Source organism: Meles meles, chromosome 13 (genome assembly GCF_922984935.1).
Source record: "Meles meles chromosome 13, mMelMel3.1 paternal haplotype, whole genome shotgun sequence".
NCBI lineage: Eukaryota > Metazoa > Chordata > Mammalia > Carnivora > Mustelidae > Meles > Meles meles.
Window position 1 is genome coordinate 5,094,838 of NC_060078.1, and position 143,832 is coordinate 5,238,669.

Here is a 143,832-nt window from a genome sequence, read left to right on the forward strand (position 1 = left end):
ATCTTTTGGCACCCCTTTTACTTGCCCACAGCCTTTAGATTTTGTAAGGGGAATCTGGCCCTTGCAGTTCTTATCCTGCATTGGTTTTGGTTTGTTTGCCTTATCGACATCTCAAAATTTCCCTTTCCTTAGTTACTTTTGTGCTTTGCCTACATCTGTGTTTCTCAGTTGGTGAACCCCGGACCTCCTTGGAGGTGAGGATGGGGGCCGTTATTGCACTGTATTGGCCCTCTTTGGTAATTCTGCACTGTCTACACCTTAGGTGTACGGCTGACCTGCAGGAAGAGCTTGATGGCACAGGGGAGGCCATGAAGGACTACTGACTTTTGACCTAGAAGAGCACATAAGATGCTGAATCTGTTAAAAATTTAGTAATTGCCTTATAAATGGTCTGTGTGATCATTATTTTTACCTTCCTGTGTACTAAAGACTAAGTAATTTCCAGATTAAACAACTACCCTATTTAACAATTGTGACATATAGGGGTGCCTGGGGGTTCAGATGGTTGAGCATCAGACTCTTGGTTTCCACTCAGGTCATGATCTCAGTGTTGTGGGATTGAGCCCCATGTTGGGGCAGGGGGTCCGCGCTCAGCAGGTGTCTGCTTAAGATTTTCTGTTCCTCTGCCCCTCCCCCAAGATCACTCTCTCTCTCTCTCAAATAAATCTTTAAAGAAACTGTGACATATATCACTCATGCAAAGAGTAAACAAAACCTTCTTGCCCAGCTTATAGAATTGTTTAACACCAAAGTCCAGAAATAAAATTTTATCGACAACTCAGAAGGTCCCTATTCACCTCTCCCTGATCACATCCCATTTTTCTTTTGTTAATACTGTGGAGGAATGTATCCTAAACAGGACAGCTGAGTTTTGCCATGTATCTATTCTTTGGCTGATTTACTTCTTTTATTCAATACAGGATACATGATGTTATCCTAGATAGCTATAAATACTCCTTTCATTGCTGCATCGTATTTCCTAATGTGACCGTGCCATAGTTTATTCATTCTGCTGTTGGTGTAAGTTTAGGTGGTATGTTGTTTTCAGCTCTAACAAAGACGCACATGCATAAGTGATTCTGTAGAGAATTGCTGAGTCATCCTGAATGTGTTGTATGGTTAACTTTACTAGATAATGCCACAAAGTGATAATCCAAAGTGATTGTATCAATTTATACTACCCTCTGTGTGTGAGGAACCTTCTTGCTTTATCCTTCTCAAACTTGTTACTGTCAGATTTTTTATAATTATTCTTGGGTCTGGTTGGTGTCTGATGGTGTTGCATTGTGATCTGAAGGCTCTTGTCTGTGGTTCCTAACAAGGATGTAGGTACTTTCTTACACTGCTCATTTGTATCTCCTCTTTGGTGCTGTGCCTATTTAAGCCTTTTGCTTATTTTAAAAACTACATTGTCCTAAGTGTTCTTTATATACTCTGGGTACCAATTCTTTGTTTCACAAACTTCTCCCACATTGTGATTTTGTCTTTTCTCTTCACCTTATGGTATTGTTTGGTAAACAAAAGTATTTTGTTTTGGTAAACAAAAATTTTATTTGGTAAAAAAAAAAAAAAAATTGTTCTTGACCCCAAAGTCATAAAACATTCTTCTGTAGGTCCACGCATTTTATCTGAAATTCTTGCAGCCAGATGTGTTTTGGAATACAGACTTTTTCAGACATTGGGAAGGCACAATGGAACACATAGAGCATATTTTTGGTTAACACTCTCAACAAGAACTGGAAGAGCACCTCTACTCAAAAATCAATATTCATGCATTACTATTTCTGCAACAAAACATACGTAGCCACCTAAGTAATATATAATGACTATAAAGAGGTTCATGACACTAAATCATTTTTCCACCTAATGAGTTCCAAAGAGTTTGGTGTTTTGTAAGTGTGGGGTTTTTGTAATTAGTACAGAAGTTATGGAGGCCTCATACATAAGGACAGAATTATTTCAAAGGTTAGAGGAACTTACCGGTGGAGCTGTGGACCTGGAATTTGTGTGGGAAGATTCTTTGCCACTGATTTAAAATATTGTTTGGAAGATTCATATTTTCTATTCTTGAGTCAGCCAGTTGCATTTTCCTTGAAATTTGTGCATTTACCTAAATTTTATTTGCATTGAATTGTTTGTAAGATGTCCTAACTTTTTTGATGTCTATAGTTTTGATTACTGATATAGGTTAACATCTCTCCTTGTATTGTTCAATACTAAGAGATATTTGTCAATTGCATTCATCTTTTCTAAAAAAAAAAAAAAATCAACTTTTGGATTTTTAATCCATTGTATGCAGTGGTCCTTTAGTAGATTGGCTCCGGAGATAACAAAACAAAACACCAGCCCTTTTTTATTTTTTTATTTCCATGGAGTGAATACTATCAACATGGACAATTTCAAGCCACTAATTTGGGGTTAGTGGCCAAGGAGTAGGGGAGAGGTATGCACAACTGGCTCTCCTGTATCAGTACAGACGGTCTCTAGTACATTACTTTTGTTTCCCATTTCATTCACTCCTGCTCTCAATATTATTTCTGTCACTTTACTTTCTTTAATCTTGTTCTCCTTTTTCTGACTTCTTGAAAATAGATGTTTAAGCTAAAGACTCTTTAGCCTCTTTCTTATATACTTTGGGCTATAAATTTTCCTCTAAGCCCTGTTTTAGCTGCATCACACAGGCATTGCTATTGTATTTTATTGTTCAACTCAACATATATTCTATCATTATGACTCCTTCTCTGACAAGGGTTTATATGGATTTGTTATAATTCTTTATTGATTTCTAGCTTAATTGCATAATGGTCAAAAAACATGTGCTGAATAATTTCAATCTTTAAAATTTGTTGTGGGCTGCTTTACAGCTAAGTCTGGTTGATTTGGGGATGGTGCCATCTTTGCATTCCAAAAAAATGTACATTCTAATTCTGGTAATGTTCTGTGTATTAGGTCAAGTTTATTAATCATGTTATTCACATTTTCTTTATCCTTACTGATTTGTCTTTTGTCTTAAAAATCACTGAGAAAGGCTTATTAAAGTAACCTAATAGGACTATCATTTTTTCTTTGTCATTTGGTCAAGTTTCACTTTATATATTTATCATTAGGTATGCATAAACTTAAAATTTTAAATGTATTTATTTTTCAACTCTGAAGTCACCCAAGACTCTTTCCATCCTTTTTATATCTCATAGTCATACTCAGTAGATATTATCTTTATATAAACTGCCCTTGGTAGACACAGTGTAAAAGAAATGAGCAGCTCTGGTAAGGATGAAGCATTCTACTGCCTTACAGAGTCCGCTGACCTGCAGAAGGACTGTCCATACTGTAGAACATATGTTTGGGGGCCTTGGCTTCACACAGCTACTCTGGAAACCTGCATGTACTTAATTTAATTTGGACAGGGTCAAACACCGGCACTGACTGCAGAGCTGTAGGTCGCTACGGGTGTTAGAAGCACTTGAGCACTTCAGCGGGACCAGACGACGCATGTGGACTCCGTTAAGAGAACCAGATCCCGGATGACTGATCTTTACCCATAAACGCGCTTTTACAGATTCCGCTCAGACACACGAACTTGTTTGTATATTAGAAATATCGTCCTTTCAAACCTACCCGAAGCAGCTCTTCTCATTCCTTTATCAAAATACCTTGGTGTTTGGGAAGTAAAGAAAGCCACGAGTAAGATTAAACATAAATGCAAATATTTTCCTCCGTTCTCCTCATTTGAATTACCCTCCACAGATCTCAGATCCAAGTGCACAAACTCTAATCAGGCTCGCATTTCTCACTACGTCTCTGAGCACCGACCCAGGGACGTCCAGGGAAGCAGCCAGGGCTACGGGTCCTGACGCTGAGCGACGTGCCAGGACGAACCCTCAGCCGGGGACCGGGAGCTCAAGGCCTCGGGCTCACAGCTCGGTTTGCTTATTTTCCAAACCTCCAGGGTACTCCACCCTTTGCCCACTCGGCCCTCCCCCAGCCCCGCCCGCATTCCCCTCCCCTCTCCCACCCCATCTTCTTGCCTCTCCCGCACCTTCTGACTATCTCCCTCAGGAAGCTGTCACCTCTTGAGCCTTGTCTAGCGCTCACCCCTTGGCTGCAAATTTCCACCCCAAACCGCCTGGTCCGGCCGGGCTCGAAACTCAAGCCCTCCAGGCGGCGCGGATGAGATGTACACGGAAACAGTCACGGGAGGAGCAGGTCCCTTGCCATTGCTGAAAGCCTCAGGAAAAAAGGCGTGAAGCTACCCGTTGAGGCCGCTCGAGCTCCGAGCTCCGACGCCCCGCCCACTTCCCCACCGCCGCACCCCCCCCCAGGCACCGCCTCCTCTTCCCTCCCCCGCAGGTCCGGAAGGAAGTCGCTGCAACAGGTGAGAGAGCAGAGCCGGAAGTCCCGCCCTCCTAGAACGGTGGACGGGATCCCGTAACGGTCATTCCAAGGAGGTGGGCGGATTCGCTGCGAGACGTGGTTTTTTGGGGTGGTGAGTTCTCTGCTGCTCGAGCTCCCTAGGGCGAGGCCAGCCTGCGGGCGCCAGGACTCGGCACCAGACCCCCTTCCCCCAGTTTGTTGAGTTTCATGACCCTTTCCTCCCGTCAGCGCCGAAGGGAACCCGGTCGCAGGCGGGCGAGAGGCCAGCTTGCGGGTGGGTCCCGGCGGGCGAGCGTGTTGGAGGCTGGAGCCGGCGGTTCTGACTCTGCGCGTCTCGGGCTCCCCTACGGCGTGTCTAGTAGCTCTGCGGGCGCCGCCGGGTCCCGTCGCCGCGTGCGCTTCCTTGTGGAGCGTCTGGTGTGCAGGCCGCCTTCTGCATGGGCGCGGCCGCCCGCTTACAGGTGGGGAGCCGGGCTCGAGAGGCCGGAGCGGGTACTCCCGGGACGGGACTGAGAGCCGTCCCCGGCGGGTCCAGTGTCATCGCGTGGGGGATGAGCTCTGCCGGCGTCTGTTTGGAACTGGGTGATTTCGGTGGCGCCGTCAAATCCCAAGGCGGAATTGTAGAAAGGGGGGTGGGCAGGGAGGACGGACGGTGTCAGTGCCCCGCCGTCTCCGAGACGAGGTCCTGGTTCACACCTGGTGTTACTTTGGTCAACAGCCTGGGCCCACGAGGGATGGCAGCCCCGTCCATGAAAGAAAGACAGGCGTGCTGGGGAGCCCGGGACGAGTACTGGAAGTGTTTGGACGAAAAGGCAGAGGACGCGTCCAAGTGCGAGCAGTTGAGAAGCGCCTTCGAGTCCAGGTGTCCCCAGCAGTGGGTAAGGCACACTCGACGGGTGCCGGTCACGGGGAGACGGCGCCGAGCTGAGAGGGTGTGCGGTGGGCTGAGGGAGGAAGCAGGCGGAGGCACGGGGGATCCAGTTTGTAGGGCAGCAGAGAAGGCCCTGCCCGGTAATCCAGACTTGGTTAATGTTCCTAGGTCAGGCCGGCGTTTGGGAAAGGTCACTGGACACTTTAAAGATCACTGAAAACAAACCTATAAATGAGAACCAGAAATTCCAACCCACTGAATTGGTAGATTCCTCCAGGATCCTAAGAACACTGTTCAGTGTGGGGCAGGGGTTGGCAAATTCGCAGGCCTGGAGCCTCTCTCAGAAATGAAGCACTCTCTGTTGTGCCCCCCAAATCATGGGCTCATGTACCCAAACTGTTACGACACCGGATAGAAGTAGGAGGATGTTCCCATGATAGCTGCTGCCCCAGATGCCTCCCTGACTGCTGTCCTGCTGTGTGCTGCCTGTCCCTGATCTGGGAGTGGGCTGGAAAAGGGAGCTAACCATGAGGTCAGTAAATTGTCCAGGCTCGAGTGCTCGACACTCCTGCATCTGTAACCTTTCAGAGGGTGGTTTGCTCGCATTTTCTGGAAGAGTCAGGGCATTGAAGTAACTTGCTCAGTATTGGTCAGCATGTGGCAGGACGGTAATTCTAAGTCAGGCCTCGCTGGTTGGTGGAAGATTGTCATTGCTGCTGCCATGCTGCTGGGCAATGTACACCAAATAGCTGTGAGAACGGCTCATCTTAGGTGGCTTAGGGTCTCCCTGTCACACCTCACATTTTTGGATGAGGTGCCGGAGACCAGCAGGAGAGGGGCGGTCCTGCTGGAGGGCTGGGCTGGGCGCGACTGCAGTCAGGAGAACGTGCTTTAGATGAACTTTTCATCTGTAAAACCAGCATAATGCGGCCTTCCTTGTGGGATTCCTATGAAGACTCCGTGTCTAACTTGACATATAAATAGAAACATGATCAATGTGGGGTTTTGTGATCGGACTGTTTAATGATTTAGGCAAAAACCTGTAGACATCCTGGTTTTCCCAGCGCTAAGAACAACTCCTGGTTAAGAGAAATATAGAGCTTGGTCTGTCTCACACCTGCGTTCTTGAGGATTCTGGTTCCTTTGCTGCCTGTGCTGTCCCCTTCTTACTGGGCTCTCTGGCCCTGCAGTCATAGAGAGCAGGGTGCAGCAGAGAACAGGGCCGGAGCTCTGGTGGCCAGGGTGTTGGTGGGTTCTGTTCTCATCCACCCCCCCCCCCGCCCCTGGATTTTCTCAGGAGAATTTTGTCCCTTTGAGACCTTTTGACAGCCTTGTCATGATTTTCCACTCAGGTGACACGTCATAATCACGTGGAGAGGTTTTTGAAGAGTTCTGTCCCAGACCTCCCCTCAGATTCACTGAAGGAGAGTCTAGAAATAGAACCCGAGCCTTTGACACAGCTCTGGCTCTACAGGTGATTCCGATAACCATGGTGGGGAATCCGTCTTAGCCCCTTTGGAAAGTCACGCTTCTGTACTGCTTTATCCTCTCTCTTTCCCTCTCCTCACAGACCCACTACTTTCTCTCCAGTCCGGTGATTAGCAGACTCTCCCACTCCCCTTCTTTCCCGCAGCTTCTGCTCTCTGCATCATAAAGGGTTTTTTTCTGCCCCTTCAGCTCCCACCGGGACCCTGGCTGAATGCCACACTCTCCAGGTTACTGTGTCCTGCTCACAGCTCACATACTGAGTATATGCTCAGAGCTCTTCAGACATGCCCTCCACCTCCACTGTTATCACAAGAGCTGTCCCCTAGTTTTGCAGACAAAGACACGGGTGCATTGAAATGAAGTCACCTGTAAGGACAGAGCCAGGATTTGACCTCGGGAGTGTGAGTCTGGACACCATGCTTTTCCCTTCTCCACATCCTCCTTCCTCCTTCCATGAAAATAGCCTGCACAAGTCTCATGGTGTTCTAGAAACTTGGTCATAACTGTAGTCTATTTCAATACAAAAGCCCTATCTCCTTGGGTGCCCTATGACCCCCCCTCCCACCCCCAGCTGTGCTCCTGCTTGTCTAGCAGCCGTGCCTGTTGGAGAGGTTTCCTGTGCTGCCATGGATGCCAGTGCGCTTCTAGGCTGTTCGCTCTCCCAAGGCAATCTGTTCTCAGGTGTTGAAGCCTCGTCCACAGCTCCAGCTTGGCCATTTCTCCAGCTCCAGAGGCACCCGTTGAGCTGTCGCAATAGGTTTAGACGGTCAAAGGACCAACCTTGACCTCTGCATGGACAAGACTGAACTCTTCCCCGTCTCATACCCAGCAGGCCTCTCCTCCCATGCTCCTAACCCCAGTGAAAGGCACCAGCATGAACACAGCCCCAGAGCTTCAGCCTTCACTGTGGGACCTACCGGAGGAGCATCCTCAGGAGGGAAGTGGGGACAGCACAACAGCCCTGCGGCGGGGGCAGGTCCCGTGTGTTTAAGGAATAGCGAGGAGAGAGTAGCAGACATTCGGGTCAGAGAGGTGATGGGAGGCTGGGGCGGTGGGGTTTACTGAGGGCTACGGGAAGCCACTGGAGAGCTTGGAGTTCGGCAGGAAGGAGAGTTGTGAAGGTACGAGAGGGAGTCTGAAAGGGTGGTGGGCTCAGTGGGTTGTCAGCGTCAGGGTCTTATAAAGAGAAAGGGAAGAGGTGGTTGGTGGGGGGTTGGAGAATGGGCTGCTCAGAATTGGGATTATGGAAAAGGCGTACCGCTTTGATCCTGGGGGTAAGACCAGTTGGAGGACAAGCTCACTGAAGAGGTCAGGGAGCCACCCAAGCATCAGGACAGGAGTCCTGGTGGAGAAGGGCACAGGCTGCAGAGCTCCAGGCGACACCAGCAAAGGAGGGGTGGGGGTGCCGTGGCAGAATACTCCAGTTGGCTTCTGCAGCATTTGACAGCGTTAAGTGTTAACACTGTGTCCTGCAGTGCCGTCCTCCTTCAGCCTGCCCCCTCCTCACCTGTGTGCTCGGCTCGGGGATTGCCTTTGAAGTGTTACCGTAGCCATCAACTAGGAACGGAAAGATTTTTCCAAATCCATGTGAGAAGGTGGGGAGCTACATGGGGGAAGGGGGTCAGAAGAGGAGGTATCGTCTGGGTCCATTCTGTATGAGGCATCTTTCATTAGCTTTAATTTTCAGTCTTGGGAATACTTGTGTGTCTGTTTTACACAGTAGGACCTAAGGCTTGGGTGAGATAATTTAAGATCAGCTGAGCAGTAAAGCAATAAATTCAGATTTGTTATGTAATAAGTAACGCCACACAACTAAAATGCCAGGTGTCACCGGAATGAATTACTCTTCTTGGCACTTTGCTGCTTTTATGGTGCTCAGCGGCCTAACCTGTGTGACGGGCCGACTATGTAAGTCTGACGGCGCATGGCTGAGGAGGGAGCAGGGCTGAGAGCCATCCTTCATCCCAGCATCATCCAAGAGACTGATCCCAGTATCGATTTCAGAAGCTGTGTTTTGTATTAACTGTGGCCGTGTTTTCAGATCCCAGCATTGTGGCGTTCGCATTCCTGTCCTGCGTCTCCTGTACGGGCATGGAAGATGTTAGCACCCCAGTGCAGCCCCCTCAGTGAGTGCTCGTGGGCTCCTGAGCCTGGACAGGGAGAGCGTGTGCCTCGTGCTGAGGATCCCCGACTGCTCCCCTGGGGGGAAGGCTGGGCTGGAGTGCGGTTCAGGCAGAGAGGCTGGGAAGCACAGCGTTCCGGAACTAAGCACTCCTGGGACCCGGAGCAGCTCTTGACGGCTGGCTTTTCTGGGGCCAGTGGCAGATTGAGAGAGGACAAATGGGCAGAGATTAAGCCAAGAATGGCCTTGTTTGTCTCGCTGAGGAGTTTGGAGGTTGACCTTACAGTCTGTAGGGATGCCTGGAAAGATCTTCCAGCCAGGGACATGACTGGATTTGGGTTTTGAAAAGATAGTACTTGGCCACAGCATGACTGATAGATTAAGGAGGGGAGAGAAGCCAGTTCCAGTCCTGGTACAGTAATCCAGGTGAGAACGGAGGGCTGTGGTGTAGTGAGGAAGAGGGAGTGGGACTGAAATGTTTAGGTGGACATGGTGCGGTCACTGAAGGAAGTATTAGACGAGAAAACGGTCGCAGGGGAGCTTGGTTTGGGTTTGCTAGTAGGACATCTACACCGAATTGTCAGGCAGGCAGGTGGACATGTGACAGGATCGTCACAAAGATCTGGTAACACTGGGTATCTTTTATGCAGAGCACCCCCCCCCTGGGGGGGGTAAATCTGTAATCTCGTAACCATGGAGACTGCGCCTCAGAGGAGCTGTGGGTGTCCACCAGGTATAGGAAGGGAGTCATCCGAGGATTCAGGTGCAGGGGGCACGGTGGAAGTTAGGTAAAATGAAATATCTTTGTGCTTTGATGAGCTCAGAGCAGGGCTGCATATAAACAGGTCATCGTTGGCTCTGGACTCAGAGGGGACCCAGGGTCCGATTTTCTTAAAGATGAATGTCACATTCAGAAATCTGTTATTTGAGCTGCTGCTCCTGGGATGGAAATCAAGGCTGCTGCTCTGTGTTAGATGCCTGAGAGCCTCCAGGCAAAGGCAGGATGTTTCATTTTTATAGCTATAACCTCCGAAATCAAATTTCTGATAGTCTGTGGTTTTAGAGGACAAGGCTTTCTGGTCAGTAAGACAGCTGCAGTCACTCGGGGGGACTGTGAGGACATTCCGTGGCTGTTGTATCCCTGGGAGAAGTGTTAACTCTGTCCTCTCACGCCAGCTAGACTCAGACATGTACATGGATCCTGGTCTACTTTTCACTTAGGATTTAATTCTTAAGTTATGCAGGGGAGCCTAAGAAAAGCTTTTAACAAAACAACTAGTGTTTTTTTTTTTTTTTTTATCCTGACAGTGAAAATGTGTGGTGTTCTGCCTTCACCTTGTCTGCAAAGCAGCTCAGATACAGACACTGTGACAGTTTTGTTTGTGACCTTGATTTTCTACTCTAATTTTACTGTTTCAGGATATGGGGCTTTATGATACTTAAATTCCTTATGGGAAGAGAAGGATATAAATAAGATGAAGTCTTTAATTGAAGTTTTATCATCCACTCATTTATAGTTTTTTAAACGTAACTTTTAAACATTTGTCACAAATACGTGTTTCTGGATCAGATGAACTTGATCATGGCTGATGAACTACAAAACTTATTGAATGTACAGTTGATAAAAAAACTTGTACAATGTCTTTAAATCATGAAGTTTTATGGCCTGCGTACTCTGAGCCCACACGGCAAGATTCACATGTCCGAGTCCAGGGACATTTCTCAAGGAGAAGGTTCATAGGTTTCTTGAGTTCTCAACAGGATCTGTAACCCAGAAGGGCTGGGGCTCACTGGTCTGCTCCGTCTCTGGAGACTCTTACATGTCGTACACCTTGACCCTGTGATTCTAGAATACAGTCACTTACTCAACTTATGTTGAATAATTTGTTACATTTAAATCTGTGGTTTTAAGCTGCAAAACTTGCCCTTATTTCAAACACTTTTTTCTCAACAGATAAAATATTTTGATAAAAGAAGAGACTACTTAAAGTTCAAAGAAAAATTTGAAGCAGGACAGTTCCAGCCTTCAAAAACGACGGCACAGTCCTAGGCTGCTCCTGAACTTTTCAGAAGGTTTGAAGTTATTCTGTCTGAACTTGCAAAAATGCTCCCCTGACTATGGGACAGTAGTGGTTTGAATCATGTAAATGGCACGACTCATTCCCATAAACCACTCTTTAAAATGATCAAATAACAGAGATTCCATCATTCAGACTATAAAGAATTGAAATGCTTAGTTTTAATTTCATAAGAAAGCTATATTTTAAGAAAAATTAAAGCCTATTATAAAAACCTATGGTTTTTTTTGTTCTGTCTTGTTTTGGTCGGAGCAGCAGGCGACAGTCTGAACACAGGCGGACCTTGGAGGCATTGTAGGTTCGGCTCCAGACCGCTGCAACACAGCAAACAGCACAATTAAGCGAGTCTGATTTCTCCTTGTACATAAAAGTTACGTGTGCTGTACTGAAGTCTTAAGTGTGCAGTAGCATTATGTCTAAAAGTGACATACATACCTTAAAACAAATGCTACCCCTCATCTGCACGTTCGGCGAGCTGGACTTGTGTTGGTGGAGGGTCTTGTCGGGGGCTGCTCAGGCTGGGTGCCTGTGGCCTTTCCTTAAAGTAACGACGTTTGCCACGGGTTGACTCTTCCTTTCCCAAGCGATTTCTCCGAATACCTTACGCTCTTCGACAGCATTTTGTCCACAGAACTTGTTTCAGAACTGGAGTCCATCTTCTCAAACCTGCTGCTGCTTTACCAGCTAAGCTTATGTCGTATTCTAAATCCTTTGCTGACATTTCGGCAGTCTTCGCGAGGTCCTCACCGGGAGCAGATTCCATCTCAAGAAACCGCTTTCTTTGCTCTTCCTTGAGGAACAACTCCTCGTCCCTTCAGCTTCATCACAAGATCATAGCAACCCAGTCCCATCTTTAGGCTCCACTTCTGGTTCCGGTTCACTTGCTGTTTCTGCCACATCCACAGGGACCGCCTCTGCTGAAGTCCTGAACTCCTCAAAGTCATGCGTGGGGGCTGAATCCACTGCTTGCAAAGTCCTGTTCGTGTTGGTTATTTCCACTTCCCGTAAGTCAGGCATGTTCTTGATGGTACCTACAGTGGCGAATCCTTTCCGGGCTTGCTTTGCCCAGACGCATCAGAGGCGTCACTTTCTCTGACAACTCTGGTTTTACAAGATGTATTTCTTAAGGTCGACATGTGTCCCTGATCCATGGGCTGCAGACGGATGTTGTGGCGGCAGGAATGAAAACAACAATCTGGCTGTCCATCTTCAGGGCTTGTGGCTAAGCAGGTACATCGCCAACAAACAGTAGTATTTTGAAAGGAAAAAAATTTTTTTTTTTTTGAGGAGGAGGTCTCAATAGTGGGCTTAAAATATTCTGTACACCGTGGTAAGATGTGCCGTCTCCCAGGCTTCGCTGTTCCATTTCTACAGCAGAGGCTCTGATTTAAAGTCACCAGCTGTGTTGGCTCCTCAACAGACAGGCAGCCTGTCCTTTGAGGCCGCACAGTGACTTCTCTCTCTGGCTGTCAGAGTCTCGGATGGCGTCTTCTTCCAAGACAAGGCTGTTTCCTTCCTTTGCTACATTGAAAGTCTGTTCAGTGTAGCCACCCTCATTGATTAGCTTAGTAGATCTGGATAATTAGCTGCTTCACCTTCCACTTTGATGTTAAGGAGACGGCTTCTTTCCTTACGCCTCATGAACCAACCCTCTGCTAGCTTCCGCCTTCTCCTCTGTAGCTTCCTTACCTCTTTCAGCCTTCTTGAAATTGAAGAATTAGGGCCTTGCTCTGGATTAGGCTTTGGCTTCAGGGAATGTTGTAGCTGGTTTGATTTATCCAGACCACTAAAATGTTCTCCCTATCGGTAATAACTGTTTTACTTTCTTATCATGCATGTGTTCAGAGGACTCGCACTTTTTTTTTTTTAAAGTTTTTATTAGAAAAAGAGCACAAGTGGAGGGAGGGAGAGGGCAAAACATCTCCCCGCTGAGCAAGGAGCCCAGCATGGGGCCGATCCCACTGGGATCATGACCTGAGCCGCAGGCAGACGCCTGACTGATTGAGCCACCCAGGTGCCCCATGGGAATAGCATTTTAAATTTCCTTCCAGAATTTTTCTTTGCATTCAGAATTTGGCTGTGTGGCAAAAAAGACCTGGCTTTTGGCCTGTCTTGGTTTTTGATGTGTCTGCCTGACTAAACCCAATCATTTCTCATTTAAAGTGAGATGTAGGGCTCTTCCTTTCACTTGGAAGCCACTGTAGGGTTATTAGTTGGCCTAATGTCATTGTTTTGTCTCGGGGAATAGGGAGGTTGGAGGACAGGAAGAGAGAGAAGGAACGGTACTGGTTAGTGGAACAGTCTAGGACACACAGCATTTATCAGGTGGGTTTGCCATCTATGTGGGCACAGTTCAAGGTGCCCCAAAACAATGACAGTCGTAACATCAAAGATCACAGATCACCATGAACTTACATAGTAATGTAGATAGACGTTTGAAATATCACTGAGAACTACTAAACTGTGAGACACACACACGGTGAGCCAGTGGTCCCAAAAAACTGACAAGCTCCTAGAACTAACTGAATCTTAGATGGCAAGAAACAAGGTCAGTATACAAAAGAAAAGCCTATTCCTGTATTCTAGCAAGGAATAATTAGAACTTAAAATAAGAAATGAACTAAATTTATAGTAGCACTAAAAAAATAAAATGAATATTTGGTGTAAGTCCATGTATAGGACCTATATCTGACAACTACAAAGCCATAAAATACTTAAAAGTCAGAGAGGATCTAATTAGATATACTGTAGTCAAGGATTCGAGAAATCACTTTTTTGAAAAGATTTTATTTATTTATATGGGGGAGAGGCAGAAGGAGAAGCAGGCTCCTCGGTGGAGCCTGATGCAGGCTGTGATCCCTGGACCCCAAGATTATCACCTGAGCCACACAGATACCCTTTAATATTCTTAATAAACCGTTAAGTTCTCCCAGTTTGTTAAACACAACCCCCAAATCCCAACAAGCTTTTTTTGTGTAGACACTATTGTCAGGCTGATTCTAAAATTTACATGGAGGGGCGCCTGGGTGGCTCAGTGGGTTAAAGCCTCTGCCTTCGGCTCAGGTCATGATCCCAGAGTCCTGGGATCGAGTCCCACATCCCACTCTCTGCTCAGTGGGGAGCCTGCTTCTACCTCTCTCTCTCTGCCTGCCTCTCTGCCTACTTGTGATTTCTGTCTGTCAAATAGTAAAATTTAAAAAAAAATTTGCATGGAAAGGCAAAGGCCCTATAATTGCCAAAACAATCTTTTTTTAAAAAAGAATAGACTTACAGGATTCGTAGTATATGATTTCAAGGCTTATTCTAAAGGAACAGTAATCAAAACTATAGTATTGGCAAAAGGACTGATACCTAGTTCAGGGGAACAGAAAACAGAGTCCAGAAATACACCCACATGAATAGTTCGCTGAGTTTGAACAGAGTTGCAAAGGCAACTTAGTGGAGAAAGAATCCTCTTTTCAACAGTGGTGCTGGGTGCTGGGAAGTGCACGTGCATGCGTGACAAAATGAAGCCTAACACACCACACACCTTATTAAAGACAAACTCAAAATGGATCATAGAACTAAATAAAATATAAAACTAAAACTTCTGGAAAAAAATACAGAGGAGTTCTGCATTTTAGGTTGGAAAACATTAACTTTTAGATCATGACATCAAAAGTGTAATCCATAAAGGAAAAGTTTTGTAAAAGCTGAACTTTATAGAAACTAAAAATATTTTCTCTGTGAAAGATATTAAGAAAATGAAAAGATAAATTACACACTGGGAGAAAATATTCACAAATTACTTATCATAAAGAACTTGTATCCGGAATAAAGAATTCTTACAACTCTAAAAAAGTAAATCACCTCAGCTTTAAGAAAATGGATAAATTGGAGCACCTGGGTGGCTCAGTGGGTTAAGCCTCTGCCTTCAGCTCAGGTCATGATCCCAGGGTCCTAGGATCGAGCCCCACATCAGGCTCCCTGCTCAGTGGAGAATCTGCTTCTCCCCCTCCCTCCACCCCCTTGCCTGCTTCTCATGCTCACGCGTGTGCTCTCTCAAATAAAATCTTTAAAACCAAAATAGGCCAGCTTAATTTAAAAAGCTGGCAGTACCAAGTGCTGATGGGGCTGCAGAGCAGCAGAAGCACATACTCACTGCTGGTGAGAATGCAAAACAAGAGGACTTGTTTTGGGACACGAGCCAACCATCCACACTGACTTCTTACAAAGTTAAGCTTATGCTTCCCTTATGACCCAGCAGTCGCACTCCCGGGCATTCCAGCAAACGAGCGGCAGACAAAACCCATGTTGATGGCAGCTTCACTTACAATTGCCAAAGGCTGGAAACAACCCAGATTCCTACAACAGAGGGAAAAGCAGGTCCATCTCTGCAATGGCATACTACTGAGCACTGAGAAGGGAATAACCTCATGAGTCCTGTGGCAGCACGGAGGGACCTTCTGTGCGCTTTTCTGCGTGTAAGAAGCCAGACCCAAAAGGTGATGTATCCTGTGCTTCCATTTACAGGATCCTGGGAAAGGCAAAATTAGTACAGAAAACAGGTCAGTGGTTGGGAATGGGGAGAGGCGTCAACCACGAAGGGGTCACACCAAGGGCTTTTAGGCATTGAGATGGTCTGCTGTGGCACTGTGGTGGTGGATTCATGAGTAAGCACTCCCCAGAACCCCAAGAACTGGACACGTAGGTGACGGGCTGTACGCATGGTAAAGTCAGGTCAATGAGGATTTCGGAGGGGTTTCTTGTTTAGAATGTATTCTGTGGTAAGTGAATCTAACTGTATTATAAATATAGGACATTCCTCACTAGAAGGGGTGGATAAGAAAGGAGCTGACCTAAATAACTTTGAAAAATGGTGTTCTGACAGGATCCTGTCAGGCTGAAGACAAAAAGAACTTACAAAAATGCTAAACTTCACATAGTTCTGGTTTAGCAGCTCTCAAAGTACACTAATGAGAAGCATGTTTAAGTCAGAAAAAGCAGTTAGAAATAAGTGAGTGTCAGGATTAACTTTGTGGAGCCAACTGGTGCCCGAGGCCTCTAAGAATTCACATTCACCTTCACGTCTAGACACTGTGTGTGTCCACACATGTGGTGTAGACACTGAATTCCCTAGCTCCAGCCACCGAAAGGGCCACCCGTGCTCCTTGCAGAACTGTTGGATTCTAGAACAACTGGAGTGGAGAAAATGAAAGCGCCTGGAGCACCACGAGCTGCCAGAGAAAAAGGACGTTCTAAAAGAGAAATGGAAGAATGGAGCAGGTCAGAAGGACATAAGCCAACCATGCACACCGATCTGAACAAATGAGTCAATCTGGGACTGGTGTTCCACACAAATGGAGAAGTGAGGGAAACAGACCGTCACCGTGAGGACACCGCAGGCAACACACTGCAGAGGACTAGACTGAGTGGGCAACTCGCTCAACAGAAAGTTCCCCGCAGAGCCTCCAAGTTGCTCTCCCACAATACTTACTAATTACCGTCGCAGTTTCAACAGCTGCTCCCGTGTCTGGTCATCCTCCGTCCAAGAGGTGAAGCTTATATTCTACCTGGAGTGTGGGCAAGGCGTAGTGACCCAGCTTCTCACAGAGCACGGAGAGCGAGAAGCAGAACTTCACTGAGAAAACGAGGTGAATGGTGCCTTCGACAATCAGGGGAGTAGCTCATGCTGAGATGTGATGACAAGGGCACGTCAGCACTGCGGGGTCCTTCCAAAAACCCAGCGCTCGTTCTGACCACGAGAAAACACCAGACAAACCCAGATCACAAGATGTTCACAAAATACCCAGTACTTCCCGAAAGTCATCAAAGACAAGGAAAGACGAAGACTCTGTCAGAGATCGCAAGAGACTGAGGAGACCTGACTGCCTAACGCAATGCAGCGTCCTGGAACAGAACGAGAAATCCCAGTGGAGGTCGGAGTGGTGGTCTGCAGCTTAGCGAACAGCACCATTACCAGTGTTCATTTCCCAGTTCTGCTACGGGTCCACGGTTCTGTAAGATCCTAGTGGAGGGGCCTGGGGGAAGGGCATAGGCAGACTATACGCTATCTTTGCAACTCTTCTGCAAAACAAAAATGATTAAAGCTACAGAAGAAAAAACATACTGGCAACAGATTCTGAAATTCAAATATTAAAAAGGACCCACACATGATTGAAGTTCATTGCTAGATGGGGATAAATGGTCCCCATTCAATACTGAAGTCAAAGCAATATCAAACAAAAACACCCGCAGGACAATAGAAATAGTAAACGAGCCTGACCGGGCTCCATTCTCCCTCTTGGTGATGACCCGTAACAATAATTCACTGCCTTTGGGTTGATGTTGACGTCTGTCGGAATACAGACCATTACTAACCGTTATCTGAACTCTGAGCAAAGGGAGTGTAGGGAAGTTTTCCAAAAACTTCCTATGAATGATAATGGCCTATTCTGTGGCTTTAAAAGGAAATTCAAACCTATTGTCTGAGCATCATGGAAAGGGAAGCTCCCTCAACAGCTGGCCAGGCCGGTCTCCTCTCTGGGAATAAGTCGGTAAGAAACAGCAAAGAGGCTGAGGACTCCTCTCCCCGCGGGCAGGACCTCTGCTTCCACCCACCACGGCTCCTGGAGAGGGAAGCGTGTGGTGTTCACAGGTGACAGCTGCTGAAATTCTGCCTTACTTCCATCACGGTCCACATTTCTGAAAGAAATTCTCTTCTTAAAATACACTGTTTTATTTCCACAAGTGCTTAAAATATTTTATTAAAGAAGCAATGCAGTTTAGCTAAAAATATTTATTTAAGGGTAAACATATATTCAAGGCACATGAAAAGTTTTGGCATTAATTTGGCAAGAAAAAGAAATACAAATTATCCTGGTAAATTTTTGAGTTGATTTCATTAGTACAGTCTTTAAAACAAGGTTTCAAGAGCACCGATAACTCATCTCAGATAAGGCACGAAGTTCACGACTCGGCATCCCCATGCCTGAGCAGCTGCTGTCTGGTGTACTCCCAGATGAGCAGAGCCCCACTCACATGGACGTTCAGCGAGCGGATAATGCCCTGCTGAGGAATTTCCACACAAACATCCAATTGTTGGATCAGATTTGCTGGAATTCCCTCACGTTCATTTCTGGTGAGGAAAAATGGAAGAAGAAAGGTTAGTTTTCTTGTAATAAACACATTTTTCTCTCTCTGATACCCTGAATGTCACTCAGTCAGATTAACAAAATAAAAAGTGAAGTCTGTGGCACCCGGGAAATAAGTAACACAGATTTATGGGTCGATCTGGGTTCACCCGATCATCCCAGAGAAGTGAAATAAAACAAAAACTAGGAGTCTTTCCATATACGTTACAAGTCAAAACCCCTGATGTGGGTGTAACGTCAGGAGTGTCGTGAACTGTCACATTTCCAAAAGCATTTTCTAGGCTGAGATGAATCTTCTCACCCCAACAAGAGCAGCGATCTCTCCGGAAAGCTGTACTGGGTCAGGTCTACACTCTTGGCAGTTTGTTCCACACCAATGACGGTGTAACCTTCCGTTTTTTTCTGTTGCAGAAAATCGATGAGCTGAGGTGGTTTTACCTTAAAGTGAGTTTAACAAGAGCAGAATAATAAATTATTCATTTATAGCCTTACTTGGAGTAAAATCAGTTTCAAAAAAACTTCTATGAGACTAAGTCTTTTTACAAGGAAAAGGAATTATACTCCATTAAAAAAGACTCCAGGTCGCCTGGGTGGCTTAGTCATTAAGTGTCTGCCTTCAGCTCAGGTCATGATCCCAGGGTCCTGGGATCAAGCCTGACATCAGGCTCCCAGCTCAGTGGGGAGCCTGCTTCTCCTTCTGCCACTCCCCCTGCTTGTGTTCCCTCCCTTGCTCTCTGTCAAGTAAATAAGTAAAATCTTTAAATAAAAAATTAAAAAAAAAAAAAACAACCTTCCCAATATCAAATATATTTATAAAAAGTATTCCTGAGTTGCAACAGGACATATTTTACAGAAAAGAATTCTGGGGGCGCCTGGGTGGCTCAGTCGGTTAAGCGTCTGCCTTCAGTTCAGGTCATGATCCCAGGGTCCTGGGATGGAGCCCCATTCTGGGCTTCCTGCTCAGTGGGGAGTCTGCTTCTCCCTCTCCTGCTCCCATTGGTTCTCTCAATCTCTCTCAAAAAATAAATAAAATCTTAAAAAAAAAAAAAAAAGAATTCCAAAAATACAACAAAGTGAGAGATAATAAAAGGAATGGGGGAACAGAGAGGGTGTATTTTACTTTGAGTATTATTTTAAGCTATAATATAAAGTAGTACAAAAGGACTAATACTTGAAGACAGAGAACCCAGAAGATTTTGGCAAATCAGTGTTTTACTAACAAATCACTTTCTACCCACCTCCACTAGAGGCAGCCACTGCTCTGCGGAGACGCTGAGGCCTTGGAACTGCTTGTCTCCGACACACTGCAGGCTGCCCAGTACGAGGGCCGAGGCCCCGAACACCTCACAGGTCCGGCACAGTCCTGCATGCAAAGGGCAATGGTTACTGGTGACAGGCCTCCCCGGGCTCGCTTTGGCTACGGATCCCCCCGACGCTCCCCAGCAGGGTTAAATAAGCAAAATGGGCAAAATGGCAATGGTCTCAATACAAGTTTTTAGGATCGAGAGATTTTAAGGAAGTCCCCTGGAAAACTGTAATTTTACCTCCTAAATTAGTTGGTTTATCAATGAGCGAGGCCACTACAATCAGTCTGCTAATCGACTTTCCAAGCTTGGCAACTCGATCCTGAAATACTAGCTCCAGATCTAAATCTGGAGCATTAATTTTCCAGGGGATAATCTTCTTCTGAACATCTGTCCACTCAGACTGACTATCTGCTTCGCCTGAGTGAGAACCTGAGAAGGAAAAGGAAATAATCCCATATATGAAAATCTATTTATTTATACACATACACACACATTGAAAAGTTAAAAATGATAGTTCAGAATGAGATTCATTAACAAAAGAACTTTAATTCAGACACGACTGCTATTTTCAAAAGTAATTAAATTTTTTTTTTTAAGATTTTATTTATTCACTTGACAGCGAGAGCACGAGCAGGGGGGAGCAGCAGGCAGAGGGAGAGGGAGAAGCAGACTCCCCACTGAGCAAGGAGCCTGATGCAGGGTTTGATCGGAAGGCCCTGAAATCATGACCCGAGCTGAAGGCACTCAACCGACTGAGCCATCATGCAGGTGCCCCTTCAATAGTAATTTTAAATTTTCAAATTCAACTCTAACAACTAATATACTACAACATTTCATGAAAATAGAATATGTGCTTGTTGTCTACATTTTAGCATATCCAAAACGGGAAGCATCTCAGACCTAGTTTGGTATGATTTTAGCCTTTTTTTCTTAAAGGTCCATAAAGTAATGGTGTATCTTATACACAACAGTGTATTCCTGAAAACAAACATATACAGTCTTTATCCTAAATTGTTTTACAAGTACTTGGGGGAATTTTCCTAAAATGAGTAATATGTGTAAGAGTGATGAATCACAGACTTGTACCCCTGAAACAATACATTATATGTTAAAAATAAAATACAACGATCAACTGATAGTCAGAAAAATGATGATGCTCTCTGAGGCAATTATCCCTTAACCAATGCCCAGCCAAGGGATAATGAGGCAATTATCCCTTAACCTGTCTGATGCAGCGTTCTGAGCTGCAGCACAGGACCAAGACTACCCTTCCAGGCACTTCCTCAACGGCTCTACTCCAGATTGCTGACTAAGCCATCAGGGAGCACAGAGCTTACCAGGACGGATGAGATATGCAAATACCAGAACACGGGGCTGTAGTGAGGGATGTCATGTCTGCGGGAGGAAGGGACGGGCAGAGAGAGAGACCCAGGAAGGCTCAGGGAGGAGTGTGCAAACAGTGAGTGTGGGAGGGCAGTGCGGACCGTAGGGACAGGTGTGCACGTGCACAGGGCATGGGAGGACCATGACCCGGGCAGTGGCAGAACTCTGCTATAGCTCACAAGTGTGCCGTGGATGGAACGTGATGGCCCAGAACATAAAAAGATCATAGAAGACTTGTATAGGATGATAAAGAACTTACTCTCCAGAGAGGAGCCATTAAAGGGTTTTAAGAAGGGGGATAACAGCACTGGTTTTGTGTTTTAGGAAAAAGCCCTCTTCAAAGTGAGGTGAGGATACGTTGGGGCCTTTGCGCCAGTCCCAGCAAAGACAAAGACGGTCTAAATTAAGTCCAGGCAAGAGCAGAAGCAGCCAGATCTGGGAGGCAGAAGCACCCCGATGAGGTAATATGAACACGGCACAGGAGAAGGGAATGACTTCTGCGGTGACCGAGTGGCGCCACTGACGGAAGGGGTTATAGAGGAGCAAGTGTGGCAGCAAGGGAAATCCAGTTCAAATACGCTGAGTTTCAAGAGTTTCTGGGTATCGGTACAATGTCCAGTAGGCTCAGGAAAGAGGCGAGACAGAGACAAAGACGAGAAGTCACATCATATAGGTGGTGGTTTCAAGTTGGGGAAATGAACACAAATGCTCAGGGACACCACAGAGAATGAGGAAACCAGGCCAGTGAAGACATCCAGGGGATTCTAACACTGACGTCTCCGCCTAAAGACGGCACTGCAACACCCTTCTCATTCCCACACACCACACAAAACAGAGACCCCGTCAGCCTTTTCCTCACCCAGGAGACACCTGGTTTCTCAGCTCCGCTCTGCGACCCAACGCAAACCAGCTGCCCATGTGTGCTGTCCTCCTCTCTCCTGTCTCTGCTCAGCCCGCCCCACTGGGGCCGTCCCCACCACACTGATGAAGTAGCTTTGTCACCATCGTCTGTCCCCGGATCTCCCCGTTTGAGGTCCTCTGTTTTGGGAAAGCTCTCCCTCCCGATATCTGCTCAATTGCTCCCGCTTCACCGAAGTCCTACTCAGGGTCGGCTCCTGGGAAAGGGCTCTTTGATCCTGTCACTATCTCCACCCTGCGTTGTGTTTATGGTGCCTCCTGTGCAGGAATGAGTGTGAGCTGCCTGAGGGCAGGGACTTGGCCTTGTGTCCAGCACACAGGAGGCAATCAGTAAGTCTTGACTGAAGGAATAAACAAATTTAAGGTGATTATGTCTTAAAATGTATTAGTAAACCATCCAGAGTGTTTGATGAAAAATGCACTTCCCAGAACTTTCTTCCACACACACTAAATTAAAATCTAAGTGTGTGTGTGTGGGGGGGGACCCAAGTATTCGTACTTTACACAAGTTGTCCAAAGAATTCTTGAAAATATTAAAATTTTAGAGCACTACAAGTATACAGGCCAAAGAGGAACTCCTAATGAGGAGAAGGGTCAGATGGAAGGGGAAAATCAGGACAGCAAGAAGCTAGCAGATCGATGTGCCATACGCGGCAGGTGTGGTAAGAGAAGAGCACCCACGCTCTGTGAAGGAGACAAAGACCGTTTCTGATTTTCTGGAAGATTCTTTGTTGGTTCTGCGTCAGAGAGAGCCAGAACGAGGGCCAAAGGAGCAGCCGCAGCGAGGAGAATGGGAGCCCGCTGCTCCACAACCATTAACACTCGCTGCAGTTTCGAGTGGGCTGGGAGACCCGGTCCTTGGTTTTTCCAGGGGTCACTGGATTGTGCGGGGGATGGGAGGAGGTGAGCAGCTGACAGAAATGTGGGTCCTTCAGAAAGGCGAAGGGAAGCAGTGACGCAGAAGGTGAAGAAACAGGAAAGAAGGCCGAACAGACAAGTGAGGTCCAGCCAGACCCGCGGGGGATGAGAATCAGAAGCTCTGCTTTACTCCTAAATGGGCCAAGACATGAGATTTCATAATCGGACCCTTTTTAATTAACAGTAATATTTCAAAGAAAAGCGAAGTTACTAGCTTCATATAAAAAAGCAGATTAGCGGGCACCTGGGTGGCTCAGTGGGTTAAAGCCTCTGCTTTCGGCTCAGGTCATGATCCCAGGGTTCTGGGATCGAGCCCCGCATCTGGCTCTCTGCTCAGCGGGGAGCCTGCTTCCCTTCCTCTCTCTCTGGCTGCCTCTCTGCCTACTTGTGATCTTTGTCTGTCAAATAAATAAATAAAATCTTAAAAAAAAAAAAAGCAGATTAGGCTCTCTCCTTGGCTTTTTATAGTGAAGCCAAGCAATCAAAAATACCGAAGTTATAGCACCTGTTTTCACAGTCTTTCCTCTAAGTGGAGGAGGGACAGACTTCAGCACAGCAATGAGAAGTGGTGCGATCACCTCTGTTTTCGAGAACCGAAACGAGTAAGGCTAACCAAGGTAACAAGGGGAGAAAAAGAAAACACTTCTTCACCTACGTCCTGCTGAGCCCAGTCACCAGGTTTCAGTTCACAGAGGTGAGTCGGCGAAAGATACCACTGAAATCCTGCATCTGAGGGGATGTCCGTGAATGTGGTAAATTTGCCAATGGCAATCCATTCGTCTTCAACCAGGCCTGAAAGGCGAGGAAGGATGTAAAATATGGTCTGAAAAGAGAATTGTAAAATCTAAATTTTTTCGCCTTAAAAATAACAAAGAAATACATGGTAACATGTTTGAAGTACAGCTTATTTACTCTTACTGATCTATTCTTCCAAACTATCACAGTGGCCATCTTATATCTGGGAGGAACTGTCTGTCCCCATGTCTCATCTTTTCTAAGCCATCGGGGGTTAACTTAGGAAATGCTCCAGGGCAGGCAGATTTACTCGGGTGTTTCTCACCATGGATAATAAACCACTGTGCTCTTGCCAAAAACAAGAAGTGTTTGAGGATTGATCAATGTTAGTGTCGGGTAACACTTAGCAGTGCCCTTTGCTGAAAACTGAACTCCTCGGCAGACGATCAGGTGCCAGCTCTTCTGATGCCGAATCTCTCCTCTGGCCCATTAGATAAATCTGAATCTGAACTTTGTCTCAACCGTATATTAGCGGTGACGTCAGCCAGCTTAGCATCCCTCGGCTGCAACCTCCTCATTTGTCAGACGAGGATGCGATCAGGTTAAAGAGCCCCTCGAGGCTGCGTAAACCAGAGTGTGACACCGCTGGGCACGGCAACTGCCCGTCACTACGTAGGCAGTCCTGGCCTTTTCTTACCTATGAACCGAAACGGAACCAGAGGGTGAGTCAGCACAGGTGAAAAGGCGCACACAGAACAGAAGCACAAGTAACAGGCGATTTAAAAACGACACAGAAAACGTGTGACGAGGCACATGTCCTCCCGATGGCCTCTGCAGTAAAGAACGGCTTTCCGCACTGGCTCCACGTGACGACCGGCACGCGATGCAGACGGGGCGGGAACGGGCCGGAGCAAACGCGGAGCAAGGCAGAGTTCTCCGGGCCATCACGTTACCACCACGTGCAGCCACAGCTCCTGTCGCTGACGGAGGAGAAAACACCCAGAAGGGTGACGTGCGGCGTCGGGGACAGAGATGAAGCCAAAAGGGAAGAAGGGACTTAGTCCTGCTGGAGGACGGAACAGTAGGGGCTGACCTGAGCCTAGAGACCTATTCTGAGTCCTTCAGAAAGGCGCCCAACAACGCATTCCGGGCGCAGAAGAACACGGAATAGAGCGTGTTAAAATACCTAAAAATAAAATCCTGCATTTTTGCAGTGAAGCAACACGAGTGCACAGAAGCCCCACAGAGTGCAGGACCTTCTGGAGCAGATACCTCACAATATACAGACTGATACTCTTTTAAAAGGCCAGTTTCTGAGTAACTGACCCTCCGGATCATGCCTGCACGGCAGCTAAAGTTCTTGTGCAAAAGTCCCGGGTCACGTGTTTTAAATGCAAAGGCAGAACATTACATTTAGAGTCGAAAAAGGGAGAAAGTGATACGATTCACACAATCCTAATAATCTGTTTATTAATTCGCATGCTAATTGTAATAAACATGTTTATGGTTCTTAAAATTACACGAACACCCTGGGCTACGAGGAGGTGGTGTACCATGACCTACACGATTCTCGGGTTGCCCAGAACCGAAACACTGCAAGTAACAAAAGAACAGATTGTTTCGCTTTCATTAGCAATGGGCTTCATTATGACAAAATCTCCCCTGCACAAATGTTCTCACTCATTTCCTTTTAATGTCAGAACAGATTTCTATTTAGAGTTAAATACTCCCCCTTCCAGGGTTTACAAGCCAGACGGCCTGAGAAACAGAAAGTGACAATGACTCGCCCATTTCCACTCCTTATGAGGGAAACGCAAGTCATCGGCATGAAGGAACAAAATTAAACTTAGAACTTTACAACGTGAAGGTGATGTTGTAAGAGGAAAAAAATCGCCTAATTATAACTTTCCAAGAACTGTGGCAGAAAGGAGGCACCGGGATTAAAGGCAGAGTCAAGAATTTACGAAGGACACTCTCCACTCACCTCCAGACAGTAATCCTGAACTGGGTGGAAACTGGCAAAAAAGAAATGCTCCTGGATGCGCTGCCAATTCTTCTTGGCGTTCCTGAGGGTGAAACGTATGGTATGAGGTATGGACCGTGAGACAACACGGACTCAATTAGATAATCACATAAAGGTACTGCAGACTTTAGAATGAATGGAAAATTTTGTGAATTTCATCTGAAGATAAGATCTTCCCTCCAAGATCAACATACTTTAAAAATGGACACTGAATTTGACATTTTGAATGCAAGTCCGAGACAAAGAAAGAACTGTTTCACAGCGAGGAGTGAAACACAACTGTTTCACAACCAGGAGCAAACCCTCCAGCAGAGGGTGCAGAGGCCCCTGCGCTGTCAGAGGCGACGGGAAGCAGACAGGTCATCTGTTGACACAGATGCGGAAACCACAGGCACAGCCTGCGGGACGGACGGCTTCCAGGCTCTGGGAAAATGAATTCTGAAAGGGCACATATAAGAAATCTGGCATGGAGTCTTCAGGTCTCCGTCCAGCAGCAAACACTTATTCTACTCTCAAGATCCACGACACACGGCCCAACTGAACCAGTATTCCCAAACCAGAGGAGGCTGTGAAGTCCCACACACCTGCCACGTTCTAAAAGGCAAAGGCCGTAGGGATGAAAACTATAAAACACACCGGCAGGTGTCAGTTTAAATTCACAATTAACAGCCCAAGGCAAAGTAGCAGTTTTGGGGCATTTTTCTGCAAGACGGTACTCCGTGTTGGCCGCCGAGCCTCCGCAGCACTGGGTGAGGGAGAAAACCCCTCAGGAGAGAAACCCCTCTGGGGGCAAGAGGGGCAGGGACGGGGGCAGGAGACGGTCTGGCCTGGGTCTGACACCCTTCCTGCCGGGAACCCTTAGGGAAAACAGCAGATGTGACCGAAATGAGAACAAAGCCTCCCTGGACAACACATCCACAACCTTCTTGCAGGTCATCTCAGAGGAGGTTTGGAGAGAATTATCTACGACTCGCCTGTGTTTTACCTTCATCAGCCATTTTTTTAAACTACAGACATGAAGTATTTCATAGATTCAAGTACAGAAAAGACATGCGCAGACAGCAATGAGCCTATCCCCGGACGGAACAGTAGTGTATCGTCCCAGCCACTCCTAAGCCACGTTCATTTGTGTGGGCCCCACCAGCGAGGCTGCTGACGGGGCTCTTGCTAAATCCAGTGGCTCTTTTAGGCTCTCATTTCGCTTACTCAGACTCGTCCGTTTCTCTGCACTCCACTCATCTAACACGATTTCCTCCCATTTTCTACGGCCTGCCTCTGATCTGCTCCTCCTACTTTAAAAAAATGGCAAAAGCAAATCAGGTGAGGTCATTCCTGAGTTTAAACTGTTCACTCCCCAGGAGGCCAAGCCCCCTGGCGTCCCGCTGCCTGCACTCACGGCTCTCGGGCTAGACCAGCCCCATTCAGTCGCACATGCCTGCCTCAGCGCTACCCAGAGATCACCGTCCCCAAGCCTCGTCTGCCTCCTTCCCACCCGTCCTTTACAGGGTACTCACAGGTTCTGTTATTTAGGAAAGAGTGTGCACCTCCTCCTCACAATCTTTACTTTCCCACTGGAGTACCTGCCACGATCTAAGTCACTTTACCGTGTGACTCTTTATGTGCTCTCCTGTTCAAGTGACCGGGAGCCACGCGAGGCCAGGGCATTCATGGGGCCTGCTGCCGAGGCCCCAGGACTCGGCCTGCACAGAACAATTCTGCTGTGTGTTTGAAGAGCAGGGATGGTCTAATGTCCGGGGTCCTTTTTTTTTTTTACTGTGTATGTCTCCTACCTGGTACTAGGATTTTAAAAGTAATGGTATTGCGTAAAAGGGTGTTTTACTGCTTAATAAAAAAGGAGCCGAACCAACTGTTTTCAGAAATCAAAACACAGCTACCAAGGAAGTTTGAATAGGATCAACCACCAACCAAAACACTGCAACACCAAACAAATCATGGTTTCTGCACAGAGCAAACCATAAACCGACAATGCCTATGCGTGTGTCAAATTGATTCAAACCCCCACACGTCCTTCCACTGAGAGGCTGCAGTGGGTACACACCCGCCCACTGAGGAGCAACCGGTCGTTCAGGGTCGCCCACCAAGATCAGGAACTCCAGCAGCCGGAACATACCTGGAAGGGTGGGGATTCTAGGCACTGCTATGGTGAGTGACTAATTTTAATGATTATTAGCTGGGACCGGAACTTGCGTTGGCTTTCTAAACACCCAACCGTGTACAACATATCAGAGGCCTCCAGCCCCTTCCTTTGCACTTGTGCCCCTCCCCTGTAATCTGTCCTACGTCCCCACCTAACTCTCCTCTCTGATTTTTCTCTGTTGTAGCCCATGTAGTTATATTGTAGTATCTGTATTTGCTGAATTGAGGCTCTTCATCCTGAACCACCAAAACCTCTTTTACCCAGTCACCTAAAGGCCTCTTTTCAACTGATGTGTTCAAAGTAGAAGCAGGCAGAAGGGCTAGAAGGTAGTAGTTGTGGCCGCGGAATCCTCCGTCCCAGCCCCACACAAAGGTTTGTAAGGATTCACACAGTCTCATTTACGCCACCTGCTACCTTGATGGTCAAGCAAAGATCCTGTAGGTTACTGATTTCCCAAACACTATTTCGTACGCTTCACACGCTGCTTCTCACCTTTATCTGTCTGTTTATAAAAATTAGTGAGTGCTTTGAGGACCTGAAAGAAACCTCTTATATTGATGGGTAGTGCCTGGGTCTCTGAAAATTATAAAAATCTGGGGATTCCTGGATAGTGGTCATCAATGATAATAATACAAAAGTAAAACAACAACAATTCCCTGAGGGCCGGGGAAATCAGCTCAGATACTGGCAGAGACTAGGAGACGCCGCCTGCCCTAGGGTGGCAGGAGCAGGGCCCGGAGAGAGCACGGACCCCTGCTCCGTCCACAGCACAGCAGTGTACCTACTCGACGGTGAGCAGCTGTGCAGGACTCGCTCTGGGAAATAAAGACAATCTCTAAGAATAGGAAAAGAAAAAAGCTTCCGTCCTTAATTAGCACAGCCGTGGGGTTGAGAGCATGTCTTCATAGCCAGACCCTTCTGCTTCTCAGCACCTCTTTGTCAAGAGAGGACGGTAACAGTCAGCCATATGGAAGACAGCTATCTGAAGGTGTGTACAGGATTATTTACAAAACGAAGGACCAAGGATAAGAAAGCAAAGAAGGTCATGAGGGAGCTGACTGCAATTAGAGCCCGCGGGAAACCACACAGTGAAGAGTTCCCTGCTCCCACGGGGCCTTGTCCGAGCACGACGGAATAATGAGAAGCTAACGAGGCCGAGGCCCCTGTCCGTCCCTTCTCTGTGCTGCTGGAGGAAGGGAAAGCGTGCGAGCTTTGCTTACCCTGTTCCGGGCATGTTTTCCACTTGGTTGAGACTGGATTCAATAACAGACGTCAACGCGTCAAATTCCTCCGTGTGCAGTGCCTTACACATGCTCCAGACCTTCTTCAGGGCGGCCAAGGCATACAGTCGGATGCTGAAGTTTTGACTGAAACACCACTGCAGCACAGTGACAAGGGCTTGCTTCAGGACGGGTTTCTGGAAGGAAAGGGGGGAAAGTCTTCACATGGGCGCGTGGACTGTCCCACCGAGTGGACAGGAGCCCAGCTGCTCTCACGGGCTCTCATGCAGGAGCAGGGCTGCTCCTTCCTTCTCAGACCCAGGTGCGCTGGCATGAGCGATTTCCTCGAGGAAGATGCTCCCAGCTCCTTAACTTCCATTTACGAGGCGGCTGTGGTCCACGCTCCCCTCACGGCAGCGCCTGGGCTAGCGGATGGAGCCCCTTCACGCTAGCCGCCATGCAACCATAATGTGCGAACAGCCCCCCGGGCAGCAGACGTCACGAGTGTTCTCCGAGCCCCTGCTGCTGGTGCACGTCCAACTGCTTCTAAAGCAGGGCCCTCTGACAGGGCTGCTTTCCTCCAGGCCTTTGTGAACAACTGTTTCCCTCATGATGCTCTTGGCCCCGCCGAGCGCTGAGGGGTGGCAGGAAAATTTAAAAATGGGGAGGAAAATGATAAAGTTTAAACTTCCCTGTAGTCCTTCCCTGTGAATTCACACACTGTCCCATCTTCACAGCCTGCAGATTTCCAGCAGCCACGGTCCCTGACTTCCAGAACCACACAGGTCCACGGAGAGTGAAAGGCAAAGGAAGCGACACAGATCAACGTGCAAACCAGACGGACGGAAACGTTTAATAAAACGTCAGGAGCTTCCCTGATGCTCATGCCAAACGGCTGGTCTGCAAACGTCTGTGGGGCTGTACCTCGCGGACAGTGCTACGGTTTCCGCTGACTGAAAACCGAGCTCACGGAAGACTTGACCAACACCCTGCACGGTTAACGGCACATTTCAATTTCCCCAAGCCTCTTTGGGGACAAAATACAGACGTGCAGGATCCTATTTTAGTCCTTTATTCAAAAGGCGGTCAACATTCATCCAAGGTCGCTGCACTCTCAGCATCCCAAGGACACCGGGGGGAGACACACACGTAACTGTCACAAACGCACGACCGTGCCCGGGTAAGGAGAACCTTGAGCCAATACCAGAGCATGCGGAGCTCGGCCAGAGGCAGGAACTAGGCAGATGGAGCCCAGCAAAAAGGCCACGGAGGAAGAACAATTTTCAAGAAGGGGGCAAGGAAGGCTGAGGAGCTTATCAGATGCGGATCTGAGAAAATGAGGAAACAGATTCACTTGGCCAGGAGAAGACAGAGAGAAATGCCAGGGTGGCGAAGGAAAGTGGCAACTTCTGAGTGATATGAGTAAGTATTTACTTGTAATTTTAAAAGCTGAAAACCAAGACAGGTTATCCAAGACACCTGGAACACCATAAGAAGAGAATTTAAAGAGGAGGCAAAGATAATATTAATTATTACTAATATTTTATATTCCTTTACAATTTTACAAGGCACATGTGAGAGCAGCTAAACATACATCCTACCGACAGTATCAGACACGGACCACAAGCGCCGTGTAGGTTGTCTGTAATACGCACAGCTTCACAAGGACCGGGTGAAGATGAGGCAAACCAGTGTCAGTAAAAGGACGGCCATCCCAAACATGACCCATTCAAAACTGAACTCCCGACTTTTTCTCTAACCCCCAGGAGGGAGGAGAGAGTACTCGCTCCCCTGGCCCTCTCCCTGCCCTTACTCCATGCCAGTCGCTGACTTCCAGGCAGGACGAGACCACTCACTTGCAGCCCACACCTGCTGTCCCTTGTCCTGGAAAGTGCCCTGGACCCACGTGTGGTCACTCACTCACTGCTTTCAGGTACGTGTTCAGGGTCACCTCCTGAGGAAGGTCTGCCCTGAACCTACCTCCTGAAATAGCCATCCTGCCCCAAATACCCCATCTCTAACCCCTTGTTCTGCGTTTTCTACAAACCCTGTGTCACCACCTCGGATGCCTGGGTGGCTTAGTCGGCGAAGTATCTGCCTTCGGCTCAGGTCATGATCCTGGGGTCCTGGGATCGAGTCACGCTGGGCTCCCTGCTCAGCGGGGAACCTGCTTCTCCCTCTGCCCGCTTCTCCCACTGCTTGTGCTAATAAATAAAAATCTTAAAAGAAAAACCACTTAACAGTGTAATGTCTACTTGTCATCTCTCCCCACGCCAGAATGATGGTGGTGATGGTTTTGCTCACTGCAGAATTCCTAGGACCGGAACCATCCACCCGGACACACGGAAGGTGCAGGACTATACTGGAGGGAGGAGGAGGGACGACTGCCCAGACAGCCCTCCAGCGGGGCCTGTGGTCAACCACCTGCACCCCACACCCCATCTCCAAGTCAGTCTTCTCCCCAAGGACAAGTGTTTCCCTCTCTTCTGAGCGGCTCACACGGCTCTCCCCGCCCTTCTAAACCTTTCCATGGAGGCTTCGGAGCCCTCCTCCCAGGATGGTCTCCAACCCCTAACCGTTCTCTCCCACCTCCAAAGCCACGAGAGGGTCTGCGCCCGTTCCGATCTCCAACGTGATTCCGGTCATTGTCTCGCTGCCATCAGAGACACAGCCGAGTAGGTCTGCCAGAGCTCAGCCCTTGTCACTGAACCTGGAACTGTTCTTCCTAAAACCTTGAAGCCTGTATTCTAACTTTTTTAAAGAGTTATTTATTTGTTTTAGGGATGCCTCAGTGGCTCGGTCACCTGCCTTCAGCTAAGGGCATGATCTCAGGGTCCTGGGATCGAGCTCTGCACTGGGTTCCCTGCACAGCGGGAAGCCTGCTTCCGCCTCACCCACTCCCCCTGCTTGTGTTCCCTCTCTGTCAAATAAATAAATAAAATCTTAAAAAAAATAAAGTTATCATTCGTGTTGGAGAGGGACAGCAAGGGGCAGAGGAAGAATCCCAAGCAGGCTCCCTGCTATGTGAGGAGCCTGACACACAGCTTGATCTCACCACCCCGAGATCGTGACCTGAGCGGAAGTCAAACGACTGAGTCACCGAGGCGCCCCCAGGTATTCCAACTTCTGACCCCAAACCCCTAACCTCAGTCCATCTCCTCCCCCACCTGTTTCCCTCCTGTGCTCCCCATGGAGCTTGTCCCAGTCGCAGGCTCCCCGCTGCTGGAAACTAGGGGATAAAACCCATCTTTCCTGACTTCTGCAGTCTCCTGGCCTTTCTCTCCTTGAAAACAGTCTTTCCTGTGACCTTCAGGACTCCCCGTTCTTCAGGTGGTCCCCCTCGCCCTCCTGCTTTCCGTCTCAATCCCCCCAGCTCCTGGGCCTTCGATGCCGGCGCTGCTCTGGGCTCTGTCCCCGGCTCCCTCTTCTGACCGGCTGCGCTCCCTGCACTGGCTTCCACGGCTTCCGTCCAGTCAGGGCCCCCGGGCTGGCGAGCCACAGCGTAGCTACTTCTCTTCTCTCAACCGAGGTGCGGCCGTGTTCGCTGCAGACGTGCGCAGATGTAGGAGGTCACATCGAGGTCCCCTCCTGCTAGCAGGGGGCAAATCACAGGGCATCCCAACCGGGGCACGGTCGCGGACACAACCTACGGGTGCAACTGGGGTTTCCCCAGCATTCCTTGACCTCAGTTGAGCACGAGGTTGTCTGTATTCAGTTCTAGACCATTCTATCACATGTGGGTTCACAGAGCCAGCATCGCCGTCACGAAACCGGACAGTTCCCACACCTGAGGACCCTCCTGTTGTCCTTTCATAACCAGCCCCCCACCACCTCCTTCCCACACTCCTCTCCCCGCAGCCACTTTCACACAACCGGCAGTGCTGTGAAGGCATCAGAGGTGAGCTGTGGGCACGGAATCCGGTGGGAGCGCCACAGAATCGGATCTTTATCACAGAGTCACTGGAAGCACGAAGAGACAGGCTCTCCGCTCATGGCTGAGAGCTACGCTGCGGAGCCCGCACCCACCGCTCTCCTTCCCAACGGTGTATGGAGCCTCCTCCATGCAGGCCTGTAGCTCCCACAAGCAGAGCGATGAGCTGTGCTCCCCGAGCCAGGACCCTGGGCCCCCGCCCACCCTGTCCCAGAGGAAACAAACGACCCGGCTTGTCAGCAGAGGCCCGCTTCTGCTTCCAGGTCCGGGCTTCTGCTTCCAGGTCCGGAGCGGGTGCAGACACCCTGAGCCCCTCCCTGGCGATACGCTGTTTCCAAAACAGGCTTCTGTGCTCCAGGCTCAGCAGCAAGAAGGTGTGCTGAGCCCTGCACCTTCAGGAGCCGACCAGAGCACCGCAGTCCATCCGCAGTCTCCCCACACCCCCCAGCTACGCTAACAGCAGCAGCACTGACCCTCCAACCTGCGCCTTGAGGCTTCGGAGTCGTGGTCCCCAAACCAATGCCCACATTCAAGTTGTGTCTCCTGTCTGGCCCTCTTCCTGAGCCCCAGAGCCCTACCTGCACCTGCTGTCTCCCAGAGCCCTGGGGTTCCCCACGAGTGACAAACCCATGACCCATCCACTCGTCACCACCCCTGGGTCTGTTCCTCCTGCTGCCTCCTGCCTAGTGGGAGGCGCCACTGACCCTGGCGGCCCAGGTCACTTCCCTGCTTCCCGCCTTCTCGCCACCACTGCCATCCACCGAGCCCTGGCGTTACTTGCTAGCGCACAGCTGTCACGTCTGTCCCTCCGCCGCCTTCATTCCATGGCTCATGGGACAGCACGGAGATTGCCGCAGCGGCTCCCTGGCGGCTCACGGGACAGCGCAGAGATCGCCGCAGCGGCTCCCCGGCGGCTTCCAGTGTCACCCCCATGACTGATCCCACACAGCACACTCATCGGACCACGTCACCCTCGGCAGCACCTCCCCCGTGCCCACTGGATAAAGTCCAAATTCCTCACACGGAGCATTTGCTGTGTGTCCGCCCCGTTGTGGAGCTACTTGCCCAAGCTCACATAGCAAGCAGGAGGGGGCGCTTAGATGGGATTCCAGGTCCCCTAGAGCTAGGACCCCCCGACTCACAGACTGTGCTGAACCTGCTTTATAAAGGCCCTTCTGTGCTGGGCCCTGCCCGCCCTGCAGCTCCCGCCTGTCTCCAGCATCTCCCCGCTCCCGCCGTGCCCCGCTCCCCTGCCCCGAAGGCCTCTCTACTGAACCCGAATTCCTCCCTGTGGGCCAAGGTTTGAGATCTCGCTGGTGCCCCACAGCCCGCTGCACTTCCCCCAGCGCACGCCCCCAGACTGAGCTGCGTCCTGCTTCCCTGATCTCCGCAGTCCTGGGCAGTGCTCGGTGGAGAAAGCACCAACACCAGCTCGAGTGAGGGACACAGAGGGCTTGGTCCCTGAATCCGACAGACACAGAGAAGGACGAAGGACGCTTCTGAGCGGTGAGAGCGTGACCTCTGTGATATTCAGTCCTTACAACGATCCCGTGAGGTAAGGAGTACCACGACCGGTTGACAGCAGAGGAAAACCGGAGGGATCAAATCCAAACAAACTACCTCCCCTTTCCAATTTCTCGCCGCTCTCGGATAACCTTAATCCTCACTCCACGCTTTACTCGGACTTCCTTAGTCTTTACAAATGTCCGTGTCCTGCTCCTAATCCATCCAGGACACGTTACCTCTAGTTCTCGTGTCCCCTCGCCCTCCTCTTGGCTGTGACAGTTTCTCAGACTCAGCTTGTTTTCGACGACCTTGTCAGTTCTGAGCAGTGGTCAGGTCGGCTGGGATCTGGGTGATGTTTTTCTCATGCCTAGACTGGGGTTACGGTGTCGCGAAGGGAAACCACGAGGCTATTTCCATCATGTCCTACCAAGGCCCCGGAGGACTATGGCATGACTAAGCGCTCCACGGGCTCCCCTTCCTCTCTGCTCTGAGGAAGAACATCGCTAGGGCAGCCCACACTTTAGGACTGGGTGGCTATGTGCCCCCTCCTTGAGGCCAGAGTGACCACATAAATTATTTGGAATTCTGCACAGGTTTGTTGTTTTTCCCACTGGTTTATTTAATTATTCACTTAGATCAGTCTAAACTCATGAATATTTATTTCATTGGGTTGTAACCCAGTGTTACTGTATTGTGTTGCTTGTCTCAGCTTTAGCCACTAGGGGGACTCTCGGGGGCTCCTGTGCCCCTTAGCAGATCTGCCCCACGTGTCCCTCCACCCCGCCTGCCCAGGCACTTTTCTATTTACCTTGCGTAGTTTCTGCCCTATTTCTAGGATCAGCTGTTTTTCCAAGAAGCCCCGGTTCCTTTTATGAGAGAACGGTATTAGAAAGCAGTAACTGGGAGCTCGGTACAGATTACTTGTAAGTACAAAAAATAAAAGTAAAAAAATCCAGTATAATTCTCCACAGGGAATATAATCATTTTCTGAATCCTATAGTCAGATAGGCTGGTGCTGCCTGCGCTCATCAGCCATGGCCAAGACTGAGAGACACACCATTCGGGACTGAAGCCCAGTGATGCCATCTCCTAACAAGGTCTGGACACGTAGGACAAGGTGACAGGACAATACACAACCATGAGCACACTAGAGAAGGGTGTTTTCCCCTCTGCTTTCAATCTCCATAGACATTTAGCATTCTGCCCTTGGTCCTGTTTGGCGGTAGTTCTGAATCTTCTCTGACCACTTAGCACGAACCTGTACAAGCGCAATATTTCCATACTTTGAGGAAAACGGAAAGTCTTGACTGAGTGTTTCCAAGAAGTCTTTAAACAAAAACATATTTGTCAGGTAACAACAGACTTCGCAGCAGACACTGTGAAGGACTTGGACAGACTAACGAAGTATACTAGTCTGGTCTGGTCTTAGATCTCTCCATTTAGATTTCTTTTTTTCAGAACATAGTGAAATTGAGATTATTCTATTCCACTAATCAGCATTCCTTCTTTTGGATGCTTTGAAAATAAATAAATCTAAAATATATAATATACAGTGAGTATAAACAGGGCTGAATGGGAAAATAACCTGTTATTGGGGCACCGGGGTGGCTCAGTCAGTTAAGCATCCAACTCTTGATTTTTGGCTAAGGTCATGATCTCAGGGTCGTGGGATCAGCCCCATGTCAGGCTCTGCACTGAGTGTGGAGCCTGCTTGGGATTCTCTCCCTCTGTCCCTCCCCTACACCCCCAGAACACCTGTGCTCCCCATCTGATAAATAAATGATAACCTTTTACTTATTCCGGATCTAGTAGAAGTACTTCTAAGGTAAGTTCATTTTCAGAACTTGTCTGAATGGTTGTGAGCTATTTCAGCCACCCTGATAGAGGACAGTTCCTTATCTTCTTGCCTCTCTCGGCGGATGGCAAGCAGATCTCTTTTCTGCACATATTTAAGACAGGAAGGTAGCATGTGACGTTACCTGAGGCTAGAGTTTGCCCGATTTTGGCAGAAGCAGTGAACTAAGGACCTCAGGGAACCGTAACTCTCACACTGCCATCTGGCGGACAGACGCTGTAAGGCGCCCTGTGACTTCAAGATCTCAGGATTTTAGGAGCTAAATTATGGTGGCGGAAAAGATCTTGGTTTCAGAATTCATGAAATAGTTAACAACTAAATTTGCCTATTACCACCGTTTAAAGACAAGAACACTTGGCAAACTCTAGGAAACCTCTCTTACCCATATTTTTCTTTTACTTTCAACACCAAACAGCACTTCTTATCCCGTATATCCGGGTCTCTCCCAGAGTTCACAGCTCAGCACTCTCCCCTGTACACTCAGTAAAGAAGAAGCTTGCTCTAAACCTCACGGGCAGGTTTTCCTGAATTCTTAACAACTTTGCCAAAGCGATTAACCAGAATTAGCTATGCTTTCTACTTGTCTGTGGGGTAAACCACTAGGGAGACTGCTCGAAGCCCAAAAAAGAGGGCAGAACTATGGCCCACAGCACATCAGCCTCCAATTACCCCGCAGCTCTTAATACTCAGACCGTCAGCATCTTTGCACGAGCCCGTGTTCAATGTCAGTCAAGGAGCAGTTAAACGCGACACAGGAGGTCTCACTTAGATCATCTTATGTAACTACTTGTCTAGAGTTAAGAATCTACCACTAGAAATTGCCCACCAGTCTGTCCACAGACGTAGGATATGCCGAGGCACATGTACCTCGCGGGGTGGGTGGGGGGTGGCGGTGTTGACGTGGGTTAATGCCGGCCTGTGGATTTGTGTCTAAGTGTGTGTGCACAGCGAGTGAGTAGTGGGAGGGAAGAGGAGAAGTGGCCAAAATCACAAGAAATATTCAACATTTAAAAAAATTGTACAAACATATACAATTCTGTTTTGTGGGTTTAAACTCTTCTCGTTTAAACTCACCTTTTCTGGAATGTTTTGAGTGATGATGTCCAAATGTGACAAAACGGATAAAAATGTACAAATGCTTGTTTTAAGGTTTTCTTCACCCTGAAAAAAAAATCAGATAAATCAAGCGGTCACTCAAGGCTTCCTGTGCCGCTGTGAGGCCCAGGACAGAGGCCCACGAGGGGCAGGCTGTGATGCAGCCTGGCCTGGGTGGGGACCGGGGATCACAGACACAGGAGGGAAGTAACTTCCAGTGGCCAAGCACCGACACCCCCGTCAGCAGACACCACGCGCCGGATCAATTTAACTGTGGAGTAAGTGGTACAGCCACGGGTGTGCTCACCTCCGAGGAGACACGGGTGGCCCAGGGGAGCAGGAAAGAAAGAGAACAGGCGAAAAGGGAGTAAGACGCACAAAGAAGGGGACGGGAAGGCAGAGACAGGCTCCGAAGTTAGACGGGACCTTGCAGACAACTTTAGAGCCAAGGACATAAAGCTATGTAGGTGTTCAGCGGGGATTGAGAGACCTTCCCAATCACAGGGATTTGGAAGAACACATCATTCTAGTGACAATAAACTGAGGAGCCCCAGACAGACCAGAAAGGAAAGAGATTACAGACACTATCACCCAGAACCAGTCCAAAGGCCGATCAGACGATTTATTCAGCTACTGAATGTCTTCGACGTGCCAAGTACTGTTTCAGAAATCGTGGAAAACAAAATCAGATAAGGTTCCTGCCTCCAAGGAGCTTCCTCTAGTGGGCTGCAAGGACCAGATCCACAGTAAGTTAAATTTCCGATTATACCAAGCACTATTCATATGCTACAAAAACCTCTAAACAGGGGATCCAAGCCACCCTTCCTTTAAGAATTGACACAAAGGATGTGTGGACTGAGATCTAAAGGGAGGGAAACAGTTCTGTAGATGAAGAAGATAAAGGCCATTTCAGGTACAGGGCACAGCATGTGCAAATGGCCTGGGCCAGAGGACATGTGAGGAACGTGAAGGCTCAGGAAAGGTCAGACTGCCGCTGTGGCCTCTGTGCCTCCAGGGACCCTGGCGTCCCCGTTTTTGTGACCTAATGCAGACCCCTCCCACTTTTGGGACCCATCTGCTTTGGCCCATGAGACATGAGCTCGCAGGACACAGCCAGAGGCTGGGGAAGCACACGCACACCATGACGTGTCATCCTGAGATGCTCACGCTGGGGATCCTGAGGCACCGCAGACAGAGGTCAGCCGCCCTGCCGCGCACGCGCAGAGAGAGCCCGGCCACCACAGCTCCTCCCCTCACTGCCGCCGGGGTGACCAACGCGGAAACCGTAGCCCTAGCAGGCTCCACGCGGAGCGGAACTGCCCAGCGGGGCCCACACAACCCAGAGTCGTGAAAAACATTAAACACCCCTTTCCACTCGCTGGTTCTGGACTGTCTGAGCAACAGAAAGCGGAGCCTGGCACAAGACGGGCGTGCAGACAGGGAAGGTGGCACACAGAGGGGCCGGCGGGGGAGGATGGTGTACCATCAGCCGAGACCGGCCGGCCGTTCTGAAGACCCTGGGTCTTTATTCCAGAACAGTGTCTGAAGCAAGCGGATAACCTGACCAGACGTTCACTCTGAAAACCCTGCTCTGGCTTCTGTGCGAACGGACTGAGACGGAAGCAGAAGTGGACGCAGGGGCCGAGGGAGAAGGCTGCAGGGGGAGGCGGAGGCCGGAGAGAGCACAGGAGAAACCCTCGATGCGGGGGGAGAGCGCTCTTTGACACAAGGCCCGGATCCTCCACGGTACAAGGAGGGAAGAAATCTCGGACGGATACAGACGCAGGCAGACACGTGTGACCACTACGGAGAACGTAGAGGTGTTACTACGTGAGGACTTTTGTTTTCTTAAAAAAGTAGAAGTTGAAGTCATCTACTTCTGATAAAGGAAGAAGAGGGTGTAGTGAGTGTTTGCCATTTTTGGGGTCTCCTGAACCCCCTTCCAAGTTCAAAGAATTCTCCCCCCTTAGAGGTCTGTGGGAAGCTGCAGATGGTACATTCCTGTTCCCAGCCTCTGTGCAGCTGAAGAGAAGGCACCGACGCTTGGATCCAGAGGCATCTACCCTGAACCAGAAACTCGGAGGGGCAAAACAGGCGGCAGGTGGCCGCGGATGGTGATGGCACCCCCCCCCCCCCACCCCCCGGCGGGGTAAAGCAGTATCCCCACTGGGCCAGCTCCACGGCGCGGCTGTAGCTGCAGCTCTGGGAGCCGCTGAACCTCCTTTATCTTCCAAGCCTGATTCTGCCCGAATCTGGGCATTCTGTAGCCTCCCAATTCCCTGCTCCTGCACTGCTTCTTTTAAGGATCCCTTTTTGATTCAGCCAGAAGCTGTTTTATTTGTTTACAAGGAATAGCCTTGAGAGGTGACCACAGAAAGGATCTGAAGACAACACACAAGGTCTGAAAGCTCTTTAGGAGAGAGAGAGACTGAGCTAAGTAGAAAAGCTTCACAGAAATATGGGCATTACTGGGGATACGGGAGAGTCAGGACGTCTCAGAAGGACTCCAGAGTCAACCTGCTGTTCCTGAGACGTTCTGAGGCGGTACCCCCCACTGGAGAGCGGACAAAACAGATGACATTAGTGAAGGAACAGACAGGAGCAATTCAAGGAAAAACGACAGGAGTACTTTTCTTAATTCCATGGACATGAGAAGGGGAAGGGGGAACACGAGGAGGAATCTCGGAATACTGAAAAAGAACACAGCTGTGGGAATGACACAAATGTCTGAATTAAAGTGTTGTCATTTCTTACCGCTGTGACGAATCACTTCCTCTCTCTGAACCTCAGTGTCTTCATGATTAAATTATAAAACAAAACAAAACAAAAAACAGGCTGATCCAATGTTCAGGATTACCATGAGACTGCTGGAGCCATGGCTTTATGGGACAGCCAGGTTTCAAGCGTGGAGACTGGGAGAAAGGACGACGGAAAGGAGACCAGCGTCAGGGGAAGCTGTCCTCATCAGTTCACCTGCATGTGGGGCTGGTGGCCAGGGGCGCAGGCAGCCCCGACAGGGGTCCCCAAAGCAGGGGGACTGCAGAAAGAGAAGCACTGGGACTTCTTGTTTTCATACCGATAGAGATATAAGTCTACTACAATACAGACAGAGGCATTCTTGGATAGATCTCTTTTTTATTAGAATTTTTCTTACTTGAGTACAGCCGACACACAATGTTGCACTAGGTTTAGGGATGCTCGTTTGTGTTACCACAACAAGTTTATATACTATCCTGTGCTCACCACGAGAGTAGAATGAGTCTCAGGATCAAACCCAGCATGAGGGTTGGGAAAAGGAAAGGGAACCGGTGAGAGGGACAGGGACATCATCGACCTGATGGGGAGGGGGCCATGAAGGGCAGGGCAGTGTGCACCATATCAGCTACCAGCGTGAAGCGTCAGAAAGGGGAAGACCAAGAAAAAGGCCGTGTGTCACTGCGATGACATCCTCACCAGCGACCACGGTGGGTTAAGTAAAGCAAGAGAGGAAGGCAGAGATCACTCCTCGCAAAGTTCAGTATCGACACACCTCAGAAATACGGTGGGCTTGGTTCTGGACCATCCCAACAGCGAGTATCAAAAGTGAATCAAAGGACTCTTGATTTTCTGATGGACATGAAAGTGACATTTACTAGACTGGAGGAGAACAGTAGGTGGTCGACAGAATTATGCCTCAAATGCAATGAGAAAAGCTCACCATCATCTGAACTTTTGACAAATCGTAATCACTGATCACAGATCATAACAAATAATGAAAGTGTTTGAAAAAATGTAAGAACTACCAAAATGTGACAGAGAGCCACGTGTGGAGCACATGCTGTTGGAAAACCGGCACCAACAGACTTGCCTGACGCAGGGCTGCCCCGAACTTCCCACTGGTCAAGGGCACAGGGTCTCCGGAACGCAGTCAGCAAACCACCACAAACGCTGTGGCGGCGCTGAGACATGGCTGGACAGAGGAAAAGTCAACAGAAAAGTAAAGAACGGAGAGTAAAGTCCCCCAAAGAAAATACAAGTAAGGACACAAGGACAGATGAGACAAAGATATCAATTTCTTCTGATGAAACAGGAAGGAAGACATTCAAGAGGAGATACTTGGAGGAAGGAAGGGTCTCCATTCTCACACTGAGCAGAAGGCAAGGTCGTTGATGTGAAGAAAGGAACAGGTATGTTTGGGAACCAACAGAAGACATTCAAGGCAAGTACGCAGAACCTATGTTTATAAACACTTCACCATTTGCCAGGAAGCTGCAACTGCAAACCCTACTGCTCATCTGTTTCTTAAAAATGATTTTTAGGACAATAAGAAAAGTTGAGGAGGGCAATTAGGGGTGCGGATGAGGGTTCGGACGATGTAAGATGGGTTCTTAGCTGGTGATCCGAGCTCCCTTCGAGTCTCTCTCCTGTGCTTGTCTGAAACTTTCTGACTAAAAAGCTCTCTGAAATGTAAAGATTGTATTTAGTTTGCCATCATTCTTATTTCTAAAATCAAAGATATTGCTTGGTAAATAAGGATAGGGAAGGCACTCGTTTCTTCTTTTTATTTTATTTGAGAGGGAGAGGAAGCGAGCACGCACACATGCGCGCGTGCGCGCACACACACACGGAGAGGGAGAGAGAGAGAATCCCAAGCAGGTGCCACACTGGCTGTGGAGCCCGACATGGAGCTTGAGATCGTGATCATGACCTGAGCTGAAATCAAGAGTCAAACACATAACCAACGAGCCACCCAGGCACCCCTCCTACTTCCTAACATAAGCCTTTCCACCTTCACGTTCTTGGAATAGAGACTGATAATGCAAGACGAATGCCAGGAATTTCTGCCTTTTAAATTAACTCAGATCTTGCAGAACAGAACTTAGGAAGTCAATACACTGGAACAGGACAACTGGCAATCAAAAAGCAACTATTAAAATGAAACCTCCCAGCATAACCAAAATCTTTTAGTTCCAAAAATTACAAAAAAATCTCTTTTACTTACGTAAGAAAAGCAATCCCAGAACTTCAGCAGAAATTGAGGAAATTTATGAAGAATCAATATAATAATCCACTCTATGAAATATTTTATGGATGCTTGATTATTGATGAAACCAGCCTGGAAAATCTTGTCAATAATTCTATTTAAGAAATTCTGAGAAAAATAAAATTCATAAATTAAACAGGTAGGTTAGGGTTAATAACTTTTATTTTATCAAGCTACAAATCATTGTACAACACTGTGTAAGTCTAAGGTGCCCACCCTGTTGATTCGATACATTCAGCCATCACAGCAGGATTCCCAGCAAAGCATCCCCGCTAGCACATCACAAAATGATTTCTTTTTTATGGTGGGAACAATAAAAATCTACCCTTGCAGCAACTTTTGAAAACAGTTCCTAATTGTAACTTTTAAAAGTTTTTTTTTAAAACTTTTTGCTTTAGTTTTTTGGTTTTTTTTTTTTTTTTGGGGAGCTCTATGCCCAACGTGGGGCTTGAACTCACGACCATGAGATCAAGAGTCACCTGCTCGACTGACTGAGCCAGCCAGGTGCCCCAAAACAGATTAAAATTTAATGTAAGTAATTATCAGATCTGTAACTCTCTAAACAACCCTAAAATCTGTTTACTGAAATACAATGATGAGGTACTGAGTACTTTACACTTTCCTTAGACATTAATTCTATGAGGAGGGTTATTACTCTCTGTATTTTTACAGGGGAAAGATTCAGAAAAGTTAAGTATTTTCCTCAAAACCTAGCAGATGGCAGAATTCAGATTGAAACAAGCATCTGCCAAAATGTCACGGGCCTAAACCTGGAAAAAGAATGACTGATGCCTAAGTCTGCAGGAGACCAGCGAGTCCCAGAGAAGTGGGTGGTCGCCTGCGGTACAGCCTCCAAGACCCGGGGCTCCCACGTCACCCCCCACGCCCCAGGCCCCTCTTCGGGGGAACTGAACATATCCAAGTAGCAGGTAAAAATGCATACATATATCTACTTGCATAAGATCTAAAAACAGTATCACGTATACTCTTTATTTTAAAGAACAATCTTTTAATGATTTCTAACTGCCAGAAGAGGAGCGGAGCAGCTCACCTACGGGCCGCGGCAGCGCAGTAAGAGGCGTTGTGGACTCAGGGAGGCCTGGTTTGCAATTCCAGCCCTGCCAGCCGTGTTAGGTCACAGGCAGGTCCCCCCGCTCCCTGAGCTGTGGGGCCCGTGGACAAAACAGCACTACTCGGGCCTGCCCTGAAAGGCCGTGATGGAGGGGAAACGCAGACACCAGATATGACAAGGTTCTCAGCACCGGCTGCTTGGCCAGACAAGCTGGTACTCAACTTCCCGACAAGCTGCTGCTGCCGCAGGCCCCCACCTGCTGACACGACCCTCTCCCGGGGGCCTCCCCAGTCCAGGACAAAACGTGCTGTCAGTAACCGAGCCAAACGTCCCTAGAGCACTGCTTTCAAATGCATTTCAGAGTTTGAGTGTGACAATGTGCAGGATTTTAAAAATCAAATAGCACGACGAGGCCTCTGACGAAAATCAGCAGCCTCACACACGCACGAACACTCCTCCCCAGGAAGAGCACTTTCAGCCATTTCTTCTTACATTTGCCGAAACAACGGATCTGGTTATTACAGTTGGTAACCGGTACTTACAGGTACTGAACTGTTTCTCTCTTACAGATATAAGGCCTCATAAAGTTGTATTAAAAAAGAGTTTGATATGTTCTTAAAATTCTCTGAAACATTTAAAAGAGTTTAGGAGGGGAGGACAGCAAGAAACGAAGTCCACGAGGGAAATCTTTGTCATCATAAATGCTTTTAAAAATTGTGTGAAATTCACATAATGATCTATTTTCTTACCAGGAATATTAAGCGAACACGGCTAGAGAAATCAGTCCATTCCCCTGTTCCTTGCCTCCTCAGGGAAGGGAAAAGGCAACTCTGGGCAAAGACCCTGTTGTAAGAGATCAAAATCTCGGCCTTGGCTTAGCTGGTTCATACGCCCACAGTACTCACAAAGTTAACGGGCACAAGCAGCCACGGGAAATGACAACCTCACCCAACAAAAGCACTCCAAAATAACTCAGCTGCAGAAAACGAGCAGCTCATGGGTGGGTATTTTAACCAAACAGCACACCAGACATTCAACAGCTAAAAGGTTACTTACGTTAAAGAACAAAGAAAAGAAGAAAAAAATATTAAGTGGTGCCCTGCAAACCAGTTTCCAAATTATTTCTACAACACCTAATTGCCTCAGGATTCTTTCTACTAAAAACACACTCCTAGATCACTTCAATTTTAAGAGCACAGGTATACATTTGAAGCAGATTACTTTCTCAGTTTTAAGATAGGACGTGCCAGCAGAGTCAGGGTCGTACCTGATCAAAGCTGGGGAAAAGCACCAGCAGCGTCTGCCACACCCGGTTCTTCAGCCGGTGCTGCTGGGAGTTCACGTAGTACCGAGTCCTGGACTTGGACACCGACTCATCCTGCAGTGGGGAGAGAAGCGGCACTGAATTACCTATGGGATCTGTGATCCGTGAACGCAAAACCAACGACAACTGCAAATTTAAAAGCTTTAAGCGGAGTACAGGAGCTTATTACCCTCCCAAAGGCAGAACGCGGATAAGAAAGACACATTTTTATACGCATGTTGTTTCCTTTCAAAACAATGAATTCAGTTGCTTTTATAACTACTCTATCTGCTTTTTTTTTTTTTTAAGATTTTATTTATTTATTTGACAGACAGAGATTACAAGTAGGCAGAGAGGCAGGCAGAGAGAAAGAGGAGGAAGCAGGCTCCCTGCTAAGCAGAGAGCCCAAAATGAGGCTCTATCCCAGGACCCTGGGATCATGACCTGAGCTGAAGGCAGAGGCTTTAACCCACTGAGCCACCCAGGCAACCCTACTCTATCTGCTTTTAAAATTAGAGCAGGAAACATAAAACTTTATTCGGCTAAAAAAAAAAAAAAAAAAAAAAAAAAAGGATTTGGAGGGCGCCTGGGCGGCTCAGTGGGTTGAAGCCTCTGCCTTCGGCTCAGGTCATGATCCCAGGGTCCTGGGATGGAGCCTCATTTTGGGCTCTCTGCTTAGCAGGGAGCCTGCTTCCCTCCTTTCTCTCTCTGTCTGCCTCTCTGCCTACTTGTGATCTCTGTCAAATAAATAAATAAAATCTTAAAAAAAAAAAGAGGATTTGGAAATGTCCGTCTCTATCTTGGTGGCCACTTCAGGCGGAGACACGGGGTCACCGGGGTGAGAAGAGATTAGAAATGGGACAGCTTTTGCAATGCACCAGCGTGGGCACGTCTCATTCGCTGCCCCTGTGTCCCGGGCAAGATGAAGCCCGCTAAGGCAGGAGCATGGGAGACACTGCGATCAGCACCTTCCCCAGACACAGACAATGGCAGCACAGAGCCCCCAGCAGCAGAGCTCTCTCTTGAGCCGGCGATGGTCTGTCCCGTCTAAACTCGGCCAACTGCCAGGCTGACTTGTGCTCTCTAACTACTAGCGCTTCGCCGCTAAGTTATGACAGCACTAAAGGGCGTATCATAGTCAAAGGTCCTAAAGGTGAAAGAGCAGGTTGTCCAGCATCTCCAAAACCACTAGCACCTAATGTGAACAGTCTTCATTACCTGGGAAATCCTGTGATCTTTCTTCTGTGCTCATTCTAGGCACTTTCATGTGTGCAAGATTTTACAACAGCTAAATTAACGTTGGTTTTAACGACTCCTCACCATGATTCAAGTCTCACAACCTCCTCTCTTCCCTTTATTTCTTCGGGGACGTTTTCTTTTGGCAGAAGTGTTTCAGGTGTCCCCTCCTGCTCGGGCTCGACGCAGCTACGAACAGGATCCTCACGAGGGCAGCAGGCATGGGAAGCATCCGCACCCCGGTCCCCCGCCCTCAGGGCCTCAGCGGAGTCAGTGTCCTCACGCCTCTGCCCCTCAAAGTCCACTGTCCTCTTACTTGTTCTACCCACTGTGCTCTTTTGTTCAGAAAGATCTTTCTTCTCGCTACCTGTCTATCCACCTCACAGACCCAACCTACGCCCCAAGAATCTTCTCCACGGTCTCGTCCAGAGCACTTTCCATCCTTTTCACTGCAGCCTCCAACCCAGCTGCAAATTCCCTTCTTCTGAATCAACCCAGTGGTCTTAAAGAATCGGATCCTCCTTTCAAGCTGTCAAGACCGCTGAGGAAAAACCACGGGGCCCCACGGACTTCATTAAAAGCATGTATTCTAGCTTCAGCTGGCCCTCACCGCCGCTAGACCAGGGGTCTCCGACTCCGTAGTGCTCAGAATCACCTTGAGGGCTCGTTAAAACAGACTTCTGCCCACCGCCCCCCCCCCCAGAGTTTCTGATCCAGGAGACGGGGAGGGGGCCCGGGAACCTGCATTTCTAACACATTTCTGGGTGACACCGAAGCTGCCAGTCCAGGGAACCGAAGTTAAGAATAAAGATTCCACTTGTAAATGGAATGTAAAAAAAAATGAACAGGCACACAAAACAGAATCAGAACCATCAATACAGAGGGGAGGGAGGCACAGGCCTCTGGTTAGGGAAGGAGCAAGCCCCAGGTTAAAAAGCAGAGCCCTGGGGAACACAGTCAGCGATACGAGGACAGCGAGGTGAGGGGACAGATGGCAGCTACGCCGTGGTGAGCTGTCTAACCGCTGTGATGGACACCTCAAGCCAATGGAGTGTGTGTGTCAACTACACTCAAGAAAGAACGAGCTACTCTGCCGATCACTTTGCTCTTGTCGGGTCTCGTCCCTTTCCTCTTTCTACAAGAAGAGTCTGAAATCTTGACTATTCCTCTCACGGCTTTACCCCTGTCCAGTCTCTTACGCTGGCCACACGATCCTCCCTACTTCAACAATCTTCCTTCAACTTCCCTGATTCAACCTTCTGTCTTCAACCTCCATCTAACCCTACGGGAGGAAGGTCTTACGTCCCTTTCAGAGATTCATCAGATCAGTTTTTAAGAAGTCCCACTCTTCCCTTGTACTTCTGCTGCCCCTTCACTCTCCTGGGCACTGGCCGGACCCCAATGTGCTGCTGAAAACCCAGAAATGCCCCCCAGTTCCTGCCCCCCAAGCCCAACCTGCTCTTGGCCACAGTGGACATCACGGCCAACAGCCACCGAGACACAGCTTGCGGGGGATGGGGCAAGAGCAGGCTCTGAGATCAAGCTTTATCACCGTGCTGGATTTTTACAGATAAGACCCTCCAGCGAGCTAAGTTATGGCCCAGAGCAACAGCAGCCCAGCAGCATCTGATTCTGGGTCTAGTCTCACTTCTCGAACCTCTTTCTCCTGATCTTCCTCTGGTTCTTTTTGCTACCAATATACTTCGAGTATTGGTGTTTCCTAAGTCCCCATTCTCGGCCTCCCTCCAGAGTCTTGTCCACATTCATCACTGAGCACGGTGGCTTCCGTGTCTTTCCTAAATACCCTATTCCTAACTGCCCATTCCTGGGCAATTTCACAATGATACCCAACACCAAGTCATGTTCTCAGATCTTCTCTTCCACCCGCCTGAAACTGGGATAATTCAAACACTAATAATAACTACAATGGACTGAAACACATATGTTTAACCTAAAAAAAAATGAAAAACAGAAGAACCACTGATCACCTTCAGAAGAAACTGGAAGACATGAGGAAGCCAATTCATTATTTTGAAAACTGAAAAATAACAGGGGAAAAAAGCAAACACTGATCCTGCCTTTCCTACAGGAAACATACCACGGGGTATCTAAATAAATCATATTTGGGTACAGACGAGTTTCAGCTAATAAATGAAAGAAGAATACAAGAATTAGAGTATCACCATTCTGCTGCTCCCACAGAATTAACAGAACGAGGCAATTCCTTAGGGACAGCCAAATCCTCTACACTTCCTGACGGACGGACACTCTTGCCCCACCTCTGTCTCCAAAAAGGAAAATCAAACCTACCTCTGATCAAGGCTCTAGATCTCAATGCCATCTTGTCTAAAATCGGGGATCAGAGAAACATCTCAAAGGGCACCACGGAAATTTAAACAGCAAAATCCGGACTGAGGAAGTCTCTAAGATGAAAACAATCTGCTTTCTCCAAAAAATACATTGCAGGTTTTTTTTTTTTTTTTAAAGATTTATTTATTTATTTGACAGAGAGAGAGATCACAAATAGATAGAGAGGCAGGCAGAGAGAGAGAGAGAGAGAGGGAAGCAGGCTCCCCTCTGAGCAGAGAGCCCGATGCGGGACTCGATCCCAGGACCCCGAGATCATGACCTGAGCCGAAGGCAGCGGCTTAACCCACTGAGCCACCCAGGCGCCCTACATTGCAGGTTTAAAACGAATGAGGGGAGTCTGTAGATTAAGAGATCTTAGAGACATCTCAACCAACCAATGGCAGGGAATGGACCTTATCTGGGTCACATTTCAAACAAAGAAACTGAAAAAAATGTAAAACAATCAGGAAACTTAAACACTGATGGGATATTTGATAATATGAAGGAACTACAAATTCAGGTGTGAAAATCGTATTGTAGTTATGGTGGACAAAATAATTCTCATTTTTTTGAGATAGCTACTGAAATATTTATAGATGAAAGTGACATTGGGATTGGCTTCAAAATAATGTGTGTCGGGGGGAATGTCAGAGGTGGACCCCACAAAGTTGTCTGTCGCTGGTAGCTGCTGAGGCCAGGCCAGGTATGCATCCCTTTTAAAGTTACTTTTATAAACTATTTGCAAGTTTCCAGTAAAAAACAAAAACAAACCCCTCCACCCCGTGCCTCACTAAAACCTAAAGAACAGAGAGTGGGGAAGACCCCATGCGCCTCGAGGTCCTTGAAGGCCGCCCCAGCTGGCCACCATCTCCACCTCCTCCCGGTTCACGCTGTCCATCCATGGACTCAAAACAGAACCTCGAAGGTGACACGTCAGACACAGAGCATTGAAGCCGTGACACAGCAGTGTGTAATCCCCACCCCCACGGCTTCTCCACTCCAGTGGGAAAGACTGACTTCAAGCACTACCTGATACTAATTCTGAGATCGCTGCTACAACTTCAATATTCTTCTCGGTCTTCAATGCCAACTGTGTTCCTGCCTCTTCCCTCTGGAAACAACCCTGCTTCCGGGCTCAGAACACAAGGGTCCCCGGCGTTCCCTCCCTCACACCGACTCGCCACCACCTGCCCTGCTCTTTTCTAGCTCAGAGGATGAGGTCACTCCTGGCTATGGTGAGCTGGCCCATCCACTCTGGATGAGACCCTCTTCCACTTTCTCTAGGATTACTCTTTCATTTTTCTTTCTTTCTTTTTTTTCATTCTTCTTTCTTTTCAAATTACCCTTTTATTAGTTGCTCTGCTCAATTTTCTTCAATTTCTAAAAACAACTGCTTGGCCTGAGCCAGTGTCCAATACATAACTTTTCTGTCTTTGCTTTTCCATCTCCTAATGAAAGCCAAAACCTCTACTGGACATTGGAGCCAATCTAGACTATTCAAAGATTTTGTTAAAAAAATATAATTCACGTACCACAAAAATCACCATTTCAAAGTATCCCACTCAGCGGGTTTAGGTATATTCACAGAGCTGTGCAAGCGTCACCACTATCTATTCCAGAACATTCCCACACTCTTGAAAAGAAACCCTGTGCAATCGCATCCCGATCTCACCTTGCCCCTGACCAGCAGCACGAATCTATTCAGTCTACAGATTTGCCTACCCCGGACACTTCCTGCAAATCACACACTGTGTGGCTCTTGAGGATGGCCGTCTTCTCACCTAGCATAATGACTTCAGAGTTCACCAACACTGGTTATCTTCAGCCTGTTTGTTGTAACAACCATCCCAGTGGATGTGAAGTGGTTACTCGAGGGTTTCGCCTGTGTGACCACTGCCAGCCTCTCCGAACCTCCCTTCTCCCTTCTACTGGATCACTTCCTTCAACATACAAACAAGCCCCCCGCAGACCCATCCCAGCCACTCCCTCTCATCAGGGAAAGCCAAGTGTGCCCGTACTCATGGTCTCCCCTGGCTCCCCAGCCACACACCTCTCAGCCCTTCCACTGAGGTCCTCATTCTCACCATCCCAGGAAAAGGTCTTTGTAGAGGTGACTACAGACAGCCTTCCTGCCCAATCTCAGGGCCAACGGGTAGCCTCATGTCCCTCCACACCTCCAGCCAGCACCTCCCTCATTTGCCTGGGGACACCAGCCTTTCCGGGCATCCTCCAACCTCACTGACAGTGCACTCAATGGCACCGGTTAGAGACGCCCTCCCTGACCCTGTAAATAGCTCTCCCTCCTTATTCTGCTTTACTTTGTTTCCAAACACTCTTATATGTTATAACATGCATCAACATTCATTAGAATACATCTTTGTGTTCTAGCATTCATCCTTAGGGAATCCAGAAACACTATTTCCTGACACATTTTCCCTGACTCCAATGGTGCAAAAGGCGGGGGGATTTTTACATTAAAAAAAAAAAAAATACTTCCCAGATTGTTTATAACTAAAGCTGCTACCTTCAGAAAATAAATGCATGATGAACACTGTTATTTCAATATAAGTGGCTTACATGGGGACTACGGTCATCAGTTACTTCCCAGTGGAGCCCAGAGGTAAGAAAGTAGACCAGAACTCTGTCCCAGCTTCAAATTCAGAAGAGAGCATTGTATTTGACTTTGCCCCTTCCTAGCTTCTCCCCAGATTTATAAATGATTTTGTAGACAAAAAAAAAAAAAAAAAAAAAAATCAATTCTTTACATTATGCCACTTCCTATATCTTTTTATTCCATTTCTTACACAAAATAATGTATGGATATATCACTCTAAACACAACTGCTTTTGACTGGCCCTAGGATATACATCGAGCAAAGCTTAGACAGCAGAGAGAAAACATTCTTCTCTAAAATCAAACAAGTTGGACAATCACTAACCAAAACTTAACTAAAATTAGGGAACATAAACCTTATTTTTCTTCCAGATAAAAACTGTTTAGGGTACTGAGTGGTTCATTTCATAAGGCGTCTGCCTTCAGCTCAGATCAGGATCCCATAGTCCTAGGACTGAGCCCCACATCAGGCTCCCTGTTCAGTGGGAGGCCTGCTTCTCCCTCTCCTCTCCACTTGTGCTCTCTCTCTCTGTCAAATAAATCTTTAAGACAATATGTTTAGATTACATAACGTGTCAACATACAGAGCAAATGTTGGATTCTGACTTGTTAGTTGCACAGAACAAAGTAAAATAAGGCATATTTACTTTATCTAATAGCTTGATTGCAAGATCTTCCATAAACAATTTATGAGACATATTTGAGCCATGTAATAAACACAGGAATTTGACAGCACAAATTCTCACATAGTGGTCTTCTCTCTTAGTACTAAAAAAATGTAAAACGACAAACTATGTTAATACATTTTCAAAACAGAAAAATATGTCAAGCATTCGTTTCAAAATATCAAAACCTTCCAAGAACTTCTAAACTTAAAAGCAGCTCCCTCCTTAATGACAGTGCTTTTTCAATTCAGCATGACAGAGGATAACAAATGAGCATCTTAAAAGGAGAGCCTGTACAGAGTCGGAGCAAATTCCCCCAGACTTCTGGCAGAACAGTGCACACACTACCCGACCCAGGCCAATGAGCGCTTCTCTGTAGGCAACAATGATCGTAGCTCAGGAACAATCCCGTACAGAGGAGCACAGACACTGACACCTGAGGTCTCTACTGTGCGCGGCACACGCACGTTCTCCAGGTGCAGGGCAGACCTGGGAGCACCATGGGCTTCTGAGCCTCCCGGTATGCTCTGTGTCCAAATGTGGGAAGATCATTCAGTGAAACTTAGTATTTCCAAAGTTCACACCAGCTGCTAAAATGTGAATAACAGTCTAACAACAAAACGTGTGTCTAGTAGAAATCAAAGTATTTTGGAACCATCAACTAAAAATGTTCACTTTTATTGCTATACTAAACCTGCCAAGAAAACAAAAAATCAAAACAGTTAACAATTAAAAATGTATAAAGTTAATGAACAGTGGCAAATAATTTAAAACACAACTATGACTCTCAGATTAACACTGTGATAGCTATATAAAATTACCACTTATATATCTTTTTTATAAACATCTAAACACACAAATTTTTAAAAATTACATGGAAAAATAAAATGAAAAATAGCTATTTGACAAGCTCTAAAAAAATTAATTTAGAGGTTACATAAGAACAGTCTTATCCTAGAAATGAAAACGTTAACGTAAGATCCTAAAAGAGCCTTTAAAAGCATGGTGGGGTAATTTTTGCTTCTGCATGTGGTATACTGACTTGTTGAGTGGTGAACTGTGACACCCCTTGAAAAGAATGACGTGTGTGTGCTGACCCTCAGCCCCCACCTAAATGAGAGAGGAATGGGGTTTTATGTCCCCCATAGACATTTTATCTTTTTTTCTTTTTAAAGATTTTATTTACTTGACGGGAGAGAGAATAAGAGGGGAAGACAGCATGAAGGGGAGCAGCAGAGGGAGAGGGAGAAGCAGACTCTCCCCTGAGCAGGGAGCCTGATGTGGGACTCGATCCCAGGACCCTGGGATCATGACCTAAGCTTAACCGCTTAACCGGTTAAGACGCTTAACTGACTGAGCCACCCAGGTGCCCTGTCATTCTCTTATTTACACTGGACTTGGCACTAAAACTTTTCCCCCAGAAAATTTTCACTTATTCCCACCAAGAAGGTAGTAACAATGTAAAAAAAAAACTTCCAATGTCCTGTTAGAATTTCTTCTCACTTTTTTTCGTCTTCAAGGAATTATTTAAGGTTATCAAATTTTAGCAATGAGTTTTATATCAAATATTAGCAGGGGAATAGGATTTCTAACATGCTTTTTGAAGGTTCTTTTAGTATCTTATAGAGATCACTAGTAAACATTTATTAAATTGAAACAAATATAGGACATCTCTCATTTGATGTTAAATTTTGAATATTCCATTTATATCAAGATGTGGAAAATCTACCATACTTACTTTTCAATAACGGCGTTTGCTGCACAATCGTGTCCGAGATTTTCTATGTAGGTCTGCACATCCTGAATAAGTCTTCCCATAAAAAATATTTGACAAAGAACAGGTTTTAGATGGAAAAAATTGAAGCCCCAAACTTAAAATTAATTAATGTTTTATATGCTTCTAATTGAAAGCCTAAAAATAAAGACCTAATTCTACTGAGTAGATACGTAGTATGAATTATGACAGGTTGAAATAATGGCAACTTTTACCTCTGATCACGCCTAAACACAGTTCCAAATATACATGCCTCGAGGATAAGTTCGCTATAATTTTTAGCACTTGACAAAGACACTTGGGACACATCTGAAGCAGAAACTATCCAAGATTTGCAGCAATAACTTATCAGTGTATTGAAGACTCCAGTTTTTATAGCAGACATTTCAATCATCTTGTACATAATCTGGAATGAAATACAATGGTCATTTTATTCTTTGGCCCATTTAGTTAAGGAAAAAAAGTGTTGCTGAAAAATTACCTGAGTGGCTTCAAATGACAATCTCGACATAACCACATAGTATAAAAAATTAAAAATCTTTATTGTTAAAATTTTGTGAGATGATCAATAATCACAGAATGCTAACTTTTCATTTCTCAATAATAAAACTAAATAAAATTTTACTGATAGTGATATCCCTCCGGGACTTTGTAAGAGAAATGGCTGGACAAACAGAATGGAAGGGAGGAAAACACATTCCCCCTTGACATTTTCAGTCCTCTCTGCATTTTGACCGTGCCCTCCACTGCCCCTGCCTTCTCCGAGGCAGCCAAGACCCCGGTCTCTCGTGTGCCTGTGCACAGGATCAGCGGCGCAGTAAAAGGACTCTACCTTCCATTCTCCCTTTGGATAACGAGGTATACAGAATTCCTAGCCATGACACCATCCACCACGTCAGGCTCCCTACTATCAGTGGTTGTAAATGCAAACGCCACCAGGAACCAGGAGGACCTTTTGATAAGGTTATGTTTGGAGAAATATTTCTCTATACAAGAAAAGCAACAGCACAAATGTGGGGGGCAAATGGCACCTGCCGTCTGCCTTTGGTATCCGGGAGTCAAGGACCTACTGCCCTTGAGCGCGGAAGCAGAAGGGGCATGCCCTCTCTGGATGGGAAGTTCCGAAGAACGGCCGGCAGGTGGCCAGGGCATCCAATTCTCCAACATTCCGAGAGAAGGGGCAGTACGGATTCGCTTGCAAATTTCCCAATTCTTAAAAGTTGGCATTAATTTTAAAATGCGTAAGCATTATATGTATCAAATAAATCTGTGTGGCCCCCCGGCTGCTCATCCAACAGACAGAGCTTGTTGTCATTCACAACCCTGAAGAAGGCTCGAAGTATTTGTGGACTAAAAGAATGAATACACAATAACAAATCTAATACATAATTACAAATTTAACTCTCTTCGTCCCATGTGCTACAGGTCACACAAATTAAAAAGAAAACAAAAAGTGATCTCCTTTTAATCTCAAGCAAGCAGTCAAATTCATAGAAACAGAAAGAGAATCGTGATTACCAGGGGCTGCGGGAGGGGACAAGGGGAGTTGTCTAATGGGTACGGAGTTTTAGTTCCAGTCAATTAAGTTCTGGGGACCTGTTACAACAATATGAACATTCTTAACTCGACTGAACTGCACACTTACAGATGATAAGATGGTAAATTTACATTTTGCCCCATTGTGAAAAAAGTTACCTCTTTTATCTTGAAATATGCCTGGCCCTTGATTTTTGCAGCGATGGTAAGAACTTTGGTATCAAAAACAAACTGAACAAAAGCTTTTAAATTAGACCAGAATATCAGCTGAGTGTTGCTTAAAGCAGATATAATCTTCCAAGCCATGTCAATAGACTCTACACAGAGTGATTCGGAGGAGGTCAAAAGCTGGAAGGAAATATGAAAGAACGAATTCATTTCAGAAACTGATCTCTAGTCCTGCAGTTACTCCTCAGTTCCCGTCTCACTGAAACGTACCTTGGGAACCAGAACTTTCATGCAGTGGAACACAGGCAAGACTTGGTCTGAAGGCAGGACTGTGAGGGCTCCCAGCGCGGACTGCAGCGTCCTTGCCGGCATCTGAACAGCAGGCAGGACAGGATCCGGAACGTTGTCCTCGGACGATGGTATAAGGGTGTGGTATTTTCTCAACAAGAAAGAGAGGCAGACCCACTGATCATGAATATATTGTGCGACTACTTTCCCCCATCCTTGGGAAGCTGCCGAGTCTTCAGAAAAACTGAAACAAAACAGACAGTCACCATCCCTTGCTCCTTGAAGTCGGGCTCAGTCCCCTGTGCACGGAGTAACGATCCTTACAAGGAAAAAAGTCACAGTCGCTCTAAAGATCCTGTCCCACAAAAAGCAAGGAGACCACACGATCTCAACTTCCTAACTACTCTGAATGTAGGCGCTTCCCTTTCCCGTAAGTGGTTAACTGCGAACAGGACGCGGTAAAGTCCGCAGCCATCCAGCAACAGAGATGCTGAAGTACATTATCATCTTCAAATTCCCAACACCCTGTAAACACGACCGGGCAGTCACTCATCATCTCAATGACGAAAACAAAAATGAAATTTTAAACTTCGGCAAACACGTTCCCGCGTGTGCGGCCCGCGGGGGCAGACACACCTGCTGTGCTCCTCCGGGTGTGGCTTCTGCAGCGTGTGATTGAGTGGGAGGGAGGCGAGGAACCTTTCCATGGGTCCAGGCTCCAGGGAGTCGAGCTGCAGTTCTGGCTTCTGGTCAACGGCCTCACACACCGTGGCCAAGGCAGCCATGCTAATGACCCTCTGGATCTGCCAGGCAAGGGTCGGCTCCTGGGGGGGGGAACGCAAGTCTCTTACTTCATGCGAGCCAATCTTAACCGTGGGGACCCTCGTGCCCCAATGAAGGACGCCTCCCACCCGCCTTCCCCTCTCCCTGCCTGCTACCGAACGTCAGAGGCAACGAAAGGAAACCCAATACTCCAAGCCCATCAGCGTCACCACCTCACGTGGCAGTGACCAAGTTTAAAGCGGCAATAAGAACTCAGCCGTTCCGACTAAGACCATCTGATCGCGTCAGTTGGGCAGGTGAGCTCCTGGAAGTGGTCCGTGACACAGCGGCTGCCTACTGGACCTCCACGTGCACGGGAGCCATACAGCTCAGCCTTTTCCTTGCTCATGCACACATCTGGATACATTTCTATGGATGAGCCTTAACTGTCTGGTGAAGTTTTGTTAAGAACAAACAAACAAGGCTCAGGTATCACATATATAACTCCTTTGCCAGCTGTACGCTGTGTCTGGAGAGGGAACAGAGCCCAGCAGCTTGGAGCCCCTTAGGAGCCTCAAGGACGAGGCCGCGCCCCGGCCCTGCACTTAGGACAGTCTGGCTGGGGACACACTGCAGCGTAATGGCACTGCAGGGAGGAGAGGGAGAAGAGGCAGCAGAAGACCAGGGTAGACAACAAGGTAGACGGTCAAGGATACGGGTTGCTGGATGTACTAATACACACCGTGTGTTATATATCGCATATGTGTTATATGTCACATACCACATATATGTCGGGTGTCATACATGTATTTAGACATGTTAAAGTGTCCCTTACTGGTACTTGGGCAAAGACTCAGCTCAGTGCAAACCCACTAACTGTATCTGAACAGTTTTAAGACTTAAGTCACCATACCTTTGTCATATACCCATAGAAGTCCAAATCTTCAAATATTATGAACAAAGAATACTATCTTAAATTTCAGCTGATGCTTTTCATATCAGAATGTTAATAAATCCAACCTGTATTCTATGTATGCCTTATTCAACGTAACTACACACCTTGAATAAAGGATTACCTGTCCACCGTCCATTTCTTGAAGATGCCGGATGGATGCATTTTTCAGAGGAGAAATAACTCTCCAAATGGGGTTGCCTCTCTTCCACCCAACCTTCAAATGGATATTTATAAGCTCAGTTAATACCATCAGGTATAAATGGCAACGATCCAGATCCGAAACCTAAAGGCAAACAATAACACTTAACACGCAGGGTCTGTAATTTTTACTGAACTATGAGAGTTCAGATAGGAAATAAATAACCTTATTTAAAAGTACTAAAATAAGAATTGAGAGAAAAAGTCACTTCCTCCAAGAAGCCCTCCATGATCTCCCCATGCAGAGCTAAGGACCCCTTCTCTGAGCTTACACAACAACTCCGCATTCAGTGTAACGGCAGCACATGTCATGATCACTCATCTGGCTCACGCTCTGACCATGAGACCCGGGAAGTCAGAAACTATGTTCTACCAACTCTTACACCCCAGGGCCAACAGATCCTCAGTAACAATGAGAGCAGGGACAACTGCCTTTGCTTTCGGCAGGTTACGATCCTCCATTCTTACTAGGAAGGTTATGGCCCTATTTTCCTAAGACGACGACTAAGTTTGGGAGAGGTCCAACAGCTCAGCCAGCATCTCAGAGCTGTATTAAACACAGGTCTTTGAGAGTTGGACTTGACGCGGGGTTCAGTCCAGCGCTACCACCCGCCAGCTCTGTGACCCAGCCTCTGCAGGCCTCAGATCCCTCATCCACAAAATGGGGAGGGTAACAGCCACCCACTATGGGGTTTTTCAAAGACCTGAGACAAAGTATGGTCAGCAGACTAGCCTTGAGTGGTGGTCCCGGGGATTATCAGTAAACCAACTACTGCATCTTCGACAGGCTTTCAGGACACCAGGAGGCACATGACTCCTGCATGTTTACTGAGCGACCACAACATGTTCGGCACGTAGCCAGGTGCCAGGACACAGTGCAGACGGGGAGTAATGACCACGGGGCCTGGTGAAGACGGACCGCCAGGGACGCAGGCGAGAGATCGAGTATGAGAGAGGATTCCTAAACGTGAGGCTGGATGGTGGCATAGTCCTGAGAAGGGGACGGTAAGGGGGTCAGTTCTGAACGGCTTCAGTGTGAGAAATGCAACCGGAGTTGTCCAAGAGCAGCCGGCTGACGGAACGGTGAGCTCGGGAGAGAGGCCTGCGGTGGGGACAGAGACGCAGGGTCCCCGGCACAGCTTAAGCTGGGGGTACAGCCGAGACCACCTCGCACGGGAAGAACGGGAAAGAAGAAGGGCCCAGGCCATTTTTACAGCTCCCGTGTCTGGGGCTCTCCAGTGGAGAATGCACGTTTGAAGGGAAGGTAGGGGTGGTGGCAGAGAGATGGGGCCACCCCAGGAGAAGAGGGTGTCAGGGACACTTGGGATGGCTGGTGTTTTGAGGGCAAAGTGGCTGGTGTGTCCAGTAGGGTTGAGGAGTCACAAAAGCCATGGTTTGAGGGACGTGTGGCTGGCTCAGTTGGTTAAGCCTCTGCCTTTGGCTCAGGTCATGATCCCAAGGTCCTGGGTTCGAGCCCCACATCAGGCCCCCTGCTCAGTGGGGAGCCGGCTTCTCCCTCTGCCTCTGCCCCTCTCCCTGCTCATGTTCTCACTCTAGCTCTCTGTCTCACCAAAAAAAAAAAAAAAGAAAAGAAAGAAAGAAAGAAAACCACAGTTTGAAAAGTATCCATCCGGCTTATAACAAAGGAGTCACTGACAGCTTCAGAGAGAGCCGCTGCCACGCTTGAACAGAGGCAGAAAGCAGGTGAGAACGGAGCTGTGGGGTATGTTTACAGATTCAGCTTACGGGGAAAAGGAAATGAGGAGCCGGAGCGCCCAGGGAATAAGAGAGCGGGTTCCTCAAGATAAAGGACTACCAAAGCTGCTTTGGGGCTCACGAGAAGAATCCAGGAGACACGGAGAGGCTGAGAACATGAGAGAGAAAGCGATGGGGGCGGGGGGAGAGGGGGCAAGGAAACCGGTAACAGTCAGGTCCTGGAGAGATGGCAGAGGACAAGGTCACACTCCGCAGCACCCAAGGAGGCCGGGAGACAAGTTCAGAGTGTGGGGGCTGCTGCTCCCTGGGGGGCCGAGGACAGGTGCCCCCAGAGTAGCCTGCAGCAAGCACCAGGGCCCGTCCTCGCTCCCTGATGCTGGGGCCTCATGTCTGTGGCTTGAAATCAGCCATGGAAATGGACAGATACCACAAACCAGGGCTTTCCTCCGTGAGAGCAGTTATTAAACAAAATCACATGAACGCTTCCCCCTTTTAAAGTTATTTTTAGCATCAAATTCCAAACAAAAACAGCTATGTTCTATAATGGGTATATGGAGGTTCATTATACTTCTGTGTGTGTCTGAAAATTTCCCTAAAAAGGAGGTAAGATAATACTGATGATAATGAAGTGATGTTGAAGCAAAACAAACCAGCAGAGCTATTTCTTTATTAAACAACTTCTTGGAAATGTAGGTAGAGCAAAGCCACGATCAACAGCTGTTACAGCTGGTGCCCCCCACGCCAGAGGGCTGTTTCTTCATAGGTTCCTGCCTTCCCACCACCACAGCTCAGGGCCTTCAGTACAGAACTTGCCTTTTTGTATTTTCAAACCTGCTCACGAGCCTGTCAAACACATGTACTTAACTGAGTGGTCTAATAAAAATTAAAATAAGTATATTTTTGTACCTTATTAACAATCTACTGATTCTAAAGTTTCAACATTTGCCCCTAGAGATTTCAACCAAAAAAAAAAAAAAATTAAGAATAAGCTTTTCTATAAGAATCGGCATTTTCAAAATATTCTTGAGAAAAAGGAAAATTCTTTCTTTCTTTTTTTTTTTTTAAACTTCCAGGGCAGAAAGGGACACTCACTGCAGACCGACTACTATCTACTCTGTGTTTCGGAATCGCTTACGGAGCTTTAGAAACAGACCTGAGCTGACACCTGGTCCCGCCCCAACCCTACCAGATCCCACTCTCTGGATGCCAGGACCAACCGCCTTAATGCCTGAAGCACCCCAGCGAGGTCAGACCCCACAGACCTCTCAGCACTGCGGAGTGCGTGTATTACCTCCACTTTGTGGACGAGAAAACTGAGACTCAGAAAAGCTGCCTGACTCCCCCAAGGCCTCGGTGTGACCTGGGGGAATGGAACAAGGAGACTCCGAATCCTAGAGTTTTTCCTGCTTCCTAAGGCGGCTTCTCCAGAAAGTAGCACATTAATTTTCTCAATTTCATACAGTGCCTGCCAGTAAGTAATCCCTCAAATACGGATGAGAAGAAGGGAAAGTGACTCCGTCAGTACTTACACTGCTCAGCTCATCCATGGTAAGCCGTCGGAGGATAAAATCAGAAATGCTCTCGGTAGCAGACATGGCAAAGCTCTGAAGAAGTTTGAACACCTCATCTGTACGGGGGGAAAAAGCATGTAACTGAAATGACAGAAATGTAAGTTACCTGGTACAACATATGCCGGATTTTTTAGTAAAAGTACAACTCTGTTAAGCATATGATGTGAATCACTTACCAAAAATGAATCCCAATAATGGAACAGTCATTAGTACCATGGGGCAATCTATAATCCACCTTAAAAATCATTTAGGAGTTTTAGTTCTGGCTAAAATGGGACAGGGGCAGCCAGCCTCTCCCTATAAACCCAGACAGAAGATCCAAGCGTCTACACGGAGACGGTAAAAGCTACAAAGCAGCCGACAGGTTCAGAGAGCGCAACACCCAACAGCAGCGCGTCCACCCCGGCCCTCTGCAGACTGACACCCAGCGCAGGGCAGTCGTGGAATGGGCAGCACAATGGGCCCCAACTTTCTGACAGGACTGTGGAAAAGGGGGAACCCCAGAAAAGCAGACAATGAGCTCTTAAGAGGTTCCGGAGGGGCCGACGCTTGGGAGAAGGGCCCCAGAACGTGGTTTGTCGAGCGCCGGGCTCCCTGGAAGCTGCTATGCCTGGACCTGCCAGCAGGACACAGCCCGAAGACTTTCCGAACTGATCGAAGGGAGACAGCAGCCCAGGCCGCACGCTGGCCCCCAGAGGGATGACGTGCGGCGCGGGTGAAGACAGCCCCGCGTACTGACGGCGGAAGCAACTGCACAGGAGCTGGGCCATCGGGGATGAGGGCCTAACCTTAAGCTGAGCGTCTATTACACAAGAGGATCAACTTCTCCATGGGATTTAAACACGACCCAGAGTCTCATGACATAGAATTCAAAATATCTAGCATTCAATCCAAAATAACTGGGCACGTGGAGCATCAGAAAGTTCCTAGCTCACAAGGGAAAAGACAACTGGCCAATGCCAACCGTGAGATGATGCCGACCCCAGAAAAACCTGATTCCAAACAGCTGATGGTAAAAACGCTTCAGCAATCACTCAACACACCCTCTCGGAACATACAGGAAAACAGAAAGGCTCAGCAAAGAAACCTAAGATACACACAAAAACCAAATGGGAATTCTGTAAATGAAAACTATAAGGATTGAAATTTTAAAAACTCACCAGATGGAAACTGCAACAGAAAGGAGAAGCAGGAGAAAGGAGTCAGTGAACTTAAAAACAGATCAACAAAATAAATAAATTACATGCAATATGACATAGTGTGACCACACCGCTGGAAACTAACGACAAAGAAACAATCTTGGAAGCAGAGGAAAACAGCATATCACGTCGGTGAAGAACACACTGAATGACTACACAATTCCAATGAGAAACCGCGGCAGCCAGAAGCAAATGGAATATGTTTAAATTGCTGAAAGAAAAGACCCGTCAAACCAGAATTTCATATCCAGTGAAAATACTCCTCAGAAGGTGAAATAAAGACATTCTCAGGTGAAGGAAAACTAAGAAAATTCACTGTCAGCAAACCTGTACCAAAAGAAATGCTAAAAGCTGCTCTTCAAACACAAGGCATAGTCTGCCCCAGGAAAACAGGCAGCGTCAGGGATGAAAGAAAAGCAAAAGAAACTGCGAACACCTAAGCAAATACAATAGGTTCTTCTCTTGTAATTTTAAAAATCTCTTTGATGGTTGAAAGCAAAAATTGTAACATTGGTAGTTTCAACAAACGTAGATATAAGACAACTATAATTATAATACGGGGGGTAAAGGGGCAAAGGAGTCCATAGGGTGGTAAAGTTTCTACATTCATTTCAAGCGGTAAAACATTAATTCTAAACAGACTGAAAAGTTAGGTGTGCATACTGTAGTCCCTAAAGCAATCGCAAACACACACGCACACGCGCGCGTGCGCGCGCGCACACACACACACACAGAGTATTAGATATTTAGTAAAAAATACAATAGGTAAATTAAAATGGAATACAATTGGGGCTCCTGGGTGGCTCAGTGGGTTGGGCCTCTGCCTTTGGCTCGGGTCATGATCTCAGGGTCCTGGGATTGAGCCCTGCATTGGGCTCTCTGCTCAGCAGGGAGCCTGTCCTCCACCACTCCCACCTGCCTCTCTGCCTACTTGTGATCTCTGTCTCTCTCTCTCTCTCTGAAAAATAAGTAAATAAATCTTTATTTAAAGAAAATGGAATACAAAATAATGTTCAAACTGCCCAAAACAAGCCAAGAGAGGGAAAGACAGAAATGAAAAACAGAGGGAATAGAATACAAAAAATAAAATGACTGGAATCAAAACATATACATAATTATATTAAATGCAAACAGGAAAAATCATGACCCAGTTACATGCTATCAGAAATTTGCTTCAAATACAACAATCTAAATAGAATAAAAGTAAAAAGGTAGGAAATACTACTATGCAAATTCTCATCGAAACAAAGTGAGAGTGGTTATGTTACTACCAGACAAACCAGACTTCAGAGTAGAAGAAATAACCAGGGATAAAAAGGGATACTGCATAAAAAGGAAAGTCAACTAAACAAGAAAACCCACTATCCTAAACACACAGGCTTCTAACAACAGAACTGCAGGACAGGAAGCCAAAATAATAAACCTAGAAAGAGAAAGAGATAAACCCAAACTCAGAGCCAGAAACTTCAACACTCCTCTCTTAGTAACAAAGTAAACAAAAAACAGCAAGGACATAAAGCTGAAAAATACCATGAAAATCTTGGATCTGGTATTTATAGGACACTCCACCCAGCCACAGAGTACAAGGTGTTTCCAAATGCTCGTGGAACGGAATGCAAGACAGACCATACCCTTGATCATAAATAACCCTTAATGAAGTTTCAACAACTGAAACTCTACAAAGTATGCTGACTAGAGTCGAATGAAAAATAACAGCAGAAAGATAAGAAGGAAATCTCTAAACGCTTCTAAGTAATTCGAGAGTAAGAGAGTATCTCAAGAAAAGTTAGAAAATACTTGGAACTAAAATACAACATAGCAACAGTTTTGGGATTAAATTAAAGCAAAACTTAAAAAATTCATAGCACGACAGGTCATTTTCAAAAAGATCTAAAATCAACAACCTAAACTTCCCCCTTAACTTCCTTAGAAAGGCAAAATAAACCAAAGCAAGCAGACAGAAGCAAACAAAGACAGAAATCAATGAAACTAGAAAAAAAAAATCAATGAGAACCAAAAGCTGGTGTTTTGAAAAGGTCAGTAAAATTCACAAACCACTAGCCAGTCTTAAGAGAGGCAGAGATAGACAAGATACAAATTATCACAGAGCCGGATGCTGCACACATTGAAAGGAGAAGGGATAAGGGATTACCACGGGCAATTCTAGAAATATAAATGTTCCATCTACAAAGAAAGATCACAAGGATTCTATTTAAAACAAACAAACAAACAAACAAACAAAACCAAAAACCCCCCCATAACAAGAGCTTCAGCGAGGTCAAAGGATACAAGGTCAACACACGAAAATCAATCACCTTTCTGTATACTGGCCATACCCAACTGAAAACCAAAGTTTTTAAAAAATGTATCACTTCCAGGGGCGCCTGGGTGGCTCAGTGGATTGGGCCGCTGCCTTAGGCTCAGGTCGTGGTCTCAGGGTCCTGGGATCGAGCCCCGCATCGGGCTCTCTGCTCCGCGGGGAGCCTGCTTCCTCCTCTCTCTCTGCCTGCCTCTCTGCCTACTTGTGACCTCTCTCTCTGTCAAATAAATAAAGTCTTAAAAAAAAAAAATGTATCACTTCCAGTAGCTTCCCCTAAAAGACATACTTGGGCACAAATCTAACAAAACCTGTGCAGGATCTATATGCTGAAAACGAAAAAGCTCTGATGAAAAAAATCAAAGTCACCCTACGTAAATTGAGAGACACACTACGTTCATGATCAAAAGTCTCGATATAATAAAGGCAATTCTCCATAAATTAATCTATAGATTTAATGTGATTCCAGTCAAAATCCCAGTAGGATTTTGTTTTTTTTGTAGATACAAGCTGTTTATAAAGTTTATATGGAAAGTCAAAAGAATTAGAATATCCAGAAATAAGAATTTGAAAGAAGCATCCTACCCATTTAAAGAGTTACTGTAAATCCACAGTAACCAAAACGAGGGGTGCTGGCCACGGGATAAACATACAGATCAACAGAACAGAAGGGAGTCCAGAAGCAGAGCCACACAAATGTGGCCGATTATTTTTAAACAACAGTATGGATACAATTCATGTAACATGCTTCACCCATTAAAAACATTTAATTCAATGGTATCTAGGACAGTCACAGATATGTGCAACCGTCACCAGAGCCCACTTATTAGAACACTTTGATCACCACAAAGAGAAACCCCATCCCCTTTGAGCATCACCCTCACAAGCCTATTCCCCCCTCCCTGCCCTACACAATCACTAATATTTTCTCGGTCTCAGATCTGCCTCTTCTGGACCCGTCATATAAATGGAATCATATAATATATGGTCTTTTGTGACTGGTTTCTTTCACGTAAGCTGTTTCCAAAGCCCATCCGTGTTGTGGCGTGTATCAGTAATTCATTCCTTTTCATGGCCAAATATAGATACAACAAAATAATGCTGAGGAACTGGACATCCACAGGCAAAGCAAACAAAAAAACAAAACCTCAACCTAAAGTTTACACCTTAAAAATTAACTCAAAATGTACCATAAATCCAAAAATAAAAAACAAAAAAATATTTAGAAGAAAATAAGAGGAAAGCCTATGTTACCTGGGGTTAAGGCAAAGGTTTCCTAAATATGGTACCTAATGCACACTCAATAAAGCTAAAGAAAAAAGCAAACCGGACTTCACCAAAATGAAAACTTTTGCTCTACAAGAGACACTTAAACTGAAAAGCCAAGGTAGACTGGGGGAAAATATCTGTACATCCCATATCCAACAAAGGACTTGTATCCAGACTGAATCACAAATTCTCATATATTTTTCATCCAAGTGTATGAAAACAAGTAACTCAATTTTAAAATAGGTAAAAAACGTGGACACTTTGCAAAATGTGATATCTATCACTCTTAGAAATGTTTTTTTTAAAAAAAAGCTCACATAGCATTCAAAATTAGAGAATTTTTAAAATTTTCAAGTTACTTACTGTAGAGACAGTACTATGTGGCCTCTGAAGTAGGTCAAAAATCACTTGTCAGGTCAAGAAGCCACAAGTAAATGGTTGAAAGGTAAAGCTTTTTCTTTTTCTTTAAGATGTTATTTATGTATTTGACAGAGAGAGTGAGAAAGAGAAAAAGAACGAGTCTAAGCGGGGGAGCAGGAGACGGAGAAGCAGGCTCCGTGCCGAGCAGAGAGCCGGATGCGGGGCTCGATCCCAGGACGATGACCTGAGCTGAAGGCAGACGCTTAACCCACTGAGCCACCCAGGCGCCCTGAAAGGTAAAACTTTTTATTGTAAAAGCAAGCATCGTAATGCACGAATACACTAAGAACAGAATGCTCCTCCTTCCAGACTGTCCGTCTCCTCGGTGATCGTACAAAGAAGTGAAAACAAAGTTCACCTGAGGCTCCAGGGGAAAGCTGAGGGCTCGCAGGACGCAGAATGGAGGGACGTGAAGAAACACAGGGGCTGTTCCTGTCATCCTCGCTCGCACGGTGCTTCCCGTCAGCCGCGCCAAACGGAAGACTCCCCCAGACCTGCAGTCACTGCCACCTCCCCCGACTGACCAGCTCCTCACAACACACAAACTGTGCAACAAACTTCAACCAGAAGCGGGTATACGTTTTTGCTTCCTCCCCTCTGCCTCATATAAGCAACCGCAGCAACCAGAATCCCGAAAGTGGTACCAGAATTGGTCAAAAGCGGTCTCCCCAGTCAAAACCATGACGAGATCCCGCCTCACACCCATCAGGACGGCCGCGACCAACAGACGGACGAGCGAGCACGCGGAGAACCTGGGCCCCGCGCACTGACTGGACGCTGACTGGAACGTGGAACCGTACGGCCGCTAAGGAGACAGCGTGGCGGTTCTTCAAAACGTTAAACACAGAGTTACCACGGGATCCAGCCACTCCACATGTAGGTCCACAACCAAAAGGAGAACTAAAGGCAGGGATGTGAGGAGCTATTTGTACATTCGATGTTCAAAAGCAGCCTTATTGGGGCGCCTGGGTGGTTCAGTGGGTTAAGCCTCTGCCTTCGGCTCAGGTCATGATCTCAGGGTCCTGGGATCGAGCTCTACGTCGGGCTCTCTGCTCAGCAGGGAGCCTGCTTCTCCTTCCTCTCTGCCTGCTTCTCTGCCTACTTGTGATCTCTCTCTGTCAAATAAATAAATATTAAAAAAAAAAAAAAAAAAGCAGCCTTATTCACGTGCCAGAAAGTGGAAGCAGCCCGAGGTCACCACGGGTGACTGCGCAAACTTGCAGGTACCATGGGGTATTCACCTCCAAACGGAGCCGAGTCTGACCCCCGCTCCGGTACAGATGAACCGTGAAGGCATTACAGTTTGTGAGGTAAGCCCAGTGTGAGGCGACAAACACACGTGATCGCACGGATCTGAGGTCCCTAGAACAGTGGATTCACAGCGACAGAAAGTTCAAAGGGTCCGCCAGGGCCTGGGGAAGCAGGGGATGAGGACCCAGCCGGCGCCCGGCAGGTACGGGGCTCCGTCTGGCACGACAAGAAGTTCTGGGGCCGGATGTGGCGATGCGAATGTACAACAACGGGAACGGTACCAACTGGACACTTAGAAATGGGTAAAGTGCACATTTTGGGTTACGTGTATTTTGCCACGATTTAAAAAAATAAAAGCTACCTCGGGAAGGAAAGGTCAAGTGGACACGGTAAGGCCACTAGAGGAGCATTTCCACAAACATAAAAACAAGCAGCACAGCTATCCTGAGGTTTGAAAACAGAGCGGTTAGAACAGCATTTCACGAAAGCTCCTCGTTTATGCGTCTCATGGATGCGCCAAAAGGAGCGTCACAACCCGAGTCCGATCCGATCAGATTCAGATCGGGCTGGAGGCGAATGGCCGCAGGCCCGCTCTCACCCCGCGTTCACAAGCCCCGGCTCCACTGCACCCTCGGGCTCCCCACAAGCCTGCGACAGTTCCCCAGGCCACCCACGAATCATCCTTCCCAGGCGAATGGGCTCCCCACTCCCTTGGCTCCCTCTTTCCCTCAGAAAACACCACAGTTAGAAGGGGACGGCCACCGCCGCGACGGCCTCTGCCCACCCATCCACACGTGGTCCCCTCAGCACCCTGCTGAAGGCAGCCCCTCTGCTGGTACCCCGGACCCCAAGCACTTTCGCCTCCTCTCAGCCTCTGGAAGCAGACGTCCCTCCTCACATCGTCCAAACTCCCCTCTACCGAATCGTTTCTATCGGCACAAAACACCGCTATTTTCTCCCCCAAAGGAAATAAAACTTCTCCCGTCCCACAGCAGCAGGCCTGTCTCTGCTCCCCCACACATAACACCCCTTGAAAGACCTGCCCAGAATCCAAACCTCCTTGCCACCCCTTGAGCTCCCCCCCACCACCCAAAACATTGTCAAGGTGACCCCCGATTTCCATGTTGCCAAAACCAACGGTCACCCTCGGCTCACCAGCGGTGTCTGGTGCCGTTACCACTCCTTCCTTCTGGCGTCCAGAACAGCACATTCTCCTTTTTCTCTTCTTGGGCTATAGTGAATTCTTCCCAAGCGTGCTCCGCCAGTTCCTCCCCAACCCCTAGACACTGGTGCTCCCCACGCACCTGAACCTCTTCTCCGTCTACACTGGCCCCCTTGGTGTTCTCATCCAGCGTCGTGGCTTTAAATACCACTGCTAGGCTATGACCCCCAAGTCTGTATTTCCAACCCACGCTTCTCCCCGAGCTCCAGTCTCAGAGGCCCAAGCCGGCTCACCATCTCCACAGGACACCTAACAGGTGCCCCGCACTTAACCTCCCCAAAGCTGGACTGCCCATCTTTACCCCAAAACCTTCTCTCACCTTTCTCGCCTCTGTTAAAGGCAATTCCCATCTGTCCGCCTTCTCCAAAAGCTGAGTGACCTCTGGGTTCTCTCTTGTCTTCAAAGCCCACATCCAAACCCATCAGCAAGTCCTGCTGGCCGAACCGTCCAAACACAAAGTCCTAAGACACTCAGCACATCCACGGCTAGTGGTCATGCAGGCCTAGGAGCGGGTCTCTGCGGCTCGGCTCCCTCCGGGCTGGTGCTCTCTCAACACCAGGGCCCGGGGACTGTCCTCAAACTCAATTCAGAGCTCAGCACCCCCCGGCTCCAACGCCTAGTAAGAGCCACACCTTAAACTGGCCCAGGGAGGGAGTCCTACGCAAGGGTCCCCACTTCCCTCTCCAAGTTCAAGTCCTGGTATTCTTCTCTTGATGCCTCGGGACTCCTCCCCGGCAGCCAGCTCCCCCGAGGCCACCCTCACTCACCAGGCGCTCTCCCGGGGGTGTGCGCAGGGCTCCGTCCCTCAACAGTGGCAGCCTTTGCTCGTCCCGCCCCCTTCCCTACCCTGTTTTCCCCCAACACCTGTCCGACTACCATATACTGTACAGTCCCTGCTCACTATCCCTCTGCCCACCGCATGCCTGTCCCCCCCAGTACAGGTGATCTCGACAAGGACAGGGATCTTCTCTATCTTTCCACGTGGACACCCTGGTGCCCAACACAGTGCCTGACATACAGACTATCAGCACTTCTTTGCTGAACGACTTCCACAGCCCCAGCTCAAAGGCTCTCAACAGTCGCCCCCCATTAAGATGGAAATAAGTTCAAACCTTGAGGATCAGCACAGAACTGGTGCAGGCTAAGGGGAAGAGAAGGGGAAAAGGCCTCTGGACAGATACTCCGCACACCCAGCCTCTTCCTCCCACGGCTTTTCTCCCCATGTGCCCACGCGCCGTTCCAAGGTTAATAGGTTAAGGAAAAAAAAAAAAAGGAAAAAAAGGAGGACAAAGGGAAATGACAACAGTTGTATTCTCTCAGAAGGACATAGGAAAGACAGATGTTGAAGCTGCTGTGGGAACATGCGGATTTATTATGATCTCTCCATTTTTCTATATATTTAATGATTTCCATAATAAAATACTGAAAATTAAGAGAATTTTAAACACAATAAGGCAAAACTGCCCCAAACAGCTGCATATTGAGTCAAACCTCAATGTACTTCTGACTTTACCTGGTACTTCTTCAGTGACCCTGACCCTGGTAATTAATTCCCAGACTGCTTCCTCATTTATAACAGGAAATAAGTAGTCACTATTTTCCTCTTCTCTCATAAAAGACATCTTTCAGGATGAAGAACTCTTACAGATAATTAAGCGTGACATGGTTTACCAGTCACACCGACACCAACGGCATCAAAATTAAACAGGTACGTCCTTGGCTCTTATTTGGGGACATAAAAAGGCCTGCGTGATGTGCTAGAGAAACTCTTGGGTTTTGCTGCTGCTAAGAACATAACATGTACATACTTTGGAACTGAAAGCTGGAAAAACAATTTTCATTATCTTACAAAGCTGAACACACACAGACCCTAGGAACCAACACACGTGCTGGAGAGACGCACACCCGGGCCCAGAAGACAGGCAGACAAGTGCTCGTGGCAGCACACTCCGTCACAGTAATTAATTCCAATCTCAAGTCCAGCAGCAGGGAAAATGCGGCGTCTTCATGCAAAGGAAGATTATACAACAGGGAAAATAAGGATGTCAAAGAAAGGACGTGCATGACTCTTAGAAACACATGACAGTGAGAAAAGACGACTTCCCACAGTGAGGTAACTTTTCCACAGAGCTCAGGAGCAGGAAAACAAGACACTACGTTGTTGAGGAATATCTACAGATGAAGCAAAACCATTTTTTAAAGTGCACGGACGTGATAAAGACAAAAGTCAAAATAAGGAAGCAAAAGGAGGGGACTGAAGAATAACAGATAATTTGTTCTTAGGCTGCATAATACGTTCATGGGTGTTTGATTATTTTGCATCATAACATATGTATAATCATCACACACTCGTGTGCGTGTGTGTGTGTCAAATATCACAATTTTCCAAAGGGCGCCATGACCCAGTTCAGCTCTTAAAAGCACTAACCCTAGTCAAAATAGTCAAAGCATGTCAAATGAACCCGTATTTATGCCCTTAAGGAGACGAAAACCTTAGGAAAACTGACTGTGATGTATAAAGCGTTTGGTTCCACTGCCGTTTTTAAAAATATCGGAATCTGGAAACTGGCTTGAACATTTCCTGAGCCTATATTAAAATCGAATCCCATCAGTGTTATCCTCAGGGCGAGCCTAATACTGATGCTTCCCTAGGGTTCTCAGACAGCAGATTTCTAGAATTCCAAGTGGAAGGGGTGGGACGGGATTGGGAATCACGGCTCTTCACTAAAGAGTGTCTCTAGTGTCCGTGGTTTTCTGCTACTGTCTCGCATGAGCCTTGGTTTAAGGAGAGAACAAAGAGCTCAATGCTTCCACCGCTCCACTTTCTGCAGGAAGTACATGCCACTTAAGAGGGGCTCAGAGACGAACGTACTAGAAAACAAGTTGTCGGGAAATGATAGCATTGTTATGTTTGAGCTTACGCTCTGCCACATCTAGCAGAGTGGCCATTACAAATGGATCCTGCTTAACCATACATGAAACAGGGAGCAGCTTCATGTTTGGAAATTAATGAGTGAGCGTAAAAAAAAAAAAAAAAAGAAATAAACAAAAGCAAATAAATCGCATTCCACAACAACAGTAATCAGCGACCGTACACGCTAGATGCCAGTTCCGTGAGTCTGCGCCACGGTCTCCCCAGCACCACCGGGGGACACTCGGTCAATGATTGCGGAATGCGTGGGGTAATCCTTTGATTTAAAAGGTCAGGAATTTCCTCGTTCTAACCACCAACCATACACCAAGCAAGACACCGAGAGAAACTACGATCCTCACCATCTCGGGCACCGGAACCTGTCAACACGCAAGTGCGCAGTAGCTTCCACAGCAACTGGAGGCATCTGTCCGCTCTCAGCAAGGGCATGTAGGCATTGGTGCCCAACTTCAGAAGGGAGTCCAGGAGAGGGTCTAAGAATATCCTTAATACATTCTGTGTTCTCCTCTTTTCACTAGGTATTAAAAGACATGCCCAAATCAAGCATTGCAAAAGCATGAAGAAATTACTTTCCATCTCTAACACGTGGAACTGGGGAGCTACTGGATGCAATTGGACAGGCTCGGTCTCACAGACGCTGCGGACACCAGCGCCTACTGGGACGGATCCCCCTCTGGCTCCTCACTGACCTCGCAGTCTAGGCTTTCTTGGTAGATTCTCCGTGCGTTCGCGAAGGAAGCACAGGGAAGAATATATCACACTCGACTCCAGGCACAAGTAGGAAGGAAATCCGATACCCAATTTATTTGTAAATTAAAGTGCTGAGACCCTGATATCATAATTAAAAAAAACAAACAAACAAACAAAAAAACCAAGACGTGTACTAGTTGAGGAAATGAGATGCTAACAAAAAATACAAAGAAATTAAGGGTTTATAAAAAACCATCATAACCAACTTTCATACTAAAACTTTGTCTACAGAAGAGATCTGATGTTAATCAAATCAACCACATATGCAAATACACTAGCAAATGACGCTGCTTCTTGTAACAATTATACTCTGGTGAGAACTGATCTGTGCATATTCTTGAAATATGAATGAATTTTATCTTTATTACATTAAAAAAAGTACACATTTTACAAAGGGGTCAAATTCCTGAATTTCTTTACCTAATCTTATGCTAGAATCTTATAACCTATTCTTTTAATATTCTTAGAGAAAAACTATATATACTAATGACTGGTTTTATATAACAGTTGAACTTCCCTCAAAAGACTAACAAGTCCAGGGGTGCCTGGGTGGCTCAGTGGGTTAAAGCCTCTGCCTTTCACTCAGGTCATGATCCCAGAGTCCTGGGATCGAGTCCCGCATCGGGCTCTCTGCTTGGCAGGGAGCCTGCTTCCTCCTCTCTCTCTCTCTCTGCCTGCCTCTCTCTCTACTTGTGATCTCTGTCTGTCAAATAAATAAATAAAATCTTAAAAAAAAAAAAAAACTAACAAGTCCCTATTCCTACCAATTTATTATTAATTTTAGACATTTCTCTAGCATACCGCCAGTGCTCTGGTTTCTCCCTTTCATACACTGTCATCAATTCTACACCCATCACGGGAAAGGGACCATACATCTGATTAGGCATTTACAAAAAAAAAAAAAAAAAAAAAAGATTTCTTTCCAAGTTTGGAAACACTTACCTGTACTGCGTCTTCATTCCTTCCACATCTACAGCCAGCAAGACCATCATAGCAACGAGCCTGGCTTCAGACCAGTCAGGCATAAAGCAGTCTTCTCCTGCTTCAATAACAAGAGTTAAGGTTTGTAAAGCATGAACGAAATCCTTCCAAGATGATGCTTCAAAAAGGAAACAGCTACACGAGTATGCCTTATCAATACCAAATTAGAAGCACACTCCTGGGCAGAGCTCACTGTTCCGGTGACCACGGTAGTGAGCGGTATAAAATGGCACAACGGGGGTGCGCGCTAGGAGGCCGTGCCCTCATCTGTCTGGGGAATAAGAGAAAGCCCCCTGAGGAAGGACAACCGGGCCGAGCATGAAGGCTGGCAAGGAGTATAGCAGGTGAAGGGCGGCAAGGCTTCCCCAAGGAAGGCAGGACATGCCGAAGGTCCTCTGAAGAACGGGGCACGCCATGTTCCAGGGACAGAAGGATGCCCGTGCAGCAGGGCACGGGAGTGGGAGGGAGTGCCAGAGTCGAGGTGACACAGACACCCAGGGAAGAGACCAGGGGACTTAGTGGGCCATGCAGAGAATTGCTGTCTGACCCTACAGGCTAGGGGAAGCCACTTCGGGTTAAAGTGAAGGCTCAGCGAAGAAAAGGAAACATTTGTAGATCCAAATTAGTAGTTTAAAAAGACTTCTTCGGGTACAATGCAGAAGAGGGACTGTATGGGAAGCAAGAGATCTGAGGTGATGCATTAAGAGGCAAGTCTAGTTATTTCAGTTGAGAAAGGAAAATTGCCTAAAATGTAAGCAGCAGGAGGATGGAATGGGTACGGACCCAAAGGCTCTGGAGCCTTGGACCCGTGTCTGAGCCCTAGTCCTGTGCTCCTTAGCTGTGGGACCCTGGGACGATTACTTATCCGCTCAGAGAGCTTAGGTCTGCACTGTAACTAACATAACATTATGCATCAACTACACTCAAAAAAATAGAACAGGGGCACCTGCGTGGCTCAGTGGGTTAAGCCTCTACCTTCAGCTCAGGTCATGATCCCAGGGTCCTGGGATCGAGCCCCGCATCGGGCTCTCTGCTCAGCAGGGAGCCTGCTTCCCTCTCTCTCTCTGCCTGCCTCTCTGCCTACTTGTGATCTCTCTCTGTAAAATAAATAAAATCTTAAATAAACAAATAAAACAGAACAAAAACCTAAAAAAAAAAAGTTTAGGTCCTCTTCTGTGAAATAAAACTAATAAAACCTATGACTCTTCTTGGGTTTATTATAAAAATTAAATTTACTCAAAGTTTCTAGAATAAGCTTTGGAAGACAGAACATGGTTAACAGAATGAGTATTTTACCATCTCTAAAAGCCAATTAAACAAGAATAAGCCATGAACGCATTTCTTTTTCATTCATGGTGTATTATTATAGCAAGATCACACTTTTCAACTCAATTCCCAAGAAAAATTTAGGTAAGAGATCTAGTTTTCCAGCCCAGTAGTTTAAATACTTAAACCATTTTCTTAAACACGCTAATATATTTTGGGGGTAATTTCATATATTTTAACATAAATTTAATGGAACACTACAGAAGACAAACCCAGTTAAAAAACACAACAAAAGGATGTTATAGATTATTTTTTAAGTGCTATAAATGCCACTTAGTTGCCATCAGTAAAAAAAATCTGCTCATATATATATTTTTTAAATCCTAGTGTTGGTGCTATCCCGGAAAACGGAGGAGGCTAAATCTGTAAGTGTCGTAAAGACGAGTTATTGAAACTTGTTCTTGGGAACATTTTTCCTCACATTACCGCTTCCTACCGCACACTTATACGATGTCCTTCCTAAGCACAGACTAAGACGCTGTCATTCACGGCTGTCCTGCAAGCAGACACCCTGGACATCACAGGAGCTGGGAGGGGGTGCCGCTCTGGTCGCGCTCCCATGGCATGGCAGCAGGGAGCCCCGGCCTCAAGTGCAAGGCACGTGGGAATGACCAGCACAGGCAGCGGGTCCTCAATGCGGCTAATGCGACGGTTCTCACTTCCTTCGGCAAAGCACAGCAGCATTCTAGAAACACGGAGCCTGCTCAACATCCTAGGCTACTGCTCACCTCGGATACTGCAAGGGAAGGTTATCGATCTGAAGTGAAGTGGAGTTTTAATGACTTCTGATGTCAAGGGACGCCGCGGTCCAGACTAGAACAACAGAGCACCTTGCTCCTCCAGCGTAAGCCACGCTCTGGCAGGTACACCTGCCGTGGGGTGCTCCCTGAGGACCTGGCCACCACACGAAGCAAGTCCACGCTACAGAGCACGGCTCTCAAACCCGCGCCTGGTGCGGAATCCCCTGGAGGCTGCGTCAGTACAGAGGGCAAGCGTTGCCCCCCCCCACCCCCAGTCTGATTCAACAGGCTCAGCACAGAGCTGGAGGACCTGTTTTTCTAACAAATCCTAGTATCCAGGGGACAGAAGGATCCCTAGTATCTATTTCTAGAATCCAGGTGATGCTGGTGTTGCTGGTCTGGAAACCATGCTCTGCAAACCACTGAGGAAGAATTCCCCATTTCGCTCACCGAAGCTATAGAGAAGTGGAGGCAACAATGGTTTTAAAGAGACAAAAGAATCGTTGGCTCTGACTGATCACCTGAATGCATTTTAGCCCCGAATCATGGTCAAATCTTGCTACCGTGAAGTTCAAACACCGAGTGTAATTCTAGAAAATGCAAACTATTCTGTGATGCTGGAGAGCATGCAGGGCTTGTCTGGGGCGTGGAGGAAAGGTAAAGTGGAGGGAAGGATTAAAAAAGGCATGAAAACACTTTTGAGACTGACAGGATAGGCACATTACGTCGCTATGCTGGTGGGTTTCGACGGACATAGGTCCAAACCCATCACACGTGCAGCTTAAACATGTACAGTGTGATGTAAGTCAATCATACCTCAACGCTGTTTCTAAAACGTGTTGTACAACTGCAATATACTACTTCAGGGCTAGTCTGTGTCTCTAAAAAAAAAAAAAATGTAATCAAGAAATCTAAAGATTTTATTTATTCATTTGACACACAGAGAGAGATCACAAGTAGGCAGAGAGGCAGGAAGAGAGAGAGGGGGAAGCAGGGTCCCTGCTGAACAGAGAGCCTGATGCGGGGCTTGATCCCAGGACCCTGAGATCATGACCTGAGTCGAAGCAGAAGCTTTAACTCACTGAGCTACCCAGGCGCCCTCTTGGTTACATTTTAAGTAGGCATATCATTTAACTACAAATGTCCTTTCCATGGGACCGCTTGATTTAAGTATACATTTCCTCAAATGTATTTCCCTCTCTGGTTAATCTTAGCACATCCAAGGTCTGACCAGCCTTCAGGGCTATTTCCAAACTATGTTTCACTTTCCGTGATTCAGAAAGCCTGCCCCGAAAGCTCTTGGGCATCTGTTTGTTCACAGGTAATGCTGGTTGTGTGTGGGTTTGGCTGTTATTCCTTTGTTCTGTTGTCTTGGGTACCAGGTGTCCAATAGGGTGTGTGTATGCACGTTTATGTGTGAGTATGTGCCCCATATCCATCTTTCCACCTACCATTCCTTTTTGGGCTCCATGCAACAGACAGAGGACAGAAACATAAACACACAGACAGACGGACACCTCCCTACTTTCAGTTCCCTGGATGCAAGTTCATGTAAGCCTTGTGGGACACTCCTTCCTGCTTTTCACCTTCATTTCTGCCCAGTGGTCAGATGTCACCCATCGGGTGACCTCCCTTACTTCTGCTGGTCTACCCATGCCAAGCAGGCACTGCTTACAGAGGTTCCCCAGCCTAGTACTTATTATGTCTTTCGAGACACTGTGCTAAGATTATCTGCTTACCCACCAAATTCCTTGCCAGACGACGCTCTGAGGGCAGGGGATACAGTTTTTATCTCTGTGACTCCGTGCCCGGCTCTTAGAAAACACTTGATATGCGTCTACGGTATCGACAGTGCAAAATCTATCTGCACCAACTATGCCAAAACCCAGAGAAAAAGCTACTTTAAATGTAGAACCTGATTGAAAATAGTGTTTGGCCAGTAAGTCCCTATATAAGAACAAAACTAAATAGTACTTTCATGTTCAGAAACTCAAGCTGAATTTTGTTTGTTTTGGAACTTATTAACTTGCTCTGAAAACTGCCCCAGTAATTGCTAATTAAACTTTATAAAGGCACTCGGCCAAGGGCATTAAAAGTCAAACAAAAATATTAACACACACATAAACACCTCTTTTGCACCTAAAATCAAGTTTTAAGTTTTTAAAAAATTTAGAATAGCCTATTAAACCGTGTATTTTAAGTCCTAGAAATATTACAGAAAAATTCTAAAAATATTGTTTCGTATGATTTTGAATATTTACTCAGCTCTGATGCTGTTATATACTCTGAATTAATAAAACAAGTTCTGAAGACATTTTAGGGACTTTAATGTATGTTTAGTCTAGTAGGGATGAAAATTTATTTACTTTTATAGGCCTAACAAAAGAATCCTCCCAAGTAACAGCACAGAGAATTTATTAGAGGGGGAATAAAACATGAAAGAGAAATGTTCTAAGAAGGAAAAACAGATAAACTCATGTATTTCAGAAGAATAATTTGATCTGATCATTTAAAGCCTATTCTAGGATCAGATTAGAGAAATCAGTACATGAAAATGACTCGGTCTGAGACAAAGCCAGGAAGTTTAAGACATGTTATATTCAAAGCTGCAATTTACCCAAATTATCAACTAAGGACTTTAAAGAAGCAGCAGCATTAGAAATGCAAAACAAGCCCTAATTAATGAAGCTGCTAATAGTTCTTCCCTCAGTGTGGTCTTACCCAGTTCCCTAAAGAAGCTGGAAAATGATCTTGACTGAGTATCTGGTAAAAAGAAAAAACAAATCCATCCTTTCAAATGTAATTTTTCTCTGAAACTACTTTTCACATGAGTTCACACCACATGTGATGTTTTGAAAACAAACACACAAAAGATGCAGTGATTTATCTACAAATACTTTCACTTACAGAGGCTTTAAGAACACATCAGCAGTGTCGAGCCTGTGAAGATTCAATAATTATCGAAACAGTTTGTCTCTGTCCAATTCTTAGTAAGAAACTTACTAGTTTCTTAAAACATACAGAAGGAGTTTAAGATCTCACGTCCTAGACCAGATAAAGTATAAGTGAGGAAACGTGTTTTCACATTCCGTTTCTTTACATTATTGGGCTGAAAGTACGAGTTTGGGATCAGTAAGTCGGTACATGTTTGGTTAAGCTTATGTCTGGATTGGAAAAACTAGTTAAAAGTTCTTTGGAAGTAATTTGGTGATGTGAATCATATAAATGACTTCAGACTTACTTTCCCAAGCAGGTGACGTAATATACTCATGAACTAGGTTCTTCACGTAAGCATTTAAAGATGGTGTCTCGGGAAGTCCAGTGGGACTGCAGGCTGAGGCTTGTCCAAAACAGCTTTCATTAACTCGCAGCCAATCACAGAGCTAGGAAAGAAAAGAGTCATTGCTTTATTTTAAAAACCTAACTGAGCAAAGGGTTTCTGATTTCCCTAAGCCAATTTTCTTTCGTCCACAATAAACTGAATTTAAATATCTAAACACAACAGGGGCGCCTGGGTGGCTCAGTCACATAAGCATCTGACTTCAGCTCAGGTCATGGTCTCAAGGTCCTGGGATCGAGTCCCGGGACAGGCTCCTACTCAGCGAGGAGTGTGCTTGTCCCTCCGTCCCTCCCCCTGATCATGCCCTCCCCCCCCCGCAAATAAATAAAATCTTTTTTTAAAAAAATTTCAACACAACAAAGTAATAGGACATTTAGTCACGATTAAATTTTACAGCGAGTGCAGACAAAAAAAAAATGTGTATCCGTATGCATACGTGTGTGCATATCTATACATGAACGTATAAACTTCATTTACAGGCAAGAATTTTTAAAGTACCTAATATATAGTGCACATTTTGGTAAGCTTTTCTAAAGAACATCTCTGTGAAAAATGACACATTATGTAAACCAAATTACAACTGTAAATTAAAATTAAATTGCAATTCATTCCTGCTTCCTATACTAAAACAAGGACATGTTTGTTTTTGTATAAGTTATAATCACAGTCCCTACCCTACTCACAAGTGTACTTTCTATCACATGTGCATTTTTTAAAACATATTAACTTAAAAGAGGAATACTAGTCCTTCTTCATTATCTTTTTTAAAAGATTTGCAAAACTAAAAGTCACAGAATTCATCTTTGATTACAAGTAGTTGTGAATTTTGTTTTGAAATCGAATTATGTTCTCAGTTTTTTAGTAGCATATCTCCTTACAAATTCAACATATGAATTTATTTTTTTTTTAAGATTTTATTTATTTGACAGACAGAGATCACAAGTAGGTAGAGAGGCAGGCAGAGAGAGAGGAGGAAACAGGCTCCCTGCTGAGCAGAGAGCCCCATGCTGGGCTTGATCCCAGGACCCTGGGATCATGACCTGAGCCGAAGGCAGAGGCTTTAACCCACTGAGCCACCCAGGCGCCCCTCAACATATGAATTTAAATACGAAGTAAATAACTATGAAGTAAGTCTTTCTAAAAAGTAAGAATTTTTTAAAAAAGTATTCCTTGCATTAGGGTTCACCAAAATTACATACAAGGAGACAATAATGTATCACTTGACCAGAGACAAACCTGCCGAACAAACTAATCTGTCAAGACTAAAACTGACGTCCCATCGCTGCCAACGAACGAGCAGTTCAGTAACGGTAAGGAAGCTGCTCCGTGTAGGTCTTTACCGAGTCGGGTCGTTGTAAAATCTAACAGTGAGGTCAGCCAGGAGACTGATCTTTTGACAGGATAGACTTTTTCTTTGTATTTCTGTCAAACTTGCCACACTGCATTTCTTAACTATTGCTATGAAATGCATGACATTTTACAAATCTTGCATTTCCCACAAGCACTGTCCTATTATAACAAAACTGACAAGTAAACACAAATTCACACTTGCTGCTTCTATCAAATATGTCACAGGATTCAGAATGTTTTCTCTCCAAAGAGTTTTCATGTCAGAATTATGGTTTAAAATGGCATCTACCTTGCAGTCTCTGGGAGACAGGTTCCCTTGATTTTCCATTAAAATGCAAATCTCAAAAGTTTATTTGCATTCTGCCAAGACAATGAGAAGATACCACAGACTGGGGGGAAATATTTGTAAAAGACACATATCTGGAAAAGGACTGGTCTCCTAAATATACAGAAAACTCTTAAAACTTAACATTAAGAAAACATTCAATCTGATTTTTAAAAATGGGCAAAAGATAAAAACAAACACCTCACCAAAGAAGATATACAAAGAGCAAACAGCATATGAAAAGATGCTCAATGTCACAGGTCCCTACAGAATTGCAAATTAAAACAAGCTACCGAGGCGCCTGGGTGGCTCAGTGGATTAAGCTGCTGCCTTAGGCTCAGGTCATGATCTCAGGGTCCTGGGATCTAGTCCCGCATCGCATCGGGCTCTCTGCTCAGCAGGGAGCCTGCTTCCTCCTCTCTCTCTGCCTGCTTGTGATCTCTCTCTGTCAAATAAATAAATAAAATCTTAAAAAAAAAAAAACAAAAACAAGCTACCACTACACACCTTGCAGGACGGCTAAATCCACACCACGGATAGCACCAAAAGCTGACAAGGACACGGGGCAACAGGAACACTCCTTCACTGCTGTGGGAATGCAAAATGGTCCTCTCACTTTGGAAGACAATTTGGTAGCTCCTTAAAAAACTGAAAATTTTCTTAACATCTAATCCAGGAACTGTGCCCCTTAGTATTTATTCAAATGAGTTGGAAGTTTATGTCCATACAAGAACCCACATGTGCATGTTTATAGCTTATTCATAATTGATAGAATTTAAAAACAACCAAGATGTCCTTCAGGAGGTAAATGAACAGTGGTACATCAGACAATGGGATGTTATTCAGGGATAAAAAGACATGAACTATCAGGCCATGAAAAGCCGTGGAAGAACCTAAAATGTATATTTCTTAGCGAAAGACGTTCATCCAAAAAGGCTTCATAGTGTAAGATTCCAACTATACCACATCCTGGAAAAGGCAAAACCACAGAGAAGGCAAAAGACACAGAGAAAACATCAGGGGTTGCCAAGGGCTGGGGGGCAGGTGTGGCATGAGAGAAGAGACGGACACAATGGTGGAACACGGGGGATTTTCAGGGCAGTGAAACCAACTAGTGTGATATTATAATGGTGAGTACATGTTATTATATGTTTGTCAAAGTCCATAGAATATACAACAAAAAGAGTGAACTCAAATGTAAACTATGGACATTACTTAATTATCATGTATCAATATCAGCTCATCAATTATTAGTACAAGATTTTAATAACAGAGGGTTGGAGGGGGCGGTGAGGAGGTGTGTGGGAACTCTGTACTTTCTGTCCAGTTTTTCTGTGAACCTAAAACTGCTCTGAAAAATAAAGTCTGTTAATTTACAAACTTACTTAGCTAGAGCTAGATGAAATTGCCATTTCCTCGGGTTAAAAGGGACTGAATATCAATGATCTTACATGATTCAACACATAGAGATTTACACAATAATGAGAACACTACTACACTACAAGTTAGACTCTATAGCCAAGTCTACACTAGGGGATATATATATTTGCTTCTATTTTTAAACCAAAGAATTAAAGTTTGGGTTCAGCTATGAACCACCAGATGTAAGCTTCCCGAAGACGGTGGACATGTTTATCTTGCTGACCTTATATTCCCAAAACTCAGCTCAGAGCCTGCGGTGTACAAGGTGTCCAATAAATAGTTTGCAAACAAGGAAGACATAAAGAGATAAGCAAACATAGCAAGAGAAAATTAAAAAGAAGGAAAAACATGAAAACAAGTTACTGAATTAGAGAAAAGAGAAAATCAGGAGAACAAGTTAGGAAATCTAGGGGGGCTGCTGACCAACAATAAGACAACATCTGGCTGTCGAGGGGGAAAGACCGTAATGGCAGAGTGTGCTTACACTTGGTGGGGACCAAGCATCGTCTGAAACATCGCCACGTGCACTTTCTCAAGGACACCTCACAGCTCATGCCACACACCAGAATAAATTCCAGATAGATTAAACACAACTTGCAAACTAGACCTGTCAATGCAATGACAGGCCTCATCTGAATACTTAAAGCCAAATACATGAACAAAACGCAAAGAACAAACACACTTATTGGACATCTGGAGCAATTTAAACACCAAATATTTGAAATCAAGAAATGATCGTTAACATTTGTAGGTGTGATAAGAGCCTATTTAGGCCCTTTCAAAGTCCTTATCTTTTAGCAGCACGTATTTCCAGATGAAATGGTAAGATTTGAGACAAATGTCCAACAAAAGGAACGGATTATATAAATTCTAAAATGTTTCATCAACTGAATGTTTAAATATTACATAGTGGAGAGTTAGCAACATGTTCAAATGTTCAAATGTATGTGAAGATGAAAAATAAAATTCAAAACAGTATAACTGTTACTCTGTTTAGAAAATCATACATGTCGATCTATCACTTTAAATGTAAGCCTACATAGTGAGAAAGCAAGACTGAGAATATGTATACTGAAAAACTTTATAATTAAGCCCCAAAAATCTGGATTTAGTTTGATTGTAGACATCACAGGTGGTTTTTATTTTCTTCATATGGTTCTCTATTTTTCAGATTCCACCTAATTAGACGCATTATGATTAAGAAAATCGAATTCTCATTTTTAAAGACCCCAATTTTCTTTGTCTTCATTCCCTCTATTACCCTACTCTATGCCCTTATGATTTCCCACCTGAATTATCTTAACACGGTTCAAGCTGATTTCTCGTTTCCCTCTGTGCATCCACAGATGGACTTGCCTTCTGGGTTTTTTAGTTTAGTTTTGTTTTTTTAAAGATTTTATTTATTTACTTGACAGAGAGAGATCATAAGTAGGCAGAGAGGCAGGCAGAGAGGGGGAAGCAGGCTCCCTACCAAGCAGAGAGCCCAATGCGGGGCTCGATCCCAGGACCCTGAGATCATGACCCAAGCCAAAGGCAGAGGCCCCAACCCACTGAGCCACCCAGGCGCCCCCCGGACTTGACTTCTAAAAGAAATAATCACATCCCTGCCCTCTGTGATCTCTTAAGCAGTGGAGAAATAGAATTCCTTTTTTAAAAAGCTCCCTGTCCTCAAAAACCACAGAACCTGCAGCAGACAGACTGGGATCCAACCAGCTCTGCGAGGGGTAAGAGCCAACAGGAATAGCGTGACCAGAGCTCCAGAGAGGAGGACGCAGACCCTTGGCGACCCCACACAGAAGAGAAGCCCTGTGAGGCCAGGGGGCCTACAGCACTGTCGCAGGTCTCCATGAGAGCGCTGGCTGCAGAAGAGGAAGGACGTGTAGGATTTCATGATAGGTTTGATGCATAAAGTCAGGAAGAATCAGCAATTACCAAAATGTCAGACTCGGGGAACTGGGCAGATGAAGTGCCATGGACAGACAGAAAAAAACAGCAAGAGGGGTCCGTGTCATTGTTTCTGAGTCTAACGTCTTCCTCACTCCTGATCCATCTCATCCAGATTTGCAATCTGCCCAGGAGCGCTTCCTTTCTCTTCTAAATCTGTCTCTATCCCAAACACTGTCCGGTCTCCCCATAAGATTCTTAGCAGCATGATTACTTAAGTTCACTCAAAGCAAATACACAATATTTAAAAACCTCTGCTGGTAGGTAACAAAGCCATCATTATATTTTATATAAGTGACTAGTGAGTTCAGTTAGAAAACAATTTTTTATGACTTTTCAAAGACATTATTATTATTTTCCATCTCACCTCTGTCCACAATGAGGTTCCTCGTCCTAAGGACTCCTCTTGTCTCAGTGACATGAGAAAAGTTGAAACATCTGAAAGGGTCACCTTCTCCTATATGGGAGGAAGAGAGGGACGGTGTAAGAGTAGTTTAAAAAAATGACTCCTTTAAACATTTTTAATAAAATGAAATCACTGTAAAAGTTAACATACCACTTACAGTAGAATATTATTAGTTAAATCAAAAGAAAGCTTTTAAAAAAAATTCGACTTTAGAAAAGATATTGACTACAAGCAATCAATATATTACTACATAAAGTGAAAGATTATTTTCTAAGTCTTTGTTCCTTATGACCAAGATTACTGTCTTAGGGGTGCCTGGGTGGCTCAGTGGATTGGGGCCTCTGCCTTTGGCTCAGATCGTGATCCCGAAGTTCTGGGATTGAGCCCCAAGTCGGGCTCTCTGCTCAGCAGGGAGCCTGCTTCCTCCTCTCTCTCTGCCTGCCTCTCTGCCTACTTGTGATCTCTCTGTCAAATAGATAAATGAAATCTTTAAAAAAAAAAAAATTACTGTCTTAGAGATAAGATGGTCAGAGTCTAAAAGCAAAAACAAACACATTTGATAAGTTACTTAAGTCAAAAAAGTGAAGCTTACTTTCAAAGCCATGAAAATGACCCCCGGCCTTCTGAAAACCACAGAAGTCTTTTCATTCCCTTAAGGCTGTACATCTTGAATTAAGATACCTTGCTCTAGGCCAGGTGTCTGCAAAACACTCAGCTATTTTGTAAATAAAGTTTTAGCTTATTTTAGCTACTTTATTTATAAACTGTCCATGGCAGCTTTTAAGTAATTATAACAGAAACCATGAACTTAAAAAAGGACTTTTGTGGCCTTTCACAGAAGTTTGCTGACCCCTATTCTCAGCAATAGTAGCAAAGGGGATCTGTAAAAAAACAAAAAAATACTGCAGACTTCTTGAAGACCAATTTTGGGGTAAGATGTGTAGAAAAAGTATAGAGGAAATCAGGCAAAAGCTTCCAAGGGTCCTGTCCCAGGGGAGTCGCCCAAGACAGGTTTAATTCCGCCAGCAACAAGCTGTCCCAACGTGTGAACTGTTGTATACCAGGGAAGCTGGTTACAGACCCACCGCTCAGGGTTCTTACTGGGAGGGTGTATACGGGCACCCCTGCTGAGCGCCCACCAAGAGTCCAGACTCCGAGAAAGAAAGCAGGTGTCAGCGTAAACCACACCATTCGTGTACACACCGGGCACAGTCCATCACTCTCCCGAGTCAGCACAGGGGGAGCCCTCCCGACACCCACGCTCCAGGCCTCTAGCCTGGAACGGGCAGGGCTTTCTAGTGACAGCGTCACAGACCTGCTCCGCTGACACGTTTTTGCACACTTACCCATGGAGAAAGACTCGTAAACTGAAGTATCCTGAGTAAAAGACAAACTTACCACATCTACTAAATTCATGGCTGTCTGGAGAAGATAGCACTGCGCGGCCCCTCTCAGCAGGATCTGGTGGGTGATCATCGTGCGCTGCAGGACGCCCCTGACGTCAGAAAACAGAAACGTGCACTTCCATGTTCCCAAACACAGTTCTGGTAACTTGTAAATACTGACAAGCTCATCTAGAGTCTCTACAACTCCCAATGTAGAGAGTCCCTGCCGGTGCACCTTCAAAGCTATTATTTCCTTAAGGTCTCTCTGGCAGAGCTCGATTTTAATATGAAATACATCTCTTCCAAAAAACTGTAAATAAAGATACTATTAAAGTAAGAGTTTTACATTTTTTGAAATACTTTGCAATCATTATTACTGTTTGATATTTGATCTCTAGTTTTCTGCATATCGATGCAATGTAAAAAAACCTCACTGGCCTGGTCTTAAGATGATCAAAATCCAATAGCATGTATTGTGGCACATACTGAAATTAGTTAATTCATAAAACAAAGTAAGTTCAACCATATAAGTCAACTTTTTACTTCTTAACATAAAATTACGAGCTCAAAAGAGCAAGCTCACATCCCAATGCCCATAATTAACTAAAACCACTCACTATACGCTAAAGCAGAGGGAAAAACAAAACTTGCTGACAGAAAGTTACTGCAGACGAGCCTGTGTGAACATACGAACGTGTGTGAACACGGAGCAGAGTACCTGAGAGCAAGAAGCCCTTCCACACCCAGGGCTTTACATCTTGGGACATTTGCCAAAGCCTTAGACAGAAACAAAATGGGAATGGCACACCAATGTCTGCTTGTCATCTTCTGAATAAACTTTAATAGGAAACCACCTGAAAGAGAAGGTTTTAAAATGTCACTGTTGCCAAAATCTCACGGAAAGCTGCTGGGCACCATCAGCAGGTATGAAATGCAAATCGAAAACCATAGGTGGAACCTAAGAAGTAGCACAGAGGATCATCGGGGAAGGGAGGGAAAACGGAACAGGAAGAAATCAGAGAGGGAGACAAACCAGGAGAGACTCTGGGCTCCGGGAAACAAGCTGAGGGTTGCTGGAGGGGCGGTGGGTGGGGGACTGGGGTGATGGGCATTAAGAAGGGCAGGTGTGGTGATGAGCGCTGGGTGTCACACGCAACTCATGAATCCCTGAACACTACACCAAAAACTGATGAGGTACTATATGCTGGCTAACTGAATTTAAATAAAAAAAAAAAATAGTAATGAGACAGAACTTCACATCCACGAGGACCGCTCTCGCCAAAAGCACAGACACTAACAAGTGCTGGCACGGAGAGAGAAACCGACTCTCGTACGCGGCTGGTGGAACGCAAGACGGCTCGGCCGGTGTAGAAAACGGTTACACCGAGAACTACCATCAGAGCCAACAACTGCACTCCTAGGCATACACTCAAGAGAACAGAAAGCATGTGTTCACACAAAAACCTGTACATGAATATTCACAGTAGTATTTTCCAGAAGTCTACCAACTGCTAACAGACAAATAAAATGTGTGATATCTGTAGAGTATTATCCAACCATAAAAAGGAACGAAATACTCAAACACGGGTCCTTACTGGATGACTCATTCACGGCTGATGAACCAGACATAAATTAAAAGGCCACCTATTCTAGGATTCCATTTACAGGAAATGTCTAGAATCAGCAACTCTGTAGAGGAAGGAGATTAGTGGCTGACAGAAGCTGGTGGGAAGGGAGAATGGAAAGGGATTGGTGATGGGTGATAAAAATTTTCTTTCTGGGAGTGATGAAAATATTCTGGAGTTAGTGGTGATGGTCATAGAACTTAGTGAATGCACTAAAAACCAATGAAAGAAACACTTTAAAAGGACTAGTTTTGTGGTCTGTGAATTCTAGCTCAACAAACCTGTTGGGGAAAAAAAGTGCTATTTCAATCCCAGTCCCATGAAATAAATACTCTACTATATTGCAGAGATTCTGATAACCATGCAGCTATTAAAAAAAGAAAAAGTTTAAAGTGTAAGATCAATTTTTTCTGTTAGAAACCAGTCCTCTGTTGGGAGAGGTGAAAAAAAACAGGGTAAGAATTACTGATGATAGATGGCCTCTCGTATCTGCATACAGTAACATAAGATCTTTCTCATATGCCATTTCTTACTCACCCCGGATCTAGTCACTAATTTTCCATCTTGAGATACCAAGGTAAGGTTCTCTGTTCTGTCTTCTCTGCTAGAAAGTGATTTCTTAAAGACCCTCAAGTCACGTAATTAGTGAAATGTCTGTTTCCTCTGATCATCACTGTAGAATGACTCAAGAAATCCTTGGAAGCTCCTGAAAGGAGCTTGTGTTTTATTTTGTTTATAAAACAATATTTTATATCATGTAGTTATTTTATACTTTACCTATAAAATATATTTTATATCTTCCAAATACCTAGCACAGAACATTTTAAGATACTCACTGGAAACTGCTGACTGAAAAATCTACTAAGTAAAAAACTGAGTAAATACCATACTTGCCTTCTCTTCTGTTGGACTAATTAAGTTCCACTTTGCCTAACGCCTCACTCATGGCACAGGGAAGATGAGGATGGCCACGCTTCCATTTCACATTTGTTCAACACACCTACAAGCGTCCACTGCATGCTGGCCATGGCCAAGGACAGCAGGCACCCATACCCTCGGGGCGCTCCCAGCACCCTCCCTCTTTCCCACTGCTGACCTGGGATGGGCCAACATGGTCAGCAAAGCAATCCCCAGACTGCATACACTTCTGTCTTCTGGCAAACTACAGAACTTCTGAGAGAACCTTCTCCATGAACTAATTTTTTTTTTAAAGTAATCGAATGAGCCAATTTTCTAGAAACCTAAAGTTGGGATACACAGATCATCTTTTTGCTTTTTTTATCCCTGACTTCTGAGCAGACATTACCGTTGGTCATGGTTTCACCCTATTTGCAGACAAAATACAAAAGGAAATGTGTGCCTGTTTCATACCCAGGGTCGCTTTATAAACCACAAAGCCATGAATGAAGAAAGGACCCAGGAAGTAGAGTTACATCCTTCTGCTGCTCAACTAACAAAATAACACTGGCGTTGCTCTCTGCTTACCAACTTAACTCACCAGAAAGGAAGGTAAATCACCAATCCAAAGAAGTGGGTATTTCTAAGATACAAGTTCTACGTAAAGCAGGAGTATTTTTCTTCTACCTGTCAAGTTCCTGTCTATAGTGGGGCAGTTTTGCCCCAATGGATATTCTGTTTGCAACTTTTTCCTGAACCCAGGTCACTCTTTCTTCAACCAGTTTTACTAATTTTGGGGAAGCGAATAGAGAAAACTAGAAAAGATGGCCAACAGCAGCACACGTTCTAAAATGACTTCCACACTCGAGCCAATACTGGCAATATGCGTTATGTGTAAAGGTAAAAGCTGTACCGAACTACCATGAACACCTGTATGATTCTGACAAAATACGTCTACTCCAGAAAAAGAAAACTATTTTGACAGTACTGATTATAATAGTCATAGGATAGTGCTTATCACCGATATACTGAAAGTTTTAAAGCTAATAAATTAAAAAAACTTTTTACTGACACATACTCTTTATTTCTTCTGGAAGAAGAGAAACATAAGTGACTAAAAACTTCTGTAATTTCAATCCCAGTGGAGAACCACTTCCTATCAGCTGGCCTGGGGACCTATAGACAAATGAGGGAAAAAAAAACAACAACAAATATTTAAAATTTACAAGTAGGCATACTGAAACTAAGTGAACTATGGCTCAAAAGTCTTTCAACAACAATCAGATCATCTTTTTCTAAACCTGCATTTTATTTATCAGTGAAATTCTGAACATCCTTCTGAATACAAAAACATCAGGATCTTCTAGGAGAACAGACATGAGTTAGTATCATAACATACTAAGTAGACGTGGATTTCCTTTTTATGATACTTTCCCTGACACACACTATGAATCTTGCTAAAATAGCATCATTGCTAAATACTTGCTAAAATAGCATAAAAAAGTCTAAAAGTGATCATTTTCAATTGTATTTTACTGTTTCCAACATATAATCCAACGATTTAAAATCTTTATTAAATAAAAGAAATTTTATTCATAGAAAAACACATCTGAATAATTAATGACTTCTGCAAGAACATTTAATTGTCAACGTCTACTAAAGTCATGTTTTCTCCTGCTATATGGTTCCACCAGGAACATTATCTGTTAATTGAACACATTAGAGTGCGAGGAAACTGAAGGCATTTCATAATAAATGTGTCTGTCGCCTCCTTGAGAGGCACCGAGTAGGTTTTACTGCTCTCCAGCTGTCTAACTGCTTCACGGAACTCTTCGATAGTAATGAGCTATTTGAAAACTAATTGGCCAATCAAGTGTTGCTATGCTCTTTTGATATTCATTAAATAGGATCAAATATTAGTATAACTTAGCACAAACTAAAAGTTTTAAAGGAACTGGCAGTGGGGGGAGGGGGACTTGTCTGTTTAGAGATACTGAACCGAAGACTTGCACGTATACATTTAGTTCATCAGGGTCCAAAAGATCCCTGAAGTTCAGAGACAGGGGACCGTTCTGAAGGTGTAATTCGAGAGCATGGAGAAGGCTCAGAAAGCGAGGCTGTTGGTACGACCATCCTCCCTGTCTAACTGCCTGCAGAGAAGGGGCAGGAAGTGACATATTTACAATCACGGCAGCCTCTGTCAGTTGGGAAAGGGCAAGGTTAGTGAGCCCTGCGGCACTGGACTGGAATCGGACGCACGGAAGTGAACTTGTGGGTTTTCACGTGGCTGGGAAACCAATGTGCACCCATGGGGGGAGAAAGAGCGATTAAACAGACATGGTGACGTGGTGACATCGGGGTGACGTGGTGACATCGGGGGAACATGGATGAAATACATGGGGATTCTAGGTATTATCCTCACGAGTTTTCTTTAAGTCAAAACAAAAAGTTTAAAAAAAAAGGGGGGGGGGAATGTTTAGAACGTTGGTCAGCCAAAGTCACCACAATTTCCAAGAGGAAGAAAGTGAGCTTGGCGAGATATGCTTTCCATAAACCCCAAACGTGGAAGGTTCAAGGTAAGAAAGAAAACCAAAACAAAAAAAGAAGGAACGCGTGATACAACAAATAGAAGGAGAGCAAGAAGACTAACACACACAGAAGGGACTTCATAGTAAGAAAAAGCTGAATGTCAATTCGGTACACATGTCATGTACCAAATGCACTAACAGCCCAGTCATATTTCATGAACACGTGACGTTTCTGTATCGAGAACGTATTACTACGTGGCTGCCGGATAACACGTTTGCTTACCTGCTATACAGAGAGCTCTCCGAAAGTGCATCCATTAATGGTCCAATAATAAACTAAAAAAAAAAAAAATGTAATTGACGTTCAGTTACAGCTGCAACTTTGGGAAGTCGGCTTGCCTTAGATGTCTATCAACAGGCCTGCAGACGAGCTGTTCTGAGCAAAGCTGATCTCTTCCACTACAGGTGAACTAGGGCTCATCGTGGAGGGGACCTGAATTCCACTGCCACAACCAAGTACGTGCAGAACCTTCCCACCTGATGGAAACTGAGGAAGAGAGATCAGAGAGGGCCAGCAAGGAGAAAGGGGCCCAAAGGAGAAATACACAGAGGGAAAAAAGCACAGTGACACGGAAAAACAAAAGAGATACTCAAGAGAAAACGTAAGCCCTTGTGTCTGGAAAACAAAATGGGGAAAAATTCTATCTTCAAAAATATGACAAGGTATTGGATCAAAAAAGCAAGTGTACAGGAAATACTGGAAAGGCAGGAGGGCGTGGAAAACGATGCATCTCAGAACAGGGCAGCAGGTCGTCATTTAGGAAGGGTTCCCGGGCACCTCTGAGGGTAAGTGTCCCCACCCCGGTGGTCACATGACTCAGTGGCGCACCAAGACTTAAAACCCCAGCGGTAATTCTCAAGTCTCAGTGTGATTTCTGACAAATGCAAGTAGAGACGCTCATGAATCCGGCTCAAAGGCAATGTCTGCTTAACACAGGAGCTGACGATAGTCGCTGGCTCAGAACCGGGGGAGCGGCACCACCACACCAACAGCGACGACTCAGAGACCCGGCACCCTGAAAACAGCACCATTCTGCTCGTCTCTAAAAGCTCACTTGCTCTGAGAACGCCCTCATAGAGATTTTTTTGAAGAACATGACGATCCAACAAATGTCTTTACCTCTTATCTTTTTTTTTTTTTTAAAAACATAGACCATGTGTTTTGTGTTTTTTGTTTTTTTAAAGATTCCATTGATTTACCTGACCGAGAGAAAGATCACAACTAGGCAGAGAGGCAGGCAGAGAGAGAGGAGGAAGCAGGCTCCCTGCTGAGCAGAGAGCCCGATGCGGGGCTGGATCTCTGGACCTTGAGGCTGTGACCTGAGCTGAAGGCAGAGGCTTTAACCCACTGAGCCACCTGGGCGCGCCCATCTCTCATCTCTTGACAAAGGGAGCAAGGGGGAAGAAAAAGGCTATCATTACCTCAGAAAACTCTGGTGCAAATGGAAGGCTCTTTGTTTCATACAGCTCCAAAAAATGGATGACACCTTCTTTGGTCAGGATTTTATTCTCACTTTCGAACATTCTTTTATAAATGCACATGTGCCAGGAGGGGTGAAAGAGCCAGCACCCTGTGGAGACAGACCACGCGATGCTGACACGATCCCACGGAAATGTGAAACTGTCGCTCCTCTGCTTAAAACCCTTCACTGGATCCTCATACTCTTGGAAAAAAATCTGAACGAGGCATGAAGCGACCGTGAGAACGAGGCCAACGCCACCACCCTGGGCCACGCTGGGCCTTCGGGTCCTCGGCCTGGCCGAGCTGTCCCCAGCTCAGGGCTCTCTTACACGCTGTAGTCTCAGCTCCGCACCCCCTCCTGAGGTGGGCCGGCCCCGACGGCCCCGCTCCCTGTATATCCATTTCCATCCCTTATTTGGTACCTTCCTAGAACTTATCGTTACCACTTCTTTTTTTCATGGAAAAGAGACAAAAATTAAGTGAAAAACAGTAAATCTATCTCTCCCCTTTATCCCTAGCACTTAGCATATCCTGGACCCTAAGTGAATCTCCACTAAATATATAAATGAATGGGGGGGAAAAACCCAGAAGGGAATAAATATGTACCCCAGACGTATTTTCTTAGCTCTTTTGAAGCATCTTTTAATTCTTCTAGAAAAAAATTACTCAGCATTTCTAACTCACGGCATTCTAGAAACGAACCGGTCCTTTATTTGTCATTCACACCAAGATGCTTGCTTGTTCAATGCTTTGGCGACGGCAGTTTTTCCAAACCTGTCACTGCTATTTGATTTGTTTTGCCAAGAGCCGTGGGCAAAACGTGGTAATAAGAGAATCATTTTACTAGTAAATGCATAAGTGAAGTCACAACAGGATTCAATTAAATTCTAGCCCCAGGGGACGACAGAGTCTGTGAAAAATCCCACTGTATCAGAAAACAACTACAGGACTGACTGGGGAAAGCTCAACTCCGGAGGGGTCAAACTATTAAAGCTATAATTATCTGGACTCGCACTGAAACCCATTTACCCCGGTTAATCCTCGTGGGTAAACACAACAGTGCAGCAGGTCATCATTCAGACGCAAACCAAACGCACAAAACTGCATTTAGCTGTTTTGTTGATACAAGCCCAGTCTCATGAAACAATGGTAGGAAGCTCCAGTTTCTTTCTGTTTCTCCCAAGAAGCTCCCAAACGCAGGACTGATTAAAGGCTTAACAACCACACTTAAAATTGTATCTTGGAATCTTCCTAAGAAGTCCAAGATACAGAATAGTAACTGAAATCCCAAAAAAGTAATGAATAATGAAACAGACAGAAAATAAGAATGGAGAGCAGTTAATATATAATACCAAAGAGCCATCATGAAAAATGTAGACTATACCATCATCAAAACATTCCTAAAGAGCCCTCATCTGCGAAGGGTGCACACTCGAATGACTTCAGACAACAGGGTCTGCTGTGGGGGTGGGGGTGTGCTTCAGGATCAATGGCGGGCAGAGGGGGTGGGGGAGGGTACAGAGGGTCGAGGCACAGGCCGGCCATGGGCTGGTCCCTGCTGAAGCTGGGCGGTGGGGCTCGCTTTACGTATTCCTCCCCTTCTGTACGTTTCAAATGCTCGGTGATCAGAAGTTTACAAAATTAACCGTATCGCTAAATTACGGAAAACTGTCGTTTAAAGATATGTTCTCAAAGGCCACTTCAGGACACAGGTAAACGCCTCTGGACACACTGCTCGACAGTCCAGAAGGCGTGAATCTGGAACGTGAACAGCTGCTCTCTTGGTGGCAGCAGATGCGTATCTCCTGCTACACTTTGAAGGTTTTTCCAGATTTTCTATAATGTGGTAAGAGTTATTTATAAAATCAAGGAGGAAAAGAAGCTATAAACATTATACAAATCAAAATACAAGTAGCCATTACCGTTTTCCTCCGACACCGCATATTCAAACAGACTGTTTAGCTTTGGTAAAACTGGCTTGATAACGTGGATCTGAAAACAAAAACAAAAAAAAAATATGAACTAAAAACCTTTAAAAATTAAGATAAACTTTAAAAATTCAGATGAAACTTATTTTTATCTATTGTACAACAGTAGCCCTACTACTGTTGAAGGTGCCTGATTCTTCTGGTTTTTATATCCTATGAATTCTGGCTACGAGGCTGAGTGTGGCAAAGCTAATGAACAGGATATGGTGACAGGAACGTCACATTGGTACAGTTATCATAAAGCGTTATGTCACGTAATCCTCAACTGCCCTGGGAAATAGGCAGGGCTGACAATACCAACAGATGACAAAGAGAGCAAAAAAACATTCTCTCGAGGCACTCAAGGGATGCTCGAGGTCACACGTATAGAGTAGGGCCAGACTGCTGGAGGCAAATGGAGGCAAATTAGAGTTTCTACATAGATTATAGAGGTCTTCTGTATCTACTGATAAAGGAAAACTGTAAAAGTATATTTGAATTTGGAAATGCTTTCTTTATTCCTCACGCACATTTATAAGTGAGGAATTCTTCCAGTCCATGACCAAGGCCTGGACGCTGGGGGTGATAGCTAACAGTGAGTACCAGGACCGCCAGACCCTCCGAGGCCTGCAGCTGACAGAACGGGAGGCCCTGCACCACCCTGGGTCTCCAGGAGTGATTCCCCCAGCGGCAGAGGCATCATCTGGGAACTGGTGAAACACCTGACTTCCCGGCCCGGCCCCCAGACTTCCTGAATCAGAAACTCTGAGGATCAGACGCAGCGATCTGTACTTTAACAAGCCAGGTAGGTAATGTTGAAGGAATGTTGAAGGTTGAGAACCACTGTACTAGCTTAGTCACCTTAAGAGACTGAGCTCAACTTAAACATTCTACAAAAACTAATTCAAAGTTAACTGAAAATGATTTTTCACGTTCCCACTTACTGTAGGACCAGTACACGCAGCTCTAAGAACTAAAACAGGAAGGAAAGAGGAAAGAAGGAAGAAAGAAGGCAGGCAGGCCTACAAAATTAAAGGGCAATTATTTACTTAACAATTTACCTCAAATTGCCTTAAGTAACATTTTCCTAAGTCTGTATTTCTTTGAAGATTATTCATAACGTTGAGAAACTAAAAACTAACACTTCAGAAGTAAATGTCAAGGGCAGAACAAGGAAGACTAAAACTCTCTGAGTGACAATTTAAGTCAATTAAAAGTATGCTTTAATTCCTGAGTTAACATTCAGTTTTAACTTATATTTATTCCAGAAAACAAAGTATATTTGTATCTTATTATGCTTTATCCAAATTGATCTTTCTGCACTGCCTTTACAGACTATTTGAAAAAAATTAAAATTCCATCTACAGAGGATCTGATAAAATATGAAAACACTTACCTGATTTCCTTCTAGAGTTTCCATAATTAAAATATAGTTTTCCCAAAACTTTAGCAGCTCATCTTTCTTCTTCTCAGACCACCAAAACAGACTTGGGCCTGACAGGGTTTAAAAAGGAAAATTAGTTCCTTCTTTTGTAGATTTCATAGGTTTCTTAATGACATTTTAAAAATAATGCCACTATTAGCCAATACTATATCCTCTAATAATGGAGCGCATCCCTGTATCAAAGCCTAGATAGTAGGCTTGTGCTAACAAGAATCTTAAAAGGTTTTTGTTTTGTTTTTTTTCCTTTTAATTAAGATTACTATTTTAGAGTTCTTGGCAAGAGTCACGGATTTGAACACTTAAACCCCATTTTCTCTCCTTAGAACCTCACAATAATAGTCAAGGATTTTTCAAAGGCAAAAACCCAGAACGGCAAAAACCCAGAAGCCAACACCACCAGTGAAACTTAGTTTGAAGATCAGAGAAAAACCAAGCACACTCAGGAAAAGTGACTATAAGGTGGCACATGGAAAACCAAGAAAAAAACCCAATTTACACTTGAACTCAGCTCTCCAGACCTAAGGAACAAAAGTTACTTGTAAGTGGAGGGGGAAAGCAAGGCTAAACTAAAAAGAATTTTGTTTGGTGTGTTAAGAAACAGATCATCAGTGCCCTTTCCTGTGCTCTGAGCATGAAAAAGCCTGGAATTTATTCTCTGGAGAAGGTAAAATTGTGGGTCTCTAGATTGAGATGCATTGGACCCTACTAGGGTCGAGAGTAAGTGAACATGTATGCACCTTGGATGCTGAGACCCCCACCCCTTCTACTTGCCCCTTCCACCACCGGAGCCCCTCAGGTGCCAGGATGCTGGTCTGGTCTTCACTATGCAGCAACAGATGGAAGGTCTCCATGGAATCTGGCCAGCCCAAGAAGAAAGACGTGAAAATACTACTATCAGAGATTACCCAGTACTGTGGGGCTCGGCCAGATCACCCTGCCGTGAAGTTCACGGTCAGCAAGCACCACTTATGGGTTCGGATTTAGGGTTCCTTATTCATTTTTTTTAACTAAAGATTTGAGAGAAAGAGAAAGAGCTCACGAGCGAGCAGGAGGGCAGAGGGAGAGGAAGAGAAATCCTCAAGCCAACTCCTGGCCAAGTGTGGAGCCCAAGGCAGGGCCCAAACCCACGACTCTAGTTTCATGACCTGAGCAGAAACCAAGAGATGAAGCTCAACCGATTAAGCCACACAGGCCCCCCACTGGTTCCTTAGTCTTAAATATAAACAGGTATCTAAGATCACCAGCCATCTGGGGAAACAGCCACATAAAGATCAAGACCAAAACAGAGGAAATCTGGAGAGAACAAAAATATGCCAGAGGAAGAAAACCTCACGTTGTCGTAAGAACAGGATACGATTAATAAGGGAACACGATAAAAACAAAAAAGATCACATGAGAATAAAAATTTGATAGAAAAACCCAGAAACTCAAAGAAAGGACTGGAAATAAAGTTGAGGGAGTCACTCAGGAACTAGAACCAAGAGACAAAATCATTGGAAACAGGACAGAAAAGATGCTTTGATAACCAGTCCAGGAACTTCAATAACCAACAAGAGAACCGAAAGCAGAAAGGAAGGGAGCAAAGAAAGTAATTCAGGAAAATTTCTCAGAACTGAAGATCATGATTTCCGGACTCACCAGGTCTACCGAATGCCTAGGGCAAGGATGAAAACTGACAGGTACCAAAACTGTGAAACTTGAGAATGAAGGCACACGGTCCCCACTAACTTCCATGCAGAAGAAATGAAACATGTACAAACAAAAACACGATTCGGAACGGTTTCATCGACAGCAACACCAGAAGCTTGAGCTCCTAAGATAATAGATCGGTGCCTTCGAAATTCTGAATCGAAATGTCTTCTAAGCTAGAATTCCACCCCCACCTCCATCGAACCATAAATAAATGTGACGGGAAAACAAAGGCAGTTAGACAAGCTTGGTCTCAGTTTCCACTTAGGATAGAGAAAGCTACAGAAGAACATTCCTGCCTTACGGACAAAGAGAAAAAAGGCTGGACACACAGTCCTAAACCCCGACACCTGAGACAATAATGCCTCCAGGGGATGCGAGCTCCACAGGGCAGAAGGCCTCTAAAAACACACAAGACACTCAAACTCAATTTATCTCTGGCCAAGAGCAGGAAGAAGAGGTGGTCACCAAAAATGTTTAAAAACAAAACAAAACAAGCAGGGGCACCTGGGTGGTGCAGTTGGTTAAGTGTCTGTCTCTTGGGTTCCGCTCAGGTCATGATCTTAGGGTCGTGGGATCGAGCCCCACGTGCTCAGTGCGGAGTCCGATTCTCTCCCCCTCCCCCTGCTCACGCTCTCTCTCTCGATCTAAAATAAAATCTTTAAAAAAAAAAAAAGAAAAAAAGAACCCAATGAATGTCTGTTGAATTTTTTCAAGGCAAGGTGTGGGCTACTTTGACAGCCTAGAACCCCGGGAAAAACCTGCAGGAAGAGGGAAAAATCATAATTTACTACATGGGTCACCTGTGAACATTTTCAGTCATAACTTTGTAAACATTGAACTTACATTTAACTGAAGTGTAACCGTGGCAAATGATGTTGATTTACCGAGATTACTGGAAGACACAGAGATGAGTCCAAAATAATCAGCTAAAAGAGGTACAAGTGGTCGCTCTCTGAGGGGGCAGGAAGCAGAGACCACTGCTCATCTTTAAAACTCTGCAGAATGACTCTTTAAAATAAGTGACTTCAATTTTGATCATTTAAAAAGTGTTCTCCGGTGAAAACTCTCCTTGGATGATCACTACTTTGTGGACTGCCAAAATATTTACCAACGTTTTAGACAAACATGAAGATCTACTCCCAACTTCAACCAAACAAAAAAAAACCCTTACCAGAAAGAGTGGGTACAGCTGAACAGGCAGAAATTTTCTATGGGAACAATTTTTTTTCTTTTCTTAAGATTTTATTTGACAGAGAGAGAGATCACAAGTAGGCAGAGAGCCCGATGCGGGACTCGATCCCAGCACCCTGAGACCAGGACCTGAGCTGAAGGCAGAGGCTTAACCCACTGAGCCAGCCAGGCGCCCCTCTAAGGGGACAATTTTGAATCATTCTATCTTGGTCTTGGACAGCTCAGACAGATGACTGACGGGCACTTTCACGCATTTCAGCGAACAAACCAATCCACAGTAAGTACCACACTGAAAGGAGTCCTTGGTAGTCCGGCCACTCTTGTTTTGTCATCAAGGAGTAGGAAGCATAGTCTCAAAAGGTTTAAAAAAAAAAATTACTTAAAATCGGACTCACACTATTAAATCAATAGCAAAAACACCCTCCAAAGGACGACTTAAGGACCAAACATTTTACAAAGAGAACTACCAAGGGAAAGTTCCGGAGTGTGATGGTTCCTAGGGTAGAACTGTACCGTGCACAACCCAATCCACTGATCTTTCAACTTGATGGACGCGAGCCCTTTCTCCTTCTGAGCTGAGACCTACCCTGAGATGGCTCAGATTGGGGCTGTCAAACCCTGCTCGGACTCAGCCACGTTCCTAACCATTCCCCCGGCTCAGGGCCGCGCCCCGCTCTGGGTCAGAAAGGTGAGGAAGCGCGGACTGTTCGCAGCTGCCAAAATTAGTGTCGCTTGGAGAACACCCCGAGGTGAGGTTCCCAAGGTTTCCAGGCTTTAGGGTTACCGGACACACACAGGCACGGAGAGCGGAGAGCTGGTTTCGGAAGCAAGAGCCCTTTACCCACCCACCCAGAAGGCCAAGGGGGCTGGGACGGAAGCGGGGAGGGCAGTACCAGTTCCTTCCCGGGGGCCACAGGCGCAGGGCGCGCCGCGCTCCGCCGACACCTCCACCGCCCTCTGCAGCAGGTAGCGCGCCCGCTTGCGCGTTAGCGCGTCCGGGGCCCGCGCCAGTCCCGCCTGCACCGTCCTCCAGAAGCGCCCGCAGCGCCGCGCGTCGAGGTCGTCCTCCTCGCCCGCTCGGGGGCCGCGGTCGGCGCCGGGCTCGGGCAGCAGCCTCTCGGCCAAGGCGCTCAGCACCAGCAGCTGCGGCCCCACGCGGCCCGGCCCCGAGGGCGCCCCGGCCGCGACCAGCCCGGCCCAGACGGCCCGCAGCGCCGCCCCGCCGCACTGGCCCAGCGCCGGCAGCAGCCTCCCGGCCGCCAGCGCCGCCGCGTCCTCCGCCGGTCCGGCCTCGTCCCGGTCCCCGTCGGCGCCCAGCGCCAAGGCGACGGCGGCCTGCGCCACCCGCTCCAGGAGCGGCCCATCCTCGCGGGGCCGCAGGCAGGGCCCGACCGCCGCCAGCACCTCCACCGCCGCCTCCGCGCCGGCCGCGGGCCCCCTCGCCGCGAGGTCGCGCAGCGCTTCCTCCGCCAGGGCGGCCGCCAGCTGCGGGCCCCCGGAGAGGCGGGCGCACGAGCGCAAGGCGGCGGTCGCGGCCCTCAGCACGCGCCGGCGGTCCCGGGCCGGTAGGTCGGGGTCCGGGCCGCCCGCGGGGCGCCCGCGCAGGCCCCGCAGCAGCGGCACCAGGTACCCGGCGGCGACCTCGCGCGCCGCCTCCGGGAGCGCGCCCGCACCCCCGCCGCCACCGCACTCCTCCGCGTCCTCGAGGCGCTGCAGCAGGAAGCGCAGCGTCTCCACGCGCTCCGCGGACGCCTCCCCGCGGCACAGCGCCCTGAGCAGGACTCGAGGGTCCCGGCTCTGCGACAGCAGCGTTTCCGCGAGTACCCGCTCCATTTGCCGCGCGCGCCCCGCGGCGGCCACCCGGCGCCCAAACGAGGGGCGGGCTGCGCGACTGCGTGCGCGTGCGCGGCGCCCGGGCGCCCGCTGGGAGGGGGCTGCAGCCCCGCCCCGGTCCCGCTCCGCCAGTCAGGTACACCGCCTGCAGCGGGTCCCCCTCGCCCCGCCCTCACTGTTTTTTGGAAGAAAAGTGCCTCTCGCTAAAAGATGCTGTAGTACGTGCTCCAGCTCCACGGGTTCCTAATTGGAGATTGGCCTGCCGGGGCCTAAATCAAACAGGTGTTCCTGAAACCTCAGGCCAGAGGTACACCTGAGGGCAGCTCTCAGCCACTTAGAAGCTTATTTTCCAAAAAGGCACAGGCTGCCCCCACCCTCCCCCAACAAAGACACAGTGGGTCTGAAATGGATTCCGGACACTTGCAAACAAACAAACAAACAAACAAACCAAAACAAAAAACCCGAAAACGTGAGAATGGTTCAGAGGCCCTGGAAAGTACTTTATCTATGTGTTAGGGACAAGCAGGGCTGAAAAAAAGAGGCCCACCCCGGCCTTTGCAGTCAGTGTCCAAAGCTGACTGTAGCATGCAGATGTTTGTACACAGTGCTGTGTTCCCCTGTGCGATCTCAAAAACTGACCATCTACTGCTACAGACAAAAACAAAGACTCGCATTAGCATGGATCTTACTGGTTTGGTTCCCAGGCAAACTGAATCTGTGACATGGGTTTTCTTGGCCTTCTAACCATAGAGTTCTCTCCCTTAGTGAATGGAGAAAATACTACCCCACCTTCAAAAAGTTTGACATGTAATAAACATAATTGATAAGGTATAATTTAAAGTTACTTAAGGTTACTTTTACATAAAGTCATTTTATATTTTGGATTTTATGTAACTTAAAGTTATCTAAATTATAGTTACTAAACACCATGGATGCAAGATTTTTTCCCCACCTTTCTGTCCATTTTCTTCATTGACAGGATGCACAAATGCTTCTATTGTAAACCACTCAGAGTAAATAACAATTGCCTTCAAGATACATTTCTCATATGCCTAATAAAAATGGACTAAACTCTTGGAGCAGACACTTGTCAAATGAAGACACGCAAATGCCGACCTCTGAAAAGGTGTTCAGTATTCGTTGTTAGAGAAATGCAAATTAAACCATCAAAAAGATACCTCTTCACACCCCTTTGAATAGCTAAAACTTCAAAGACTGAAAAGAGCCATGGACTCACTTTGGGAAGCTGTCTCTAATGATGTTTATGCCACCACCCCTGGATATTTGCTTAAAATAAATGAAAACATATTACGACACAAATGTTTGTACAGGAATGTTGTTGCCAACATTAGTCATTATAACCAAAAGTTTATCACAACCGAAACGCCCCCTTGATGGAGGAACAGATAAATTGTGATCTGCTCATAGAATAATGCTTGCTGTTCAGCCATAGCAAATTGCTAATGCGTGCAAGAACATGGGTAAATCTCAAAACATTATGTTGAACAAAAGAAGCCAGAGAACAAGGTTTACATACTGCATGATTCCATGTATGTGAAATTCAAGAATAGACACGAGTAATCCTTTGGGTAGAAATGAGAATGGTACTTGCCTATAGGAAGTGGAGATTAAAACAGAACAGGGCACCAGGGAACTTTCTGAGGTAATGGAAATATTTTTCTTGATTAGGGTGTCAGTCACACTTGTCAAAACTCCTTGAAATGAATCCTTGAGATCTAGGCATTTCAGTGCATGTAAGCTTTACCTCAGTTTTAAGAAATGACTTACTAGAAACATATTCATAAGTTGGCCTATGTTTCGTGCCCTGTTACCTACAGACTAAAGCCTGGCTCTGGAATGTGCACGGAAGGCTTCTCAGCCTCTGTTGAGAGCCAACCAGCCTCCTAGCGAATTCCCCCTATTGTGCCCTGTGTTCTAGCCACGCAGAACATGGTGGGCAAGTGGTCTCCTAACTACAGAGCTGCCTTTTCCGTCCTTGATGGTTGAGGATTTCCTTTTCCTGAAGCGCTGTCTTCCTCCAGATCTCATTTTCTCATAACGTAGCTTCTTCCTGTTTTCTCTTCTCCACCTCTTTGAAGGAAGACTCTTCTTCCCCCTCCTGACCTGTTTCCACAGTCACGTCTTCAGGCCCCTGTTCTTCTCACTTTATAAATTTTACCGGAGTAACTTCATTAAAACTAGAGATTGGGCTACCATTTACGTGCTAATGATCAGAAAAAATCCGTATCTCCTGCCCAGATCTCTCTCCTGAGCCCCCAACCTATCTACCCCACTGCCTACCAGATGTCTCCATTGGCATACCCAGGCATCAGTCTGACTTTACACTTTTACAAACTTAAGCCATTGCCCTCATTCCCCCAGTATCCTTACTTCTTCCCAAGTATTTCTAAAATTCTAGTGCCCCCCCCCCCCTTTGTCCCCAACCAATACCTTGGTTTTGGACTGTTCTCTTTTCTTACTAAGATAACAGCAGCAGCCTCCGCCTAAATCGCTCTCCACTCCAATACACACTCCATGCTGCTACCAAGATGCTCTTCCTGAAACCAAACCACCGGTGGCCACAGCCCTCAGAATCATGTTTCACTATTTAATGTGACATCCAAGATGCCTTGGGAGGTGGCCCCTTCCGACTTCTCCAGCCCCATCTCCCACATGCCCCATATACACCTGGATTTGGCAGTCCCTAAAACACACCACGTGCTCTCACTTTGCCCTTTCAAAAGCCCTTCCGCCATCCAGAGAGCCCTTACCGCTACTCCCTCTGACTGGACACAGTTCCTTTCGAGATACCATTCAAACGTCACCTCTCCCGACAGTGGTTTCTTAACACCTCACTCCCACCAACAACACCCACCCCCAACTTAGGCAGATGACCCTCTCCCAAATTCCCAGAGCATCCTCGCGTATCACTAACACTGCGTTTGTCATGTCGTGATGTAATTGCAGGTTTATGTTTCCAGCCGCCTCCCCACCGTGAGAGATTTGAGGGCCAGGGGTGGTGGGGAGAAGGTATGAGGTTATTGTCTTTAATCACACTAATCCCAGCACGTGCACCTCTAGTGACCTCATGCACAAGAAACACTATTGAGGGACACCTGGGTGGCTCAGTTAAGTGCCCAACTCCTGGTTTCAGCTCAGGTCATGATATCATGGGTCGTGAGATCGAGCCCCAAGTAGGGCTCCATGCTGTGCAGACAGTCTGCTTACAATTCTCTCTCTCCCTCTGCTCCCCCTACCTCAACTGGCACGCATGCATGCTCGCTCCCTCTTTCTCAAATAAATAAATTCTTAAGAAAAGAGAGAAATGCTTACTGACAGGCTGACCGTCTCTAATTCCTCCATGAAGACCCAAATTACAGGACATTTCCAATAAGCCACTCTCAATGCCCCGAGTCATACCAGCTTCTACTTTTGTATTCTCCAAACCTTCCACTGTAGCAATTATAGTGGCTAACAGTTACCCATCATATTTACTATAAAGAAGACGTGGTAATATTTTTCTATATGCATTAACACATTTAACCCTCAAGACAACTCATAAATGATGTGCTACTATTTTTCTCACTTTATGGAAGAGGAAACCAAGAATGGGGGAGGTTAAGGAATTCGCCCCAAAGTCACATGACAAAAAAAGCAGCCGAGCTGGCTCAAAGCCACTCAATCTGCTCTGTGTTACCTCTAAAACATCAAGAGAGAAAAGTACACAATGAACGTGTGAGGTTAACTGTCTCACAGCCCCTGCTAGTGTCTGGAGTAACCGCTCAATAAACTATTGTGTGAAAGGATGAATGTGTGTTTCTCCCGCAGCCTATGTGCACCTTAAGAATCAGGCTTGCGCTTTAATTCATTTTGTATCCTACACACCAAACAAAGTACCAGAAACATAGTAACCCTGCAGCGAGTGCTCGAACCTGGATAAGTAAGAATTCAGTATTTTGTGGTGACGGTCGGATAAATCCAACAGTCAGAAAATTTGCAGTGACACAATTACTCTTGAAACATGAGCTTCTCGAGCTGACATCCTTGTCGCTTGGATCAACATGTAATAAATTGCTGCTCTGGTAGAGGAGACCCAGAATCTCCAGCTACCTACCCCTCCTCATCCTTGCAAAGGTGAACGGTCGGTTGCGAGTGATAGAATGGGGTTTAGAATCCTTTGCTGTCCCCAATCCTTGCCATTTGCCTGCTTCATCCGTAAGTGAATAGAGTTTATGACTAGCGGTTATCTTAACAGCAAAAGCAGGTGCCAGTGGAGGCAAGTGTCAGTCTCTCCTGCTTTGTTAGCTACTTTAGCTCAAGGATTCATGTATTCGGCATTCTGTCTTGCATCCTTTACACCCAAAGCTTGCCACCTGCTGTTTCCTCCAGCGATGATGAACGTGTCTGCTTCTGAGAAGAGACTCTGCCTGTGCTTTGTCTGGTGCATGCAAGCGTCTGGCGATGGCCCCGGGAGGTGCTCCCTGCTCACAGCCGAATGACCCCCTTGCTTATGCTCTCACGATACGGCTGCAACACACAACTCATTCAGATTTAGCTGTTAGTTGCTGACGCCATATATTTTAAATCTTCCCATGAGCTCTCTAAAGATGGATATCCTGGATTCCCTTCTAAGCTGAAACAGTGCCCTTATAAATGGGATGGTTTGGCAGTTCCTCTGAGTTTTAATCCTGACTCTTCTCCCATTTCCAATTGACAATGAATATCGCATCCTCTTTGGAAGGGAATGAAGAGAGGTGAATGGGGAAGTGCCCGCTAGAGCAAGTCATCCAGGTCAATGTCTTCTTAAATGTCTCTTCCTTAGAGGAGTGTTGGTGTGAACTCCCTGTTTGCTGCTGCTGAAGTTCCTGCAGGTACTTAACTGGGTCTTTCCAGGTGCTTCCTGGACCCAGTGAGCCAGAGCACCCCAATCCTGATAGCCACGGAAAACAGTGAAGGATGAACAACCTTCCAGAGATAGGTACACAGGGCTCACAACGCACTGAAAAAGTCCTTTTTAAATGCCTGTGTCCTGCACGCACGCGCGCTCTGGGATGGATGGGCAGATCTGGTTAGAAGCTGATGTTTCTCCGGTAGCAGACGGTACCGTTGTCAAGGCGGTGTGCTTTTCTGTCCTTGATGTTTGCGGTTGCAACGTGGAAGACACGTCTAGAAGGAAAGGAAAGCCACTACTGGCAAGATTTCGGCTGGAGTCTTCAATATTTACCTCGGAGAGTCTAAGAATGGGAGGGAGCTGCTTGAGAGGTTCTGGGATTTTTTGATTTTTTGCCTTGTGATGTGTCCCATGAAGGTCCTCAGAGAATCTCTGTGGAGAAAATTGCTGTAGCCGGACCAGGAGAAGGATTATGTGAAAGGTGATATCCAGAAGCCTCGAGTTCCCTTTGGGGATCTGTGGCAGATACCATTAGTTGTTTATATAATATCTATCCTCCCTTCTTCCTTGCTCACAAAACCTTGATTTTGTTCTGGACGATGGTGTGTTAACCTCCCCCAGCCCGCCCCAGAGAATGACTTATGCTTAGGAAGCCAGCAGGACAATCTTGTTCCCTACTTTCCTTTCCTTAAAGATAGGGAATGGGGGCTGGCTTGTATCCTTGTCCTTGACAAAGAGACCTCAGCAGAGGTCCACTAGCTATATGTCTGGGAAAGCATTTGCTTTCTTTGAAGATTATATTTATTTATATGTCAGAGAGAGAGCACAAGCAGGGGGAGCGGCAGGCAGAGGGAGAAGCAGACTCCCCGCTGAGCAAGGAGCCTGATGAGGGACTTGATCCCAGGACCCCGGGATCATGACCTGAGCTGAAGGTAGACATTTCACCAACTGAGCCACCCAGGAGTCCCAAAGTTTTGGCTTTCTGATAAAAAAAGAAAGACTGTCACTGCCCCAACCTGCCTCTGCTGCTTCTCGCCTGAACACAGTGTGCGCCCGGGACCACCAGAGCCCTGTCAAGCCCATCAGAGAACACGTGCAAGGTGACAGACCCCGCATTAAAGGTGGCGGGGGAGAAAGCTTGGGAAGAACCTGGCTTCCTCGGAGCTGCTCAGCCACTGCTGGAAAGTAGCTATTTCGGGACTTACTATTATACGAGATAAATGAGCCCTGTCTGCTTGAGCATGTCTCGTTCACTGCTCCATCCTTGCAGTCAAACACCCGTACCCGAAGCAGAGCTCCCGTCCGGCTGCACGTTATGTACTGCCACGGCCTCATCAGATCCGACCCTCTCGCCCTTTCAGGGCTGAGACTTTCTGACCAAGTGCCACGGTCATTTCTGCCTCGAACACCACATTCACTGTGCTGAGTCCTGCGACTCATGGCCCCACTCAAAAGGGGACGACATGGTCATCCTGGGCATCCATTCTTCCTTGTTCTCAGCTTGTGCCCAACTGCGTGGTCGCTCGGGAGGGGCCTGTCCCGGGCGTCCCCTGAAGACGTGCCTTCCAGCTCTGCCTTTCTCGGGAGTGAGACCCTCCCTAGTGGGGGCCTCCCCCAGAATCTGTTGGTTTTCAGCTCGGTGCCGAGGAGAATCACGAGGCATCTTGAACCCCCCAGAGCAGCCTGCTCACACAGGACGCCTGGCCTCACTCTGGAGCAATTAAACCAGAAACTCGGAGCATGGGGCACAGCGTCCATATTTTTTCTGGAAAGCTCCACAAGCTGGCTGAGAACAGCTGGCTCCCTCATGCATTCCTACCTCTCATGGTAGATATTCACAGGAAATTAGGGGAGGAAGGGAGACAAAGAAAACTTCACTATCTGGGGACAAGCCATCCTTTGGACACTCAGAAAATCAGCCAATGAGAGACAGACACTGTCTTGCCTCTGCCCCAGGCCACTTCACTCATTTGAAGATGCAGAGAAGGAGAAGCGTGAAGAACCGAGAAAGAGAGAGAGTCATTGGCCTCACTGAGGGGAGGGAAGGAGGTGTGACCATGTTCACAGCAGTCCCCAGGATGGACACGTTCATTCACAGTATGCCATGTGTTGTCTCCCCTAAGATCCCAATGGAACACTGAAATGCTATGAGGGCCATGAAATTTTCCATCCGTTTATCTTTTAAACACAATCTAAGAGCTTTATAAAAAAGAGAAAAAAAATTGTCTTTGCTCCTACCGGTAGATCCTTTCCTCTCCACTTTGGGTTTTCTGCAAACAGAAAGCGGTCTACAGAAGCATCCTTCCCTGATCTCCTGAGTGCCCAATGGCCCCGCTGAGGCCTCGCTCCTCTCCAGGTGGGCATCCCTAGGAGTTCCGCAGGCGCAGGGAGCAGGACGAAGCGTGCTCACCCCTTTTCCAAGGCGAAAGTCAGAATTCTCAAGCTTGGCTCTTGCTGTCAGCATCTCTCCCTCTGTTGCTGCTGTGCCCCGGGGAGGCGATGGCAGGGTCTACCGTCACCCGAGGATCCTGTTAAAGGAGGAATTGCAGCACCTGCCTGCAGGGAGACTTTGAGGCAGAGAGAGTTCCGGCCAACGCCAAGGCCAACGCCACGTGAGGGCGTGAGAAGGGCTTTCACTGCTGCATTTGCAATAAAGAAGGAGGTGAAATCCCCGATGGACTATCTTTATTTTGCTGCCTGGTGATAAGCATCGAAAGGCCGCATTCAGCCGAACTAGGACATACCCGGCCAATCAAATTCTCCTCAGTAGTAGCTGCTACCCAAGGAGCTTTTTCTCAAAACGCTGGGAATTTCCTTTCCCTGATAGATAAGTAGGTGTCCTTAGAGAGGGTTTGGCATATGGATTTAAATGTTGCTACCTGGGCTCAGAGCCAGAGGCCATTAAGCAGATACTGCTGATTCCTCACTGGGGGTGGGACAAAGCTTTTAAGGTGAGCTACGGAGACAGTTCTCAAGATTTCAGGCAAGCATGTTGTGGGGTTTGTATTTCCTGTTGGGCTGGGGCCGGAGTGTTTTACAGCCCATGAAACAGATGCCAGGGATGTCACTCACCTCCGCCATGCAGCTCCCAGCGTTGGTCCTAGTTCTTGGGCAGTGGAGCACCTATTTTTTTTTCTTTCACTGAAATATGTCCTCTGCAGGGTTCTCTTTCTTGTGCACATACATGTGCACATACAAGATGCGATGGTTAATTTGATGTGTCAGCGTGAAAGTTGTATTTGGTTGAGATTAATATGACGTGGACGAACTTGGAGTAAAGCAAACTGTGGGTGGGCCTCATCCAATCAGTTGATGGCCTGAAGAGAACCAAAAGACCGGCCTCCCTAAGCAGGAAGAAACACTGCAGCAGATGGCCTCCAGACCACATCTGCACCACCGGCCCTCTTGTCTCCCACCTGCTGACCCACACTGCAGACTTGGACTTGTCAGCTTCCAGAATCACATGAAAGAACTTATAAGTCTCTTTGGGGGCGCCTGGGTGGCTCCATCAGTTAAGTGTCTGCCTTCAGCCCAGGTCATGATCCTAGGGTCCTGGGATTGAGCCCCTCATCGGGCTCCCTGTTTGGCGGGGAAACCGCTTCTCGCTCTGCTTTCGCTCTTGCTCGCTCTCTCTCAAATAAACAAATAAATAAAATCTTTTAAAAATTCCTTTCTCTCTCTATATCCCAAATATATCCTGTTGGTTCTGTTTCTCTGGAGACCCCCGACGGATACACAAGAGTTCCCAAACACCTATGTACTTCTGGAAACATTGTTTATTAAATGCAATGCTAAGTTAAAAAAAAAAAAAAAGGATTTGCTGAATGTTAGAATTTCAGTTTAAAGATTGTTGTGTTTTTAAGCTGATAATCTCATGTCTTCCTAATGATTGGCAGTTTTATTAAGTTCTGCATTGCTCTTGTTGGCCAATAAATACTACAGTGTTTCTGAGTCTATAAGAAATAGATGTTATGTAACTCACTTTTCTCAATCAACCACTCAATCAAGATAAATTTATCCGGCATCCATCCACTATATACTCCTTTAAACAGTTTATAAAAGTCAGTGTGGTTTCTCTCTCAGGGGTGTCTTTCCCTCTTTTCTCTGTGCCTAAAAGAGGGGAGGGTTTGTAAGGCAAGGGACAGGTGAAAGGGGATGGGCAGCCACTTAACACAGAGTGTATAGGAGAGATGTTAGGAGGGGTGATCTTTTCGGCGTGAAAGGTTGAACTGTTTTTAAGATGCTCTACCCAGAGACCTGACTTTGGAGGCTGTCTTCCTGTTTCTTTCCTCGTCCTCAAAACTGAAGACCAGCGGTGCCTGGGTGGCTCAGTCGTTAAGCGTCTGCCTTTGGCTCAGATCATGATCCCAGAGTCCGGGGATCGAGCCCCACATCGGGCTTCCTGCTCAGCAGGAAGCCTGCTTCTCCCTCTCCCACTTCCCTGCTTGTGCTCCCTTTCCTGCTGTGTCTCTCTCTGTCAAATAAATAAATAAAATATTAAAAAAATATTGAAGACCACCCTACTCTTCACACACACACGTGCGCACGCGCACACACATGCATGCACGCACACAGCATCCCGCCCCTTATCCAGCAGCAGATGGTGAGAACAGAAAAAGACGGAATGTTCTAACTTCAGGAGGCCTGATCCAAGAGGAAGAAAACTTTGGGAGCAGGTGGAGTGCGGCGGAAAGGAGAGGAGAGGTGTGAACCAGAGTGGTAAAAAGGACAAAGAAATAGTGGGAACAAAACAATAGTAAGTTGTTCCAGAATGTTCCACCCCATCACGAACACCCAGTTCCTTTTGCGGAGAAGAGCAGGGTTGCCGAGGGGGAGGTGGAAGACATAGTCCTTGAGCTTGTTGCCGTCAGCGTGAATATATAGGTACTGGCAAACCCACAGTCCGTCTCGTCTGCAGGCAATTTCTTTTTATACCGAGAGCCGACATTGTGAACAGTATTAACGTCCGCGTGAGTAAGCAGGGCCGAGCGCTGAGTACCTGACGACCGTTGTCTGTAAATATCGATCCCCCTTGGTTAGGAATGATGGCAGAGCTCATTATCACTTGTGACTTTGACCTTTTTTGCATTAGGGGATGACCGAGGGCGGCACGTGACATGAATTTACTTTGCCTGGGGTCTCAGCATGTGTCATACCCCTGATGACGAGGCTGGCAGAAAATCTCCACATCACAAAGGACAACGTGACATCAGGCTCGTTCATTGGCAACTGTCTGGGTGCCTGCGACCGAGGGGGCAGTTCGTGTCTCTGTCCTCGTGGTCCTTACAGTCTGAATGATTTTATGAGCAATTAACAATGGGTAGGATAAGTACTATGCAAGACCAAGCAAAAAATACATGGAAAACCCAGAGGCCCCAGCTTGTCTGGGGGGTAGGACTGGCTTCCCTGATAAAGGGTAAGTAGGCCGATACTGAAAGAATGAGGGGAATTAGCCAGATAGGAGCTGATGGAAGCTTCCCCCAGGGGAAACTACAGGGAAACCATGAGACCAGAGGGAGCAGAGGAAAGACAGAAGAATGAGGGACGCCTGTGTGAAATGAGGCAAGCCAGGAAGGTCCGGCCAGGCCAGGCGGCCCAAAAGGTTGTGCTAAGAATTTCAGACTTGATAAGAATTTCAGACTTGATTCTAGGAGGGAAGCCACGGTAGGACTTTTCGGGGGGAGGAGGGAATGTCAAATGATTTGCATGTTGCATGAGTGTGATGCTGTTGAGACAGCAGGACTGCACAGGCGCCGCAGAAATCACGAGCTTGCTAATTCGACATTTAACAGTCAGAGTATTTCTTTTCCTGTTTTAATCGGGGAAAACCCCACAAACATAAAATGGACCATCTTCACTGTTGCTCAGCGTCCATTTCACTGGCACAAAGCGCATTCCCGCTGTTGTGCAAAAACTCACCGCCAGGACCCTTTCCATCTTGCAAAACCAAAACTCCGTCGCCATCGAACAATAACTTACCTTGCAGCCCCCAGCCCCTGGTGGCCACCATTCACCTCCTGTCTCTCTGAATTTGATGTCGGAACCTCCTAGGAGAGAAATCATAGAGCGTATGTCCTTGTGACTGGCTTATTTCCCGCTGCAGAATAGTCTCAAGGTCCTTCCAGGTTGTAGCCTGGGTCAGGATTTCCTCCCTCTTTAAGGCTGACTCAGCGTGTGGACAGACCATATTTATGTGTCCACTCGTCTGTCAACGAACCCTCCGACCGCTCCCTCCCCTCGGCCATTGCGAACAATTCTGTTGTGAACATGGCTACGGGGACAGCTCTTTGAGTCCCTGCTTTTAAGGGACTACATGCCCTCAAATATTCTTTTGAGGATATACCCTCAAATTCTATTTCTTGAATCCCCTTTCCAGGAATGACACTATACTAAACACTGGAGATTTAGACAAATGACTGTCCCGTGGTCTTGGCCATCCCGATGCAGACAGGAAATTTTAAGAGCAGAACAATCTGATCTAAACAGGCCACAGAAGAAGGATTGCGGAGTCCAATAAGTAAGAGGCACTGCCGTGGGCAAAACTAGATCCATAGGACCCAGATATGGTGATAACCCAGATAAGAGAAATCCGTGTCTTGAACAGCACGTTTTCAGTGGGGATGGGAAAGAAAAGGCAGTTCTCTTCAGCACCAGTGTCGGTCACGGCCAAAGCCCATTCGCTCTTGTGGATTTCACGGTGGTCCGGTCTCTGAGCCCACACCTCTCCCGCAAGGACCATCAGCCTTTACCAGAGGTGGAAAGTCTCCTCCCCAGGGCTCCTTCATTACAGGGCATCTCCGTCCACTCCAGCCCCTGCTTCCCTGTGAGTGGATGAAAGGCAGCCAGGAGAACCCCATTGTGGCTCACACACCCTCTCGGGGCTGTTGGGAGCAGCAGCTTTGAAGGACAGATTCCCGGAGCAGGAACTCCCACCGGGCAGCCCCATCCCGTGAGCTATTTTTAGTGTGCCTTTTAGATTTAGAAACACGCAGCATTCTGCAAAAACTCATTTTTTCTGCTTCCCTCAGGCAGAAAATTTCAATCCCAAACCTTCACGCTAAATGACACAATGCTTGAGAATGCCGCTTACTTTCTTTCCCCATTGCAACCTGGCGGTTCAGAGCTCTAAGTATGCGAGACGCTCCAAATTTCACAGTCCCAACTCAAGCAGCGGACACATGACAATGAATGGTGTCCCTAACTGTGTTAAGGCCATGATGTCATTCCAGGGGGGCAGTGGTTCATACAATTTCTGTGCAGTAATCGAAAGACAAAAACCTCAACTCCAACCCCCCAAAAGTTGTACCCAAAGCTTGAACATAAATGTCCTCTAAGCAGTCCTCAGATCCTGGGATCATCTGAAAATATTTATTTGTTTGTTTATTTAGAGAGAAAGAGAGAGAGCACAGAGGCAGAAGGACAAAAGCAGACTCCCTGCTGAGCAGAGACCCCCCCCCCCACCCCCGATGCGGGACTCAATCCCAGGACCCCAAGATCATGACCCGAGCCGAAGGCAGACCCTTAACCGACTGAGACACCCAGGTGCCCTAATATTTATTTATTTTAAATGAATTCTTTGGGAATGTGAGAAATCTAGGTAAAAAATTCTACCTTAATATCTTGTTCACTAGGTACCATTAGGACTCTCAAGAAACCGAGCCCTGTGACAACAGAAACATCGGAGTTTCCTTTGCTTATTCTTTGTGGCTCGGACACCAAAGTGTCAGAAAACTGAGAAAGGCCCGGACCTGGCTGCTCGCAGAAGTACTGGAGAAACACCCACAGGTATAGGACGTGAGGCTGACTCCATGCTGAGCTGAGAATGTGACATAATCTTATCCCTCCAACTTTTTGTTTTGAAAATTGTCAAATCTACAGAAGAGTTAAGAGTAGTATACCGTTCTAGTGTATTACGTGGCTTTCCCTTAGCTCTTACTATTTTAAATATTTTATCGTAGCTTCTTCCTCTTCCTCTCTGTCTTCCCCTCCATACACCATATATAATTGTAAGCATGTACTCACACACGTGTATCTATCTATACATATATGCGGAAACATTTGAAAGGAAATTGTAGGTGTCATAACACGCCCCCCAAATGTTTCAGTATGCACCTTCTGAGAACAAAACCATCATCCTTCATAATTCCAAGGCTATTACCACAGCAAAGCATAATCACATTGACATGTTAAAGGAAAATTTTCAAAAAGGTAAAATTATGACGCTCATTCAGATATAAAATGGCCATGTGTTAAAGATTTTATTTAACTCATGATTAATGAGGGCACTGCAAGATGTCACAACCAGATCAAAAGAGAATCCGAAGAACCATCACTTTTATAGGTGAGGGATGTTGAAGGGAATGAGCAAGGGGAGGCAGAACTGGCTTGTTTGTGTCCAAAATCAAAGATTATTGTGCATTGCTACCTATTATCTACAACTTACTGAGCTGTTAAATAGCTCAGGAACAAGGAAAGAGGCAGAGCCCCTACAGAATCAGAATTAGATAGCCCCAGGGATCTGTTCTAGACCAGGCATTGATAAGTGTTTTCTATAAAGGGCCAGATAGTCAATATTTTTGGTTTTTGCAAGCCATATGGTATTTGAACATGAAAGTAACCATAGACAATTTGTGAAGGAATGAGCATAGCCTTGTGCCAATAAAACTTTATTTATAAACACGGGTGGCAGTCCCCATCTGGCCCCCTAGCTTTAGTTTGCTGGCCCTGCTCTAAAGAATGCATAATTTTCCATCCATGTACAAATTTTCTCCAATAGATATAAAACTAAGATGCTATCATGAGTTGAACTGTGTCCCCCTTCAAAATTCATATACTAAAGGCCTAACCTCTGTACCTCAGAATGTGACTGTATTTGGAGATAGGATCTTTAAAGAAGGAATTAAGTTAAAATGAGGTCGTGAAGCTGGACTCGTGTCTTCTAAGAAGTGGAGAATAGGATGCAGACACACACTGAAGGAAGACCACGTGAAGACACACAGAGAAGAAGGCTGTCCACAAGCCAAGGAGAGAGGCCTTTGGGAGAAACCAACCCTGCCCACACCTTGATCACGGACTTCCAGCCTTGGGACGGTGAGAAAATAAATTTCTGTGGTGTGAACCCCCACCCCAACCCCGTGTGTGGTACTTTTGTTATGACAGCTGGAGGAGATTCACACAGATGTCTTTTAGTTGGGAAAGGATGGGTATCTAATCAAGTGAGTAGGTTAGATCGTTTCCTCCCCGAAGTTATTGTGTCAAACGCAGCATGTCAAGAAGCACTTCAAGGGTGGAGGTGGGGAAATGGTTTTGATATCAAGTAAGTTTAGCAACTATAGCAAACAGTTCCTTCTTAAAAATCTGCCAGGATCTCAGAGTGTTGAAGCTCTTGAGATGTGCACAATAACATCTGTTTTAACTTGGTGTAAAAGTTGGAAAACCACTTGGTTTCCCAAGGTGGATGACTTTTTTTTAAAGGGTATGATTCCCCCCCTTTTTTTTTTCAGTTTATTTATTTATTTTTTTAAGTAATCTTTACACCCAGCGTGGGGCTCGAACTCACACCCCTGAGATCAAGAGTCACATGCTCTTTCGACTGAACCAGCCAGGCACTCCAAAGCTGCAGTTCTTGATGTAGGTCCAGTGTTCTTGGACTATGCTTTGGAAACACTAGGGTGAGCAAAAACTGAGGCGGGTCTTCTGAGAATGTAAAGATGGTTGTGGACCGAGTCTTGGGAAGTGCGAGATCCAGAAGGCCAGGGATGAGGACATGTGTGTGTTCCAGGCAGGAGCAAGAGGGGGCTCCTGTGCCCAGACCTGGGTGATCATGACATAGAAAGGAGAACATGAAGGCCCGGATGGCTCAGAGGGGATGGCTCACGGGGCTGCGTCTGAGGAAGGCTGATCCTACAAGAAGAATAGTTATCTCTGTTTTCCAGGAGAACCCAGGGCCTCAGTGTCCTGTTGTGGAATAAAGAATGGAATTCAGAATACCTGGCCCTTGGTGTCTTCCTTTGGGGCCCGGGTGATCACCACCCAACAGAACCTGGAAACCTACTTAAGGGCTCCTTTTGTGAGTGAAGCCTCAGTGTGGCGCAAGCCCGGAAGGTGCTTGCAATGCCAGCACCGTGCCACCAGATGGCGCGCGGGATCCACAGTGCAGGTGCGCGATCTCTGGTCTGTTCCAGCCCTGGCCCGAGGCCCATAGGAAATGTGTTACTGTGTCTCCTTTCATGAGTGTCCTGAAAGGTTTTTACTCTTTTGAAAGCTCATCTACAGAGGAGCCTGTGAAACACCATACCACACAGTTGTGCTCTTCCTGTTCTTTTGCTCCTGGGAATATGTCAGCAGCATTTCCCCGGTCCGATGGGTTTCAGAGCCCGCTCTCTCCCTGCGTGTTTCTTCTCGCTGGAACTACAAGTAGGGAGGATTTAGCTTCCATTTTGAAATCCACAATCCTGATGAAATGTAATCGCTGGGAAAAAATATCTCAGGGACTGTTTATGAGGGCCACCACATTTCTGGCATGAGAAACAGACTGCAAACACTTTGTTACTCTGGTGTTCCGGCTGCTAACACAGCAGGGTGGAAGATCTTTACGTAATCCCAAACCTCAGCCTCGAAGAGTTAATGATGTTACTCATGCCACTGGGGCATGAAAGAAAAGCTTGCATTTTTGGGTGGTTATTGCTTGCCCAGAGCGGTGGAATGAGCCATAAGGCTGAAGGCCAAGGGACGTGGGCCACCCATGCAGCGAAATAATCCCCAAGAAATGCACCGCCTGGAATGGAAATGAAAGGAAAGTGAACAGTCATTCCAGGGCATCTACTGAACGTTACCGACAGTCATTCAGCCTAAAGTCTGCCTGATTCTCAACATTGCAAATCTCAGATCTGGGATATATTACATAGATCACAGGAAACGACTGAAATCAAGGGATTGGGGCCCTGTTCCTGTCAAGCTCCGGGTCGTAAGCAGTGAGCTCTGTTCTTATTTCGGTTCCAATAGGAATGAATAATTAATAACCTAGTTTTGAATGGAAAGTACATTTCAATGGATGGGTAATGCTTCCAGCAAGGCCTCTGAGGGTTATTGTTTATCTCCTTCTTTACGAAGTGGGACCCTGGATGAGAAGAAAGAAGCAAAATTCAAATGTACGGTGGCCTACATTTTTGACCCGTCGGAGACGCATGTGAATAAAGAAAAGCAGAATTTAACGTTGACATTGGCATCCACCATACACTAGACACTCTGTTCTGTGTCTTGTAAGCACTTTATTGATCTTCGTGGCAACAGTTTGGCACTTGGCGTTGGCCCAGTTTTTCAGATGAGGACATTGGGCTCAGAGAGGTTAAGTAGTTTGCCTGAAGTCACACAGTTAGCAGCTTTGAGAGCCAAGAGCTGGGACCACGTATGCCCACCTTCAAAGCCTGGGTTTGCGCTCTTTCTTCCGTGACATTTCGTAGACTCGCAGAGCCCCCCGTGTTGGGAATGACCTGGGGGTCATTTAGGTGAGCCTTCAAAATGAAGGAGGCATGATTCTGGTTGTCTCCATGACGCTGAAGGCCAAACAAGTATAAATTGTGCCTGAAATCCAAGCTGCAGCCTAGAAGAAATGAGAGCAAAGCTTTGGGACGCAGACAGAGGGCAACGGACAAGTACCGGTGTGGGCAGGACGGTCACAACGTCCTGAAGGTGGGTGCGATGTAAATAAGACTCAGATGGGGAGCGCCTACCCCCGAGTCCTCTGCCCTGTGCCGCCCACAGGTCCCAGAAAAAGAAGTCGAGTGAACGGCACCCTCTCACTGTTAGAGAAAGTTACCTAAGGGGAGTGAGGGTGGGGGACGGGCCTCAGGCCACACACGTTGGTGGCAGAGCCCGAAATAGAACTTAAGGCCGTGCGTCTCCGTCGAGCCCCAGGGCTGCTTGTTCTCGCTGCCTCACACGCCTCTCGCCATGACCAGCTCTGTGTGAATTTGGGGAGGAAACCCAAAACCAGGTTTCGGTTTTCATTACATACCGGAAACTTGGCCTCAGATCACTTAGAAGTTCACGGTGGCTTGTGAACCTTTGAAGCAGAGGGAGCCAGGCTCCTGCCATGCTCCTGCCCCTCGCCAAGGACGGCAGGGGATTTATGGGTGAGAGCGGAGAGTGGGCACCGGGTGCCTGTCCCGCCGTGCTCCAGGTCCACGCTGGCCCAGGGGGACACGGGGCTCCCCGGAGCCTCCGCAAAGCGCGCCTGGCGTGGGGTTTCTCCGAGTTCCCATCATCCGGAATGGCCTTCGGGAGAGAAAAGGAGGGGATGATTTAGGAGGTGTGCGCATTCATTTGCAAATGAAGTTATGGAAGTTGCTAGTGAGATTTATATTGGTAATTAAGTGATAATGGCTGGGTAAGGCTGGTGGGGTTGGATTTCCTGTAAAATGACTAAGGGACCCAGGCCCTGTGAAGCAATGTCTTATTGTTTAGCATTTGGGGGAAACAATTTCACTTTCTGGGGTACTTTAAACCTACTAACTAGAACTCCTTAAAGCCCCCCCCCAGAGGACAGGCCACCTGCTGGCCCCTTTGCCCATCCCCCAAAGACTGCTGGTCTCTGTGCAGGGCGTGTGGTAGATGAGCCCCGCTCTGGGCCCCGGGCTGGCAGAGGAAGGACGAGACCGCGTCCTTCAATGGGCACGGCCAAGCAGACAGTGCTTTGTTGTGTTTTGTTTTCAATCATCAAGAGCCTCTGAATAATGAGTCTGAAGCCATCCGGTCTAACCAAGTGTACCAAGGAAACAATGAAAACAACCAGGTACAAACACCACGCAAGGATCCTGCGAGAAACTGAGTCTAGACGACGATGTCGAAGAGTAATGGCTGAAGCTGGCTGTCCACGGGGGCTGGGATGCCCACGAGGTTGGGGGAGAAAAGCAAAAGTCTCGGTCAAATCCAGACTGGGTAGTCAGTCCTCCATGAATTAATAGTTGCCTCTTCTCTCTATATATTATTTTATATTCTGAAAGACAGACTCACGAATGTACCTAGGTGTGCTGGAAGGAGGTACGTCTCTTAGAAAGGAAGGGGCTGTGGTTTTCTGATTTCTTATTTTTTCCTTTCCTTTAATGGAAGTCAAAATAAATATTCTGTCCGAGGACTCGGCATGTAGAAAACACTTTAGGAAATAATTGAGTGTTTTGAATGTTCAAGGTGCCGCCTGCTTCGTGGGAAGTGCTGAAAAGCTCAGCTTCGTTTCATGGTTGTCCTCTTTCGGGGTTTTAAAATACCCTTTCAGCTCTTTCGGTTAGTGAGAGAGGGCTAGAGGGCTTGAGCGCCGGCAAGCTGAGAGACAGGTTTTTAAAATCCCGGCGCACCTTGATTCAGTGAAAGAAGGTAAGTGCTGACTTTTCCCTGCGCGTCTTTGGGCTTGGGTATCCGCAGCTATAAATAAACGTCCTGCCAGGAGATTCGGCGAGGCACAAAAGCGCGGCGGTGGTCCAGATCAGAGGCTCGCTCCATACCCATCTAGTTGGAATAGAAAAGAAAGTGCCAAACCAGAGGCACCACCAGAGTTCAGAGGGGGGCTCTTTTGGAGGCTGGGGCAAGATGAGGGAAGTTCAAAGAGAAGAGGACGTGGTCCTGCCGCGTCCTGAAGCAAACCTGCGACGAAGGTCACAGGAGAGAGAAGAAAGGGGGATCCAGGAATCAAAGCTCAGCTGGGCCTGCGATGCCCCCTCGGTACTGAGAGGTCGCTGGGAGAGGCGAGTCAGAGGGGTGAATGCCAAATAAGGAATTCCAGACGTGCTCGTTTACTCAAGAGGAGACTTTATTGTCCTCAGAATCTGGAAAGAAAAGAAGCTAAATTGATGACTCTTTCACCGACTGTCTCAAAGTGTTGGGTGCTAACGCAGCCTCACGGCTGGACTCAGCCCGGGTGCGGTCATCGATTACCGTAGAGGGTGGGGGGTATTTGAACACGCTTGGTGTAATGCGGCAGGGGCACCTCCAAAAGTAAGAGTGTCTGGGCTGCAGCCCTGGGCTACGAGGGAGGAGAAGGGGAAGCGTGAGGACACTGGCGTCAGAAACTGGGACTGGGAAGACATTTTGTGGGAAGCGCCCAATTGCTGGAGATCGTGCTTCATACAAATGCTGAAACACACACCTCCTCTTTCTGGGGGGGTCCCCTCGATCCTGCTCCCTACAAATATCATTGGTCTCCTAAGCCCAAATGGTGTAATAGTCTATGTTCCCAGAGCATTGCCTGGTTATCGTGTTGTTGTCTTGAGACTAAAGGGACACTGGAGATCTTGAAGGTGACGGACATTTAACCAAGGCCTGTTAACTAGAATCTGAAGTGTATATAGAAGTATGTATATAGTACGTGTGTATTTACACACACACGTGTATATAAATTCACACACATATACCATTCTATACGTATATAAATACACACACATACTTAGGGCCTACACACACACACACACTTAGAACCTACTGGGCGCCTAGGTGGCTCAGTTGGTTAATCGACTTCAGCTCAAGTTATGGTCCCGGAGTCCCAGGATCGAGTCCCTCACTAGGCTCCCAGCTCCGTGGAGAGTCTGCTTCTCTCTCTGACCTTCTCTCCTCTCATGCTCTCTCTCACTTTCTCTTTCTCAAATAAATAAAATTTTAAAAAGCTTTAAAAAAAAGAAGCTACATACACACACACATTTAAAGACACACACAAATATATTCACACATACACACAAACTGAGAGCCTTTGGTATATATAATATTATATCTCTGTTTAAAGAACAAGATCTTAGTGCAGAATAGTATTGAAGTCTATTTCAAAGATACTATTTACTAGGACTTTCCAGAAATGAATTGAATTGTCGTATCATGTTTAGCATAATTCATCACGTTTTTCTTCTCTTGCTTGGTTAATTCTGGTTCTTCCCCAAAGTTGTTGGTTTTAATAATGTACTGCCAATCTTCAAACCCAAGGAGCAGGCCAAAAATCTTGGTTCTTGAATGACTGTAAAGCACAGTGATCTTCCCGAAGATTTAGCTGAAGACACGTAACGGAAGATAGGAGGAAACAACGGCAGGCAGGAGTCTGAGGCCTCAGATGCATTTGAGCGCTGAGCCTCCCCTCGAAAGCGGACGGTGTGACAGACGCATCCTCGTGCACGGCACACGCGTGAGTCCCTGAGTACGGAACAAACGAGCCGCCCAGCCAGATGGGTCTCTGTGATCTCATTGCCAGCCCCTCTTCTCTCCTTACCCCTGGCCCCCACTCACCTTCTCACTTTATCATCGAGGATTGAAACATCTGCTTTTGGCTCACTCCTCCCCAGTTTACATTATCTTCTGTGTCTTTTCTCCTGTGGCCACAAGACAGCTTTACCCATGACATGAAAGAGGGGAGAGAGAGTTCCCAGCACCAGCTCCCTGCAGCCCGATGGCCTGGTGGCCTGGGTCAGTCCCCAAATCTCTTGGTCTCGGCTCCCTCACCAGCGACATCTCATTGTCTGGAGGAGAGTTATGGGTTGAATTGTGTCCCTGAAGATGTGTCCAATGGGACTTGAGGTACAAATAGGGTCTTTGACAATGTAGCCAAGTTAAGACGAGCTCCTGCGGGACAAGGGTAGCCTTGAATCCAGTAGGACTGGTGTCCTTCGAAGGGACAGAGAAACACTCACCAAGAAGTATGGCCGTCATGTAGTGAGGGGTGCTCCCATCACCAGAAGCCAGATGAGGCGAGGAAGAATTCTCCACAGGCTGCAGAGCGAGCAGGGTCCTGGCAACATCTTGATTTCAGGTGTGTAGCTTCCAGAACCACAAGACGGTAAGTTTCCATTGTCAAAGTCACCGAGTCTGTAGAACTTCGTTAGAAAAGTCCTAGCCGACTAACACAGGACACTCTGGGGGTCACGGGTGAGGACCTTGGGCTTTGAAATCAGACAAATCTGAGTCTGAGTCCAGGTTCCATGACTTCCTGGCCGATGATTCAGGGCAAATTTCTCACTGAGCCTCATTCTTTCCTGAGACCTAAGTGGCTTAGGAAGGGGAACCGCGGGCCCACTCCCCCTGAATCTGTTCACCTGCTTCTTCCACAGCCCCCCCCCCCCTCCACTTTAGACCAGCTGCCTCTCCTCTCCCAGTCTTCCAAACGCTGCCTCTTACAGCTCCAGCCACTGGGGAAAAACTCATGGGAACCACTCTGGGTTTCCAAATCCAAAAGTCCAACCTGGGGTCCGGTGCCCCTGCCCCACCCCAGTCAGCTGTGCTGGGAGAACGGGGCCATACTCCATGAACTTGTCAAGAAAGCTTGACACGTTGTGGTATGTGGTGAAGTCACAGGACTCACGAGATGCAGAGTTGCTCTGAGACCTGTGATAAATGTAGGCAGCCCGGTCCCTGTTGTGACCCGTCCATCCTGGTGGGGGACTAGCACGGTTCCTTGCCACCCGTCCCATCCTGGTGAGGGAACGTCCTTCCGGCTCCTCCACTCTCAACTCTGCCCTCGCCCTCCCGCATCTGCTTCCCCACTCTCCACCCATCCCTACTGTCCTTACCGTTATTGTCACCTAGCTTAGCCCCTCTGTGTCTTCTCACGGGTCCCTGGCCTAGACTTGAAGCCACCCCAGGGCAGGAAGCCTTCTTTCTTGCGCCCTTAGATTCCCGGTGCCCTCTGGCACATTCTCAGGCATCAGGAGGGGCCTGGCATCAACCATGGCCGGTCACAGCCGTGTCTGCTCTGCAGAAGACTGCGGAGTTCCCGCAGGCCATGTCCCCCCTCTTCTGGGACAGAAAGAAAGCCCTTGTATGTGCAAACCACGAGGTTTGGACAGAGTTGCTACTCTTCTAGGTCCCAGAGCGGTCTCCCCACAAACACTAGGCCAAGTAACCGAGTCACCTCTCTGCACCCCATTTTACCCCAGGCTCTCGGAGTGGCATCTCCCCGAGATGCCAGATTCAGGGAAGCTGTACGCTGTTCTCTAAAGCAGCTGGGAGATGCCCGCGGCCCGTTTCCTACTTTCTCCCTGGGTTTGGTCTCACTCAGGAAGCCCGGGCTGGCGGGATTGGGCCCTCCAGGCTGCCACTGACGAGGGGTCAAACTGGGCGGATGTGACAGAAAAGCTCCACGAGGAGGGCAGCCAATTAGGACCTTTGTCAAGAGAAGACAACGCATGGCCTGGGAAGAAGAGAGCACATCTTGGTGGCGAGGACAAAGCTTAGCCTGGCCAGGGCCGCCCGAGACTTCCAAGCAGGCGACGGGGCCCTCCTCCAAATGTAACTGGACACAAGAACGACACTAAACATAATATGCAAACTGTTCAGGTTCGCTGAAATTAAAACAGCTTCGTGCCAGGCTTTTCTGTCAATGAGATTCTCAGTGTGTCCATGGAAGGGAGACTGGTTTCCTCCCTCCCTGCCTCTCTCCCTCCCTTTTTCCTTGTCTTCCTTCTTGCCCCCTTTTGGTCCTTGTTTGCAGTTTCCCGGAGCAAGAGCATAAGCAATTTTTGCTGAATTCTGGAAAAGGATCCCCACCCCACTCAGAGGGCTCCTCTATGGGATCTTCCAGATCCCCCCAGCCTGGAGGTTCTGTGAGTCTATCTATGAAACACGCTGATGAAGGAGAACAAACCACAAACCCAGGCTTTGAAGTCAGACATACCTGGTTCCAGCGCCTAGCTCTCATGTGCACCTGCTGTGTGACCTCGGGGAAGCGGCTGGACCTCTCTGAGCCTAGGCTCATCATCTGAAAAACCAGGCCAGTGCCAATGGCCAAATCACGGCTGTGAAGATGAAGTGGAAAAATATTTATTAAAATACACAGCAAGGACGGAATTGGAAGAAGAGCTCAGAACATCACCTGCTGGGGAAGCCGGGAGGAGGCCTGCCTGAACAAGGGAGGACTCAGCACTGTTGCTGAGAACAGCCTGGGTCTGCTCCTTTCCCAAGGCCTGGCCCTGCTTCCTTTCTCTCTGTCCTTTGTGCCTCGGATTCTTGGGAACAACCCAGGTCTGTACCTGGGCCTTCCGCCACCATCATGCTGTTCCTCCGAGGCCGCACGCCCTGGAACACGACGATTTTCCTGGGCTTTGCTGCGTCTAACTCGACGGAACCTATCCCACCCTCTTTGGACTTTCTGACCGTTGTTCTTCTTACTTGCTTAGTTCATTCATTCCACGAACATTCTGAGGGTGTCCACAGGGCGCCAGGCCCTGTGCTAGGGCTCCCCAGCCCCCGACCCTTGTCCATCTGCCCCAGGATCCTGCTGCTGGCTCTCCCCAGGCTCCTGAATAACCCATCGCCCCCCATTCCTCCCTCCCGCCCGTTCCCCCAAGGCGGGCTGAGCCGCTGGGTACCTTCACCCCCCGCCAGGAACAAATCCCGACACTCTGCCAATATTTGTTGATTAAATGAACACATAGAAAATGATTTTTTTTTTAATTACCACCCCTTCCGCATTCCCAGCCCCCTTTCAGACTGATGTAATCCAAATTACTGTGCACAGTGATGAGTTAAATGCCGGCAGCTTGGTGATTGTGTTCTAGCTCTTAGGCGGGCCCGTTATCAGCACCTCTGCGAGTTTCTGATTTTCAAGTATCCCCAGGGCTTAAAAATGCTAATGGTGGCTCTCTTCCTATTACTGTAATAATACCGAGCACTTGTGTCCTGCTACAAAAAATCAGTTCAAGTGCACCCGCACCCCCTGGTGAGCCGGGTCCCTTATTAGCACGCTGTCGTCAACGGGCAGCTGAGGCGTGACGGGGTTTGGCTGGGGCACACTGGGTTTCCATCTGAAATCGTCTCCCCACTCCCGACCTGGAGGTCTGTGCTGCCCCCTGAGAGTGTAAACAGGCGGCACCTGTCCAGGACCCCAGTCCCACCCCTCCTCAGAGGTCTGAGCGGGAGGGCGGCTCTCACTTGTGGAGGGAGAAACCCTGTCAGAGGTGTGACAGTACCATATACTCTGTACGTGCAATTAGCCGTGGAAATCGTGCCGATTAAGTCACAGTTACAATGACTGTCAAAACAGCGACTTTTCCAGCAGGCTTGAAAAAGTAAATGACCTGTGGGAGGGGACGAACAGGGTGCCCCATCGTCCCAGGTTAAGAAAGCAACCTGTCAGGGGTGCCTGGGTGGCTCAGTGGGTTAAAGCCTCCGCCTTTGGCTCAGGTCATGATCTCAGGGTCGTGGGATCGAGCCCCGCCTCAGGCTCTGTTCTCGGTGGGGAGCCTGCTTCCTCCTCTCTCTCTGCCGGCCTCTCTGCCTACTTGTGATCTCCATCTGTCAAATAAATAAATAAAATCTTAAAAAAAAAAAAAAGAAAAAAGAAAGCAACCTGTCAGGAGAGGCCTGGGTCCAAATCACCCAGAACAGACCAGAGGGTTGCAAAGCCCACAGCCCCTTCCCTGGCATGCCCTGCAAGAAAACGAGAAAATCTGTGTGCCCCAAATCATCCCGTGTTGCCTCACCAGGAGGGTGGGCTGGACTCCCTGTGGCCTCTCTTCCCTGAAGCCTGCCTGTGGGTCTGAGCTCTTGCCCTGGGGCAGCAGAGCGCTGAAAGGCTGGGAGGTGAGCGTGGGAGATAGCTGGAGGAGAGATGGGGAGGGGTGGGGGAAGGAGGCTCTGGGGGGTAAGGCAGAGTCCCCAGAGGGGTCCTGAGGCATCCTCATATACCCCATAATCAAGCTGTGAAGTTCTGCCCCAAGCCAACCCAGGACCACAGATTTTTTTTTTTTTTTTTTTTTTTTTTTTTGGTCATTGAAAGGAACTAGAAACCTTCTAGTTCCACCGCCTCCTTATAGTTGGGGGACCCGACGTTCAAAGCCTTCAAGTGACTTGCAAGAGATCAAAAGCCAAATGAGAGCCAGAGTTAACTTCTAAATATGAGGAAGATTGTCAAGATATTAATAAAGCTGTGACACGTATCAGCATGACCGTGGAATCAGAAGACGTTATTCCGCTCAAGTCAAAGAGGTGGGAAAGGATAATCACAAAAAGGAACACAATTTGTTTAAAAGCAAAAATATGAAAACCACAGTAAGGAAGTAAGGATAAAGGGGGGCTGCAGTCCGCTCAGCATCTGGACCCCAAAAGCAAATCAGCTGATGGTCCCCACGTTAGTCAACAAGGTGTAAGGCAATTTGCTGTCGTGGGAGCAATACGCAGTTTCTGGCCAGACAGGATTTAGGATTCCCAGTCCCCGAAAACTTCTTGCACCATCTTCTGTAAAAAACAGGAAAAAAACCCCAAACCAACCAACAAACAAACAAAACCCAACAACAACAACAACAACCACCTTTATGTCACTTGAATTTGCACTTGACTTATTTGCCTACAAACTGGAAACTTCACCTCATGATGAAGATATGAGTCAGAGCTAGGAAATGCCAAAAACAGTGTGCAGAACAGAACATTCTGGAAAGGTGGGCTTGGGGCTTGGGCAGGGGCTCTTTCCTGGTCGTGGCAGCTTTCTGTGGTGTCGCCGTGGTTGGGAGGACGGGGTCTCTGTGTCTGAACGAGGGTCAGCCGTGCAGCCTGCTCGAAGGCTTGCCTCCACCTCCCGTGGCCAAAACAAGGTGCCCGGTGTGACTGAGCAATGAGAAAAATAGACGTTCCTATTCTGAAGCTGCCTGCTAATTATTCTAGGGACATTCTTCCTGTCAATCTTTTATTAATTATCCAGGGAAGTGATTCTGTAAAGCAACACACAGTGAAATGATTCATCTGACATAACTTCCTTCCTTTTCTGTCCAACTGAAACAGGTCCAGAAGCCTCAGCTAGGCATGGAGGGGAGAGAAAACGAAACCGAATGTCCTCCAAGCACACAGCCATGTCCTGAGCTGAGATCCCCAGCTGCAGCCCTGGCGGGAGCTCACACACCAAAGAAGGTCTGTGTACCTTCCCTTGCCCAGATGTTTATAATGAATAATGGATTCCATGAATAAATTCTAATAAATGCCTGAATACATTTTCATAACTAATGACTAAAATTAGGAGTGAGAACACCACCGAGTCTTAAATATATATTTAAAGTGCTACAAATTGGAAGTATTAAAATTATAAGCTTTCAAATATTATAGAGGAAACTGCTAAAAATTGAAACAAATATTGTGCTGTAACCGTGATGATGGCATGAACATGAACATTGTAAAAGGAATCCAACAACTGAGTTAACAAACACGGCCAGCACCATAGATAGTAACTTGGTTTTTTTTTTTTTTTTAAAGATTTCATTTATTTATTTGACAGAGAGAAATCACAAGAGAGGCAGGCAGAGAGAGAGGGAGAAGCAGGCTCCCCGCTGAGCAGAGAGCCCGATGCGGGACTCGATCCCAGGGCCCTGAGATCATGACCTGAGCTGAAGGCAGCGGCTTAACCCACTGAGCCACCCAGGCGCCCGATAGTAACTTGGTTTTTAGCGAGAATGCATAAGTTCTACTTTCTTAGCAAATTGCAACTATACAATACAGTATTATCAGCTACAGTCACTTTTATACGTAAGGTCCTTGTGTCTTGTTCATCTTCTTGCTGAAAGGCTGTATACCCGTTTACCAACTCCTCCCTATGCCCCCCATCCACCCTAGCCCCTGGAAATTGACATTCTACTCTGTGTCTGAGATCTAGTTTGTGTGTGTGTGTGTGTGTGTGTGTGTGTCTGTGTCTGTGTTTAAGATTCCAAATATAAGTGATCCCATGCATTTTTGTGTCTCTGTCTGGCTTGTTTCATGCAGCATAATACCCTCCACGGGAGAACGCGCATGCCGCAAATGGCAGGCTTCTTTTAGGGCTGAATAGTATTCCATTGTGCTATCTCTAGCTATGTCTTTATATAGACATCGCATTTTCTTTATTCATATTCATCTGTCAAAGGACACGTAGGTTGTTTCCATACCTTGGCTATTGTGAACAATGTTGCCATGCACGTGGGGGGACAGATATTCTTTTGAGACAATGACTTCGTTTCCTTCGGCTATATATCCAGAAGTGGTGTTGCTGGATCATAAGGTGGTTCTATTTTTTAATTTTTTGAGGAAGTTCCATACTGTTTTCCACAGTGGCTGCACCGGTCTGCGTTCCCACCAACAGTGCACAGGGGTCTCTTTTCTCCACAGCTTTGCAAAACATTTGTTATCTCTTGTCTTTTTTTTCTTTTTTTCAGGTCTCCTAAATTTCAGGAGCTCTTTTTTTTTAATTTTAGTTTTTTAATTCCAGTATAATTAATGTACAATGTTATATTAGTTTTGGGTGTCCGGCATCGTGACTGAACGATTCTGTACATTTCTTGGTGCTCAATGTGATATGCGTATTCTTAATCACCTATTTCACCAGCCCCACCCCCCATAACTTCCACTTTGTTCTCTATATTTAGGAGTCTATTTTTTTTTCTCTTGTTTTCTTTGTTTTGTTTCTCAAATTCCACATATGAGTGAAATCGTATGGTATTTGTCTGTCTCTGACTAACCTACCTCACTTAGGATTACATCCTCCAGGTCTATCCTTGCTGTTGCAAATGGCAAGATTTCATCCTTTTCATGGCTGAGTAATATTCCATTTTACATATATATATATATATATATATATATCCACCACATCTTCTTTATCCATTCCTCACTTAACAGACACTGGCTGCTTCCATACTTTGGCTTTTGTAAATAATGCTGCAATAAACATAAGGGTGTGTGTACGTTTTCGAATTAGTGTTTTTGTATTCTTTGGGTAATTACGCAGTAGTGAAATTACTGGATCATATGGTAATTCTATTTTTAGTTTTTTGAGGAACTGCCCTACTGTTTTCCACGTGGCTATGCTAATTTGCATTCTCACCAACAGTGGGCAAGAGTTCCTTTTTCCGTACATCCTTGCCAACACTTGTTTCTTGTGTTTTAGCCATTCTGACAGGTGTCAGGGGATCTCTTATTGTGATTTTGGTTTGCGTTTTCCTGAGGATGAGTGATGTTGAGCACCTTTCCATGTATCTGTTGGCCATTTCTATGTCTCCTTTGGAAAATTATCTGTTCAAGTCCTTTGCCCATTTTTAAAGTTGGGCTGTTATTATTATTATATTTTGTTATTATGTTGTATGGGTTCTTTTTATATTTTGGATATTAACCTCCTACCAGGTATAGAGTTTAGCAAGTATTTTCTCCCATTTTATAGGTGCCTTTTCATTTTGTTGATGGTTTCTTCGTCATGCAGAAGCTTTTTATCTTGATGGATCCCACTTGTTTATTTTTGCTTTTGTTGCCTTTGCTTTTAGTGTCAAATAAAGAAAAAAAAAATCATTGCCAAGACCAGTATTAAGGAGATTTTTCTTCAAAAAATTTTTACGTTTTTGGGTCTTATATTCATGTCTTTAATACATTTTGAGTTGATTTTTGTGTTTGATGGAGATAAAGGTCCGGGTTCATTCTTTTGCACGTGGATATTTGTTTTTTCCCCCTACTGTTCATTGAAGAGATTATTATCCTTTTCTCCCTTGTACATCCTTGGTCTCTTTGTTGAATAATAATTGATCATATAAGTGTGGGTTTATTTCTGAAGTGTCTATTCTGTTCCATTGATGTCTCTGTTTTTAAGCCAACACCGTACTGTTTTGATTACTGTAGCTTTGTTGAAACCAGGAAAGCAGTCCCTACAGCTTCATTCTTCTCTCTCAGGATTGCTTTGGCTATTCAAGGTCTTTTGTGGTTTCATGCCAATTTTGGGATTGCTTTTCCGGTCTCTGTGAAAAATGTCATCAGGATTTTGATAAGAAAAACCCTAAATCTGTAGATTGCTGTGAGTGGTATGGACATTTTAATGATACTAATGGTTCCGAGCCACAAACACAGGATATCTTTCCATTTTTTGGTGTCTTCTCCAATTTCTTTTATCAATGTTTGACAGTTTTCAGTGTACACCTCTTTTACCTCGCTGGTTAAATGTATCCCTAAGTACTTTATCCTTGTTGATGTTACCGAAAATGGGATTTTCTTAATTTCTCTGACAGATTGTGCCTAGTGTGTAAAAATGCAACTGATTCTTATACATCGATTTTGTACCCTGCAACTTTACTGAATCTGTTTATAAGTTTTACTGGGGTTTTTTTTGGGTGGGGTGGCGAGGGGCAGAGTCCCTAGGGTTTTCTCAATGTAATATCATGACACCTGCAAATAGGGACAATTCTACGTCTTCCTTTCTGACAAAAGTATTCTTCTCAATTCAGAGACTGAATTCAAGGAAGGGCCACAGGTGAAAGAGGATGGAGCTGTGCCCACACGACGAGACTAAAAATATGCTGCCCCTTAACCACAGTTCGCGGCTGGGTACATTGAGTTTCAGGCGCATTTAAAAAGAAGATTTCATCAGTCACTCAAAGGCATGGGTTTTAAATGCAATTACTGTATGTAATTAGCTGTTTCATCTTCAGTGCCAGTGAATTTGGAATTTAATCTCTGCAATGCACAAAATAGAATACTAAGCAGCTTCCCCCACCCAAGGGCTGATGTGGCTGTTTACTGGTAGCTGGATAATGTGGCCAAATCCTTTACAGCCTCCGTGGACGCACATTAGACAGGAGAGGATGGAGACGAGGCACTGGCTCTTATAAGGTACTTATTTTTAAGCTCACGTTAAAGAGACAGTTTGAGTTTCTTCTCTCTGAAGACCTGCCCTGTGTTGGGTGGAGCCCATCCCTCGAGGACAGTCCGTGGACCAGCTACCACCCACCTCTCCCTCTGCTCTTCTTACAGGATTTCGAGCTCCCTGAAGGCAGGGACCGTGTCTCATTAAACTCTGTGTTTCTATCACAGAGCACAGTGCCTGGCCCACGGCACGGCGTTCAATACATCAAAGAATGAGTGAGCCACCCATTAAAACCAGCAAGGGCCAGATTTACAAAAATAAGCAGTTTATTTGAACAGTTGTTTCCTTTAAAAAACAACAAGAACAACAACAACAACAAACCATCCTTCAACTCACAGCTTCCTTTTGTTAAGATATGCGCCTTCTTTTGTTTCATTTTGTTTTAAAGCCCGGTGCAGCTAACGTTCAATGTTATGTTCGCCGCAGGTCCACAGTATTGAGATTCAACACAGGGCCCGGTGTGCATCACGACAGGGGCCCTCCTCCAGCCCCATCATCTCTTTTGTCCCTCTGCCGCCCACCTCCCCTCTGGTGACCATCAGTTTGTCCTCCACAGCGAAGGGTCTTAGTTGCTTTCTATGTCCCGAAAAATGAACCACTTAGAACATTTTTAAAAAGATGTATTTATTTATTTGAGAGAGAGAAAGAGAGAGCCCAGGTGGGAGGGGCAGAGGGAGAGGGAGAGAGAATCAAGCAGGCTGCACGCTGAGCGCGGACCCCGACTCGGGCCTCGATCTCACGACCCCGATATCACAACCTGAGCCGGAATCAAGAGGTGGACATGACCTACTGAGCCACCCAGGCTCTCCAGTTGAAGTGAAGCTTCAGTGCATTGACTTTAATTCTAAGTTTGGTTTGTGGACCATCTACAAAGTGTTTTGAGTCATTTAGTACAACTTCCTCGGGATGAGAAGTGTGTTGGTGGTGTTCACTGCGATAGCCTCGGCTCCTTGAACAGCGCCTGAACCACAGAAGGTGCTCTGAAACTACCCCCGAGTGACTGAGTGTGTATGGGTGACAGCTGCTGAGACAGACGATTGCTATTAAAAAATTAGGAGCTACTCTCGTTTCCAGGAAAGACATTTTCAGTGAACAAACCATGAAAAGAGCATATGTATCAGAGGCGTAATAAGATTTATGGTTTCCTGATAATGAGGGTGAAAGTCACCCCTAAGACCTGTGGAGAACACGAAGCAAGAAACCCCTCCCCAAAACATGTCCCAAGAGCTCCCAGAGAAAGCCTTTCCCTTGGCACCATGGGAAACCCAGAGGCGCCTCCCCGGGCATGAGCCCCGCTCGCTCCTAGAGTCCACTTTTCCCACAGCAGAGGCAAGAGAAGCAAAGCCACCGCTGATGGCAGAGGAACGGGATGGGGACTAGAAAGAGGAAATCCCAGGGCCCTCCAGCCTGAGCTCCCGGCACACACCTGGGGTTGGGGTGCACGTGTGCAGCACGTGTGTAGTGTGTGGTTCCCCGTGCCCTCCCCCACAGCAGAAGTGAGGACAAGGGCAAGAGAAACCAAAAACAAACAAAAACCCCACCATGGTTTCCATAGGTGACATGGAAGGTTTGTAATTTCCCCATGAAGCTATTTGGCAAGTGACTCATTCCAGAGCTTGAGAGAGAAAGACTGATTTGCAAGGCGGCCCGCTCGCGCTGGTCGCGATGGCCAGAGGCACCTTGGGAAACACAAAGGGGGACGTTCCAGTTCTTCCTGCGCCCAGTCTGTCCGCCCCCGTCCCTTAGGGGACACGAAGCTCGTCATAGGTTGCTGGTTCCTGGGTTTATGTGAGCCCAGAGCCCCATCTCTGTAGCTACCTCTCCATGCACCGGAGGCTCCCGGAGAACGTCTTCCTGGCCTATATCATGCCCATCTGGGTGTGTGCGTGTGTGTGCCTGCACGTGTGTGCACACACGTGTGTGCATGTGTCCGCATGTGTGAGCGTCCGCCCATGTGTGCAGGCATGTGAATGCGTGTGGTAGGAAGTGACATTCCAAAGAAGGAGCGTCGAGGCCTCATGGTCAACTTATTGGCTCTGCAATCTGAGACAAGTCTTACAGGCTAAGACTGCGGGCTTTTTAAAGATTTTATTTACTCATTTGAGAGAGCGAGAGAGAGAGAGCATGAGCAGAGCGGGGAGAGGCAGACGGAGAAGGAAAAGCAGACTCCCCCCTGAGCAGGGAGCCCGATGGGGGCTCGATCCCAGGATTCTGGGATCACGACCTGAGCTGAAGACAGACGTTCAGCAGACTGAGCCACCCAGCTGCACCTAAGAATTTTTTTTTTAATTTGTATAAAGGATAATAGTATGAAACCCTCTGTTGTCTACAGAGAGTAAAACCCTCCCCACGCTGTGCGTACTGATGCTAACCCTTAGTCCTTTCACACTTTCTCTCTCTCCCCTGCAATTGTGTCCAGTAGCTAGACCGGTAGCTAGACCGCATGAAGGAACCATGAGCCCATAAGCCAGGAAGGCTAGAATGTGGGGCTCCCCAGCAAGCGCAACCTGGCTCTAACCCTTTAGGTGGGAGGTGTATTGATACACAGCTTGGTCAAGGTCAAGGTCTAGGTAATTTGCATAGTTCCCACCAACCCATCTCCTTGTCCATAGGTGCCCCTCCTGTTCACCAGGCTGATACACTGATTACCAGTGCATTCCCACCTAACAATGCAGAAGATGTGTGTTTATAAATTGCCTTGAGATTTCTCTCCAAGAATTCCTAAAGTGATGGGAAGAGCAGTGGCTGAGGCGTTCCGATCGCTTTTGTGCTGATATCCACTAAACTAAACAGTGTTTCCTCCATTTCCCAGGTGAGGAAATTGCGTATAAAATCTTGCCTAAGATTGCAGAGCTACCAAGCAGCCGAGTGTGGACTGAAACTCAGGAGGTTGGACCCCAAAGTCCTCCCTCTGAGTCACAGTCACCTAGCCCAGTGCACCATCCCGGCCCATGGGGGGGTGCATGGACTTTGGAGAAAGAGACATGAAGGGCTAGGAAATCTTCTGGATATGCAAACCTTATGTGAAGGTTAAAAGTCCTCCTTCCACTTTATCTATGTGTCTATGTGATTTTTGTTTCTTTCTTCTGGGATCCTAAGGGAAAGGGAACAAGAGTCTCATTAAGTGCTGTCCTCAGCACGATCTAGGTGCTGAGCCTCTGGCCTCGAAACCACCACTTGGCTCACTCCTGCTGCCTCCCGTCCTGCCGAGGGACCTGTGCAGCCAGGGATGGGGTGCCTTGGCTGGCGTTAGGGTGGGTGCATATAGGAAAGCTCTCTTGTGCGTCCCCAGCTAAGTGAAGAAAAAAAGAAATTGTTCCGGTGACACCCCGCTGGAGTTGAACCTCATTCTTCTTGTCCATTTCCCGTAGTAGTCCTCAAGCCTCCAACTCCTCTGGACAGGGCACCAAACTGGGAAGAAGATTACCCCCGTCTGCCCCAAGCCACCCTGCCCCTGGACAAGAGCTGCCGTGCTAGGACGGAGGAAGGCCAGGGCAGACAGGTCTCCTCGCAGAACTGACACCAACTGGGTCACATCAGCAAACTTCGGATTTCTCATTCTTAAAATGAACGTCGAGTTTTGGGTTTCACTAAATCTCTCAAAATCCCTTCCGATGCCAAAATCGAGTGATCCCAAATCTCTGCCCCTCTGGGCGGCTCTGTTTCTATTCTCCTCCGGTGAACCACGGGGACCCTCTTCAGTGGGGATGATCGAGGGGCTCCCAGGAGGCTGGGCACTGAGGGCCTAGGATTTGCGGAACAGAAACTGGATTGCTACATCAACTTTTAGAATGAGGAAGCAGCCCTCTCGGGAGACGAAGCCCAGAGGCAGATTCCACGACCACAGAGCTCTCGGGGCCCTTAACGTGTTTCCAAAAGGACAAGGCGTGCACCCGCTGGGCGGCTGGTGGTGAGAGGCACCCCTCCGACAGTGGGGGAGGCGGCTTTCCCCCCGATTATGTACTCCATCACCGTCCCTTGTGATTAAGTGGATTTAATAACACCGCCACACTAACCCTCCAAAAACCAAATGACTTCTTTCCAAATTGAAGTTGCTCAAACTATTGACTGTAATTAACTGTTACAGCAACTGCGTAACGATCTGGAGGGTTACTTGAGCAGGGGGAAATAACCCAGTGCCAATGAGCTATGTTTACTTGCAGAGAGAGATGGAGAAAGAAGGGATGTGAGCGCAAGGCTCCCCCGCCCACCACCCCCCCCCCCCCAGATATGGTCCTTTGCAGCGTAAAATTTTCCAAGATGGAAGTGGAGATCGAGTTGCCAGGACAGCCAGAAGAAAAGGCATCGGGGAAAATGAGGAAATAGATTTCACGTGGGCCGTGGTTGACAAATCTTTCTTATTTGTGGTTCTCGATAGGCAGGGGACGCCGCTCAAGGTCGCTGCCCACACCTTTTTCTGTCTCACCGATGTTCTTAGAGCAAGGTCAGAGAGCATATCATAAATGGGGGCAAATTCCAGCCGGGTCTTTCAACCAGCTGTTTTGTTCTATGCAATGTCACACTGTAACAGGATAATTGGAGGGTTTGGATAAGCTGGTGAGGGAATAAGGGGTTTTCCTACGGAAGATAAAAGCTGAGAAGCAGCTCTCTGCACTAAGCTGGCTTCCCTATTTCTTCAAAAATAGGTCCTCTAACACGGAGAAGCAGAAATCTAAACCTTCTTAAATCCCCTCGCATGTTTTGAATAGAACAAACACCTATTTCATGAAAGAAATACATTTCAAAAGATCATAGCAACAGGATACACCAGCTGCTTGGTCACCTAAGCGTTTTTGGAAGAGGAAAAGAGCCATCCAGCATTAAAGATTCAGGAATGTCTGTTGACATATTAAGGAAACAACCTCAGGGGACAGCTGACAAGGCTCCAAGAAGCATTACCAAGGGAACAGTGACGCAAACGCGTTCCGTTTTTACGGGCTGGCATGCTGCCAGGCTTCCTCGCCTGACAGCTGATGTAATGCTAATCCCTATCTGGGTTAGTGTTGCTTCGATATCAACTAAAACCGCCCAGTCCGCTGCAATCAAGAGCGGGCTCCTTTTATAGGAGATAGTAAAAAGAAAAAATATATATAGACACACAGATATATCTCAGAGAGAGAATGGACTGCGGATTCTGGTGTGCTAAAAACCTACCCATGGTGCCAAAATGGGAAAAGAAAAGGCAGGAGGGTCCAGTAGGAATCCAACGGCACACAAGGGTCTTTTTCTGAAGGAAGTCCAGTTGTCTACAAAAGATAAGTGCTCTTTCATAATACCAGTGATTTTTTTTTTCAGTGTAACTAAGGAATATCCCTGATTTCCAGCTGAGCTAAATAATGACAGAGGAAAACAGGAGACATTAGGTGGCAATGTGAAAATAATGCTTTTTTTCATTATTGAATAAATGGGCTGGCTCCTTTGGAACCAATGCATAAAATATTGTATTTTTTTTTAATTCTTTCTTCAAGACCACTGCTTTTTGATTATTTTAGAATAAATAATAAGTATAATAAGTATGCAAATTTTCATCAGTCTTGGATTGAATGTGTGTGTCAAGTGTCCTCTATAACACGTTGAAGAGGCCACTTTTCATTTTCTCTCATTGTAATTTCAGCTGTCCAAGAGTGATAAAGAAGAGCCCATTTTAACAATTCACTTTAGTTAAACATATTCTTATTTATTTACTCGATTATACTTGGATGGAAGAGACCTATGTTCTCTTACACGCAGGGCCAGCAGCAAAGCATCCTTGGTTCCAAGGCTCTTAGAGTGCAAATAATAATTAAAAAAAACAGGTGCTGGGGACCAGGGGGGAGGATGAACACCAAAAGATACGGTAGAATATTTTTAATAATAATGAAATTAGGATAGTGGTTATAACATAGCACGTGAGATTCCATGAACGAAGTCCGTGGGATGGCAGTGACATGATGAAAATGACCCATGATTTACCTTTTACATGTTTGCAACACTTCTCTTTTAAGGCAGGTGTTTGTTTCTAACTTAAAAGAAATTTAAGCTTCAGGGAGTCTATGAACCATATGAGTTTATATGCAAGTTGATGGTTATGCATATGTTGTTCTGGGAGGAAGGCTCCCAGCTCTCACTGGATTCTCAGAAGGTTCCAAGAGCCCATCTCCTCCCCAAAGGTTAAAACTGAAGCATTCTAAGGAGCTAAAAATCCTTCAGGAATTTGATCTCAATTATCCCTCAGCACCCAGTGAGATCATCTATTTACAGATAGAGAAAGTGGGAAATGGAGAGGCTAAGTTGGCTTCACCCAAGGTCAAGGAAGCAGTCTGGTCTGTTCTTATCTATGACGCTAGATCAGATGGCCTCCTGGCATGAGTTTCTGTGGCGCGTCCATAAGTGAGGATGGTCTGGTTAGAACCACGCCCACGAGGGAAGGACCAGAGGAGCTCAGGATACCCGCCCATGACTTCCCATTCAACTCAACTGATACATTTCCCTCTCCGCCAAGTGCCATGCCCACCCACCCTTCCATCCCCATACTTCTCCTACCCAAAGTCTCCTTTCAATGAGGCCGAGGCCAAGCAGAACTCAACTGCTGTATTTCAACATTTTAGCAAAGTCTCCCATAAGAATGTAATCTTAGCATCACCTTTCTTTGATAAGGCAATGTTTGCTTCGGAATCTTGAAACACTCCATATCTGGCCAAAAGGATACAGAACAGGAAACTAGGGCACAAAGATATGAGGGAACTTCCCAGCATTGTAGAAAATAGGATGCAAATTCAGTCTTCTAGACTCACAGTCTGGTCTGGTCTGGTCTGCGCTGACTGACACCAGCTCAGCCGGCCAAGAAGGCTCTGCATTCTCTGCCTAGGAGCAGAGGCCCGCACTGAATGGCCCAGCTTTAAGCAGAGAGCGGAGACAAGGGAGTGGTGTCAAGGGAGTGGTCTAAAAGGAACAGGGACAGGGATTTTGTTCCTGATTGACAGCGATAATACTTAATGTCATTTTATAGTTATAAAATGATATTTTTTCATTGCAGAACATTTGGAAAAAAGCAAAAGTCAAAAGGAGAGTAAAAAAAAAAAAATGCCTGTAACCCCTTCTCTCCCAGGTAGCATCTTAAATGAACAAAGAGCTCTGTTGCTTGCTTCGGCATTTCCTCTCTCTAAGAGTGACCCTCAAGTCACAAACTCTTGGTTTCTTGGTGAGGACAGTGTGAACGATGAAACCTTTCTTACAGGCCTCACTCACAGGCTGTTCCATAGCTCAAATAAGATTACGGACTTGAAAATGAGAAGACTCATTTGTAAATCGTAGATGTCTGTGTTACAAATATAAGGAACTCATATCACTGTCCTTATACATTGCTTTGCTACCGCTGTACTCATAGGTGCTAATACTCTCTCCTTAAAAACACGGCTTCTGTCTCTGCTTTAGAACGCAGCATGGATCTCTATGGCCTTTTATTCAAATCCAAGAGTGTCTGCTCAGACGTTTCTCAGTTCGGAACCTAGTCTTGTCTTCGATGCCACAAAATATGATTGAATCACCGCCAATTCCAGTCCATCTAAGTGAATCTTCACGTCATTGGCACACACCCTGGTTGTCTTAGGGCCTGAAATTTTCTATATGTTTTCCCTTATATGTGACATTTTAGCTCACCCTAAAATGCAAATCACTTCTAATGCTTCATTTACTATCATTTCCATCAAAAGGCCGCATGCTGGGGGAAATGGGGTAACCTCGCCAGAACTAATGTTCTACATGCTAATTACATGACATGTCACTTAAATTCACATCCGTCTTTTTTTTGTTTATTTGCAAACTTGTTTTCATTCCCTACATCCTTTTCTACAATGCTTAAAAAATAGATTTTGCAAAACATGGGACATGAATGTCATTTGTTGTGTATGAATTTGCTACGAAATAGGGTGTAGCACAGCTGTTATTTTTCCACATATCCTACTCAATCTGTCATGCGTTTACTGTGTTTTATAAATATGTGTCATATTTGGAAATATATTGTTCACATATCTTGCATGCTTTCCATTTGAGGCATGCTAAAAATACAGTATCAGTTTGTCAACACGGCTTTCAAAAACAAGATCCCCTCATCTGAAAATTCCAGCCCAGTCCATAGTCCAGACCAGGTGGTTATTTATTTATTTATTTATTTATTTTTTTAGATTTTATTTATTTATTTGACAGAGAGAAATCACAAGAGAGGCAGGCAGAGAGAGAGGAAGGGAAGCAGGCTCTCCGCTGAGCAGAGAGCCCGATGCGGGACTCGATCCCAGGACCCTGAGATCATGACCTGAGCTGAAGGCAGCGGCCTAACCCACTGAGCCACCCAGGCGCCCCCAGACCAGGTGGTTATTATAAGACATTTCGCTTCCTGTTTCTTACTTCGCCCTCGTCCAGCTCAGTCTTTGTGTCCCGTCTAAGTTGTGCTTCAAGCATCTCTGATACAAAAATATCTTAGGTGTGTGACTCAAAAGCAAGGTGGTGTATTCAAATTGCTTCGTGTTCTAGAAAGCATGCTTAAGCTGGTGCGGGAATACAGAGAAGTCGCAATCCGGCTTCCTTCATCGCGGGACGGTTCCTTCTGATGAGTCAGGGACAACACATTGAGATAGCGCCGCTGGGGTGTTTCCACTAACCGAAAGCCCCAAGGTGTGCGAATCATAAACTGAGCTGGCTTCCAGAGCACTAAAAATGCTTGTTTTCTTTCCACGCAAATGACCACAGCCCTGGATTGAGGGCAAAGTCACGTAACTTCCCGGAGAATTTAGAACCCAGGCATAGTGGCGTGGGGAAACTGAGGCCAGGGTGGGCGAAGTGGAGGGTAGACTCTAAATATCGATTCTTTCAGAAAACAAAAACTTTCTTGTCCTTTCTGAGCCAAAAAGAACAAGGCAACGGCTAAACAAGAAAAACGAGTTGGTGTTCTTCCATTCTTTCCTTTTTAAATTATCTTCCACGTTATAAAGTACATCTGTCAGTTTCTTTTAAATAAGCGCAAAATTAGCCTAAGAAAGCCACACTCTGGATCTCATATTTCCAACAGACAGAACCTTCGCAGTGACAACCACTATTATTACACTATTATTATTTATTACATGTTTATTTCCGACATTAATCTGATCTTAACACATTATCAGCCGACTGTTTCCTTGCAGGAGGGAAGCTTGCTCTGCGGGCGGGCAGCGTGCAGAGCACGGTCCCCAGCCTGGACTGGATCTGTTCTGTGCTCGTGCTCGTTCTGTGCAGCTGCACTGCTCTGGCTAGCTGAGCAGCAATTCTCACGTGACCAAGAATGGCCCCAGACTCCCCACTATCTCACTTCCTTTGTGTGCGTTGTGGACACCCACAGATGAGTGGGGGGACGGTGGAGGCCGGCTGGAGAGGCTGCACGGCAGGGTTTTGGACCTCGAACTCGACTTGGGGGTAGAACTCCGGAGGAAGTTTGGAAGGAGCTCTTCCTCCCTAATGTGGGCTCAGAAAATGCATTCCCCAGTTTATGGGAGAGACTTGGCGGCGTCTCAAGAATGCTCCCTGGTTATCACTGAACAAAACAAGTCGGGCTCCTGGTGATGTGATCACCCGCCCACCTTTTGAGATTTCAGCATATTGTTAACCGCCAGCACCTCAACGGTCCTGGGTCAGGACAATCAGACCTTTGTCCCCGCAGCTCGTTGGTCTCTTTTTCCTGCTCAACAGCCGTGCAAGGGAAGGCAGGTACGGTTTCCCCGTGCTCCCCAGACAGGGGAAGCTCACACTGCTTCCAGAGGACAGAAATGGGCCCTGGCTTTTCCAGCTCACGTTTCTTTTAGCTCCCGTACTTTCTGAATTGTCACCTGCCCACGCTTCCCTCCACCCCAGCCCATTTCAGACCTACTGGGCGCGGGGGCGGGGGGAGATGACCTTTTCCAGGGTGTGCTCTGGAAGAAACTGTGCATCTTCAAAAACATTCATTCATTCCCAATCACTGAGTTCTCCATATGCATTCATTATTTTTCCATTGTGTGCCTGTTGCTCTGCTAACCATAAATTGATTGAAAAGCTGCAGACCACCGTCCAGCCTGCAGAGTCCAAGATGACCTCCAACGTCCCCCACCCTTGTGTAACCTCCTCCCCTTGGGTGTGAGAAGGCCCTGAATTTGTTTTTAACCAAAAAAATACCAAAAAGGTAATAGGATATCATTCCTGTGTTCCATTACCTTAGTGGCAAAGGTGAAGAGATTTTGCAGATATAATTAAGATCCCTAATCAGTTGTCTTTCAGTTAATCGAAAGAGAGATTATCCTGGGTGGGTCTGACCTAATCAGATGAGCCCTTTACAAGAGAGTCTGGAGGTCAGAGACAAAGCAGCAGGTTCTCTCTCTCCCTTCCTGGTTTCCAAGAAAAAAACAGCTAGGAGATGTACAGCTCTGAGGAGAAGAATTCTGCCCTGTGAGTGAGCCTGGGAGAGGAAGGACCCTGAGCCCAGAGGAGACCCCAGCTCCAGCTGACGCACTGACTGTAGTCTTGTGACTCCCCATGCAGAGAACCTAGTTAACCCGTGGAAGCTGTGCGATTAAAAAAAGACAAGAAAGAAAGAATGTGTGTTGTTTGAAGCCGCTGAGTTTGTGGTAATTTCTTACACGACCCTAAAAAACTAAGACACTTATGATCTAAGAAGAAGCTAGGATTCAACCCAATTTAGTGGGTGTCTGTGAAATCTAAGATTCACCAAAAAAAAAAAAAAATAATAAAATTTTTTTAGCTTCTTGGACTATTATATAAATAGATGCAAAAAATTTTTTTATACAAATTTTTATTATATAAAAAGATTTTATTATATAAAAAGATGCAAAGGTGATAGGTAGCACTAGTAATTATATCCATGGTGATAAAACCAGTCTTGTCATTTAGAAACAACAGTGACAGCTGTACTTGCTCCCTCATTCTCTCCTGGTCTCACACACACAGCTGCTCGACCACCGGCTAGCGGGAAGGTCTGGTTGGTAGCATCAGCAATCCCACTGAGAAGCATCCAATACCTGTTCCAGGCAGGCACTTTTAATTTGTCTCCCATCTAGAGAGGTCACCTTGGAGAAGAAGAGTGGGTTCGATGCAAACATTCCAGGAAATCTTTGGAACGCTGGGATTTCAAGAGTCCGTCCGTCCTAAGCACGCAGACTCTTCCAGACGGTGCCTCAAGCAGGACGTGTGCTAGGAGGATGGCAGTAAGCACACAGCAGGTGCTCAGGAAACACCGAAGAGACCGAAGTGGAAAGTCATCTTCACTTAGAACAGGTCAGGTGAAATGGTTTGTCTGTTAAGCTCTCATCAGTGCATTTGATCAGGAAGCTTAGTGATCCTTTCAAATATTAACTTTATTAGGAAACGAGTGGGATTTTCCTGGCTGTCCTGAGGGCTAGCGAGCAGAATGCAGTGAGGGCTGTGACAGGAGGCCTGGCTGGGGAGGCATGACCGCCTGGAAGCCCAAGCCGGTGGAACCAGAAAGCGCCCACAGAGCTCACAGGGGGGAGGCACCGAGGATGTGTGTTTTGGTGAGCGACCCCCATCGCACGAAAAGCCCAATGCGACAAAAAATGCAAAAATAATATTGATGACACAGGGTGGGGGCTGAGAGGTCAGTGGTCCAAAGCCTCAGGCAGTGGCCGTGTGGTGACGAAGGGGGCACCCAAGAGAAACCCAGCACTTCCTCAGAGCTGTGTGAACTTGGTCGGGTCCTGACCCACCCAATCTCTGGTTCTCCCCATGAACGACAGGGATAATTTTAGTGCCTACGTCACAACGAACTGTGCCGAGCTACTGTGAGAAAAACATAATTCCCAGTGATGAGCGGGGAGAGGGAGGCTGCTCCGTAAATGTTTATGGTTATTATTCACAGTGGTAAAACCTAAAAGGCAAATGGCAGGAGCGGCTGGTTGGATATTACAATGTCTCGGGAATGCTTCACCATCTGACTCTTATTCCAGAAAATTCCACGTTCATCCCATGACCCCACTCACAGCAATGCCAACTGGTTTCAGCAGGGAGAGTACGCAGACGCCAGAGCGCTGGGCAGGCAGAGTGAGTGAGCCCTTGTGCTGTGTCTGAGCTGTTGGCCCATTGTCCCTGTCCTTGCCCGGGATGGCAGTGGCGGCAGCAGGGCCTTCTTTCCAGCCATACCCTCCTGTGCCCTTGTCACCCCGCCCCCAGGCCCCATTCTGTCCCTCTGCAGGGCCCAACAGTGGCCTTCTGTGCTCCTTTTTGTTCGCGCTTCCGCTGGGCTGGACTCACCCTAGTTCACAAGCTCTCGATCTGTCCTCAGAAGCCCCAGAGCCCGGAGGTCAGAGCGGGACCAGCGGGCTCACTGATGGGCGGCGTGCTTACTGGGGAGTAAGAGGGAAGCTCCTCAAAACCGAGAAAGGAAAAGGCCCTTCGACCAATGTGAATGCAGAGCCCCCCAGGCTGGGCCCATCGTGAGGAAAACAATAACACAGAGAGGAGACCGCCCACACTCTGGTGTCTGAGGCGGGACCCGAGACCTTCCCCGGGAAGGGGAGAAATCCTTTTTGGCTGACTCCCCTGACTCTGTGTTTCCTACAATTCTACAACAAAGATCCAGGAACATGAGAAAAGGAAACTGAGAAAATGTGTCCTGGGATCCAAATTTAAGCCAAGAACAGGACAATGTGAGCCAAATGGAAATGAGGCCAAGAGTGCTTTCTTGGGGCCCCGGCATTTTTTTTTTTTTTTTCCAAATGCCCAAACCTGTTTAACTGCTTAATGTGAACTATAGTTCTGGGATACAGTTCACTATGGGAAAGGAAATTTAATTAGCTCCGGCAACCTCCCCTCCAATCTTAGGTCGACATAGTCAAATGGCACATTCACGGTGATTGCTGCCAACAGATTTGTGGAAGAAGGAAAAGAAAGGGGAAGGGAGGGGGGAGGGGGAGAGAGAGGAAGGGGGAAGCAGGTGACATACTTTAATTAAGAGTTATACTGAGAGAGGTCGTCCTTCATCAGCCGCGGAAAGCAACGGTCTCTTCTCATTACCAGTCCCAATAAATTCCCAGATTACATTATGCATGTGCGTGGACCACTTTGACTCACACTCTCTATGTCCCATTCACAGGAATTTAAGTGAACAAAGTTCTATAATTAGGACTTGAAAGGTACTGATAACAACCCACATCTGTATCCTGCTTTATGGTCTACAAAGCAGTTGCATAGTTATTCATTCGTACACTCGGTTCTTCACAACCGTGCTATGAGGAAGGTGTCACTGTCCCCGTTTCATAAGTGAGGACACTATGTGGACATGTGCCCCTGAAAGAGGTCAGAGTTAAGAGTGTCCCCGCCAGAACCTGATGCTCATCTCATGACCTTTCCCACATCCTGGGAGAACGGTGACAAGCAAACACAGAGAGGGAAACTGAGGCACAGACCAGCACAGTGGCTTGACTGAGGACGCAGCTGGGACCGCTGGCTCGTAGAAGACCTTAGAGCTCCAGTTCACCAGTATTGACATGATTATGAGTTCTCACGAGGAAGGCCGTAGAGCAAGAAAGCATCACACTTGGTAGGAGCTGGCAGCATTCAGATGTACGGCGTTCTGTCTCACAACATGCTTGTGTGATGATCTCATGTGAGCTGTTATATGTGTCCTATGAAGAATGTCATTCCAGAATAGAAATAGAGCTCCGGGCCCTTTCATGATCCCGGGCAGAGTCTGAGAAATCTCGCACATCTGAATCACAGGAGAGAGGCAAGTCTCCATTCGGAATCAGAAAATGATGCAAACATTTCTAAGCTCTGGAAAAGGAGGAAAGTCTGAGCAGAACCAGGATCCACCTAGAAGATCCCGCTTTTCTCCTGCTCACTTTCCCTTTGACCGTCTGTGGCAGGTCTCCCCGGGCCCATCCTCCGCTTCAGCAATTGTGCCTGCCAGGTCTGTAGGATGGACCTTTGTGCGGGGAGGCAGTCTGGTCAGAGGAGAAGCACCTTCTGCGCACAGGTCGGCTTCCCATTCTGACTAACATCTTTGAGTAAGGCCCCGACCCCAACGCCGCATGGTGCGGAGTGGAGGGTGTATATGTTTTTCTCCTTTTCCAAGTTCTTCTGTTGCACTTTATTGTTTTTCCTACTTAGATGTTAGGCTGTCTCCATGATGTGAGACATCCTTCCTTTCTAGAATTTCCAGGAAGCACAGTTCCCTCCCACGTGTTAGATTTAATGTAATTGAAACCAAAGTTTGAGGCTATTTCTCCTAATTCAGGAAAAGTTGTGTACTTGGCAACCCAAATGGAAAGAGACAAAAAAAAAAAAAAAAACCCCACGATAGTGGATTTTGGGGGTGTTTTTCTCATTTTGGTTGTGTGTGTGTGTTTCATAAGGCACACAGGAGAATTACACTCACAATGCAACTGCTGGGAGAGATAGAAACTCTTGTAATTCATGTTGTGCATAATGGATTTGGCAGGCCCAAGCACAGAAATTTCCAGAAGTGTTTGCGTGGCAGCAATTCTTAGCCAATTCACATTTTTTAGACGTCCTGGACAGCTGCCCGGCCTACAGAAAAAGTCTTGTATCTCCGCAAGCTTGGCTGGCCTCTCTGACGAGTTTCCAAACTGCAATGGCAACATTGGATGAGCTTATTTTCAAGTGCCAGAAAAACTCCTGCTACTTATATTGTCACTAAATACCAGATGTGCTTAATAAAGAGCGAGCAGAGCCAAACCT

At 46.6% G+C, this 143,832-nt stretch overlaps 2 protein-coding genes and 1 long non-coding RNA gene across 9 annotated transcripts; 2 read left to right on the forward strand and 1 right to left on the reverse strand.

The window, feature by feature from the left end:
• The first annotated feature begins 4,395 nt into the window (after positions 1–4,395).
• LOC123954926 (cytochrome c oxidase assembly factor 6 homolog) lies at positions 4,396–11,113 on the forward strand. Its single transcript, XM_046026281.1, has 3 exons — positions 4,396–4,486; positions 5,093–5,252; positions 10,810–11,113. The coding sequence occupies exons 2-3, from the start codon at positions 5,109–5,111 to the stop codon at positions 10,903–10,905; spliced, it is 240 nt and encodes a 79-aa protein (XP_045882237.1). The 5' UTR covers positions 4,396–4,486; positions 5,093–5,108; the 3' UTR covers positions 10,906–11,113.
• A 3,593-nt stretch (positions 11,114–14,706) lies between these two features.
• Positions 14,707–99,659, reverse strand: TARBP1 (TAR (HIV-1) RNA binding protein 1). 7 transcript variants are annotated; one of them, XR_006821190.1, is made up of 31 exons: positions 98,683–99,659; positions 94,859–94,956; positions 93,418–93,487; positions 91,456–91,604; positions 90,257–90,309; positions 88,524–88,621; positions 85,642–85,777; positions 84,937–85,033; positions 83,500–83,589; positions 77,993–78,134; positions 72,647–72,746; positions 71,296–71,468; positions 60,303–60,400; positions 56,981–57,142; positions 55,779–55,966; positions 55,125–55,386; positions 54,846–55,034; positions 53,366–53,556; positions 53,115–53,186; positions 51,359–51,479; positions 44,478–44,588; positions 42,097–42,246; positions 37,095–37,181; positions 28,729–28,925; positions 25,312–25,393; positions 23,244–23,415; positions 19,611–19,802; positions 19,305–19,429; positions 18,368–18,504; positions 16,410–18,050; positions 14,710–15,449 (listed from the first exon to the last, which is right to left on the reverse strand). XR_006821190.1 is itself a non-coding variant. In XM_046026276.1 (30 exons), exons 1-30 carry the CDS (start codon positions 99,620–99,622, stop codon positions 17,882–17,884), a joined length of 4,848 nt encoding a protein of 1,615 aa, XP_045882232.1. In that variant the 5' UTR covers positions 99,623–99,659; the 3' UTR covers positions 14,707–17,881. The 7 variants fall into 7 exon arrangements, 5 of the variants coding, with proteins under 5 accessions (XP_045882232.1, XP_045882233.1, XP_045882231.1 ...); XM_046026276.1 differs by having other exon boundaries at positions 14,707–18,050; positions 72,647–72,743; XM_046026277.1 differs by having other exon boundaries at positions 14,707–18,050; positions 56,981–57,073.
• Positions 99,660–138,521: 38,862 nt separating this feature from the next.
• On the forward strand, positions 138,522–142,009 carry LOC123955435. The gene is made up of 4 exons (XR_006821273.1): positions 138,522–138,831; positions 140,175–140,391; positions 140,479–140,648; positions 141,081–142,009. It is a non-coding gene; the product is annotated as an uncharacterized LOC123955435 (long non-coding RNA).
• Positions 142,010–143,832: the final 1,823 nt, after the last annotated feature.

Coding starts and splice junctions, on each gene's coding strand:
- TARBP1 (XM_046026275.1), bottom strand. CDS start 99,622: ATGGAGCGGGTACTCGCGGAAACGCTGCTGTCGCAGAGCCGGGACCCT. Junction 83,590..84,936: donor CCATGAATTTAGTAGATGTG/GTAAGTTTGTCT, acceptor CCTCCCATATAG/GAGAAGGTGACCCTTTCAGA. Junction 44,589..51,358: donor CAATCAAGCTATTAGATAAA/GTAAATATGCCT, acceptor TCCCCACTGCAG/GATGAGTCGGTGTCCAAGTC.
- LOC123954926 (XM_046026281.1), top strand. CDS start 5,109: ATGGCAGCCCCGTCCATGAAAGAAAGACAGGCGTGCTGGGGAGCCCGG. Junction 5,253..10,809: donor CCAGGTGTCCCCAGCAGTGG/GTAAGGCACACT, acceptor TTTTCTCAACAG/ATAAAATATTTTGATAAAAG.